At 38.5% G+C, this 108,123-nt stretch overlaps 6 protein-coding genes across 7 annotated transcripts; 1 reads left to right on the top strand and 5 right to left on the bottom strand.

Annotated features, from left to right (window-relative positions):
• Positions 1 to 220: 220 nt before the first annotated feature.
• On the bottom strand, positions 221 to 10,690 carry LOC106908483 (adhesion G protein-coupled receptor G2-like). 2 transcript variants are annotated; one of them, XM_014974602.2, is made up of 14 exons: positions 10,560 to 10,690; positions 7,954 to 8,069; positions 7,767 to 7,830; positions 7,518 to 7,659; positions 7,310 to 7,423; positions 6,568 to 6,690; positions 6,412 to 6,457; positions 6,243 to 6,334; positions 4,102 to 4,217; positions 3,623 to 3,891; positions 3,459 to 3,549; positions 3,071 to 3,200; positions 2,064 to 2,220; positions 221 to 1,621 (listed from the first exon to the last, which is right to left on the bottom strand). In XM_014974602.2, the coding sequence occupies exons 1-14, from the start codon at positions 10,565 to 10,567 to the stop codon at positions 1,521 to 1,523; spliced, it is 1,569 nt and encodes a 522-aa protein (XP_014830088.2). In that variant the 5' UTR covers positions 10,568 to 10,690; the 3' UTR covers positions 221 to 1,520. The 2 variants fall into 2 exon arrangements, with proteins under 2 accessions (XP_014830088.2, XP_087860237.1); XM_088004111.1 differs by lacking the exon at positions 221 to 1,621 and having other exon boundaries at positions 2,072 to 2,215.
• A 450-nt stretch (positions 10,691 to 11,140) lies between these two features.
• Positions 11,141 to 22,662, bottom strand: LOC106908484 (adhesion G protein-coupled receptor G2-like). Its single transcript, XM_088004110.1, has 15 exons — positions 22,568 to 22,662; positions 20,124 to 20,182; positions 19,517 to 19,570; positions 19,309 to 19,381; positions 19,076 to 19,220; positions 18,031 to 18,144; positions 17,011 to 17,136; positions 16,622 to 16,667; positions 16,423 to 16,514; positions 15,793 to 15,908; positions 15,248 to 15,516; positions 15,078 to 15,174; positions 14,741 to 14,870; positions 13,615 to 13,771; positions 11,141 to 13,384 (listed from the first exon to the last, which is right to left on the bottom strand). The coding sequence occupies exons 2-15, from the start codon at positions 20,179 to 20,181 to the stop codon at positions 13,290 to 13,292; spliced, it is 1,572 nt and encodes a 523-aa protein (XP_087860236.1). The 5' UTR covers position 20,182; positions 22,568 to 22,662; the 3' UTR covers positions 11,141 to 13,289.
• Positions 22,663 to 24,643: 1,981 nt separating this feature from the next.
• Positions 24,644 to 31,972, bottom strand: LOC106904429 (adhesion G protein-coupled receptor G1-like). The gene is made up of 13 exons (XM_088004112.1): positions 31,822 to 31,972; positions 31,650 to 31,734; positions 31,400 to 31,544; positions 30,769 to 30,882; positions 29,998 to 30,123; positions 29,836 to 29,881; positions 29,625 to 29,713; positions 28,021 to 28,136; positions 27,536 to 27,804; positions 27,365 to 27,461; positions 26,762 to 26,891; positions 25,992 to 26,148; positions 24,644 to 25,824 (listed from the first exon to the last, which is right to left on the bottom strand). The coding sequence occupies exons 1-13, from the start codon at positions 31,970 to 31,972 to the stop codon at positions 25,730 to 25,732; spliced, it is 1,620 nt and encodes a 539-aa protein (XP_087860238.1). The 3' UTR covers positions 24,644 to 25,729.
• Positions 31,973 to 35,734: 3,762 nt separating this feature from the next.
• Positions 35,735 to 43,854, bottom strand: LOC106904433 (adhesion G protein-coupled receptor G2-like). Its single transcript, XM_088004604.1, has 8 exons — positions 43,759 to 43,854; positions 41,942 to 42,067; positions 40,466 to 40,581; positions 37,402 to 37,670; positions 37,233 to 37,329; positions 36,931 to 37,060; positions 36,404 to 36,560; positions 35,735 to 36,247 (listed from the first exon to the last, which is right to left on the bottom strand). The coding sequence occupies exons 1-8, from the start codon at positions 43,852 to 43,854 to the stop codon at positions 36,156 to 36,158; spliced, it is 1,083 nt and encodes a 360-aa protein (XP_087860730.1). The 3' UTR covers positions 35,735 to 36,155.
• A 5,359-nt stretch (positions 43,855 to 49,213) lies between these two features.
• On the bottom strand, positions 49,214 to 63,894 carry LOC106904432 (adhesion G protein-coupled receptor G5-like). Its single transcript, XM_088004603.1, has 16 exons — positions 63,601 to 63,894; positions 62,258 to 62,433; positions 61,042 to 61,129; positions 60,932 to 60,969; positions 60,570 to 60,672; positions 60,324 to 60,465; positions 59,820 to 59,933; positions 57,944 to 58,105; positions 57,749 to 57,791; positions 57,486 to 57,589; positions 56,015 to 56,130; positions 55,483 to 55,751; positions 55,312 to 55,408; positions 53,950 to 54,079; positions 50,624 to 50,780; positions 49,214 to 50,509 (listed from the first exon to the last, which is right to left on the bottom strand). The coding sequence occupies exons 1-16, from the start codon at positions 63,693 to 63,695 to the stop codon at positions 50,406 to 50,408; spliced, it is 1,938 nt and encodes a 645-aa protein (XP_087860729.1). The 5' UTR covers positions 63,696 to 63,894; the 3' UTR covers positions 49,214 to 50,405.
• A 1,142-nt stretch (positions 63,895 to 65,036) lies between these two features.
• Positions 65,037 to 97,342, top strand: mmp15b (matrix metallopeptidase 15b). The gene is made up of 10 exons (XM_014968773.2): positions 65,037 to 65,990; positions 75,560 to 75,708; positions 75,937 to 76,059; positions 76,175 to 76,482; positions 81,650 to 81,811; positions 83,845 to 84,029; positions 85,977 to 86,115; positions 89,818 to 89,968; positions 90,249 to 90,367; positions 90,566 to 97,342. The coding sequence occupies exons 1-10, from the start codon at positions 65,871 to 65,873 to the stop codon at positions 91,078 to 91,080; spliced, it is 1,971 nt and encodes a 656-aa protein (XP_014824259.2). The 5' UTR covers positions 65,037 to 65,870; the 3' UTR covers positions 91,081 to 97,342.
• The last annotated feature ends 10,781 nt before the right edge of the window (positions 97,343 to 108,123 follow it).

The raw sequence follows: 108,123 nt of genomic DNA, 5'->3' as shown, positions 1-108,123 counted from the left end.
GATATGATAGAACAAACTAAATATTGGTTGATAGCAAAAATATTCTGTGGTTCGCAGACAAACCAGAGTGCTGCTCTGATTCTGAATTGAGCAAGCTTCACATAAAATCTTTTAGCTCATAATGTGAGTTAGTTCAGTAATTAACCCCCATCCTCTCCCACAGGTATAAAACTGTACATCAGATTTGTTGCACTGTACACACTAAAATCCAAAGACCTGCTCCAGAACTGATAATACTTTATTTAAAAGCGTAAACATTTTTACACACCTGTGGTCTGTATTGTCTTTATGCTTAAGACAGTTTTCTACGACTAAAGTCTAAAATGTAACAGCCTTTTAAGAGATAAGTCCGTAAATCTTGTAAAGACTATAACTACATCAGATATATACAAAAACCTAATGTACTAATAATTATATGCCATCATTTACAAAAAAAAAAAAAAAAGAATAACTGGAGGGATATTTGCCTACAGTATGCAGGTATGAAATGAGCTACAGACTGTCTTTTATGTAAAACTTAATTTTCCAAAAGAAATGTTTATTTACTACAAAATCATATTTTTTAATGCAGTTTTGCAACTGCATCATATGTAACATTCATACATGTTACATATGAATATGTAACATTCACCTGGATTGCAATAATGTAGATGTTTGTTCCTCATATTGATCACAAAGCTTCCGGTTTTTCACTTGGTCTGTTACAGTGAAGAGTGTTTATGTGGGATTTGCATAAGATAAATTCTACAACCTGTGTAATGGTATATGAAGTTTTCCTTTGGTAATAATAGGTTTCTTTTTTCACAGAGAGAAATCCATGGCAGGACTTACCACAAACTTAAAAAGAAAATGTAATATCAGTTAGGAGTAGTCACTATGAAGAAGGCTTACTTTCTATTGTGCAATATGTTACATTAAAGGGGAAATATTTTGTGTTTTCTAGCCATATAACAATTTTATAGCAAGTAACCATGTTGCCTTCAGTTGTTATGAAAATACTGTACATGTCTATATGACTTAAAAGAAATTTGACTTTGTAATTTGACACTTTGAAATTGGCTCCTCTATTAACCTTTAAACAACATTTTTACCAGTTATTATATCATATAATGAGCTTAGCAGATGCACAGTTCCACCAGGCTTTTGCTAATTGCTGCTGGCTAGTCTGAAGGAGCTGAGTGGGGGAGTCCAAAGGAGGACTGCTCTGTGAGGCGGAAGCTGGGAAACTGCAGCTATGAGGAGAAGCTTCGTCCTCGAAGGCGGAGCTAGGTCCCTCCAAGTGTTTTGCACAGCTGAGTGGTTGCCATGGAGACTAAAGGATTTCTCAAACATGCATGAAAGAATCAAAGAAACACTCCATGTATGTTTTTGATGAAGGAATAACATTATAACATGATCTAAAGCTAAAAAACAAACAAAAAAACAACAAAGTAAATTTTACACAACACTGTCACTTTAAAAACAAGATCTGAAGTAGCATTAGAGTGAAAATCCCCCAAACATATGACCCTGCTATGGGTTCAGGTTTTGGAGCTGTGACTCTGTATGTCAGTGCTTGGCATGGTAGCTGAGTCTTTGGTGTTTTTCAGAGTCAACACAAAGTAAAAGAAGATGAAGAAACCTAGAAAAACACAAAGGAGAGAGAAAATAAGCTCAGATTGTCCACAGAGAGCAGGAGGTGAAGCTCAAAGGTCACTGAGAAACCACCGAATTGTGTCAGAATTAACAGGCAAAAATGAACTATGGTGCAGTCAAACTACAGTAAAGCTAATGAGTGTTTCCATAAACTCTAGAGGGTTAAAGTACATGTGCTTGTTCACTTTGGAACACTTATCATACAAAAGAACCAGAATGGGCGTTAACTTCCTGCTTCTGAAGGGCAATTTCAAGAATAAAAAAATTAATAATAACCAAGTATTTGGATGTGATTTTATATTATGCCCACTGTGACCCACAACCTCAAAAAAGATGATCTGTTATCTTGACTTATGGGCTAATTCATACTGTAGATGTATTTGCTGGAATGTCCCAGCAGTAAAGAGATCAGGTTTTACCATGCTGACCTTGAAGACAGTTCACAATGCAGAATATGTAGAGGACAGGAGTGTTCACTTGGCCCAGTGAGAAGAAGATCAGGCCCCAGGTCAGACCAAGCAGAACAATGAGAACCAGCAGCGTGCAAATTTTATTCTTGGCTGCATTTCGTTCACTCTGTCTGCGCTGATTAACCAAACATGAACAGAGAGAGAGAAAAAACACAGTTGTTTTAAGTTAATGCAAAAAAATAGAAGAGATCCTAACATATCAATCTGTAACTTTGTGCTAGATTGGTACTGAGGGAATCATCTTGGGTCTCTGAGTTGGATAACCTGGTTTAAAACAGGAACCAATGAGAGGCCACCATTCCAAATCCACCTAGATGATTGGTCACATTTATATTTCACACCTGCTCTGGATATTTTTTATTAAGATTGCCCTTTCTGATTACAAAACACCAACTACAAACAGAAGATTTAAGACTAAAACTGTTCAAGGAGTTTATTTAACAGACAGTCTGCTCCACCATGCCACACCTCTTTTGGTAGCAGTTTTCTGTTTATCACAAGTACAACGCTGAAATTCAACCCAACTTTCAAGATTTCCCTTTAAATACATTTACATGTCAACAAGCTGTGATTGTTCAGACTTGGGAGTGAAAATGGAAATTGCTTTGGATCCATGATGTGTGGTTGAACCTGTATCACATTTCACTGCCTCAATCATCTCCATCTATAAATTCAGTTTTTTATCAAAGCCAACACGCATAAAAATGTATTTGTGTATGGACTAGGCCGTAGGCTTATTGAATGTTGCCTCTGTCAGCAATACAGGGCAACACAATAACTTCAAAATAAGAGTTTCGGCAGAACCTTGAGCTTACCATACCTTTAAAGAACATAATTATTTACATCGTACTTCATCAGACAACGCCACAAGTTGATAACAGTTGGATAACAACTTTCACTGGCAACACCTGTAAGGCATAGGCAATCTGTTGGTTGTACATGCAATGTAGCTACGTGACAATTACCTGTTTGTGAAAGTACAGCCCCATGAACCATTTGATTACCACTCCAAGCATAATCACATTAAAGATGAACACCAAGCTGAACATTCCCACCGTGGTCACCATCTTCACACTGTCATCGGTTATATAGCAGCTACACAAAAAGGGAGCAAAGAAAGTTTTTTTTTCTTTCAGTTTTTCATATACAAAATAAAAATGCAGACTGTAATCACATCTATTGAGGAGACTGAAAGTGTACCAAAAAAAAAACAACCCAAGTTCTGAGTTTAAGGAAAACATCAAGTTGAGTTAGGGTTGAGTTAGTTGGTTTCACTCACTGATTGTGCTGAAATGTGCAAACACAACAGAGCCAAAAAGTAGCTGCAAAGCAGTTAGCATGTGTTTTTCTTACACTTCAGTAGTATTGGACAAGTCCACAGAGGTACGACCGTACGCGTCTTTGTTTATGATCACCACCACTGACACAATGACCGCTGGAAGACCTGAAACACAACAACTGGTACCTTAACTTAAGGCTGCAGACATTACGTTTCAAATTCAGACGATGCCACTCACCCCATCCCACCACGCTGAGTTTCAGCAGGTATTGTCTCACATAGATATTGAAGACTTTGACCAGAAGAAGGTAGAGGTGGAAGCCCTCCAAGGCCATCCAGGTGAAAGAGGCCAGCAGGGAGTAGTGAAGAAGAAGAGCCACGTAACGACAAAGCGCGGTGGAGGACGACGCTGCGGCCGCCTGGCTGGGGAGGAAGTGAACGTTGAGGAGGATCAGAGCGACTGCCAGGCTCATGTGGATCTTCTTGGAATCGTCTCCTCTGAGTTTTCTGTAAGACACAGAAAACGAGAACAGCTGAACAGATTTCATAGCTATACTGAGTTGTAAGGATACAAATGTTTGCTAAATTGAGGGTCTTTACCATCTACAGAGAACAAATGAATCGATGGACAACACTAATAATACCACACCTCACCGAGCAGGTATTCATGAAACAATAACTGACAAAAAGACTGGAGGCTGTTGATGAAGGCAGTACCTGTTTATGATGAAGAGACCAACAGTGATGACCAGAGCAAACAGAGAGATACCACAGCCGATGTAGGTGATGTAGAACAAGATCTCAGCATCTTTGGGTGATAGGTCTACAGACACCTGCGGAAAAAAAAAAAAAAAACTCTGTCGTTCAGCTGTTGACCATTTTATGTGGTATGTATGATACGTATACTTACTTATACTTATCTAGCAACCCAGAAGTCCAGAGGATACTTACTTGCTTACACTTATTTAGCAACACAGAACAGGGATTAGAACTTGGAACCCAGAAAAACTACCTTAGCAACTACTTTTTAGACTCCTACTCTCTCAACCCAGAAAAGGAATTAGACCAGAGAACACTTACTGATACTTATCTACCAACCCTGAATAGGAGTATCTAGTTTATTTCAACATTATTATCTTTTTTCTTCTTTTAGTCTTTCTTATGGTTTGTTATTTTATTTGTATTTCCTTTAAAATCCTGTAAAGCACTTTGTACTGCCTTGCTGCTGAAAGTGTGCTATATAAATAAAATTATATTTACCTTTTACCTTTTAAGTGCACTCTAACATTTTTAGCTGACATAAACTTCACAAAGTGGTCACAGAAATCATTGGCATTAAATACAGGATTTTATTTCAATATTTTTATAGTTTGAATTTCTAACATTCCAGTGAGAATTTGCATTGCTACCTTTGTCTGTCATAAGGAGGTATTCATTTAAATTACATAGTATTTATGAAAACATTACATCAAAGAACCCAAATAACAATTAAAAAACATAATATAAGCTTTACATGGATAAACTCTAAACACCTCTGGTTTTAGTTCTGAATAATTTCAACCCATCTTTTTTTGGTTTTATTTTTTTTTTATCATATAAGTACTGCATAAGAAATAATGATCAACCGCTCCTCTGGACTCACCCAGATAAAATCATCTAGGTTTGCATAATTAAATTGAAATGTATTTTTAAAAAACAACAGCATGAATCAGACGTCTGTGCAAGGAAACAAGGGTACCATTATGTTTATGTTTATCATTTACTGAGGCATCTCTTCCTCTTCCTGCTTTCAAGTCCCGTTAACAGTCACTCAATTGATGTGAAATAGCTCCCCTTACTGGTATATTGGAGTATGTGCAATTCTTTATATATAAAAAAATCTTAACTCCACTCAATAGTTCACATTTTTCAGATAGAATGGTTTGTTGAAGATGAATAAATAAATATATGTATTCACAATGGCATGCAATCAATCAAGTTCATTTGTGTAGCAAATTTCAGCAACACGGCAGCTCAAAGAGCTTTACATCATGAAAACACAAGAATAAGAAATCATCATACAGTCACCACGCTCAGAAACCAGTAACTCTACATTTTGTTAGATGAAGTCATAAAAATCATCAATACAAATTATATGTTTTGGTCAATGTTTCATTTATTATGGTTCAAAAGCATCTTTAAACATCTGGCCTTTATTTAAAGAAACACAGTGTTTCAGATGTTTTGCAGTTTTCTAGAAGTTTATTCCAGATTTGTGGTGCATAGAAGCTGAATGCTGCTTCTCCTCATTTGGTTCTGGTTCTGGGGATGCAGAGCAGAACCAGAACCAGAAGACCTGAGAGGTTCTGGAAGGTTGAAACAACAGCAGCAGATCTTTAATGTTCAGTGATTTATAAACTAACAACAGTATTTTAAAGTCAGTAAATAATCACACACATTCCACAATATTAAAATATTCTAAAGCGCTGAATTTAGGGTTTCATTGTCTGTTGGCCATAATCATTGAAATAGTAAAAACAAAATCATGAAAAATATCCCTCAATGTGCAATGAATATATAAAATATCTAAGAATATATGTCTGAAATGAGTCAAAAACTAAATTCTGATTTTGGAGCTGAAAAACTTATAGCGCCAAGTCATGTTAAGGATTTTATGGCAAAAGGTCATAAAGTCATTGTTACTATCTCAATGAGAGGAGCAATACTGCTCCTGTCTCCTCTCTGTTGAACTTCTGTCAAACGACGCCTTTGTTAAGACAAAGAGTTGAGATGATGGCACAACGGTTCAACTTGAACTTTTGTGGTCGACACAACCTTTGTTCATGAAATAAAACACAAAAACAAAAAGTGTTTCCTACCAGGAGCACACCAAAGTATGTGAGATGGTCACAGGAACAGGTGATGTACGTCTGGTTGTATTCCACCATTTCACAGCCCTGTGTGCTAACATCTGAGAGAGAGAAACCTGTCATACTGACCACATCAGGACATCAGAACTGAACCGAGCGATGACTGGTGGCTACTCACGATCAGATGTCGTATTCAGGAACACACACTCGGGTCTCAGGGATTCCTAAAACAACATTATTTCTGCTTTAGATGGTATTATTATCTTCCTTCCTGCAACATATTGCCACATAACTTGCAGCTTTGTGATAAGGGCAGGGGAATAAAATCAGTTACGTTTATGGCTGATGCAATGCTCATAGTGATGTTGATGCGTTGCTTGAGTCCGGCGACATTCCTGCCGACGCTGACGCCGACGAGCCTGTTATCAGACAGGTTCTGCAAGCCTGGCAGGGAAATCTGCAAAATAAAATCAACTTTTGTTTTAAATTGTTATTGTCAAAAAATAATGATGTACCATGTGTCATTTTGCATCATTTGCAGGTGAAATTTGTAATTGTTGGGGTTTAATCAGAATTCTGCTAACGGTTACCAGAGATAGATTCTGTCTGTATCAACAGATTATTATGATGTGGAAACTTAGTCTAGGATATAATTTGAAATAAAATGACACGTCTCCCTTCCCCCCAAGCAAATGCACACCGACTTCCTGAATGTCAAACCAGAGCCCTACACCCAAACCACTAAAAAAAGAAGAAAAAAATTTCAACCTGAGCTCAACTTTTTTTCTTGAGGATACATGAACAGAAACACACATGATTTCAACTGATGGCTGATTAACAGGGTTTTGCTGAATTACAATCATTTGAATGGAGTGTGTCGAGCAGGTGAACATCTAAAACATGTAGGTCAGTGAAACACCAGGTTAGTTTGACACAATGCAGTGTGAAAGCATAACACAGCAGCTGAAAATATAGCAAATGCTGCAATTTTAGCCGCCAGGTTTTTGGTGAAAACACCATAAATGTAAAAGTGCTATTATGCATGCTTTGTCAGTGACATAAAAGATGAGTCTCACATTGCCTGGCATCTGGATCATGCAGAATACAATGCTACTGTTCAGTCCAGCATGCAGCTCTGCCGGCAGCTGAACTCTCACCGCTCTGTTGGACACATCTACGTCTGATGTCGCCTGCAACCAGAAGCAGAAACAAGAGAAACACTGAAGGCGCCATGCCGCTGTCTGTGAATCTGTCCATTAAGAACATACACACAGATATGTTTACCTGAGTGCTGTTGGCATATATCTCAATACTCCTGGAGTCGTTAGGCGGCTTATGTAAAAGAGCCACTAAACACGGAACAGAAATGTTTGTGGTCTGGTTCACCTCCGTTTCCTCCAGAATGCTTTCAAGTATTTGAATTGCCCTGGTTGAAAAGAAAGAAAGGATATGAAGATCGACAGCTCAGAGATACACTATCTAATCCACACACACCCACTGACTCTGTTCATGATAAAGAATGAAAATACTTACTTGAAAATGTTCCACTTTGTTATCCCTTGGCTGTACCTTTTCATGCAGCATTCAGTTTTTGCAACTGTAAAGTTGATCATTGGAAGATGCATGAAATAAAGTGTGGACATAGATAGCCACAGATCACAAATGACCCAGTCAAAGTAATCATTTGGAACAATTTGATGTTGCAAATGAAGCAACCTACCTGATCGATCTTTAAACTCGTTGCAGTCATTCCAACAATCAGTGGGTTTCCAGTTTACTTGGGTCACACTATCCATGGTATAAAATCCCACCAACAGGACGAGCCAGAACATCTTTCTGTCAAAAACACAGATGTTCTGGTTTAAATCAAGAGCTTGTGTGCTGGACAGAGAGGCAATGAGCAGGTTCTGTCCGAAATACACAGAGAAACAGAAAACCTTGAAAAAAATCCACGTGTTGAGTTTCATTCCCAAGTTGTAAAATTCATCCTTAGATTTCTCCTTAAAGGTTGAACTAAAAACTGAATGCAAAAGATCCAAATTTGATGATGCACATTTTTGGACTTAAGTATTAGTCTCATTTCTGCTGAAAAAAACAAAAACAAAAAAGAAACAAAAAAAAAACATAAACCATCTTTTCTGTTGGAAATTAGCAATCAGGATTCCTATATGTTTCCAATTTTAGGATTCTGTGCTTTCAGAAGTTCAAATTTTTAGACGTGTCTGTTTCTTTTCTTATTTTTTTAAATAACATTCTGGGTATTTTAGTACAAACCACAAGTTGGGTTTTATAAGTGTGCTCCACTACTCATCAATGCTAAAGTCAGCCGTCACACTTGAACGCTTGATTCCCTCTTTCTGCTGGAAAACATGGAACATGCTAGAGGAAAATGTTGCAGGAGTGCAAATAACGGGCAGTAACAGATCGATGTAGGAGTAGAGTTTTATAAATCAGGACCATCAAGTGATTGTTTCTCAGTGCGCTTAGAGGACGCAGCACAATGATACACAGTATCCGAGGACCGAAGACATTTGCTCAATGCAGTCATATATAAGGCATCTCCATAATCCAGGAGTGGTAAGAATGTTGCTGAGACCAATTTTCTTCTAGCTTTGAGAGAGAAACAGGATCCATTATGATAATAAAACAAAATCTTTATCTTCAGTGTTAATAACAAATCTGCTATGTGCTTTTTAAAAGAAAGCTGTTTATCTACAATAAAGCCAAGATAGTCATAATTAGTGACAAACTCAATTTGTGCCCCTAAAGCAGTGGTAAGCAACAAATGGATCTCTGATAGTTTTTGAGAGTGCAACAAAAAAAGAGAAAAAAAAAAGCCTGTTGCTTTCGTCTTGTCCACATTCAACACCAGCTTTAACACCCTGCAGACAAAATGGTGACAGAGTAGTTGTCCCATTACTCAAACTGATTGTTGTGAAGCTTGTAAAGCCTGATGAAATTTGTCCTGGAACCATTTCAACCACATAAAGCACTTTCTTTTTTTTTTCTTTTTTTTTTTTTTGAAACCAAGTTTGAGGTTCAACAAGAATCTCTGCTGGTAGGAAATGTTTTAGTTCCGTCCAGAGTCCAATTTCTTGCTGAAGGTCTTCAGACATTTATAGCAGAAATGTCTGACTCATTAAAGGGGCAGCTTTATGTAAAATCAACGTTTTTTGAGCTTCACGTCATGTTATAACCAACATATCAGACGGAGGTTACAGACCTGTCATGATGCCGATCCAACAAATTTTCTCTTTTATAACATTAAGAACCATCAGCTTGTGAGTTGTCCCCAACACCATGAGTTGTTAACATTAACAGCAGTTTCTGGCACAGAGAAAAGCAAAAGCCACAGTCTGTGACCAGCTCTTGAATGCTGGGAATTTACCATATTGGAAAGGCATTCACTGGAAATCTGTTTTTTTCTGGTGTGAGATCTGTTCATCTGCTGCTGCTACCAAAAACAAAGAGCCCTCAACCAATCAGGAAATACACCTGCTGTGACAGGGAAGCCAAGAGTCCATTCAAATGACTAAACATGTTATAGATTTACAGAGAGATAAAATGTAATATTACCCACACTGCTGTGGTGGTTCATTGTACTCTACAGCACCAATGGATTTAGAAATATTAGTCTTTCTCAGAATGAAGGAGAGGCTTTCTGTTCTCCACACGGAGCAAGATGTTTACAGTTAGCAACGCAAACTATGCTAATCAATATTAGAAATTTTTTAAAATCTCATTTATTGAAAAAACCTCTTCAGTGTTTTGATGTCACTGTTTGGATTAAAATATGTAGCAGAATCAATGACCAAGGTGGTAAAAATAGAATTTTGGAAATGGTTTCTGAATAAATATCAGCAAGTCGAGGTTTATTTTAACAAAGAAAACACACACACACACACACACACACACACACACACACACACACACACACACACACACACACACACACACACACACACACACACACACACACACACACACACACACACAGATCTTGGTCAAGTGTAAACCTGTTTGATTATTCTGTCTTCAATAAGCTCCATCACTTTACTTAACACCTCCAGCTAGATCTCCTAAACTTACAATTCAAAATGTTTTTGAGCTTCTCTGCTAAAAGTAAGAGAAACATCTCAAAATAGTTTCATGGCCTTCCAACAGAAATAACTACAAGTTTTCTCACTTCAAATTAAAGCCTCTGCATCGCTGCAGACCTTTCCTATACAGATTAATGAACAACAAGCACAGCTCAGGTCAAATTTTTGCATCGCCACAACAAGAAGCGCCCTTGAAGCTGAACATTAAAAAACACGATAGACTTACCTCTGCATGTCGCTGAGATATTGTTATAGTTTTATGTGAAACGATACCAGAGCGCAACCAATGTAACAGGAGGAAGCAGAGCAGAGCAGAAGGTAGGCGGAATTAACACTTCTGTAGGAAGTTGTTTGGGGAAAAAAACAGAAACCCCCAGAAACATTTAAATGAGTGACAAAGATGAAACCAAAATATGACATTATGTTCCAGATAATTTGTGTACAGATCCAGGAAGAGTTCTCTCTGTATAAATGATCTGCCTTTCATTTGATTAGCACTCTTTGCTAATCAAATGTGCAAATTTCATGTACAAATGATTTTATTCTTGTTTGTACAACACAGTGGAGACACATTTCTATGGAGAGCCATTTCAGCCAAAATTAGGTGAATAAATAAGTAAATAAATAATTGGCTTTTTTATTCCTATTTATTTATTTATTCCCAAGGAAAACAGAAAGTATAAATGAATAAGGAAAATAAGGAAATGGATAAAAAGATAGACCGCAATAAATGCGGGAATAAATAAATAAAATAATTGAATGTATAAATGAATAAATGTAAATAGGAATAACGAAGCCAATTACTGATTTATTTTTCTTTTCTTTTATTTATTTTGGCTGAAATGGGTCTCCATATTTTACTGAGTCTCTGAAGCCAAAACACTTTGAGTCAAGTGACAAGAGGCAGTTATTCAATGATGATTTTTATAATTGTCGAGAAATACAGATGCATGCACATTACATCAATATACAGCATAAAGAAAATAATCATTGTAAACAATTCACCATGGATTTCAATCATAAGAGATGCTGAAGATTCAAATATTCTAAAAATGACACACTGTCAGTTAAATGAATGGCACAGTTAATAGGCAAAGGCAATAAGCATATTAATAACCTTCATTACATCCATATGCTTAAAAGCCTAAAAGGAGTAAAAAGCATAAAAAATGGAATTACAGTGAAAAATCAACTGAGGATAGATAAACACTCAAGCATCATTGTATTTGAAAAGTTTAAGGACAATGTTTCAAAACTGCAGGAAAACATCAAGACTTGAATTAATCTTCATGTGTAAATCTTCAAAACTCGCAGTGATGGAAAAAAAAATCTCACTCCTTCATGATTTGTTATTTTTTTGATGGTCAAACAAATGTAAACATTAGCCAAAGATAACACAAGTAAACACAAAATGAACTGTTGAAATGAAAGTGCTTATTATGAAGGGGAAATATTCACAGCAGCCTGACCCGGTGTGTGAACAGGAGCTGCTGCCTGTAACTAGCTGAGTCATCCTTAACAGGAACATTAAATATCTGCGGTCATCACAGTGTTGTGGAGGATCCAGACAATATCATCACTGTTATAATTATTCTAAGTATGATTTTTAAACTTTGAAAAACTGATATTTTATGCAGACATTTGTTGAGTTTATAAAATTCTTGATTGTTACTCCACCTTTAAGAAAGTTTTCTCTTTTGAGATCAGATAACATGATCAGAGTCACAAGGGCGACCTCTAGAGGTGAGTACAGCATCCAAAAATGTGACTGCTTTTCATAAAACTGCCTTCTCTTGTGACACGAGAAGGCAGAAACCAGTCAATAAACAATAAATCAACTAATTGCACTATCAATTAAAAGGGGCTCAATAATTTTCATTCTGGTGATTAGTATTTTTTGAAGGGTGATTTTGTTTACAGACACATAACAATCCATTTCATTTATGGTTTCGTTTGTGTGTGGTTTTTATTTCCATTTTGTTTTTTGTTTGTGGTTGTTGTGTTTTATTATTATATAATTAAAATATCTTCCAGTTCTTGTCTTACTTACAAAAGTTACTGGTCTCTGAGAGCCAACTTACTTTATTATACCATTATCAACATATCCGTTGAAAATGGTCTCAAAACAATGATATTATCATTTATCGCGATAATTATTGGGACAAGTTATTGTTGACAGGCCTGGTCATTGGAATAGTTTGCCAAACATGTTCTAGTTATAAAATGGCAAAAAAAATATGCCTATTAAATAAGATCAGAACTCATTATTGATCAAGGCAAATCATTTGTTTCATGAATTGTCTGTTAGTTTGTGGTTTGGTTTGCTTGGTTTTAGCTGAGATCTGAATAATTACATATCAGACATGTTCAGACAGTTTAGTAAAATCTGGATGAACATAAACTGGCTTTTTATAATCTGTCAAATCAGACAAAACTGAGCCTGACTTGGTACTGCAGGTGGAAATTAGCATTCTTTGCTTTAACCTGGTACCATGCATCTATTCTTTCAAAGAGTTAATGAAATGTCTTACACTGTCCCTGTGTCAACAACAACAACAAAAAACAGTATAAAGACAAGTTTAGATGGGTTTTGTCAACTTGGAGAAAGTATTTAATCGTGCCCCTTGGGGTTTCCTGAGAGCGTTACTTCATGACTATCGAGTACCGGCCCCCTTCATATGTTCTTTAGATCCCTGTGTCAGAGAAAGGTCTATAATTTGGACTTGGTGTTGAGAGGATCTGTTTCATTGGTCCTAACAATCACTCCATCTTGGAATAAGCAGAAGAGAATGGATGGATGGAAGAAACTTTTTGATTGAAATGTTGCATTTTGTGTTTATGTGTTGTATTTGTCTGATGTATAGATCTGTTTGACGTTCTGAAACATTTCCTTAAGGCAAACAAAAGACCAATGAATCAGTGCTGAATGTCTCTCTGAGTAAGATCCCGTTGGAGATCAGGAGCTTTCAACCTGCGTTGCAGGGCTCGGAGTGGCAGATTGGTTTCCTGAATTCTTCAAATGCAACATAAAGTAAATGAAGATGAAGAAACCTGCAAAACAAAATGAGTAAAAATATGTTCAGATACAAAATAGTTACTGCATTAAATACTTTTTTACTCTGAAAATGCCTCACCTACAAATCCATGTTATTCACTCGCATATAAAAGTTATACACACAGAGTGTCATGCAGTCATTGAAGATTATTTTATTGGAAGTTCAATGCTATGTGCTGCTATGTGTTGGCCGTAACAGAGCAAAGCCATTGTAATAAGTTCAAACCTTGCAGAGAGTTCAGGATGCAGAAGGCGTAGAGGCCCGGAGCAGGAAGCTGCCCCAAAGAGAAGAAGATCAGACCCCAGGACAGGCCCAGCAGAACCATGAGGACCAGCAGGGTCACGATTTCTTTCCGGGCCACACGGCGCTCTCTCTGTCCATGCTGGTTGACCGAACGTTGAGCAAACAAATGTAGCTGGTTATTATACTTATATTAAAAGATGAGTATCAATCAATCGATCAATTGATCGATTTGTCGGTCCGTTGGTCCGTCCGCAGAGTCACCAGACCATCCCAAGTTGCTGGGTTTATAGTTGGCATGTTGAACTGGGCAAAAGACGGCCCATAAAAAAAAAAACATCCCCACTGTACTGAACCTCATTGAAAGCCTCATAGTTATTCCACCAAATATTGATTTCTGAACCCTTTCTGAGTTAAAACTTTAGTATTGTTGTTTCTACATGAATATGAATTCTTTGCATTATTTGAGGTCTGAAAGCACTGCATCTTTTTCATTATTTTGAGCATTTCTCATTGTCTGCAAATAAATACTAAAATTTTTGCTTGGAATTTTGGAGACATGTTATTAGTTCATAGAATAAAAGAACAATGTTCACTTTACTCAAGCATATGCCTATAAAAAGTACAATCAGAGAAACCGATCATTTTGCAGTGGTCCCTTATTTTTTTCCAGAGCTGTATATACTGTACATAAAGTTAGCAACCAGTGTACAGTATAGGGTATATACTGTATATTTTATGGCAAAATGAGCTAATATCAGCTAATGTGATTAATATGATATTGTGTCATGTAGTGTAGTGCTCTGGTCTTGGTCCTGGCTTGGTCTTAGGTTAGCTGGTATTGACTACACTGTCCTCTGCTGTAACTGCATCAGAACACAGCAGGATGGCACATCTCACTGCAGACAAATTGTTGAGTATCACATTGACACTCATTCTGCTGGTAAAAAAAAAAAAAAAAAAATATATATATATATATATATATATATATATATATATATATATATATATATATATATATATATATATATATATATATATATATATATATATATATATATATATATATATATATATATATAATATAGTTCTGCTGTTATTTAACAATTACCTGTTTGGTAAAGTGGGTGCCCACAAACCATTTGATTGTCACTCCAAACATGATCACATTAAAGAGGAACATGATGCTGAACAGCCCCAGGGTGGTCCCCAGCTTCACTCTTTCATCGGTTATATAGCATCTACACAGACAAGAAGCACAGTCACAGAAGAAATTAAATTCTATAAATATGAAAAACAAGTGAATGGAAAAAATGTAGTAATATGTTTACAGACAAAATGCATTTCTTAAATTAAAGAACACACAAAGGTACATGGAAATCATTTTTCAAACAACAAATTTAGTGCTGGACTAGATTTTACTGCACAGGTTCAGTCGTTTACTTTACATTTCAGTTTCATTGGGTCTAGATGACATCACTGGGGTACGGCCATACAAGTTCTTGTCGATGATCACCACCACTGACACAATGACCGCTGGAAGACCTGAAACACAACAACTGGTACCTTAACTTAAGGCTGCAGACATTAAGTTTCAAATTCAGACGATGCCACTCACCCCATCCCACCACGCTGAGTTTCAGCAGGTATCGTCTCACATAGACGTTGAAGACTTTGACCAGAAGAAGGTAGAGGTGGAAGCCCTCCAAGGCCATCCAGGTGAAAGAGGCCAGCAGGGAGTAGTGAAGAAGAAGAGCCACATAGAGACAAAGCTCAGTGGAGGACAACGCTGCTGCCGCCTGACTGGAGAGGAAGTGAACGTTGAGGAGGATCAAAGAAGCTGCCAGGCTGATGTGGATCTTCTTGGAATCGTCTCCTCTGAGTTTTCTGTCAGACACAGAGCACATTCTCAGAAAGAGAGAAATTCTGAATCGGTTTCCTTGTTATAGTCACAAAAAATGTGGTCACATAAAGTGGATGATAAAAAAAAAGACAATGACTAAAATAGAATTTGCATGTGATTGAAGTAAAAGTAAATCAAATAAAGGACATCTGTAACATGTCAAACAGGGGAAAGGAAATGTTTGATCAATCACACTTTATAAAGAATAAAATGATGTGGATGCTGCTAGGAATGTAACCAATCATTTAGGAACACTGTACCTTTTTGTGATGAAGAACAAAACAGTGATGACCAGAGCAAGCAGAGAGATACCACAGCCGATGTAGGTGATGTAGAACAAGATCTCAGCATCTTTGGTTGATAGGTCTGCAGACACCTGAGGAGACAATATACCCTGATATTTTGACATTGATCTGCAGCATTGTTATTTTTATCAGGCATCTCAACAATTATAACATTTCAGAAATTAAATAGTTTTTATCATAGGAACAAAAAAACATTGACAACAACTTTCCTTTTATTATTGTTCGTTTGATTAAAAAATGCCAACATAATTTTGTAAATTATGATAATTTAGTGCAAAGTTGGCATTTTTAATGGACTTCTAATGCAACTTCTAGAGCAACTTTGCATTAAAGTGTCATTATTTACCGAATGACACTTCCTGACAACATTCATAGACATTCATAAAGACTTCTTTAGGTTCATGACAGGTGTTATGTCATGTTTTTGACAGTGTCATGTTAGTCTTATGCACATCACTTCAAATAAAGCGTTACCGGAATTTGAGAAGATATTTGATGTTGACTGACCTGATAAAATGAGAAACCTCTAAATATCATTTTTATCAGGTTGAAGAAATTCATTTACAACATAAAGTCCATTCTTACCAGAAGCACACCAAAGTACGTGAGATGACTGGAGAAACAGGTGATGTGAGTCTCATTATAGTCCGTATGGTCACATTGTGTTGGATTGGTATCTGGTAGATGAGAGACAAAGAAAGAGATTATATCTGTGAGTATGGCTCATCAAGACCTCAGTCAGTTACTGACTAAATTATTAGTAATCTTTTACACTGCTGCTCACCATTTTCTGTGGTATTTAGGTACACACACTTGGGTTCCAGTGTTTCCTACAACACAAATTCCCTGTTTTAGATAACTTTTAAAAGTTTTGTTGGCTCTAGTGGACTTTATTTAAAAGTTGTTAAATGAAGGCCAGGGAAGTGGATAATGAGAGAGGGGGAAGACATGCAGCAAAGGTAATGGGATTGGGAATCGAACCCGTGACAGCCACGTTGAGGACTAAAGCCTCCATACATGGGTCATGCTTTACCCCTTTTCCATCGCCACACCCAGTAAACACTATCGTTTAATAGGAAAATCAAAATGAAGTCTCTATGACTTACAGGCTTCACACAGTAACAATGCAGATTTACAGTTGTGACAATTCAATCAAAGAGAAAACACAGTTACATTTATGTTTGCAGTGATACTGATTGTGATCTTGACTAGTTCCGTAAGTCCAGAAACGTCCATTCCATCGACACTCAGGCCAATGAGTGTGTGCTCATACAGGTTCTCTAAGCCTTTGAAATCATCCTGTAATACAAAATACACTCAATTAATGGCTGTGAATGTTTGTCTTGGACAGATATTAATATTCAAATCTCTATTTCTCTTATTAAAATTCTAACAGCACAATCAATAATCCTTCTACAGTGTTCAGTGACAGCACATCGGCTATAAATGTCACGTTCCCCATGTCAAGCCACTGTGGAACCAGACACAATGTCAGAGACGTCCCACCTGGGCCTAGGAGAAAAAGAACTGGACTGTTGATCAGTGGTTCAGAGTTCTGTTTTCAGATTAAAGCAAATTCTGCATTTCATTTGGAAACCAGGATTTGATCAACTCTGAGATTGTGTTTTAGTGTTTTGTGTAATTTTACTTGTTCTTAGCCTTTGTATTATTAATTTGTGTTGTCATTTACTTTGGTTATTTCTGTTTGATGATCTTGTAGAACACTTTAGTGCAGCTACATACTGTTTGTAAAGATGAATACATTTGACTTGAAGTCCAGTGTTAGTTGAGGTTGCCATGTCATCCGCTGGTTCTGGTTGAACCAGCAACAACTAGCTGGTTATCAACTGGAGACTAAGTTCTAATTTATTTATGAAATCTCTGATTATATATAAAATGCTGAATGGCCTTACATTATTAAAATGTTTGGACCACAAATGAAACATTTCTTATCCAAATTTCAAAATCTACTTTTATTCTTTAAAGTGTGGCAGGTGTAAAAATCTTTTATATAAAACTCAGATTTTGAGGTCTACAACTATGCCAACTACAGCGAACATATTCATAAGATCAAGAGCAAATGTGACCTTCACTGCAAAACCTTTGATACAAAAAAACAGTTCTGCAAACGAACACTTAGTTTGTGTTTTGTTAGTCTTGGGGAACTGGTATGAGAGGTGTAATGTTTCTGACCTCATCTGGAAGCTGAACAGACCAGAATGCGACTGTATCATTTGGTCCAAGGTTCAGCTCTTCAGGCAGGTGAGCTCGCAATTTTCGGTCAGGCAGATCCTCATCTACAGAACCCTGCAACAATGCAGAATATGGAAATAGTTATGACATCATAATAAACTTTAATGAATAAAATTAGGTGCACTTATTCGCAATTCTGTACATTAAAAAATAACACTTGATCCCATACTGAACAATATGTATCCTGACTGATTAAATCACCCTGAAGGGTTCCATCTCCACCACCAGCTTTCTGTAGCAATCAACAGGCTTCTAATACTCATCCAGTTGGATATGAATACTGCTCTTGGCAGAAGCAGTAAAACTGATTTAAAATGATTAACTTCCTGAAATGAAATCTGCTTCTGCTCCAATGCAAAAGTGTAGCTGTAGAATAGGGTGAAGTTTAGAAAGTCCCTTTCAGAAGCTTAAACCTTTCCTGTATTATCCATTCCCCAAAAATTCTTCCTCTTCTTATTTATTTACTCTTTGGTCATTGCATAAAGAATTATGCAAAACCCTAAACCCTAAATATTAGTTAATATTATAAAATAATGTTAATAATAAAATTATGAAGGAAGTCTGTCAGTGAAGCACATCACATGACAATCTCATAACTATACACATCCAAAAAGACTTCTCTACAGAAGTCAATGCTCCACAAAACACCATTTGTACTACTTTCTTTCTTTCCATTAGTTTTCCTTGTGTTGCTATGAATTTGAGTGATAACTTTACAATCAATTCATAGACGGCAGCATCACTTCCTTAAACAGAGCTCTGCTGTGTGACATCTTTGTTCTTCTTCTGCACATACAGAAGAAGAACATGAAAATTGAGCATCAAGACCTGCTGTGTGAATGTAACACATGACTTTCAGGAAACCAGCCCTGAAGGCCCTTGAAGCCCCCTGCACTAATTAATTCATTATTGGAAAGATAAATATGTTTTCATATCAGTTTACTCAACCCCTCCCAAAATCACAGATTCAGAGAATTTCCCTTACCTCAGTGTCACTGAGATACATGTCAAAACCGTTGCGACTAGAGCCAGAAGGCCTATGTAGGACAGCCATAGAACGATTGGCTCTGAAATGTGATGTTTGGTTCACTTTTGTTTTCAGCAAAACATCCTCCAAGGTCTTAATTGCTCTAGTGGATAAAAAAATGAACAAAATCTTACAGCATTGCTGATACAGTTGAAAGATTTACATTAAGCAATTTAGAATGCAACACTTACTTGAGTTTGTTACATGCTTTATTTGTCGCTACCAGACATTGGCTCACAGATTCCATGCAGCATTTGGTCAGACCTGTAGAGTTATTTGTCATATATTACCTTTTTGGGTAATATAAAATATCATACACACACACACACACACACATATATATATATATATATATATATATATATATATGAACACACACACACACATTGTGCATCTTACCTTTAGAGTTCTCATTAGATTTCTTACAAGCCTCTTTGTTTGGGGGACAGGTACCTTGAACAGTTTCCAGCATTTACAGTTTAATGGAACATGTGAAAATTAATTGTCATATATTACTCAACTCATCATACACATATGGTGTGGTAACACTTTATATGAAGGGGGTTGAATAAGACTGACATGACTTAAACTTTACCTTTAATAACATAAAGTTACCTAATTTTTAAAGTGCAATCATTAATTCTTTTATAACAAATTTATATCAGTAATGATTTCTTGGTTAATGTCAAGTTGTCATAACAAAGACATTTTGAATAATTTGAACTTTATATTAAAAGTGTCATAATTTACCGAATGACGCTTTATGACAAGTCATAAATATTCATGAAGGCTTATTCATGTTCATGACAGGTGTTATGTCATGTTTATGACAGTGTCATGACAGTCTTATTCACTCCCCTTCAAATAAAGTGTACACACACACACACACACACACACACACACATAGTGCATCTTACCATTAGATTCCCCATGATATTTCTCACCAGTTATATATATAAGTTATTTTTAAAACACAATATTGCATCTATTACAGAGTACGTCTTACCGGCAGTATAAAGGCACGTAAAACAGAATACGACCCACCAAGTCACCCAGAACTTCATCCTGTGAGGCAAAGATAATCTGTATAAAAGCTTTTTAGGTTTCAAGAACATCCACATCCCAGAACCTTCCACTTCTGTTAGACCATCACTGAGAACACAGTTTCACAAAAAAATCCCATTAGAATTCTCCAAACATTTTATTACACATAAATTAAATTTAAATGTCTTACCTCAAACTACACTGTGAGATTTCTGGATTGAGCAATAAAATGGAGTATATAAATAAGACAGAGTGAAATTTAAAACAAATGTTCCTTTAAGACAAGGAGACAAATGAGCTCACATTGAGTGAAGACAGATTACACAAAATATTATTTAAGAAGCCCTAGAGCATTTACCTTACCCAGTATAAGGTTGTGTGAAATTGTGCTTATGAATTTACCGTGTATACATGGAGCCCATTCAGAAACAAGTATCCTTAAACAGTAAATATCTGGTGATTGTATCAACACATAAACAGCAGGGGAAGCAGCTAGTTCCAGAGGAAGCTTCAGGTTAAAGTGAAAACAAGGAGGAGTTCCTGGTAATGCAGATAGATGCAAATATGTAGATGTTTGATGAACAGGACGGTACTTCAAGTTAGCTTTTGTAATCTAAAAAACTGCCACAGTTGTAGAACAATCATCAACAAAGCCCATAGAGTCTGTTTTATGCTGTACTGGCTATCGTACATGTTGACTGTAATCAGGTATAAAGATTCGACAGTCAGCTGAAACATTGATCCCACATTCAGAAACTCAAAGGGAGTCCTGAAATAAAAGCGAAATGTCGAGTACTTTTTAAAACATCAGAATGGAGACAAATACATCATTGCATTACGTAAACCAAATTGAGGTTCATAAGTCTGTTTTACTGTCTGTGGTACAATAGTTTTTACAGAGTATGACAGTCTGTTGAAGCAAAGTAGGGACCAGCTCGGTGACACATGCTGGGTATGTAGAAGGCAAGACAATGTTTGGAGGTGGTGGCTGTTATGTGCTGGACTCCGTTGATGAGGAGTAGGTGGAGATGAGACTGGGTTGGAGCTGGGTGAAGTGTTACCAGGGCAAGAAACACATTCACTCTACAAAACTAGCTGGAGGAGATTGCTGACAGACCAACTTCTTTTGGGCAGCATGTACAGTTTTGGTCTGAAAGAAGTGTGACTGGCTGAGCTTGTTTTGGTGTGGCAGTGTGGTCTCAAAGTTTCAGTCCATACTGGATAATCTTTTAGTGAAAACAAGCTGGAATTCCTAGACTCATGTCTGGTGTATTTGTATTTTCTAATTAATAAGCAGTTTTAGGGAATTTTAAAGTGGCATAACTAGCCTAATAACTGTTATTTGACAGCACAACACATTGTTTGATTGATGGCAGACACCAGATTAATTATTACAAAATAAGAGGAAAGTCCAGTGCAGGAAACTCAGTGTGCTAGAGAGCTGGAGATTTACACAATTTGTGTAAATTTTGGAGCAATTTCTAAACAACTACAGGTTCCAAGATCATCATTTCAAACTATTTAATGTCAGACATTTATGCTGATGTGCAATCATTTTTTCATGATTGCTACTGGTCAATTAGGCATGTAAAAAGTCTTTGCAGGGCAAAGAATCAACAACTAGTTGTTGCAACCCCTAGTGGAGATATCTGGTAAAGGTGCCAAGGTCAGGAGTTGATCCCAGGGCCACCTCGATGAGGACTAAAGCCTCCGCATACCTGGCATCTACTCTACCCACTATGCCACCCAACCCCCCAGCATACATTTCCAGTAAACCTCATAGTGCAGCATACATTAACATCAAGATAGTGAATTAAATACATCACGTCCAAATGTTAGTAATTGCATAAAATCAAATCTAATCAGGCTCCATGGCTCCAGCAAGTAATTGTTTCTCCATAGTCAAAGGTCCAGACTCTCTGTACGAAGCAAAGTGTAGAACAAGTGGCTGGCTTTTAACCAGGATACTTTGGATCACTCGATTCTAAGTTGTTCTTTATTCCACTTAGATTTCGGTTCTTCCCTTCATCTCTCTCTCTTTCTCCCCCTGTTCTCTGGACTCGCCTCACAGCTGCACCCTGTTTTCTAACTAGTACCAGTCCACTGTGAGGTAATCAAGCTACCAGTAGTTAACCACCTCTCCTTTTCTCATTACTTCATGGATTTTGTCATTAATCATCGTTCCTGGTTTTCCTCAAATGTTTGTAAGCTAGCTCTTATCTTTTTTGTTACTAAGCTTTTTATCACCAGCTTCCTGCCTCGACTGGTCTGCATTTCTGGTCCAACAATCTCTGAAACATAATGTTGAGTATATTAATTGTAACAGTAAAAGCGGATTTAATATTTGTTTAGTTCTGTTACTAGTGTATACAAAGAGGTTTGGAGAAAAGTATAATAGTAGCCTACCTCTGTATGTTGTGGAGACCTTGCTGTTTTCATGAAAAGAATCCAGAGCAAATCTGATGTAACAACACCAAAGCAGAGGGCAGGTGAAATGTTTTAGCTCTGAAGGAAGTTGGATAACATGTATATTATTCTTTTAGGAGAAAGAGGAAGCAGACAAACAAATACTCATTTGTGTTCTCTGCTCGTCTGTCACGAAATCTACTGACACACATTCATAACAAATTACAGTACAAATAAAAGATGTTTTATTGAAGGCAGGTCACCTTCCTGGGAAGAGATCTTTCAAATTATTGGACCAAATAAATCTCCATGAGGCATGACTGTAGCTCTGATTTAAATATTAGGTGGAGTCATGAGGCTGCTGACTTTATGGGACGAAATACGACATGAAACTCTGCTGCTGCTAAGAGCTGAGATTCTTCTGTGGAACTGAAGAGTGCTGGCTGATTCACACCAGGACCGTCTTTTGGTCCATTTGTTTGGTCTGAACCAATAGCTGACTGTCTTATTTTTGCTTGGTGCGATTTGCATTCAAATTTTGCTTCTTTGCAAGCAGACTATAATTTATAAACAAAGCCATACCGGTGATGACCATTGCTCCCATTGGACAGAGATGACAAGGGCCGGGACAAATGGAAATAAAAGAAACAAGCTCTGGATGTTCTGGTTACTGCAGTGTTTTTGTGCACCTTTGTGTTGTTATTACAAACCATCTGTTTGCAAGAGACAACTTGTTCACCTTAGTATTAAATACATTCAGAAATAAATAACGTAGAAGAAATTGTTCTCAACAAGTTACACACACTGTATCCCACTGATGACAACTCTATTGTTATCATCGCTCTGAGAGAACCACAGGAAGTGGCATGTTTACTTTTTGCAGTGCAAATATACAAAAAATATATTTTTTATTTGTTTGTAAGGACAAGCAACCATGAGGCCAAACGCAGAGAACAGAAAATCACAATGTTTACCATAGTTTATGATTTACAACACATTGCTGTTCAGTCTGTGTTTTGTGGCAGACATGTTCCTGATTCACATCATGTTACTGTTACAAGTCTCTGAATGACAAGTCCATTTGTTCTAGAGTTTCTTTTCTCCTTTGGAGATGAAGTTAAAGGGTCTATGTCTCCATGTTGTGGATGAAGTTTATTGTATTCATACAAAAAATACATATTTAACCCAATTTGCTGGAAGAGTGTATTGATGTTCGGCTTACTCTGCAAACTTCACTGGATTTGTTTTATCTGTAAAACTTTTTATTTTCTCAATTCTGAACATCTTCAGTAAAACCTCTATTTCAATAACATGTTCCTCTGGTTTTGTGCGTAGTCAATAGAAACATTTGTATTAAAGCTGTAATCCTTCCTACAGCTTTGGTTTCCTCTCCTTTGTTATGTTAATCTTGATATTTGACATATTTTATGTTCCTCTTCCCAGTAAAACTTTAAAAAAAGGCTTGAAATGAGTCAGTGGTGGAGCAGGAGCAGGATATGCAGCTTTCCCGTCTGTGATTCCTCCTCATTTCCTGCTCCTCTTTCCACCCAGCTGCTAAAGACTGACAACCACTAGGGCAAGAAAATCTTTACAAAATGGACTGGAAGTGGAGGCAAGTGCTAGTTTAGTAACTCCTGATGTATTTAACTAACATATTTCCACATAGTTCCACTTGATCAAGTCCAGAGGTGACAAAGTGCCCAAAGATTTTATTCAAGTAAGAGTAGCAACTACTTATTTAGTAACATTTTAACCCTAGTAAAAGGAAAAAGTAGCCGTTCAAAAGTTACTTGAGTACGAGTGAAAAAGTGTTTGGTAAAAAGTCTAAAGTACTTAGTAACTGATAAAGAAAAATTAACCATTCAATATTTAAAAAGTACATCATCAGACAGACCAAAATATAAAGTTATGTGGAAATGCTGGTATTATAAAGACCAAAATAATTCATACCAATAACAATTATTAAATAAAATCTGGCAAAATATTTTTGTCATCAGTGGTGAGTTTGTAGTGGCGACAATGAACGCTGAGACCCAGATGATGGTGATGATGATGAAGATGATTTAATAAAGAGAGCTCAAACACAGTCCAACACAGGCGGCACGGCAGAGAGTTTAGCACACAGCTAATTATCAGTAGCAACTGAAAACTGAGGACTGAATGAAAGAGCTAACCAACACAGGACGACTGTGACGGCAGGCAGACAAATGACATTCAACGAGGATCCAACAAGAGACAAAGACAACAGGTGGGTTTAAATACACAGGGAGGGTAATCAGGAAAACTAGACACAGCTGGGATCAATCAACAGGGAGGACAGGACATCACAGAGACTCACAGGGAACAGGATCACAATAAACACATAAAAACCCAAAAATAAACAGAAAACTGAAACCCTAACAATTTTTTTCCAAATCAATTTAAAAAACCAAACAAACAACAAAAACACTAACAGAAATTGTAGGTGTGTGTCTGGCAAATTTTTGGTTAAAACATGTTTGTTCTTCAATCAGAGAAGTTGCTCACTGTGGGCAGAGAATCCAGACATTTTACTCTAGTAAGAGTAGAGATACTTCATAATAAAATAACTTGAGTAAAAGTCAAAAGTACAGTGTAGTAAAAATACCCCTAAAAGTACACTTTTTTCCAAAAATTCACTCATTAAATGTAACTAGTTACTATCTGATTCTGTTGTTAATGTTTGGTGCGCCATGTTTTCTGCTTTTGCCCCTTCACTCAGCACACAGACCCAGCAGCTGACACACAGAATTCCTCATGTGCGTGTGTGGTTCATTCAGAGCATTTAAAAACATGGTGGTCCAGATTCTACCTCATCTCTCCTCATGAAGATCCTGTCACTGGAGAGCTGGCTGGGCCCTCAACAACCAAGCTTGTTGCTAGTGTTTTAAAAATGTTTATATATTTTCAAGAAATTAATAAAGCCTGAATATGATTTATTTATATGAAGACTTAAAAAAATTAAGGTATTCCTGTGCAAAACACTGTGATGTATTATTAAAATGAAGGTTTTGATTATTTTTCTTTTATCTTTTTGAAAATATCATCATCTGCAAAGAATGCTTCAATGCACATTATTTTCTTTAAAAACACAATCCAAGGTATTTTTATCGTACAAACAGTGCAAACATTTCCTTTGTGACTTCAGGATTTAGTGCTGAACGTTTCAGAGCTCGGCTTGAAGGCTGACGCTTTGATCTTCTTCATCGACAAGACAAAATAAATGAGGATGAAGACACCTGCAAAAACAAAAATAAAACATAAAAAGTTAACAAACAGAACAAATCTCTGCTCTGAAAATGTTTCCACTGATTTGTGTGAAAAGGGTTACAAATGAAGAAGAGAAAAGCTTTATTTTGCTAGATTTTGTTTTTTCTCTCATCATGTTGCAATAAGTTCTTCAGACCTTGCAAGGAGTTGATAATGCAGAATACGTAGAGGCCAGGAGTGGTCAGCTGGCCGAATGAGAAGAAGATCAGACCCCAGGTGAGTCCCAGCAGGACCATCAGAACCAGCAGGGTGAAAACTTCTCGCTTGGCTTTGCTTTTCTTATTCGGCGCAGTCTGATTCAACAAAAATGAAACGAAACACAGGCTGGAGGGCACCGCTTATCCACAAAAAGCAGCCAAAGTAAACTCACCAGCATGTTGAATTCACATCCAATTCAGACCTAACATTTGGAAGCAGCTTTAAGTTTTTTTTTTTTTTTTTTTTTTTTTTTTTTTAATTTTTAATTGTACAAATTCTATTTTCAGATTTTGCTTTCAATCCCAAATTTGATTTTTCAAATTTAGTATTGGATACACATTACTGTGCCAAATCCTTGTGGAATAAAAATCAGCAAATGAAAAGACGACAGGAGTTTTAGGGTTGAAGGATTTGCAAATTAAGTGCAAAATAAAAAGAAAATGAATCACGTGTTGCATATGTGACGTTATGCTGAAATGATGGTCAAACCAGCGAAGTTTACTTTGTAAAAAGCAAGAGAAGACAAGACTGCTACCTGGTAACTGCAGCAAAAATCTATTCTAAAAAGGGACTCTAAAATAATCCTGATTATTTTGTATACCAATAAAAATATGATCTACTTTGGACAAATCTGACATTGCCTTAAAATATTTTGACCAAAATTTTCTGCTAATATTTTTAGAAAATCTGAAAAAAGTGTGATTATACCTGTTTGCTAAGTTTGTCACACATTAGCCATTTTGCGATCCCTCCAAACATGATGCCATTAAAGATGAACACCATGCTGAACAGGCCCAGTGTGGTACCCATCTTCACTTTGTCATCGGTGATGTAGCATCTAAAGCACAGACAGCAATTCATCGTGTTATGGAAAGGAAATAAAATCTGCAACAGAAACGGGACTGAAAACATCTGTAATAAACTTTGAATACGCTTTAGCCAAGTCAACTGTATGTCTGGTTCTTTTATTAAATAATGCGAAACATATAAGGTGAGAGTTGTACGGAAGAGGATTAGGGCCACTGAAAAAAAAAAATTCAAATTTTTTCTCAAATCTTGATTTTTTTTCATTAAAATTTTGATGTCAGCCTTAGAATTTTGACTGTAATCTCTTAAGATCAAGAGTCAGACTTCTGAGAAAAAAATTCAGAATTTTTTTCTATAATTTCTGGCATCAAGTCAGAATACTAAGATTAATGTCAGAATTGTGAAAAAAAAAAAGTCTGATTTATTTATTTACTGCAGTGGCACTTATCCTCGTGCAGAACAGGAAGTGGTCTAAATGTGCTTGTGTGTCTGTGTTTTTCTTACACTGCGGTCTCATTAGGCCTAGACGGGTCCAGTGTGGCACGACCGTACATGTTGTGATCAATGATCACCACTACTGTCACAATGACCGCTGGAAGACCTGAAACACACCAGTTGACACCTTCATTTAAACCTGCAGACATTTAATGTCCAGTCTCAGACGATGCCACTCACCCCATCCCACCACGCTGAGTTTCAGCAGGTATCTCTTCACATAGACGTTGAAGACTTTGACCAATAGGATATAGAGGTGGAAGCCCTCCAAGGCCATCCAGGTCACAGAGGCCAGCAGGGAGTAGTGAAGAAGAAGAGCCACGTAACGGCAAAGCGTGGTGGAGGACGACGCTGCCGCCGCCTGGCTGGGCAGGAAGTGAACGTTGAGGAGGATCAGAGCGACTGCCAGGCTGATGTGGATCTTCTTGGAATCGTCTCCTCTGAGTTTTCTGTCAGACACAGAAGACGAGGTCAGATGTAGATGACAACTTTTGCTCAGACTCCATGCTGCTCACACCGTGTCACAGAAAATCCAGGTGTCACGAAAAGGAGCAGGACCGGCAGAGTGGACGACTAATCGAGAGACCAGAGAAAAAATAACAGAACTAGAAGAAAAGGTAAATAAGACCTGGAGTCGATGTGGGCAAAGAGAAGAACTCCACTACCTGTCTGCGATGAAGAGCAAAACGGCGATGACCAGAGCGGTCAGAGAAATGCTGCAGCCGATGTAGGAAATGTAGGACAGGATCACCTCGTCTTCAGGGGAGAGATCTGCAGACACCTGTGTGAAATTGACAGCATTGCTTTACAAACTGGTGTTGTGGCATATCATGACACAATTTTAAAAAATGAAATTGACTTTACAAACTGTGAAGCACTATAAAACTAGAATTGTTAATACTTTTTGTTGTAAGCATGTCTTTTATGTTATATACTAGTGTGAAGATAAAAAAGTCCTCTTGGAGAGTTATTTACTTTCATAGTTCAATAGAATGTGATGCAGAAGTTATAGTGATGCATAAATGTCTTTTTGTTTTTTTGTTGTTTTTTTTACAATATTTTTGGTCACAATGACATGACATTCTATAAGTTTAGGCTTAGTTTGGTTCCAGCTGTTTGGTTACCCTAAGCAGAAATATGAGTCAGTTCGAAGCTGTGCCTTTTACTGAGTACCTGACAGAATAAAGCACTGATCTTTGCTGTTTCTGGTTCACTGAACTGTCCCAAATACACACAGAGAGAAATTTGTGTGTTAAAAAGTACAAGTTCTCAATTACAAAAGTAAACATGCAGTTTTGTCATCAATGAATAGATACTTTAGCATAAAAAAGCCCAATAGCATTATAAATAATTTAGCCTCTCTACTTACTCCAACCTGCTTTCCCATGGATGAAACAGCAGGTAAAGCAAGTTACCTACTGTCAGCAGACGTTTACTTATTGCCACCATTTGTTCAATCGGCGCTCAGTGGCGTCACTTTGCTCTGACACCAGGTAGCGTTTGTCAGACACCTGCAGCCGACTGTTAGTGCCTCATGGACACATGAATCACATGGACTGGAGACAGGAGTGTGACTCCTCTTTTTCTCAAGCAAATGTATTACTTTGGTATCACTAATGTCTGTTAATATGCTTTACACTTTTGTTATTTTAAATATGTTCTTATTTTCATATTTATGATCATTTTTCATGAGCCAGATTTTTTTGCTTCTCCACACACACTGCATGATCCAAGTGGGCGGAGCATAACAACGGGTTACATATTTCACAGTTCATTAAATGGCTTCATTAGTTTATTTCTTCTTCTTCAATAGATACTCATCTTTTAGAAGTGACCTTTAAAAAGTAATTTTGGTAACACTTTGTGTGCATACTACCATGATAATGTCACTAACATGATATAACACCAGTTTTGAACATGAAGGAGTCTTCATGAATGTCTATGACAAACAGGTGTGTTTTTAATGTTCCATAGTATGCCTGGAAATGCCAAACAATGGGAAAAATGCCCTCAGAAATGACTGAAGCTGTCAATTCACAAGTAATTAAAATGTGTTTAAGTCTGTGGGTTAAACACATTTGGGGTTGGAGAAAATCTGCAATAAATTCAAACTTGTGCACCCAAGGCTATTGAAACGATCTAACTGAAGTTGTGTGGTACTCCTGAAAGCAAACTTGTGCATGTATGTAAAATTCTGACCTCAATGTTTTAACATTCTCCTGATGTTATAGAAAGACAAGATGAAGTTTAAACTAAAAGCTGGTCTTACCATCAGCACACCAAAGTATGTGAGATGATCACAGGAGCAGGTGATGTGATTCTGATCCCACTTTGTCTCACAGCCTGAAGTGCCGAAGTCTGAGAGAGAGAGAGAGAGAAAGAGAGAGATAGAGAGGAAGAGAGAAAGAGAAAAGCTGTATTGTTCTTTAGATTTCCGTTATGTTTCTGCATATCAAAGCGGTGTTACTTTGGATACTCACTTTTCTCTCTGGTGTTCAGGAACACACACTGGGGCTTCATTGTTTTCTAGAGAGAAAACAACATTCCTTGTTTAACATCTAATTGGTGAATTCTATCCATCAGTGACAACATAAAACAGACTTCACAGTCTTACAGAAAACTGAAACTATAATCATTCTTACATCTATGCTTGTTTCTGTGTTTATGGTGAAGCTGACTCGGTCCTGAAGTCCTGAAACGCTCCTGCCCCTGACACTCAGGCCAATAAGCCGACGGTCATACAGTTCATCTGAGCGCTCCAGAGCCGTCTGCCAAACAAAACACACTCTGCTGAATTCAACGTTTTTCAAGTGAGAGAATTAGAAAACTTGTGTCTCCTAATGATGTTCGTTTACAGTAGCATTTCAATTTTAGCAGTTATTCACACAAACAGTAGCACAATATCCTTAATTACACTGATATGGCAATGTAATAATATCACGTATGACTAAATCTACTTTTTAATTATGCAATGTAACATCAAGATGCAATGTTGTTAGGTTCTGGTTTACCCTTCCTGTTACAAATGTCCTGTTTAACAGAAAACACTTGATTTCAGCTGATTTGCCATTTTCATTCATTTATGAAACAAAGGTGAAAATTTAGAGAATCACTCTGTATTACAAAATCTAACATTCTTCCTGTCTGAGCATCATTTACAATAACCCACCTGTGGCCAACATAAATTGAAAGAGCATGTCTCAGAAATATTATTTTAACTATGGCATTCTGACATCTAGGTTGAGTCTTTTTTTATTTATTTATTTTTTAAACACACATTGTCATTTGAAACTCCGTAGCAAGACTGTGGTCTTCTACAACCGTCACAAAACTGAACTGGACAGTTAAACCAGGATACGGCTCATCGAAGTGAACAGAGTGATGGAAACAGGATGGACGGCGGCGTCACTGACCTCATTAGGTAACTGGATCATGCAGAACACAATAGTATTGTTCTGGCCAGCATTGAGCTCACTTGGAAGGCGAACTCTCAATTTGCTGTTTGAAACATCTGAATCTGTCATTACCTACAAAGGAGCCAGAAAGAGAAAGAACAGAACAGAGGAAGATAAATACAGTTTGAACTGCAGTAGGTAAAAAATAAATAAATAAATAAATAAATAGAACTGCAGGCAGTTGTCAACGGGTTCCAAGCCCCAGGAACGCCGCAAGGAATTTTGGGTCTCATGACAAACAATAAAATTTGCCCCCCTTCCTTCTCCCCCATGCAGCTACGTTCACCAAGTCTTGAGTCTGTCTGACCCAACAGAAGCTTTACATGACCAACTTTAAGGTCTTGCAACTTTCTTGCTTTCTTTGGTCTAATACTGATAACAGCACAGTATTTACTGCTGGTGAAATATCCATGCAAAGGTCTGCATACAGTATCCAATTCACTATTCGAAGTAAAACTAAAATCAGACTAAAAAATCTAAGGGTCAAATCTTAGTCTCTATTTTCTTATTACGAAAACATTATATATTAAAATAAAAAATAAAAAAATGTAATTTTACCACCATTCCAAAACATGTAACAGGCTGTCACCTTTTTGTCACTGGCTGAAATGTGAAGACCTTTAAAGTCACCAGTGGGTCTGTGCAGTAAAGCCACCATGTTGTCCTGGTATAAGGCTGCTGAATTATTAGTGAACTCAGTTTTCTCCAGAGCTTCCTGTAGGACTCCAAGGGCTCTTGTGAAAAATCATATGCGGATAAATTGACCAACCAAATCAACACCTTGTTATTAATACACAAATTCAGATGATCTGTATGATAAAAAAGATTAAAATATTCACTTGACAATGCCGTTATGGGGAACATTATGCAGTAGTAACATGAAGGTTTCCATGCAGCAGCTTGAATGATCAGGGTCGTTCTGTTCTGAAGATTTAATTAATACATAGTTTATATGAGAAAATGGAAAACAGAAAATAATCTTCCTTCTGGTACCTGTTGATGTTCACGTACCTGGATCAGAAGGCTGTTCGCAGTTTAAATAGTCTAATGCTTTACAACAACCTGGAGATAGGGAATGTTTTTTGGCTGCACTGCCATTTGTTTCCACATTGTGATGAAACATGAAAGACGAGATCAGCCAGCAGAGAGTCCAACGCCTCATTCTGTGAGACAGAGACAACATTCAGCTCACAGCAGCTGCTTGTGGTTAGAGTCGCTGTGTTAATGAACACCAGTGCAGAGAACAATTAGTAATGAAACCAAATATAACATTTGTACTTGTTTTTTTTTTTTTTGTCTCAAAGTCTGCACAAGTTCTTACACCAAACTAAACTTTACTGTGTCTTTTTTAAATTAGTTACAAACATTGATGTAATTATGCAGCCAGAAATTTGCATACGTCAGATAAAAAGACAGAAACAGTCTTTTTCTCACAGTTGAAAGCTAAATCAGACAAAACTTGTCAAGTTTTAGGTCAGTCAGAAATACCCAAATTATTTCTGTTTGCTAAATGAGGATATGTCAGAAATAAGGTTGAGTGATGTGCTACACTGATTCAGACATATTCCTCAGTGATATATTCACGCAGGTGGTGACATTTGACTTTTTTTTAGTGCAACAATGTAAACAAGCAAAAAAAAAAAAAAACTGAAAATAAGGCTTAAAAACATCATGCGGTGTGTAATTATTCTATATAATGAGCTTTACTCAGTGAACTGAGTTATTGAAAGAAGGAAACTTTTGAATACCCCAACTCATTTAGTCTTTATAAGGCCTGCTTAACAGTAAAACACAGTGAGGTAAACTTGAGTTCACTTTCAGTCCCACCCATTAAAACAACATCATTTATGTTGTTTTGTTGTTATGATGTTGTGTTGACCCACAACATCATTTATGTTGTTTTAATTAGAATTTATTTAAAACTTCTGCTGCTGTTGGAAGCTTCACCTGTTTCTGGGATGAGCAAAGACAGCAGTGTTTCAGGATCCAAACAACTGGTCAGCACGATCATTTTCTAAATATAAAATGTTTAAAAATCTTAAATCTTATGGTTAAACCTTAACCTGCATCGCTAAACACAAAATTAAAATTGAATAAAATAAATTGTTTTTTTTTTTATGAAATCTTTCTTTTCAGTGAGTTAGTTTGAGCTTCTACACAGTTTTTATTTCTGTGCACCTTGTTAAATAAAACACAGGTTCTGTTTTGGTCTGACTTCGATGCAACCAGCTTAAATAAGAAATGTGAAGAAAATCATATCCTACCTGCAGTAATGCGTCTGCTCCATGACCAGGTGGTACATGAAGATACAACTGGTGTGACAGCAGGAGACCAACCTTCGCTTGAAACCAGTTAAAAATAACATGTAAATGAGACTCCAGAGAAAAACAGGAAGCATCCAGACAGATCTGTGTCTGTTCTGAATCATTGCAATAAAGAAAAATGTGTGTGTAAAGATAATTGTTTGCATCAAAGACAATCAGATACCAGAATTTTGACAGCTTTGCACATTTATTTAACCTCATTATTTTGAGCAGCTATTTGTTGGTCTATTTAACAAAACTAAATCATGTGCTTGTGAAGATGCTAAAAGGTTTGAGGTTTTAACTTTTAACTTTATGTTCACTTCCTGTCTGGTTCACAATAACTGACTCGGTGTTTGAAGCGTTTGCCAGCACATGTGCAGCTCTGAAGACAGAATCATCAGTTCACTACAACCTTTGAGAAATCCAAAACTCAGAAAGAAAAACTTCAATGCAAAGTTTAAATGTATGATTTCCAGTCCAGGGTTTTTATGGGTTTAAAATGCAAACTGCTGTAATACTTCTTAAAAGCACAGATCTACGTCAATTTCCTGAGGCTTTCTTTGGAACAAATGGGATGGAAACCCATTTGAAGAGGGATGAGTGATCACGCAAATGAGATTTGCAGTGAGAACAAAGCCGTGTCTGTGCTTCTACCAAAAAGGTGATGTCTTTTATCCAAATAGCATGAAACCAAAACTAACCTGTTTTTTTTGTTTGTTTGTTTGTATTTTCTTTTACACGTCGTGCATCTGGTCCAGCAGAGTTCTGAGAACGCTTTAGTTAATGGATTCAAAACAGTGTCTCTGAACTCAGCTGGATGAACGGCCGGTGTTGGTTCCGATCCAACAAATAACCAAGAAACAATTAATAACGACAACAGAAAGGTTTTAGTCAAGACCTGCACACGAAGACTGCCAGGATCTTCGGCTGTTTTAGTTTTTTTTCTAGGTTTGTAGTTTAATTCATTTGTTATCTGTGGGTTGCCTTCGTTCTCCTCTGTTTTCAGCCTTGTTTCTGTTTTACTTTAGGTCAGTCTGGTTCTTGTGTTGCTTCCCCAGCTTCCCTGTCACTGTTACTGTTACTTCTTCTTACTCCTTTGTGTTATTTCTCTCCCTCAGCCTGCCTTCTCCTTTGGCCTCACAGCTGCACCTTGTTTTCTAATTAACACCAGTCCATCATTCCAGTGTTTAAACTCATTTAGGAGACAGAGGAACGTGGGAACACAGATGATGAAGTGTTGGGAAGTGAAGCCACACTGCATCCTGATTCCTATCTAATTTGACTCCATAATCAAACTTTAGTCATGGATCCACTTTCTCATAAGCATTCAAAACAGCAGTTATTTATATTTCTGCTGCTGAGCTGTAGCTATATAGAATGACTATTCAAATAAAAAAAATCCCTATGAGCCAACTTAAATATTAAATCACAGTCCACACAATATTTCAAAGTTTTATCACCATCACATCCCTCTGCCCAGGTGATCAGCAGGGTGATGTATACCACTTATTATATAATATATAATTGGTTGTGGAGCAATCAGGCTGACTGCTGTAAATATTTAAATACTGTGGTGATACTGCTGACAATGCATCGGCCTTGATGGAAGTCTGATTTTTTTTTTTTTTAGTATTATAGTTTAGAAATGTCTGGTTTCCCCACAATGTAAAGATTGTCAGATTTATTCTTATCCATAGCTTCTTTGTTCTGTGTCATACTGACAAAATAAAAGTTGTAAATGTAATTTAAAAAATGTATATTACATCCAATCAGCTGCAGAAAGTTCTTTTGTCTCACAATGCTATAAAACTGTGGTATGTCTCCAATTCACCACTAAAACACACAAACATAAAAAATGACAGAAGTGAAACTTCTACATGAACAGAGTGTTCGGGCTGCCCAAACCTGCTGGATAAAGTGGGGTATTTTTGCCCCCTAGTGATAAAAGGAAAGAAGTACCTGCTACAGGGATAGTTAATGGTTGGCCAACTTATTAAAGAAGCATGCATAAAAGACTGGCATAAAGGTCTTAATATAAAATGTATTTGGAGATAATTGACAGAGCTTTAACTTTCACTTTAACAGTGTTCCACAGAGCCAGCCTACGGCATAATCAGACTAAGTAGCAGTTTAGAGCAAAAGCACAAATTAATAACAAAAGTTTAAATAGATGTACTATTGACAGATCAGTAAGACTTAAAAGTAAAAAAAGAAAAAGTAAAAGTAAAAGAAAACAATCATTGATAATTTCCATTCTCTCCTTTGACAATACTGACTTTAAAAACAAAGATATCTTCTACCATTTTCAAACATGTAAGAAAAAAAAACACCATATAAATGATGTGAATCATGTAACTATAGCTTTCAGTGACAGTGTTGGTTGGACATTCAACCAGTGTCTTAATTCTTTTTTCTAATTTTGTATTTTAGTAACTTTAGTCTTTGGTATAATGCACAAATGTTCAGACAAGAATTAACTAAATCTTTTGGCATTAAATTCACATCTGGTGTAAAAAATGAGGAAAAATAGCGTGTCTGATATCAGGGGGGAAACATGCAGCACTAAATAAAAAATAATAATATGGAACTGGTGCAAAATCAACTAACAAAGAGGAGAGTGATCATTCACATATTTATTCAAAACTATTAATTAAGGAAAACGACATCACAACTGTGTTCAAACAAAAAAACTAGAAACATAAAATGTGAAGGAGTAAACAAGCAGGAGGAGTCACAGAAATGATTATAAAGATGTTTTTTTTTAATCTTAACACAAAAATGTATGTTTACAAAACTGAATGATGAGCTGAAAAAACACACCGGATTATATATAATGACTGATCAAATCATTAAAACACAAGAGGGGTAGCTAAGCATGTAAATTACTAAATAAAAGAAATAAAAGTGTACAGAAATTCACTAATAAACTAAACACACAAAAAAATGCAAATCAACATTAAACTATAAATACAAATATTCAACAAAATACCAAATGCTAGTTTAACTGTAGTAAATATCACTTTATATACCATTTATGAATCATCCAGATATTTGGTGGATTTCAGGTTTTTCAGAGCTTGTGTCTTTGGTCTTTTTCAAAGACAACACAAAATAAATGAAGATGAAGAAACCTGGGGGGAAAAAAGAAAGTGGAGAAAATGTCAGCGTCATGTAAATAATGCTGGAGCACTGACAAATAGATAATCAGGTCACAGCCTGTTTGATTTGCACCAGGTGCCACGACACAACAGAACACATTCAGTCACGTTGTAACGAGCTCTCCTGACCTTGCAGAGGGTTTAGGATGCAGAAGGCGTAGAGTGCAGGAGTGGTCAGGTTACCAAACGAGAAGAAGATGACTCCCCAGGGGAGGCCCAGCAGAACCAGAAGCAACAGCACGGTGACTATTTCTCGCTTGGCGTTTTTAAGGCCGCTCCATCCGTGCTGATTCACCAAACATGGACAAAATTATCAAGACATTATTACATGCTCGGTCAGGCTACATTTGCACAATACTGCTGCCTAGGAACTGCGTGTATTTTCAGACGTTGACTGGGGGATAGTTCCACTTTTAGATTTAACCGCAGACACAGTAAGCTGTAGTTGTCATGCCAGGTCACTAGATGGTGCTGTTATTTTAGCATGTCAATCACTGGTATCGTGTCATTGACTTTCAATCAATCCCTCATACCGAGCACGCAGGGAGCAACGGTGGAGAAATGGCTATAATGGTAGAAGCTTGTTAAAGAATAAATCACAATACGAGAAAAAAAAGGTGACAAACCTTATGATAACATATAATAATAATAATTACCTCTTTTCTCATGTGGGAGTCCGCAAAATATTTCACTGTGATTCCAAACATTATCAGATTGAACAGGAACATCAAACTGAATAATCCAAGTGTGGTCCCCATCTTCACTTTGTCTTCGGTTACGTAGCATCTGTATGTAGAAGAAAGGGAAAAGCAACCATTTTTGTCATATAATAGGAAAAACATAAATAAAATGTTATACACAGTGCTTCTGCTTTAACATTAAGACAGAATTCAAAGTACAGTATATTTAAGATAGTTTATTATTTAAATGTAAGTTTTTTTGACTGTCTTTTCTTTACACTGTTGTTCCGTTGGGGTTGGACAAGTTTAGAGAAGTATGACCATATGTGTTTTTGTCGACGATCACCACCACTGACACAATGACCGCTGGAAGACCTGAAACACAACGATTGATACATTCTTAAAGCTGTAAATACTTATCCTCCAGTATCACACGATGCCACTCACCCCATCCCACCACGCTGAGTTTCAGCAGGTATCGTCTCACATAGACGTTGAAGACTTTGACCAGAAGAAGGTAGAGGTGGAAGCCCTCCAAGGCCATCCAGGTGAAAGAGGCCAGCAGGGAGTAGTGAAGAAGAAGAGCCACATAGAGACAAAGCTCAGTGGAGGACAACGCTGCTGCCGCCTGACTGGAGAGGAAGTGAACGTTGAGGAGGATCAAAGAAGCTGCCAGGCTGATGTGGATCTTCTTGGAATCGTCTCCTCTGAGTTTTCTGTCAGACACAGAAGACATTCTTTATGTCAACAAAGTGGCTTTAGACCAGTGGTCCCCAAACTACGGCCCGCGGGCCAGATCCGGCCCGCCTCCACATTTGGTCCGGCCCCCTGAACAATACCAGAGCATTCAGATTTTTTTTTTTTTCCATTTACCGTATTTTCCTGATATGTGGGGTTTTTCTTCAACCACCAGGGGGCTCTTTAGCAGGAAGTGAATCATTGGAAGTCTCGGTTACTTGCGTGTCAACATTGAGCCCACAAGCAGCAAAATGAGTAAGAAACAGATCAGGTATCTTTGGAAAGTTTCTTTGCAAAGGGGAAAAGGCCCAGAGAAGAGACAGGAGGATGGATTTATCCTGGACCGGTAGGTGAGTCAAACATTACAAGCCGCTCTGCTGCTAATTAGGCTATGAAGCTTAAAGCTGCTTCGCCATGTTGAGACCAAGCAGGCTGTGGATATAAGCAACACTTCGGGTGTCATTGTCTCCCATCACTCCCAGATGGGACCGTCTCGTTGCAAAGAAACAAGCTCAGGGCTCCAGTTAGTCATTATCGTGAGTTAAAATTTTCACAAAAGTAAAATGTTCGTTTTTGTGACGCTTCTGTATCTTATTTTGAAGGGATATAGAAATGTTACCATAACGACCAGAGTCAGAGCGTTTGGGCAGTGGTCGAGAGGAAATGAGTAGAGCTTGTGAGTCTTAAATCTTGTTTAGACGGCAAGATTTAAGGACTTTCGGCCGATTCTCCAAACCTTTGTGACCACAGAGCTGATAAAAGAACAACAGGTTCGATCGGTTCGTGTCTCCAAGGCAGGAGCAACACGAACCGATTCCAGAGGATAATCCAGTAAAACCCCCAAACATAGCGGGCATTTAGAATAACCAAACACGGATGACTATGTAGAAACAATAGTGATAGTTTGTGGAGTCATTTTAAGTGACAAAAGACGTAACAAAAAGAAAAGGCGATGGATAAAAGACGACGGGAGCAGCCGCTCTATTTGCTGCACTATGATTTGGAGGTGACTGTGTTTTTTCATAGTTAACATTTTTAACTAAATAAACATAATAATGACCTTTAGATTTAATAATAAACATTTCGACATATCATCTCCGATATCCACCGGACTGTCAGTTGCGCGATATGTCACCTGTTTGGGATTCCCCTCTGTTCTGACGTCACCGCGCTTTCTGATTGGCTACCTGTCACATTCAGTTACCGTAATAAGTTCAGTTAAATTTAATGTTGGCACTTTTTCTTTGTGAACCCTAATAAATGTGATATTCAGTTGACCTGTTATGACTCAAATTTTGGGTGTCCGCCCCCCTCTGCTGCTGCTGCATCGTTGTGGCTTATATGTGTATGTTTACTGGTTAAAAAAATAAATAAATTAACTTTGGGGTTGTGGCTTAGAGTTCAGTGCGGCTGATAGTTAGGAAAATACGATCTATAATCCTTCCTGGATTATTTCTGTGAAGAACCCAGAGAGGGTTATTTGATTGTGCTGGAAAACAATATATTTTTACATTTAGGCACTCCTGCAATCATCACACCTTTTCTGTTACAAACTGACTCCGGCCCCCACCAGAGAAGGGAAAAGTTATGTGGCCCTTGGAGGAAAATGTTTGAGGACCACTACATGAAACTTTTCTTTTTTTACCCTATGCGTACGAGGATTTTTTATATTTTATTTTTTATTTTTTCCGTGATTTCACTTCCCCGAAACAGACAGATGTTATGTCTGCCGCGCTTCTGAGCGCCGCTCTCCTTCTGGGTGCGGGAGGGTCACGTCTTCACCTTCATTAGTTAAGTTTAATTCTTTGCAGCGGCAGAGCCGCGTCCGCGTTGGTTGTGCTGCCGCAGTGAACTGCGCATGTTACGATCTAATTAACTTGTTCACCTTTATTTATTTCCTCAAGATAAACTGCCAGCTCCTCTGTTTAGACTATAAATGGGTTCAACATTGCATTCTCTTTAGTTTTCTCTGTTCTGTATGTAATGGAGACTGAAATTAAACGCACCATTTCTACCAAGGTTTTTGAATGGGCTTCCTAACCAGACGCTCCAAAGCGTCCGGTGTTATGCCCAGGTGTTATTCTTTAAATATATTTAAAGAATAACTTCAGCGAATAATTGTGTGAGATCCCAGCGTGGAGCAAGTAACTCCAATCACACCAATCAGATTGCTGCGGCACATCAATATAAAATAAATACAGAGTTGAATGGCTTCAATAATTACTCATTTAATATATCCAATTCATATTATGTTCTGATTTGCTTGATGACTTTCAATTGCCCCTTTTCCACGGGGAAATTGAAAGCAAATCAGAACAGCGGAGAGGACTTAGACATTCATCCGGGGTGCTTCGACTAGGGTTACCAAGGGACCAGCCCCTATACATTTAAAGCCGGGAGGTAGCGGAGAAAGAGACAGAGACTGCGGCAACGTGTCGGTTGGTCTGTGTTATCCAGAAAGACGTTGGGCACAATATCGCAACACCAACACTGTGAGTGAAGCAATGACTGGGGCAGCCTACTATATAATATACTCGGGGACCATTTCATTATTATTATACGTCCACATTTGTAGAGTACGGAACTAATCGCGTCCCATTTAGGTTCAATACGGGACGTGTGGCAACCTTAACTATAGAGTCTATTCTTTGTTCCTTATAATGCTAACTAATACGTTAGTTCAAAAGGAATAAGTGAAAATAGTTGATTTAGGAAAAATGAAATAATCATTTGAGTAATGGGCAAATCCCAAATCTATGAAATAACACTTTACCTGTTGACTGTGAACAGCAAAACAGTGATGGTGAGAGCAAACAGAGAGATACCACAGCCGATGTAAGTGATGTAGGACAGGATCTCAGCATCTTTGGCTGAGAGGTCTGCAGACACCTGAGGAGAAAAAATACTCACATTCTATTGCTCATCTACACCTATCAATTTTCTAGCAAGATAAAATTTAGAAAAAGCTTAACATTTTAAAGCTACAGTTATCTTTATAATGTGGATACTCAATTCAGTGAACTGCCATCACTTATAAAAATGAAGCTATGCCAAAATGGAAGTCCAACCCCTTTGCTTCTACAATGAAAGAGTCAGGTGCTGACTGTCTGCATCCCAGGAGCAAAGATAAGTATGACTGTGGATATTAGATTGGATGGTAGAGCTAAGATGGTCTCCACTGTGCGTGTTGATCCAAATTAAGGCTTTGGCTAAATAAAGGCTTCAGAAGGGAGGCCCAGACTTCCCTCTCCCCAGCCACTTCTTCCAGCTCCTCCAGGGGAACCCCAAGGTGTTCCCAGGCCAGCCGAGAGACATAGTCCCTCCAGAGTGTCCTGGGTCTTTCCCGAGGCCTCCTCCCGGTGGGACGTGCCCGGAACTCCTCACCAGGGAGGCGTCCAGGAGGCATCCTTACCAGATGCCCGAGCCTCAACTGGCTCCTTTCGACGTGGAGGAGCAGCAGCTCTACTCTGAGTCCCTCCTGGATGACCGAGCTTCTCACCGTATCTCTAAGGGAGAGCCCAGCCACCCTGCGGAGGAAACCCAGTTCGGCCCCTTGTATCCGTGATCTCGTTCTTTCGGTCATGAACCAAAGCTCATGACCATAGATGAGGGTGGGAACGTAGATCGACCGGTAAATCGAGAGCTTCGCTTTTTGACTCAGCTCTCTCTTCACCACGACGGACCGGTACAGTGACGTTTCACTGCAGACGCTGCCCCAATCCGCCAGTCGATCTCCCGCTCCCTTCTTCCCTCATTCGTGAACAAGATCCCCAGATACTTAAACTCCTCCACTTGAGTCAGGACGACCCCCCTGACCCGGAGAAGGCACTCTACCCTTTTCCGGCTCAAGACCATGGCCTCGGATTTGGAGGCACTGAGCCTCATCCCGGCTGCTTCACACTTGGCCACGAACCGCTCCAGCGAGAGCTGCAGATCACGATCTGATGAAGCCAACAGGACCACATCATCCACAAAAAGCAGAGACGCGATCCTAAGGCCACCAAAACGGATCCCCTCAACACCTAGGCTGCGCCTAGAAATTCTCTCCATAAAAGTGATGAACAGAATCGGTGATAAAGGGCAGCCTTGGCGGAGTCCAACTCTCACTGGAAACGAGCTCGACTCACTGCCGGCTCTGCGGACCAGACTCTGACACCGGTCATACAGGGACCTGACTACTTTTTAGAAATGTTTTAGAGTGCAAAGGACAGCCCTCGTGGATATTTAATAACAGAAAGGTTTGTCCTACCAAAAGCACACCAAAGTATGTGAGATGGTCACAGGAACAGGTGACATGACTCTGATTACGATCCCAGAGGGTAAAACATCCATCCACACTAAACTCTGGTAAATCAGAGACAGAGCAGTTTGTTAACTTAAAGACAACGTCACATGTTCATCAGCACATAACTCTACGAGAAAGTCTATTTATGTCCGATCCAACAAATTGAGTAATGATTTTTCATGTTACTACGCGGGGTTCATGTAATGGTTTATGCTTACTTTGTGTTGTAGTATTTAAGAACACACACTCTGGCCTCAGGGTTTCCTAAAACACAAAAATACATTGTTTAGTGAATCTTAGCATCAGATTTTAATTTTCACTTATCTTTACTAAACCTGATCAAACCTACATTCTGAAACAACATAAGGTTTAAACCCAAGTTTAACAATACAGTGGGGAAATGACATGATTGTTACATTTATGCTTGTTGTTAATTTTATGGTGATGTTGACTCGTTCCTGAAGTCCTGAAATGGTCTTGCATCGCACGCTCAGGCCAATCAGTTGATGATCATACAGTTTATCTGAGAGCTCCAAAGCAGCCTACAAAAGGAAATGAAGTCAGTTTATTTAAAACGGTACCTGCAATTGATTCTTTCATGTTTGAGAAACCCTTTAATCTCCATGGCAACCATTCAGCTGAGCAAAATGTCTGGGTGGACCGAGCCCCACCTTTGAGGCACAGAAGGCTGCTCAGAGCTGCAGCTTCCCCACTCAGCTCCTTCAGACTAGCCAGCAAACACCTTGTGGAACTGCGCATCAGCTGAGCTCAATATAGGAGCTACTTCTCCTATAAAACGTTGTTAAAAGGTTAATATAGGATGTTCTGATGAATTCCTGAAGGCGGCTGATAGAGATTTTTGGTATTATCATTTTGTTATCACTTTAGTTCATATTCAGTCTAATGTTAATCAGTATTATTGTGATTTTTAGTTTAAAGTGTTCTCTTCCTTATGTGTGTATAAACTGACCTGGAGGTTACGACTGTCTGTTTATCTTCATGTGAGACAGTCAAACTCTGTGGCTCTCAGACCTTAAATTCTTCTTGTGTTATTTACCCTTCTCTTAGTTGATAGTTTGACCTAGAGCTGAACTGGGCTCAGACCGTAGATCAGTTATCACACCTGGAACTGAGTTGCTGGTTTGTTTAGGTTAAATGTTTTACGACCTCTGTTGTTTTCCTGACTGCCCCCTGTGACTGTTTTTCTTTGACAATAAAAGAAGGAGCTCACGTGAAAGCAGATCAGAACTCTCTGTGAACGGCTGAAGAAGTTGTTGATGGAGATTTCTCCTTTTGCAAAAGTTTTTGTCATAAAATTCATATACGTTGTCTGTGGTTCTTTATGTAGGTTCAAGAAAAATACCCAACAGCGGCATTTCAGAAAGAGCAGGAGTTTATAAAGGGACAGAGGCCCAATGTCAATTTAATTTAATTTACAAAGACACATTTCTTTTAAGTCATATTTTATGTATATGAAGCATTTTTATGTATATAAAGCAACAACTGAAGATAACATGGTTACTTGATTAAATTTGATTGCACAATGTGCCTAGAAAACACAAAATACTGCCCCTTGAAAAACTATATCATCTATTGTGATCAATTTTAGTCTAAACTGGTGTAAATCTCTGGGAAATCACAAATGTAGCACAAGTATGAGAGTTTTATCAGGGTAACTTTGTTCAAGGTAGAACTGAACAATAATGTGTAATTGTTTATTTACTGCTAAAAACAAAAGGAGACAAAATGTTTAGATCCTAAATATCATATTATTCTCTGACCTCTTTAGGAAGCTGAATCTTGGAGAACACAATTTTATGTTCCGCGCCAAGATTCAACTCTTTAGGCAGACGAACGCTCACCAAACTGTCTGGCATGATCGTACCTGGCGTCACCTGGAGTAGATCACAGCCAGACATAGAAAGATTGAAGAAGATCCAGAAAAAAAAACATAGTTCAAAATTCTCTGCTCATGTATCTTTGATCAGAATAAGCATAATATTAAGAATAATAAAATAAAATTAAGTGTTACCTCAGAGTCATGGGCAGAAATGGTAAGACCGTTGAAAGGAATAGTGGGCTTTTGTATGAAAGCCAAAATGTTTGTCATTTTGAGTGTCCCTGCAGTCACCTCTCTTTCCTCCAGAGCTTTCTCTATGGTTTTAAGTGTTCTTGTGGAAAGACAAGAGAACACATAGCGTAAAACACTCGGTTCTCAAAGACAATATTAAAATATCGGTGTAAGCTGAAATATATAAAAATATTTACTCGACAGTTTCATTGTGGCGAGTTTGATTCTTCAAAATGTTGAATAAATTTTCAATGCAACATTGGACATTTTGTTCAGAAAGGCTGCCTACAGAGTAAAATGATACATGTTATTACATATAGTGCTACAGAACGTGATCAGTGCAACTTTCTGTTGAGAAAAACAAAAGGTTACAACAAAACAAGTCAGAGAGGACATCCATTCATCATCAAACTCACTAAGGCTTTTTGGGAACATTAAACTTTCTCATAGCTTTACATTGCAGGACTTTTCAACAGAGTTAGCACACATACAGTAGCAAAATCTACACTGAAATGACTCACTTGGAGAAGCTTCACATCTCCCAACATTCCTGCACAATGACGGTAGGGTAATACAAGTTCTGACTGCATAAAAAATACAACAAAAACAGACATAAAAATAACATAAATGCATAGAAAACAAATAGCTCACTAGAATACTATTAATAGAATATAAGATCCTGTTCAGGCTTGACACAATATGAAAAATAAAGATGTGCTATGTTAAAACAGTTCAATATTACATAAAAGTAGAACACTAAAGTTGCTCCTCTAGCTCACTATCAGTCCCAGCAATAGCACATATTGGTTTTCAGCAACATAAATGAAGGTGGTGCTATGTTCAGTCAATGTTTAGTATCTGCATTTTTTTAACAGTGGGCTTAAAAATATGGGACATTAATCAATATCAAATTTATTTGTACAGCACATTTCAGCAACAGGGCAGTTCAAAGTGCCTTACGTCATGAAAGACAAAAATAAAGTCATAAAAACACCATACAGTCAAAAATTGAGAAACCAGCGACAAACATTCTGATGAATGTCTGTCATCAAACATCCATGTTTTGATTTTCATCATCAGAATCATCAAGTTGCATCAAATAAATTGGTCAATGTTTCATTTATTATGGTTCAAAAGTAACTAAATAGCTGGTTTTCTAGTTTAGACTTAAAGGCACTTAGTGTTTTGGAGTTTTCTGGAAGTTTGTTCCAGATTTGTGGTACATAGAAGCTGAATGCTGCTTCTCCATGTTTGGCTTTGGATCTGGGGATGCAGAGCAGAACCACAACCAGAAGACCTTAGTGGTTTCTTTGGACATACCTCCTGTAATTTCTATGTTTGGATTGCATAGTCCATTTTCTAATCCAGGTATTTTACAAATGTTCGATTCTTCACCGAGTAAAAGCTTGGGAAGGAAGATCATCCACCACAGGCCCCAGCACTTTATCCTGTAAAATAGACAGTTATATAGAAATAGCCTCTGTATGTTTTTTTTGATTAGTCATCAGGGGAAGCATGTTAAACCGCCTTACTTGCCAACAGAATAACATGATACATGAAAAAAAAAAACCTGAAGAATGTATGCAGAGCTTTACAGATATTTTATAACAGGATTACACTAAGATAAAATCTGCCATATGTTTATAAGAACAAAATTGTCCAACAAAGGTTTACCCTTGTATATCATTTATAGTCCTTGGTTAGATAATACTATTTAAAATAGACACTACAGTGTTTTCATTGATATTAGTTTCTGACTAATAACATACACAAATATCGCACCATTTAATATTAATATTGTATATGTAATTTCCGTTAACACTGTGTGAATGAATCCTCAGCAACCCTACTATTTATGTATGCTGCAAATAAGATGAACTAGTTTTACAAACCAACCAAGAACAAGCAGGAAAACTAACACGTATCGTGCTTGAAAGAGAAACCCATGTATATGCATACACTGGCGATGGTGAAAGTTTGGACACAGTGCTGTCACATGAAGTGTTGCGCCAAGGAGATGAAAAGAACAAGGGTTGGAGCAGAGGTTGCGCTAGACTTTTTAGGCCATAATTTTAACTGTCGGTGTCAAAAAAATGTTTTTCATCTATTTTTACCTGTCAATTCTTTAAATAATAATGTTGGACATCCAATGATGAAGTACTGAAACTGAATATAAGGGCTATTATCACTAGTCATTCAACCATACACTGTGTTGACTCTGGTCTGCTTCCATTTATTTATTTATTTTTTTAAGATCAACGTATTATTTACAGTGCCCTCAATTAGTCAGCTAACTTAATCAGGCAGTTACTAATGTCACAATTTTCACTTTCAAGCAGCCAGCATGCTGAAATGAGTGAAGCACATGCATTGCGTAGTGTGAGATTAGATTCTATTAAGTCATTGTTGCAATACTTGATTCACTTTTGTATTATTTTGCAGTTGTGCATACATGTCCTGCTAAGTGGATTTTAGAAGGACCCAATTCTATGACAGAAAGAGGAAACAGAATAATAGGAAAACTAGAACAGCTTGAAGAACAGGATGTGAAGGACAAGCAGAGTAAAAGGCAGAAAAAGTACAAACCTACTAAGCAAATTAACTACAAAACATAAGGAAAAGAACAATTCCGATCTAAAAAACTAAATTTAGAAAGAACAGAACACAAGAATAGATAAAGAAACTAACACAAATGAATAGAAATGAATATGAGACATTGATTAGAATATGTCAAAAAATGTAAATAAATACAACTAAGCAAGAGGTTGGTGAAACTAAACTCAAACAGTATATGTGAGTTGTGGTGCTCATGTGGAAGATTTTTTTTATTAGGTGCAAAAAGTCTGGTAGTAAGTTTCACATAGGTCACCATAGAATTAATGCTGCATCTGCTACAGAGTTAAATGCATAGCAAGCTGATGTGGAAGCAATATTTTTGCTTCCTTTGTAATGAAGTGCCAATATACAGTAGTGTGGTGCAGGATTAATGCTTTACAGATCTAACCAAGAAATAAAAATGGACTGAACAACGCAGAAGTGAAAAAGAGAAGAGAGAAATAAATAGCAAAATATACATTTTGACTAGTTGAATCATGCTTTTAAATCTGGTTTTAACAATGTTGCCAAGGAAATGAAGGCATTTTGACAAAAGTCAAGAGTAAGACGGGGTATGAGGGCCACACTAAGAAAAAAAAAATAAATATAAGAATTTTGTCACATTAATACAATAATAAAGCTATTAAATTCTACGAATAAAGCAGTTTGACTGAAAGTCCAAATAACACAAGAAAAAACTCATGATGAGAAAAAAGTTGTGATAATGTGAGAATAAACATAACTTTATGAGAATAAATTTGTAATAATAGGACTAAAAAGTCCTAATATTAGAAAAAACTCATAACATGACGAGAATAAAGTCGTATATCAGTAGAATGAAGCAGTAATTTTATGATAACTCCTACACAAGAAATAATACATTAAAATGAGAATTTTTGAGCATCTTGATAAGTTATACTTCGGTATCAGTTTTACAAATATTTGATCTTTTAACATATCAGCATCAAATTATTATCAGTAGCAGGACTTTGTGAAAATAACTATTTTAAAGGAAAAATCACAAACCTGATGATTTTATAACTCCATCAAAGCTTTGCTCTCATTGAAACAACTTTTTTCTAGTAATTTTCCAACTTTCTTCTGGTAACATTGTGTCTTTGTTCTGCTTGTATTGTTAATGTATTGTCATAATTTCAAAACAGATATCTTAGTCAGGCCCTAAGATAGTCTGTAGTATGTCGTACAGGATCATGTGTGAAGAGTGTTGCTTGTTTTTGTCACTTTGTTTTGCAAACCTTCATCTGATCGAACTGACACAAAGGCTGGTATATTTATATGATGCCCTGCACTTGGCTGGAAATACATAACCAATAATCTTGTCTCTGCTTTGTTAAGTAAGCAATAGTTTTACTCAAATCTTTTATTGACATCAAACAGATGAAATATTGTTGTATATATAAAGTATCATAACCTACCTTTGCATGTTGCCAAGTTCTTGTAGCGAGTTTGTCTGGGAAAAGAACAGATGATGTGACAGAAACCTCCAGGTGCCTACTGAGCTTCGAAAGCTGAAGCTGAGAGAACGGTTGTGTGACAGCAGGAGGAAAAAAATAATGAGGAAAGTCTGAGTTTGAAAGGTTTATTTACATAGTGTATGAGGAAAAAAAGAGGAAGTGCTCAGATAACCATTTGCCTTTGATTTTCATGGAGTCGTGAAACCTTAGCTGCCCATCTTCAAATAAATGAAACTGTAGAGACAACTCAAACTTTGTTCACAATGTCAAAAAGCAATACACGAACAGGCATGCTTAGTCTGGTTTGAAAGAGTGATAGTGTTAGAATGACATTTAGGGCAGCTGAACCAGACAATTATCACTTGGAAGTTGTCATATTATGTCATATTATATTACCGAATTAACAGGATTTTATGTACTGATATAAAAAATCTTCAGACTGTGATTGATTTTCCCGTTAGCTAAATTTAAAATTATGAAAAGCCACTTGATCTGTTTTATAAATTAAACTGGTCTGATTGGAGCAGATTTCTTTAGCCAGTTTTTTGAATGATGTGTTTGTGCACCCAGCTGTATATTACAGCCTAGAGAGAGCCTTGCAGTGTCAGTGTGTTTCATGCTTTATTAATCAGCTGATTGACTAGCAGAACATACAGGTGGACTTTCTGCCTAAGGGTCAACACACCTTCAGCACTAAAGGTCAGAGCAGAAACTTTATCAAGAAGAAAAGTGAACAAAGGACATTTTGAGCTTTACATCACGTTATAATGTTACTCCCTCATCAAGAACAGATGTGCAGTGTTGCTTTGATTCTTTCATGCATGTTTTAGAAATCTGTTAATCTCCCATTGCAACCATTCAGCTGTGCAAAACATCTGGGTGGATCTAGCCCCCTATTCAGCTCCTTCAGACTAGCCAGCAGAAATTAGCAAACACCTGGTGGGACTGCACATCAGCTGAGCTCATCATAGGAGCTACTTGCCAGTGAAACGCTGGTAAAAACTTTAAGTGGTTAATAGAGGAGCCATGTTGTGATGACTTCATGAAGGCAGAGTTTCAGAAAGACAGACGTTTCTTAAAGAGACAGAGGCCCAATTTTAAGGTGCTAAATTACAAAGTCAAATTTTTATTGAAGTCATATTTGATATAAACAGCATTTTATAACAACTGAGTTTAACATAGTTACTTGGTTGTTCCAGAAAACGATTCTATGTGACAGGAAAATACATAATACTGACAGGGTGATAGATTTTGCATTTTCAAATTTCAAAAACTCAACAGATGTGCTGCCACTTCTTATTAGCAGAGATCTTTCTACAGGCCTGTTAACAGCATGATTTGTAATCGTATGCCCCAAAAAATAAGCTTATGTTTAAGTTGGGCATTTACACTTTATTAGTTGGCTCGTGTCATGATGAGTCAAATAACTTTCCCTGACAACAACAGCAGATTCATTTTGACCTCTGGGATGAGATTGTACTGCTTATAAAATGTTTATGATTTCTCACCCAAAGATGGAATGTGGTGGCGATGAATGATTCATGCAGAGCATATAATTTAGATGATCACTGGAAGTAAAAGTTTGTGTGTGGCATTCTAACTTAAAATAAGCCTAAAGTACAGGAAGAGTCTGAAGAAAAGTCGTGTTGTGAGAAGAGGTTATAAAAAATGACGATGTACACATGGACGTGTTGAGATCCCAGAATTAAAGACATAACAAATTTCTAATATGTTCTTTACCATCAAGTCTCATTTAACCCGGTTAACGTCTGTTTCAGTTCTAGTCAGGTTTTGAGTGTTTTAGGTGATTATTTTTGCTATCATACAAATCTATCTATATTGTGGCACTTTATATTTAATTTTTTTTGGAATCTTTGAACCTCTGGAAAAGGTAATGACGTGAAAAGATACACTAATATCCATGCATGAAGGTTATTGGAAAAAAAAAACAATAAATATAATGCACATCATAATGTTATGTGAAGTGTAACTCTGAGAGAAAGTTGACCAGAGCTGCACCGTTTCTCGCTAAAATGACGGGATATAAAAGACTCCCAAAGGATGGAAAAACCACGAGTATTTAAACCAAAAGCTTGGAGAATTCTTTCAAAGTAAGCTTAAAAAACTACAGCATTACTGAATTTTACATTGAATAAAATAAGATAGGGCTATCAATAGCGCCTGTTTTCTTAAATATATATATAGATATTTATAACAACAACAACAACAAAAAAAACTAAAAGACGTAACATGGCAGGGATGTGTAAATCCTCCCAGCACTTTAAATTTAGATATTAGAGCTTTTTGTTTCAGAACTCGACTTCCCAGTTTCCAGTTCAGCTTCTTTGGACTTTTTCCAAGATAACACAAAGTAAATGGAGACGGAGAAACCTGTGAAATAAAACAAGGACATTGTATAGAAAGCAATAACAGGAATTTATAAATGACACAAAGAGACTAATAATACAGTATGCAGTTTTAAATAATGCTTTAATCTCTTCAAACCTTGCAAGGAGTTCAGTATGCAGAAGCTGTAGAGGCCGGGAGTGTTGAGGTGACCGAACGAAAAGAAGATCAGGCCCCAAGTCAGTCCCAGCAGGACCATCAGTGTCAGCAGGGTGCAAATTTCCTGCTTGGCTTTATGATGCCGCCTCTGTCCGTGCTCATTCCCAAGACAAGAACAAACACACACTGCAGGTTATATTCAATAAATATGCTGACATACAACTGTGGTGAGAGTTCAACTCAATCAAAAAGTCACAAGAAATTTACTAAAACAAACAGGTCAGACTGAAACCCATTTATGATTACCGTATTTTCTGATCTATAAGTTCCATCAGTCAAAAAATGAAGAAAAGAAAACACACATAGCTCGAACTGGACTGTAAATTGAACTTATTTAGAAATTGTCCAAAGGGATGGATAACTTTGTCCATGTCATCTCCCTTCAGTGCTCCGTCTGGGGTTTCTCCCATTGATTTTTCTGGTTGAATTTCATCCTGGCCAATTAGCAAACAGAACAAGTTGTGAACAATGACGTAAATTTTCTAGGCTGTTTTAGAATTGCTGTCTGCCTGTAGTTTCAGCAATGGCAGCAGAGGAAGTGAAGGAAGCCAGTCAGTCCATGTTGGTCACACTCCAAATATTGAGCGATTTCAGTCGGAACAAGAGGAATGTTCAAGACATTTTATTAGGCAGAGAAATCATTCAGCTCTGCACTTCATTCTTTTCAGTGGGGGATGGTTGTTAACAGTGTACGTATTTTCCAGTAAGCTTCATAGTGTGGCTTCCTTCATGGTTGAGCTGGTGCATTGCATACTTCACGTCCAACCGTTAGTGACTGGGTAAAATCAGATTCAATCAATTCAAACTTAAACAGAGTCCACGCTTCCAGAAAGCAATAGTTTTCAACAGCTGAGGGTCCAGATACTCTGTACGAATCAAAGTATAGAACGAGGGGCTGGTGTTTACCAAGCTAGTTATGTTCAGTTACCTGCTTGGAATCCTGCTGGCAGTTTCTGACACTCTGATGTCTGAGCTCTGATAGAGAGGCGGTTGAGTTGTAGTAAGCGGTAACACCAAAAAGGCCCAAACTGCAAAGTTATTCATATTCATCTCCATGACAACTATGGAAATGTAACTGGACCATTGCTGAGCCTCTCCAGGTGAGCAGCAGAACCCATCTGTGAACTCGTTTTTCCAACTTTAGCCCAAAGTTATCTTCTTTGACGCTACAGTCGGTATGCTAACTCCTTAGTACATGTAAGTCGGTAAGATTTAACACATCAGACAAAAGAATGTGGCCTGAACAGGAAAAAAAATGTTGCAGAATCAGCAATGCTATGAAAAAAAACATGACTTATAGTTCAGGAAATACAGTAATTACTTTAAGTCACATCACTAATATTCATGTTCGATACAACAGATTTCAGTGCGATCTAAATGGAAACAACATCAACCAACTATATTAGGGTAATTAATAACATTAAAAGGAAAGATAAACTGGTTTGTGTTTTAGAAAAAAACAACACACAAAAAAAAACTGATGACACAAAAAGTTGGACATACAGTATTAAGGACTTTGTGTGAGAACACAGAAGTTACAAATGCAAATCAAGACCTGTGGTACCAGGAACTCATTCTAAAACTGGCACAGGAGGCTTTGAATAAAAAAGTAGAACAGGAAAAAAGGAAGAGAGAGGGAAAAACCTTCCGGTTATAGGAAAGCTCTCGATAACATCACTGGGTTAGGGGTATCTCAGACATCATCATGGATCCCCCATGATGGCTACAATTTTACTGGACAGCAAAGATGAGCCACCCTGAACACAAACTGTAACCAGAACTCAGTGGAACTTGAATTGCTTGGTAGGATCATGGTTAGGTTGTAACTTTTAAGATGTGGAGGACATGGCTCAGTGAATTATCAGTGAATTTGGTTTAACAATGACATCAAATCTCCCTAAACGAACTTCTGTTAGATCAGACAATATGACATTATTTATAGTACATTTATAAATTAAACAAAGGAATGCAAACAACAATCAACAATCCCACAGTAAAATGTTATAGTAATGCTAAGCTAAGTAATAAAATGATAAAAATTAGATAAATAGGATAAAATGGTCATAAAATGTAAAACTAGGGAAACCTCATCATAATCATATATGTATTTTAAAAAATGAATGTGATAAACGTATAACGCTAATGCATAAATTTTGTGAAAGAAAGAGCTAAAGGTCAAGCTAAAGCTAGCTAAACAAGGAATGTTAAATTTAGCTGGTGGATGATGACATTGTGCTATGAGGTCTTCAACTTTCTGTGACAGACTGACGACCTGTCCAGGGTGACCCCGCCTCTCGCCCAGAACGTTAGCTGGAGATAGACACCAGCACCCCTTCCGACCCCACTGAGGGACAAGGGTGTACAGAAAATGGATGGGTGAATGGTCTTCAACTTTCTAGAGTCAACAAAGTTTATGTGGCCTTGAGAATAGAGCACATAGAGCTCTGTGGACTGAAGTTTTATGAGTGAGAAGATGCATACAAGCTTTATGTCACCAAGTGGAATATGTAAAGCATTTATTTTATTGTTGCAAAACACAGCTACTGGAGCGCAGCTTAGTGGAGACATGCTCTACGGAATGATGAATCCTACAACCCTGTCTGGAAATACAGTGTTTGAGTTTGGGTGTGACAGTTGCCCGGAGAACGGCACATGACTGTCTTCACTGTGTAAAGTTCAGCAGAGCAGGGATTGGTTCCAGGCTGTTCCTCAGGAGCTTAAAGGGAGTGAAAGAATGCTTCAGCATCCATCCATCCATCCATCCATCCATCCATCCATCCATCCATCCATCCATCCATCCATCCATCCATCCATCCATCCATCCATCCATCCATCCATCCATCCATCCATCCATCCATCCATCCATCCATCCATCCATCCATCCATCCATCGCAGACTTCAGCAAAATATTTTCATAATCCCAATTTTGTATAACCATTTTGGTTGGTGACCTCTTCCTTTTCCAACAACCTCCTTTACACTCTCTTCAAACATGTGAAAAGCCTCTGTAAGTGTTAAAGCTGTTATAAAAAAACATCTTATTTAAACCGTATGGAGTAGGGATCGAAAGTCACTTAAGTTTATATGCCTCTAAAGGCAGACAAAATAATACTTGAGACATTAGTTTTGATAAATGAATAGCAAAGTAGTGATTAAACATAGGATGTTGTTCTTTCTAAATGTTTATGTTTTACAAAATATTTGTACAATTCAGTGATGATTAATTTAAAAGTGCAATAAGTACAAAGAAATTCTGAAACTATTACCTCTTTGTTTAAGTCGCCACCCATGTACCATTTGATTGTCAGTCCAAACATGATCACATTAAAGAGGAACACTACACTGAACAGTCCCAGTGTGGTCACCATCTTTGCTGTGTCATCTGTTATGTAGCATCTAGACAGAAAGGAAAAAATTCATCATCATATAATGGAAAAACAGGGGAAAGGAATCTATAATGCTCAACAGGGTGATTAACAAAATGCAAGAAATTCAATATAGTTACCATTTTGTGGGTGTCTTATTATTTGAGATCATATGGAAGGATTCAAATGCATACACATCCAAAGGTAATTTCAACACCAGTCATTTCTTGCTGTATCTACTTCTGACACATTTTTTTTACCAAACTAGATGTAAGATGGCTGTACATTTCATTAACAGTTCCTGCTAATTCCCCTTTGAGATGTATCATCAAATTGGCAGCTATAGAACACATAACTCGCCAATGAATTTGAGTGAATACATTGAGGCTGCATTTCAATTGGACTATTTTTTTTTATAAATTCCAAAATCTGTCCCTGTTTTCCACATTGCATAAATCATCCCCATTCTAATTCACCAGTCCCTTTCCCCACAAGGATTAAAGAAATGTGCTCCAGTCCTTCAGGACTGGTATCCTGCTTGCTTTAGATGCTTCTCTAAACACAGCACACACAGCTGACCCAAATGATCCAACTGCATCTGCAGAACCATGTCAGGGTTCTGCAAATAAACTGTCATTTGATTCAGTTGCGTTAAACCAGAGAAAGAACCAAAGCCCCTTCTTCACAGATTCGTCTCCACTTGCGCCTACTGCACAGTCCTTCCCCATTTTTTGGAACCACGTCAGGGGAGGTACAAGCCAGACTTTGCAGGTATTGTGCGGTGATTTGATGGCAGCGGATTGGCCCATGGAATCTGTGACAAGACCATGGTATTTGTCGAGATGGCAAGATGTAAACCAACAATTCCATGGTCAGACCTTGAGGTCTAAACTTCTTTAAGAATTGTGGTGGAAGAGTGCATACAGAATCAACTGGATAAGGCAACCCACAACAAAAAAAACATACAGAGAGATTTAAGAGAAGCTGTTCTCATAAGGGTACATGCAAAAAAGGACATCACTGGAGACAATAGCTCCTATGGTTTCAAGGACTGCCCATGTTCCTGCCATGTTCACGCCCAAATAGTGAGAGACAAATTTCCAATAGAGACACAAGCAACTTGGCAAGAACCAAATCAGACATTTATCAGGTAGAGTGAGATTTGATAGTGGAGAAGGAACTTAAAACATGGAGTTTATCAGCCTTGAGGACTGACTCTGGACACCACTGGATTGAGGGATTAAAAATGGATCTTTTCCTCACATTGCAGTTTCATTCGCGTTAGAGAAGCCCAGGGATGCACGACCGTAGGTGTCTTTACGTATGATCACTATTATTGTCACGATGACTGCCGGAAGACCTAAAACACAAAAACTGATTCTTTAAGTTAAGGCTTCCACCACTTGACCTACAGACTTAGCTGATGCCACTCACCCCATCCCACCACACTGAGTTTCAGCAGGTATCGCCTCACATAGATGTTGAAGACTTTGACCAAGACAAGGTAGAGGTGGAAGCCCTCCAAGCCCATCCAGGTGAAAGAGGCCAGCAGGGAGTAGTGAAGAAGAAGAGCCACATAGAGACAAAGCTCAGTGGAGGACGACGCTGCTGCCGCCTGACTGGGGAGGAAGTGAACGTTGAGGAGGATCAAAGAAGCTGCCAGGCTGATGTGGATCTTCTTGGAATCGTCTCCTCTGAGTTTTCTGTCATATACAGAAGACGAGGTCAGATGTAGATGACAACTTGTCAGGATTTGCATATGTCAAAAAAGGAAGTCACATAAAGTGGAGGGAAAAGAAGAATAGATGACAAAATTAAAAAATGGCAATGTAAAACCTATGTATTTTGAGAAGGTATCTAAAGACACAAGTCAGGAGAAAAAATGTTGGAGAAATAGATTGATTAAGGACAAAATGCATATGGAAATTATAGTTCTGTATGAATGTGTTTTATCATGGACGAACACCTGGTTGTGATGAAGAGACCAACAGTGATGACCAGAGCAAACGGAGAGATACCACAGCCGATGTAGGTGATGTAGAACAAGATCTCAGCATCTTTGGGGGAGAGGTCTGCAGACACCTGTGAAAAAAAAAAAACTCCCATTCTGTTGTTGATCTACACCTATCAATTTTTCAGCAAGATAATTAAAAATGTTAAATCTATGATTATCTTCGTAATGTGGATACCCAATTCAATTTAAATCAAGTAACCATGTAATGTTTGTAAAAAAAAAGAAGAAAAAATAAAGAAACTCATCCTCATAAGTGTTTAACTTAATAGTTCAGTCTTTACCAGTATGATTTATGTAGGAAATGACATTTACGAAAACAAGCAAGAGATTTCAAACCATCATTTGTAAAACTGAAGCTATGCCAAAATGGAAGGTGCTGATTGTCTGCATCCCCAAGAGATAAGTATAACGGTGGATATTAGATTTGTGGGTAGTGCTAAGATGGTTTCCACTGCACGTGTTAATCCATGTTAAGGTATAATTTGGTGTTTGGATTCTTTTTATCTATAATCATGGGTTTGAATACAAGTAGCTACATATCTGGATTATTGAGATATTTCATTAGCTTTGTATGCCTCTTAAATGCTGTCAGTGTAAAAAAAATCTGCATGAGTGCATGAATAACACGATTTACTTTTTGACAAAAAAAACAAACACTTGTTTTGTGAATTCTGAAGATGTTAAAATAAATGTTAACTTCATGTAATTTTAAATAATGTTTTTGCATAGGATATATAAAAAAATTGTCTTTACATTTTCAAAACTGTTAGCCAAGTTTGTCCTTCAGATTAGACCATGGGTTCCCAAATTCAGCCCTCAAAACCTAGGGTCTTAAACCTTTATGTATGGCCATAACAAGTTTGAATTTGACATCCTTAATATAGGGAATAAAGGCCACTGTTGAGGTAAAACCTGACTATATCAATTACGTTTTTAGGTCCTAATCTTCTTTGCTGTAGATAGTCACAATGGACGGATGAACAGTCTGGACAAGAGGAGCACACCATGGACAGGTCAACTTGTAATCTTGTGCTCAGTGGTTTTCTTTGTGTTGTACTTTATTTCATTTATGATATGATTTCTTTCTATTTCTTTTATTCTGTATATTTCTTCTAGCACCAATTTTGTCAGATGGTCTTTTAGAAATCCTATTTACTGCAAAAATATTATGTATTTTATTACTAGGTTCCCATCGTATAGACGGTGGATAAGGTTCTAAGACGTTACTGAAATTGTCAACTGGTAATAACTGACTTTTTTATGATTGAATGACTGGGTGTGAATATCTCTGTCATTTCATCATATTTGTATGTTTGTAGACTTCATTTTAAGTTGTCAATGTCATTTATTGCGACAGTAGGGGTTTGACATCTGAACATATTTTTGCTAAGACAACATAACAACATAAAAAGCCGATTCTTACCATGAGTACTGCAAAGTATGTGAGATGGTCACAGGAACAAGTGATGTATGGCTGATTATAGCCCCAGAATGTCTCACAGCCATCAGTGCTAAACTTTGTTAAATCTGACAGACAGAGATACTTGTTATTCTATTAAGTCTGTAGCATGTAGACAACATCAGTATATCATAATACAACATTCAATGACGTAGATAATGTCTGCAACAAAAAAGGAATTCTGATTTATGTTATTTCTCATGATGTTTCTTATGTTTAATACTCACTGTTTGTAGTATTTAAGAACACACATGTTGGTTTTTGGGGTTTCTGTGACACAAAAGTACTTATTTACAGTAAAAGTGGCAACGATTTATTTTTATGAAACAAACTATCAAATCTGTCCGATCTCTGAAGTAATTGCCAACATCAGCATCTACTGAACTTTGTTGATTTGTGGGATTAAGGAAAAAAAGTGTTACCATCAGGCTTGTTGTGAGATATATGCTGATGTTGACTCGATGTTGAAGGCCTGAAAAGTTCTTGCCAGCCACACTCAGGCCAACCAGCAGATCATCATACAGTGAATAATTTGCTTCTGAAGTTTGTCCAAAAGAGCCATTAGATGTAAGTAGATCAGCAGTCTGCAGGGTCAAGTCAAAGAGAACTGTGTTGTTATTTTAACAATGTAGCCAGAAATGACATTGGAAGACGTTAAATCCAGGAAAAATAATTGATAAAGACATCAATATTGTTATAAATTAATATTTTTTTTGTGGGACTAGTGACATAAAAGTCACACCTGCTGTCAATAATACAACTTAAGTGACCCACATAGAACATTAGTTTTATGTTAAAAAGTGTTTCCCCTTCATATTTTTTAAACAAGCATTATGTGCAAAAGTAAGAACCATGTTTAATATTTTTAAAAGAAAATCCTCCGTTTAAAAAATTTCAACACCTAAATAAATGTCATACAAAAAACCCAGCAAATGGTAAAAGCTTGAGCACACTTCCTAATGATCTGGAACTTTGTTCATTTTTATGTCTTCCATCTGTCACAGACATCTCCAATGAAGTAAATACTGTCAAGTGTTTTAAGTTTTAGCTTTCATGTCCGTCCCCTAATCCCACTCCCCGCAGCGCCTTTTTCATTGCTTTACCAACAACGAGCAAAGTTTTTTCCGAGTTTTAGCAGATGTGGCCAGCTGCAGCTAGCTAGCTTCTTCTCTGTTTCTGAGTAACCATCTTGTCTTTGCGCCTCCAGTCAACCGGGTGCTGACAAAACCGTCAGAAAGTATTTCTTCTGTTTCATACATCTCGGTGGCCTCAAACTTTGCGCTGAGCTTCAAGTTATGTGTTTATTTTGTGGGAAGATGTCTGTATTTCAGGAAGTTTGTTCGCCGTGGCTGATCGCTTTATTCTTTCTGTGTTGAGGAGGTAAGCTGGTAAGTAACCAGGTATCACAGGACTTGCAGCGGCCAAAGCACCACTGAAGCTACTATTCTGTTGAATTGTGGCAGTGACAGACTGCCACTGCATATAGAAATGCAGCCAGGATACATTGGAAATACCAAAGCTGGTTCTTAAAACCAACATTGGTCTTAAAAATTAATGCTGGTTGACACTACCACAATCAGTATTGTCAAAGCAGCCTGATTGTGGTTTAAACACAATCAGGCTGCTTGTGTTTAAAGTTTTGCAGGAAAGTTTTGCTTTCCTGCAAAACCTTTGGTTTTGAAAGCTCCAGTAAAGGAGCTTTCTTAACATCATTGTGACAGCTGACCCTACTGTCACACAGATCTGAATGTTTCCTTTGGAGCTGCTGCTGGAGGGTCACAGAAGAGCTCCAGCTAATTGACATCCATATATGGCTGGCAAAACCTCCTCAGAGGGCCGTTCCATTTGTTTGGGGACGTGGAAATTTGGTTTTCTTTAATTTAATTTGACCATTTCTTTAATGTTTCTTCTATTTGGTAGTTTCAGTCTAATGTTTGTTTAATTTAAAGATTTGGTATTGTATTTGTTTAAGTTTTTGCATGTTTAAATTACCCCTTGTGTGTCAGCAGTGGTCTGATCAGCCACTATTTAAGTTCCCTTCATGTCTTGTTTGTTAGGTCAGTTTTGAGCTTGAGTTCTTTGTGTTACCACCTGAATTGTAGTTTGTTATGTTGACCTCGGTTTTGGGCCCAATTCTTCATTGTTTGATTATTTTTGAACTTTTTTGTAATAAATTAAAATAATTTTTTGAATTCCATTTAGCGTGTGAGAACCCTCACAATCATGTTAAGAAAATCTGCTTAACATGATGTCATAAATATGTCAATATTGAACAGAATGGAAAGTGTAGTCACTTACTTTTTTTGGCATTTTAATCATGGAGAAAACAACTCTATCATTCTTCTGAAGGTTGAACTCTCTCGGTATGCAAATCTTCATTTTAATGTTCGACACAGAGGCATTTACCTTGGCCTATATTGACGACAAAAAATAAAAGGAGAAACATTGCATTGGAATTGCATATGATAGCATAATGCAGTCACATTTGTCGACAAGGACAGTTGTTTTGAAAAAAAAAAACATGTTTTGGAACATTGTTTAGTTTTTGTTTTAGTTTCTTTACTTTTTATTATGTTACAAGAACCTAAGTTGTCCCAGATTCTCCAAGGAGACAACTACAAAAGACCGAAACAATGCCTGACCAAACATTGAAGGAGTCTCCTGTTGTAATCTATGTTTTAAATATTAATAAAAAATCTCACTATTGTTGAATGTTTTTAATTCTTCTTTGTTACCATACAAACATACATTTATGTTTTCCTTTTTTTTACACTACATTGTTATTTATTTATTTTTTTTTACCTCTGTGTTATTTGCTTGAATTTCAAGACTTTTGAAGTCATCTGTGGATTTATAAAGAAGGACGTTGACACGGTCACTTGATAGGTATGTAGTTTCATTTACGTCAGTTTCTTCTAGGATTTGTTCTAGACTCCCAATATGTCTTGTGGGAAAATGCAAGAAAATAAACGAGTTCAGTTTAGTTTGCAAATAATCCACACAATAATACAAAATTTCTTATTTTCTGATAAGAATTCAAATATATACCCAACAATGTCTCGGGCATCATGGCCTCCGTCATTCAAGTATGAGGAAAAGTCTTCTACAACATTTTTGACAGACGCTGTTGCTGCAAGATAAATTATACAGTCTTAAAATGTATTTTGTTATTAGACACTCAGTTACGTTATGTCTCTTCAGACATATCTGACGTGGTTTGAAGTGCTAATTTCATTGGTGTCAGTGGTGACAAACTTGTTCCCAAAGATGTCGGAGGTGTAGTAATATCTGTAGATATAAAACAATTGAATGTCTAATAATAAAGTATTAGAAACTCAGTTACATTATGTCTCTTTAGACATACCTGACGTGATTTGAAGTGCTACTTCTGTGTTATTCAGAGATGTCGCGGATGTTGTTCCCAAAGATGTCGGAGGTGTAGTAATATCTGTAGATATAAAACAACTGAGTGTCTAATAATAAAGTATTAGAAACTCGGTTACATTATCTCTCTTTAGACATACCTGAAGTGGTTTGAAGTGATACTTCTGTGTTATTCAGACATGTCGCGGATGTTGTTCCCAAAGATGTCGGAGGTGTAGTAATATCTGTAGATATAAAACAATTGAATGTCTAATAATAAAGTATTAGAAACTCAGTTACATTATGTCTCTTTAGACATACCTGACGTGGTTTGAAGTGCTACTTCTTTACTTCTTTACCATTCGGTAAATTATGACACTTTTAATACAAAGTTGACATTATTCAAAATGTCTTTGATATGACAACTTGACATTAACCAAGAAATCATTACTGTTATAAATTTGTTATAAAAGTATTATTGGTTGCACTTTTAAAATTAGGTAACTTTATGTTATTAAAGGTAAAGTTTAAACAGTAATAATTTCCTGTTTAATCTCAAGTTGTCATAACAAAGACATTTTGAATAATGTCAACTTTGTATTTAAAGTGTCATAATTTACCGAATGATGCTTTATGACAACAGTCATAAATATTCAAGAAGGCTTATTCATGTTCCTGACAGGTGTTATGTCATGTTTATGACAGTGTCATGTCAGTCTTATTCAACCCCATTCAAATAAAGTGTTACCAAGATGTTTTATCATACAAAACTACCATAATATATAACCCTATGTTGATTCAGAGTAAAATACTTTCCTCATACAAAAACATTATGTAAACATAAGAACTTTGACGCAAACAAGTAAAGATAATTTTGGTGATCTGAACTGACCTTAAACCGGAAATGGTAAATGGCCTTGATAAAGTATAGCATTTTATCAAGTCTAGAGGACCACAAAGCGTTTCACATTACATTCTGTCACCCACTCACACACATATTCACAAACTGATAGTGGCAAGTTATTTGACAGTGGCCACAGCTGCTGTCGGGTAGTCTGACAGAGGGATGGCTGCCATGCACTGGCCCCACTGGGTCTTTCAACTGCCACCAGCAGGGTCTTGCCCAAGGACACAATGACAGAGGTGGATGGGATCAAACTAGATATCCAGCTATTCCAGGACAAACTCCTATCACAGTCGTCCCCAAGTGTTGTGTTGTATGATTTAGTCAGTGTATGTAAATTCATCCAACTTTAAAAACATTTGAATGAATGTGCATACCAAAAAAAAAAAAAAAAAAAAAAAAAATATATATATATATATATATATATATATATATATATATAAAGATAGATAAATAGATTGAAACTTACTTTTTGTGCCATTTTGATGTAGACCATTATCACATGATCGAATCTCATTTTGGTTTATGGTGATGTTGGTTAATCTACAACATGGGGACGATGTTACATTTGCAACAGATCCCATACCTTGGAATGGAATAAACAATGTTGGCCACCAAAGGACAAAAATGCCAAAACACTTCATCCTGTAAAATGGACAATTATTTAGATACAAATCTCTGTGTATTTTAAAAATAGCCAATAAAATAGCTTAAAAGTTTAGAATTAAGACTGTACAGCTCTTTAGTTTTCCAGTCTGCCATACAATTGTTGGTCACAGCAATTCACATGCCAATTCACAGCTTCGTAACCCTTGATGCAGTCTTAGCACGACGCTGAGACTGCAGCGAAGCAATGGGGATGTCCTGTCAGCAGGGGTGTACTAACTTAGTTTCTGTTCCTCCACATTTTCTGTTTTTTTTATGCAGATAGCTGCCCCAATCTGACCAAGGGCGACCGCTATAAACTGGCCCTAGTGCTGCAGTAGGCGGGCCAGCAATATCTTCTAGACTTCTTACAAATTACGTTTTATTGTTCAAACTGACCAAAGCAGCCTTCGTTGGCTGACTTGATTAAGAAAGCTAGAAGGTCAGTCAACATGGTGTGAATTTTTGAATAAAAATTGCTCCCATTTGTTTTTCAGAAAACTCTGTGATATTTGATATGAAGTGTCAAGACTTCGTTCCTTTCAAGCCAGTCAAGACAACACCAGTTTACTTTAACTGTGTGCAGAATTGTTTATCTGTCTTCCTCTATTTATGCAATCAAAAAATATTAATACCCCTGACAGGTTCAGAATTGAAAATTTCTTATTGTAACACAAAGACTGATATTTTTTTTACATTAAAAGACTGGAATCTCAAAGAGTAATAAAACAATGTAAAAAGGAAAATTAACTGTGAATAAAAATTATGCACAATAATAACACTGCCGAGCAGCAGTCTGTTTTCAGGACTTCAGAATCGTAACTCAGAGAAAATAGTTAATGTGTGAACTGTCTTTTGATTTGTTTATCAAACTGAAATAAAACTATGCATTTTCTTAAAGAGTACCATCTTAGAAGATAAAACGTTTAGGCATAAAACCTGAAGTGCTGTTTGATATCCTTTAAAAAATATTTATCATAATTACACCAGACATGGTGTTAAGGTAACTGCAGTTGGCAAAGCCCTGATTCAGACACAAAAACACTGTACTACATACAATTTCTGTACACTTAATAAAAAAAAAGTAGTTTGAGTCTGATATTTGTATACTAGTATATATCTTTTTTTTTTAAATACAGGGTAAACATAAAGAGAAACATAACCTACCTCTGAACAGACAGGAGAGCAAGGTGTGTCTGAAATAGTTTGGAATCAACAACTGTGGAGGAAGTGGATCTAAAATCATGTAAATCACATTTCATGTGAAGAAGTCAAAGCATTTAGAGAAGCAAATGTCTGCCAGTAACTAGTCTGTCCTGTTTTATTGGTAACAACTCAGATAGTGTATTCGCCATGAATGTTTGCTACTAATTTCAATAAAGAGATGGGGAAGAATAATGTTTTCACAGGATGTATAGATAAAATGGATTTCATGGCACTGCGGTGAGAAAAATACTTCACTATTCCCGACAGTAGAGGGCAGTAGTACATAAGACACATCAGTTTGTCACCGTCCAGCAGAAACCTTGCATCTCCATCTTTAGTCATTGTGTTTAATTTGTAACTCTTCACAACTGTTTGAGGTTTTAATGATACAGCTTTAGTGAGCACTATCACACAGTACTTGTTGCTTTGACCAAACAGGATGAATTTGCATTTAGATGAAAATGTTTCTTTATATTTCCTGAAAAGTTTCCATTTGTCTGACAGCAGCAGGTTAAAAGCTGTTCTGCTGGAACAATTAAAAATGTCATCAATCCAAAAATCAATGTGTGCAGTACTGCTGTCACATAGGACTGGTTGGAATCAATATTTGTTCAGCTATTATATTTCTAGAGCCCTGCATTATGCTGTGAATGAAAACATTTTTTATTTCTCCAAATTTTCCACAGGGTTTTATTTTTGTGATTGCAAAAATAAAACAGTTTTGAGGATACAGTAGGTACGGAATAAAGAGAAACATAACTGGATCCCCCTTTAAATTGTTTGCCCTTTGTTTCATTGCAGCTATTTGCTAAAATAAAAAAGTTAATATTATTTCTCAGGAATGTACTCTCAGCATTCCATCTTGACAGAAAAATACAAAAAAGTAGCAATTTTTGCAAAATTTTAAAAAAAGAAAAACTGAAATACCATATGGTCATAAGTATTCAAACTCTTTGTGGCTGTAACCAGGAAAATGTTCAAGAAGTTCAGGCTGGTTGCTGAATTATGGGAGCGGTCACCATGTCCAACACTGTTTAACTTTAGCCTATCTTACCAGCAGCCTTTATTTGCATTGTGTGTGACAGTATGAGCTCTGTGGTAGAACCACAATGAGGGGTGGTTTATGTCGAACTCCAGGTAATAGATTCACCTTCAAAATAATACTAAAATATTTCCAAACTAGGGAAAATATGCTATCTATGTTAAAAAAAAAAGTTGCATTTGTTTTTTCTATTTAGCAACTAATTTAAATGACTTTCAAAAAATTAAATCGAAGTCAACGATTTCATGTGTTCTACGTGTAGTTCATCTGTAATAATTGAATGGAACGCATCATTGGGTGCTTCATGTATTATTATTAGTTTTTGGAAACATAAAAGACGCCATTTGGGGCAGCCTCGTTGTAAACTTACAACTCAGTCCGGTCCGACTTATTTTGAAAATCAAGAATACGTCATCAATGTATTTGACTTGACGCTCACGCGGTGCCGCTTGTACTCTCCCACCGGCTCCAGCAGGGTGACAGCGCAGACCCTGACTGAGGACAGGACCGAGAGCCACTGACCAGGAGGATTCCAGCCGGGAAAAGGGAAACTGGACATAAAAGCCAGGGGGAAGCGTAAATAAGCTCAAACGCATTTTGTTTTGCGTACTGTAACTAATTTATTTTTGCTCAGATGTCGCTAAAGCTATAGGAATTGGTGGTGAGCGCGGCGAACTATGTTTGTTTGTTTGTTTCAACTTTATCCAGGCAACTTCAGTATCTCTGCTCCCGAGGATTATCACGAGACCATGTTACTATATCAGTTGATTTTCAGCGTGGTTGCAAGACGCTATTCACTTAAGTAACTAGGTAAAAAATAATAATAATAATAATACTTTAAAAAAAAAACGTACAAGAGGCACAAATTTCTCCCTTATTTACAAGACAAGCGCACGTTCCAAGCGGTGACTTTGTTGTGGAATACATGGGGTGCGCGCTCACGTGCTCAACCCCTATTACAGATAAGAGCACAATAGCAACATTCTGGTGAAGGTGTAGCTGTCCGGACTCACGAGTCAACATCTCAGAGGAACACTGAAACGTAACCATGGAGCGTCTTCTCGGGATACAAGAGCTCTCCTGAAGACTGCGCGAGCGTATAGGAGAAAGTTGAAGTAAGATTTATCCGCATAAGCTAAGACACCTTTGTGGCTGAACCCCTGAGAAGCATCGCTCATTTTCCCGGATCATGGCCGTCTCCTCACGGGACAGCTGCTTCTGGTTGCTCTGGAGACGGACCCTGCTCGCGCTGTGGCTGTGCACGATGGGAGCGCGTGGAGCGGAAGATGAAAGTGGCTTCAATGCCGAGGTAAAACTCAGCTATTACTGATTACTGACTCTGTGAATGAGAGAGCATTCGAGTCACAGAAAGAGTTGGCAATTTAACCTGTTTAGCCAAAGAATCACATGTGGTCTGATACAAAACATTGTTTTAAGGCTTCGGATACGGTCAGAAGCTTATTGTCCCTAATAATAGTGGTATAGCCAGAGTCTGTTTAGCAGTGTAGCTAATGACAGTTTGAGCACACAGTCATAAACAATATCTTGTGAAAGTATTCATGCCTCTTTATCTTATTCACATTTTATCACGAACACAAACTTAGTTGTGTTTTGTTTGTGTTTTATATGTGGCAACACATGGTTTGAATTTGTTTTTACAAATCTAAATCTGAAAAGTGTGTGGTGTATTTGAATTCACATTAGTTTGTAGATCCACCTTTCACTGCAATTCCAGTTGTAGGTGCTTTGGGTGTGTCTCTACCAGGTTCACACATTTTGGGACATAAATGTTTATTTTTTAGTAAAGGAGAGTCTTTGCAAAAATAAATAAATTACATCTGTGAGTCTTGAAAAGTAGATTTAGGTCTGGACCATTCTAAATCAAACATATGAATTGATCTAAATCAGTACATTATGAGCCTTCATATAAGTCCAAAAAATAGCATCCATCTGTCTTTCCATCCACTCAATCCCCCCACACCATGGTTCTTCCACCACCACGTAGATGTTTCTTTTCTGGGTGATGTTACCAAACATAATGATTGTCATATTGAACAATAAAAAAGTTAAATTCTGGTCTTATCTTATCTAAAGTCCTTCTTCCAAGCGTTTGGTGTGTCAATGTGGTTTGTGGCAAACTTTAAATTGGACTGCTTCCAGCTTTGTCTCACAGTTGTTACCTTAATTGACACATTTGTGGATTCCTTAGCCAACAGATTGTCCCACCTGAGCTGTTGATCGCTACATCTCCTACATAAGTTGCTTATTCGTTCATTTCCCCACTTTTAGTGATTAGACATGTTCGGGCTCGGTTTTCTGCTTTAGAATGTCTTTCTGTCTTTCTTCAGGCAAGCAGGAGTTTTTCAACAACAGAAATTATCTTTCACTTTGCACCCATTGATAAAAAGTTCATTCAGGAGTGTTTAGTAGATACAAAGGCATCAAGTCTGGGCTTGAAGCAGCACCTCATGCACTGTTGTTGGAGTCAGTTTCACAGTTTTCCATCTTGCTTGTTTGTTCTGAGTGTTAAACCACAGAGATGATGGCTGACAGCGCAGCTAATAGGAAGACGATCGGTGCTGGAGCTTTTCTGTGTTATTTGACAGAGGGATAAAGACAGACTGGCAGACTTCCCGGTCATTGTAGGTGAGCATGCCTGACACACTAAGTGACCTGGGGATCAGGTTGTCAGTCTTGTTACAGCTTTATCTGTTTGGCTATCAACAAACCAGAGTGTGCAAATGTGCTCAGCTAAGACACAAGACAAAAGCTATGAGATAAATGAGATATTTCCAAACTTTTGTGGCTAAATGCAAAGGTTTGTGAGGCAGCTGGTGTGACCCCTCGTGACCTTTTGGACAACTGGAATGCTTTGGAATATAAACAGTACTGAGGTCTGTCAACATCTTGAGTCAACTTTTTCTACACAGTTTTGATCATTTTTTGTGTGTGTAAAAATTGAGCTAGTTCTTTAATAGGATAAGATTTTAAAATTGAGTTTAATCAGAAATTTCCCTAAGCATATCTTTTCACAGCCACATACCACTTGGACCATGTCCACACTAATGAGCTCATATTTTTAGCTCCGTTGAACCACAGAGTTCTCCTGAGAGACATACACTTTTCACCACAACCTGGACTGATCATGCCGTGGTTTATACTGTCTAAAATGATCCAAATTGAATAAAAAACCACGTCTCCACATATTTTCTAAAAAACAAATAAGTAGTGTCGTTTCTCTTCTCCTGATCTGTTCTTTTCTCAGTCTGCTTTGTGCTTGATGCCACCTGTTGAACGTGAATAACATCCGTGTTGGTGCATGCAGTCCATCTAGTCATAAAAATCGTACTGCCATGGCTTCGACTTTTCAAGTTGAGCTAATCTGTCTGGAAGAAGCACACTTAGTCGGGGCTCAGATGGCGGTATTTTCAAAAGTTAGACACAGCTATCTTAGAACCAACCCATTCCTCCTCCCTCCTGAGGTGTTTGTTGATTTGATCAAATCGTCAACTTTGCCTGAATTCACTCCACATGATTTATTCCACTGTGTCATAAATGGTGTTTCCCATTACACCACAGACTTGATAGCATACTAAAGTGTAGGTGTTAACCAGTCTTTTTTTTCCATATGGTAAGCTACATGATGGTGAGGCATTTTATCCATGGTTACTCCATACTGCAATATTTGATTGCATCTTGGTAAGCGTATTGACTAAGGAAATATATGACATTTAATCTTCTTACCATGTAGAAATTGTTCACTTTAAATCTGTGAATACACTGATGGCTGCCAGTCCTTATGATTGACGGCTGGTATCCATCACTGTCTTCTTTCCTCATTAAAAGGTTTACAATAAAAGAACAAGTGTAGGAGTCCTTGCCTGTTTGTGCAGCCAGCATATCACCATTTTTACAGTAAAATCAGCTAAATAAAAGCAACATGAGGCTACCAGTTCTGTTTTTGACAAGCTTTTCAGGAGTTAACGCTTGTATAGGCTGTTTCAAGGTCAGTTATTGAAGAGCATGATATCACGTGCAAAGGGTCAACACTGAGAGTTGACCCTTTCTGAAGTTGGTATGTGCTTCAGAACTTTGACACGTAATATTTTTAATATATTAGTGGTTCTGATAAGTTATGTAACATTTTTTTCTGTTTTGGCTCAGGAGAACTAAAGGAGTAAACTCTCAGGCCCAAATTCAAGAAAAAAACCACTATTGTTTACCAGTCCTTAACACAGCCGAGTTTAGGTAGATTCCAGCCAATGTTGGGACACTACAGCATCAATGAATTCAGCGAGAGAACCTGGATCAACATCATCATCATCATTAGCTGCCTCAGAATTTAAATAAGTTGAAAACTCCTTTCTTTCAAAGCAGACAAAACAAGTATTAGATAGTTTTACATCTTCACTGAAAATCCTACATACAATTTATTCATGATCTTCAGACTGTGCCTTGGCCTGAAATCCCAACTCCTACTCTGTCTGGACAAAAAGGATGAAGTGGGAGGTTAAAAGCACCGAGTGAACAGAGAGGGATTATTAGAAAATCAGCGAGACCTCAACATAAGAAGGATAGACATCACTTTAAGAGTATAATAAATAAGTCTTAGAAAGAAGGATGGAGTGTCATAAATGATGGGGATGGTGGCGGATCATCTCAGCTGCGGAGCATGTGACAGTTGAATGTGACAGCTGTTCTTAAGTTGGACGCACGTGCCGTGCTCAGGCAGGCCAGGCCTGCAACTCTGAGGCACTGAGGAAACACAATGGAGCCCGTTGTCTGCTGCAGCAGAGCTGGGGCAGAACGGCGATGAGCGAGCACACACGGAAACATGGACGTGATAAGAGCAGCTTGAATAAAGTGGATGTGAACATGCAGGTTTCAGCAGTGGGAGCAGAGTGAGGACGATTAACTGGTGACTTATTGCTGCAATAGACGACTTCCTCAGTCTGTAACCTCTTTGTTTCTGGTATCTGCAACATGCCCACTCCTTGCATTCCAGCAAAAGCCCTACTACTCCCAAGTGACTGCCGATCCCCACGTCCCCAAATACTCACATCACTGTAGCAACGGGATGGGGCAGAGGAATGCTAACTTTAGTAGGGCATTTTTTAAAATGAGACATACTATATCAGCAATATTGATACACACTGTCTCCATATTGTGTGACAGTATATTAACAAACAATAGACTCTGTCTTCATCCACAACTCAAACATCTACAGCTTCTTGAATCTTTGTGCGGGTTCAAGTTTGTGTGGGTTCTCTCTGGGTACTCCGGCTTCCTCCCACAGTCCAAAAACATGACTGTTAGGTTAATTGGTCTCTCTAAATTCCCCCTAGGTGTGAGTGTGTGCATGGTTGTTTGTCCTGTCTGCCTCTGTGTTGCCCTGTGACAGACTGGCGACCTATCCAGGGCGTACCCCGCCTCTCGCCCAAAACGTTCACTGGAGATAGGCACCAGTACCTCTTCCAACACCACTGATGACAAGGGTGTACAGAAAGCAACATGGATGTAGTGATGACATGCTCCATCCATTCACTAAGCGGACTGATGTTTTGGGAGCTGTATGTCAAATAGGCAGCTGTACTAATTTCACTCACAACAGAAGGTTAAACAAACTTAGCAGGAGGGAAATTACCTTTATTAAGCAAAGAATAAAATCACTAACGGTGGATTTTACGAGTTGTTTAACTTTTAGGGCACGACTCACTTATGTTGGTTCTATTCCAGCTGTGCAATTTCAAACTTTCAATAATTTAAATAAAAGAAGAAAAAGCATTAAAACACTACTAAAACAGTTACCAACATGGCAGATAGTTTGGATAAAAAGGAAGACAAACTTTCTTATTTATGACTAATATGTTATAATAAGCAGAAGAAAAGATTTTTGCAAAACTGTTTATGGTCCTCACTTCCAGAAAACAGAAATTGTAGCAGTTACATTTACATTTGTGTGATCAGTTGGAAAGTTCTTAATCACCAAGCGAGCTAACTGCTACACCGATTGATGACAATAAACTATTTTGATTGATTAATACATTTATTACCACAGACAGTTAAATGTTCTCTTGAGCACTAAAACCAGACTTGTTCTTACCCTTGATGTGTATTTCAGGGAAAATCAGAAAATGGAACTAATGAAATTGTCCTCTTGTTCCCGGCCTGCCTGTGTTTCTCCCTCACCACTCCAATCCATCCTCTCAGTAAGACTTGCATGTCTGAGACATGGCAGCAGACCAAGTCTCAGAATAAAAGCTCTGTTAGGATCTTGGCTGACATTGTGGTGGACACACACACAATCACACACACACACACACACACACACACACACACACACACACACACACACACACACACACACACGCATACACACACACAGACACGCACACATATTTATGCACACAGTCTCCACACTGGCAGGTTTTACAACTCCTTGTATATTGCTGGGCCTGTTTTTGGCAGGTAGACTCAAGGACTCTTTGAAAGACCATTTAATAGACAAGACCGGGTGGGCACACACACACACGCACACGCAGCTGCAAGGCCATTCCCTTTTCTCAGATAGTTTTGTATTCAGCCCAGCTGATGATGAAGGGTAAGCGTTCAGACTGAGGTGCTTTAACGATTCTGATGAGGGAGGCGGGGTTCAGGGGCTCCAGACATATTTCTTCCTCTGCAACCCTGTCCTTGTATCTGATAGCAGATAAACGCCGTGATGAGACCAATCAGCATCAGATGCTGCAGGGATCCACTGGTACATACACCACACATGCTGTAAATACCAACAGATATGTGGAAAGTTAGCTTTTTCATTAGGTGTTACCCCCAGCAGTCAGACAAACATGTAGGCGATCTAAGATGTAATTTGTGTCTTAGGATGTTTTCACACCTGACGCATTCTCTCTGCTTCAAATGGACCAGAGTTTGTTTCCCCCGTTGGTGCAGAGCTTTTGTGCAGGTATCTTAAAGCTGCTTTAAGTATTTTTCATAAGTATGTAACTTATGAAAAATACTTTTTATATATTTGTTGAAACAGCATTACAATATGGTATTAGACAATCTGTGAAAAAAAAAAGTCTCCTCTGTCTTCTCCCAGTGCTAACTAGAAACACCAGTCAGAGTCCAGAGGCAGGTCTTAGCGCTGTCATTCACAATCTCATGTGGCGCTGCTCTTTCGCCCCCTTGCTATCTGCTACCGCTACAGTTTCTCTGTATTAGCAGATCCTTTTGAAAATGCTCCGGGTAGTTAGCATGGCTACAGTTGACAGCGGATAAACAGTTTCCTGTAACAGTAATTTGTTTCTCCGTCATCAGCACATTTAGCAGTGAGGACATTAGTTTGATTCACAGCGTTAAGGCAGCACTAAGTCACAAATTTTGAAACTCAGAAATAGTTTTTCTAAAAAATTTCTGAAATTAATCTCAATTTCTGAGTTTTTTTCTAGCAAATCTTCTACTTTTGAAACATAGAAATGTCTTTGTTTTTTATAGAAATGTCTGAGATTAATCTAAACATTTCTGAGTTCTTAGGCGGAAATGTATTTCTCTTTTTTTTCTATGGATAGTGACCCTTTATGGCATTGCAGATTTCTGCTGACTGGACATGGTCTAAACTTCTTTATCTTAAGTCCTAGGTGGGTTAGGGTCACTTCCAGTTCAACCCTCAGCACACTTCTTCATGCTCCAACACACACACACACGCACACACACACACACACACACGCACACACACACACCCCCCACACACACACGCAGGCATGCGCACACAGGAGAACAGTTGACATAAGATAAAGAGAAGGTCTAACGGTTACAAAATATTCTCTGGTGTTTATGACTTTGTTAAAGAGAATAAAATCACTTATGGATGAACTGCAATAATTAATGATCAACCTGTAAATAAAACTTGTGAGAAAATGAATCGGAGGTGAAGCAGCAGCTCCAAAAAAGTATGGCTGCCTTTCTACACAAATATGTATGAATGGCTGACCTTTGGAAGTGCCTCAAGTTAAATACTTTGATGGCTGAGGCCCAACGCTGTTAACCTTCATCCTAACCAAGAATTATAACACACAGCATCCTGAAGGTAACGGCCTTTTAAAACCCACTTTTAAAAAGTTTGGTTTTTCATCAGAATCTTCTGCAGCAGTAATGGATGAAGTCATCCATTCAGTCGTTTCTTTTGAACTGCTTATCCCTTAACTACCTCAGAGGCTCTCTGAGACTTTTGCTTAAAAGCCTAACAGAATAAAGGAGGTCAAAGGTCAGGGTCAGGGAGCACTCCTATGGTTTGAGCAATACATAAAGAAAGCTGTGAGGAAATTTCTATGTAGCTAGTAAATTTACCTATATGTAAAAATTAGAGATCATAAAATGTTTTTTGTTAGGGTTTTTATTCTGAAAGTTTTCTTCTATTTTCAGGTTTACAAGGGGAAAAAACAAACTTTTTTTTTAGTTTGAAAAATTAAGGTAAATAGCCCACTTAAAAATATAAAGCTCCTACTTTGAGGTTAAAAAATCCCATTTAAGTTACTTTTAAATAATTTTACCATTCAATTTTAGATATTCTATGCAGAAAAAAACATGTAGAGGAACCACCCATTCTTATTGCTTTTATAGTTTAAAAACTAATAATGGGAATTTTTATGGAGTTCACTGTAGGATGTGTAAATAATTAATCAAAATTAAACACATTTTAATCAAAAACCATGTAAAACAATATTTAATTAAATAAATCCTTTTGAACGATAAATTATTGAATAAATAGACATATGCTCTCAACACCAAAGATATTTAGTGTTTTTAATCTGCTATGTTAATGATTGAAACATCAGGTGCAAAGTGTTATTTGACCTTTGTTTTTTAATGTTTATCACAGGTCATCCAGTTTCAGCTGCTTTACTCACATACCAGAGTGTTACTTCAGTAGGAGAAAAGTTATGTTTCCACAACTGTTTGATCTTTTTTTGTGAATGGAAAGATTTTTTTTTCTGCAAGGGTAGAAAAGTGTAGTAGTCCTGATATATCCAATTGATTGGCAATGTGCAACAACAGGTGAAGGCAGGGATGTGCTGCAGGTGCAGAAAACTCCAAACACTCCTTTTCTTGAAGCCATCTTGTTAAATTCACTAAAAACTTAAAGAATTGAATAAATAGACATATGAACTCAACACAAACTCAACATTTTAGCCCTCTTGAGCTACATTGGTAACACTTATGTAGTATGATTAGAGACCGTTCTTGTTGAGCACATGATGTATTTATAAAAACATGACCTTCATGTTGAGTTTGTTGTCCCGAACTGCTGGGAAAAGACGAAAGTTTGGTGTTGGACATTGGTCATCTGTCAGACTCTACAGTGATTGGTCAGTTAGGCATGATATTACACCAGTTACAGTGTAGAGGTTGGTGTAATGGAAGGAGAACACATGCAGGCGAAGCGTTGCGTTGCTGTGAGGGTTTGTGAAGCTCAGGTCGGATGTTACTGACTTGACAGATATTTTTAATTTGATCCCCCAGGAAGGAGTTGGTAATACCACTTCCTCTCTGCTGCACACCTTCCCCTTTGACCTTTCCATAACACTGAGCATATTGAATTTCAATAGACTGTAGGAACTGAAGAGGGAAAAAAGGGAGAATTAAATCAAAGGGGGTTTTCCTTGGAGGCTTTATTGAGTGAGGTTTTTTTTTTTTGTCTGGAATGGTTTCACCCTCACCAGCCGGTTTGTGAAGCAGCACAGATATGTGATCAGAGCACTTAGACTGAAAGAGCAGAGTTTGTTCCATGGCCTGAAAGGAGTGGGTAAGTAAATAGAGACCTTCATCACTGTCTTCTGTGAAAGATGGGTGTGATTCTGAGGCCTGCACAGCTTTCTGTTTTATTCTTTTTCGCACCACCACTGGGTGTGTGTCCATGTGTAAGACTATGTTACTGTCCCAGCCGTCCAGTATGTTTGGGCTTTCTGCAGGAGAGTAAGTGCATGCCCCTGCCGTATTGGGTTTCTGTAGAACAGGTGGGGCAGACTTTGCGTCATCTGTGATTGGGTCAAGTATCACAGCTTCTCCCTCATATCTGTCAGTCCCACCAAACCCCCACCAGCCCTCCTACAGATTCCCACAGTGCAGTGGGCCTCACTCTGTTACAGTCAGTACGTCCAATGCAACCCAATGTCAATCTGTTTTCTACAAGTGAGAACCAGAAAGTGTGTTTTGCATTTGCATTGAACTCTCTACTAATAATAGTCAACATGCTTTAGAATCCTTTGTTGCAATAACAACAGAATTTTGTACCATATTTGCTGAAGAGAGGGTCCATGAACAACAACTTTGAAGTTCAGCCAGGTTCTTAATGGGATTTTGATCTGAACTGCGCAATTCCAACACACATTTATGTTTTTATCTAAAATTTTACATAGTTGCTCTGGTTGTGTGTTTGGGCTTGTTTGTGCAAGAGGCTAAAAAAAACCCTAGCCATATATTTCTGATTTTATTTGTTACAACATTTTGAATGCTATGTGTTGTTAAAGTTCAAAAACTTTATGTCTTCCAAATGCATATTTTAAAAAGTGTGACACTTTATAGTAACATTTGGAATGGCCCCTCCCTTCTGGATGATCATTTTTCTACCTCAGCAGGAATATTTCCTTTGCAGTTCACAGTCAGGCGTTTCTTTGTGTTGGTCTAAGTTCCAATAAAAAAAAGGGGTGTGTTATGATTACATAAGTGTTTATCGAGCAGAAAATTCCGACAACGACATATTGTGATCCGCTCAGTTTGTAAAACTCTTTGGCTTAACAGGCTCAGAGGAAAATGTGTCTGGATGAACTCTAAGGATCAGACAATAATTACAAATGTATTTCTCTTCTTTGCGTCTAGTCATGGCTGAGGATGTATGGGTACCTACCCCAGGCCAACCGACAGATGTCCACCATGCGATCAGCTCAGATCCTGTCCAACGCCGTCAGTGACATGCAACGCTTCTACGGTCTGGAGGTCACTGGTCAGATGGACGCTCAAACCATCAGGTCAGCACTGACAGCTCTATACACACAGACCTTCTCATTCACAAAAACACACAAACCATTGGTTGACTTGGCTGTACGGTGGAAGCATGAAAGTACAACTACAATGTCGGGGACTTGAAGAAAACATAGCAGGGCTTGTAACGTCATGCTCCCTTTCATCTTCTCACTTGGGTCCTCCATATTTGAAAAGCTCTCCTTCCTGTTTCTGATTTCTTTGAACCTGCTCAGCGCCATGAAGAGACCCCGCTGCGGTGTGCCTGACAAGTTCGGAGGGCAGATCAAAACCAACGTGCGTCGGAAGCGTTACGCGCTCACTGGACATAAATGGAGCAAGAGCCATCTCACTTACAGGTAACAGAAAGAAACTGACTGCTTTAGTGCAGCGAATTCCACAGTCACTTCAGAGTTTTCTTTTACTTCTCTAATCTGACTAAATCACTCTTTCTACCTCTTCGTGCCCCTTCAGCATTCAGAACTACACTCCTAAAATCGGAGAGTACAACTCATACGAGGCCATCCGGCGAGCCTTCAGGGTCTGGGAGGGAGTCACTCCGCTGACCTTTGATGAAATCCCCTACCAGGAAATCAAATATGGACGCCGAAAGGAGCCGGACATCATGATTTTCTTCGCTTCGGGTTTTCACGGAGACAGCTCTCCTTTTGACGGGGAGGGTGGCTTCCTGGCTCACGCCTACTTCCCTGGACCCGGGATGGGAGGGGACACACACTTTGATGCTGATGAACCTTGGACCATTGGGAACCACAATGTGCAAGGTAATAAATCACGGACTTAAGGATTTTAGTCATAATGTCTCGTAAACATGATGACCACTTGTAGGTTTGTGCTTTACCAGAGGCATGAAACTGAAAACAAATTCTAAGTTCAAACCTCCAGCATGGATGGGAGGATTCTCTCCATTTTTCTGACATATGTGGTCCATGCTGGTTCACAAGCTTACGTATTGTTTATTACAACAAAATGTAACGTCAATATCTAACAAAATTATGCTTCGCCTAGCATGGTTGATTCACTCCAAACCAGTAGATGGAAACACACCTAGCTCACATTTTTCCTTTTTTTTTATTTTTGCAACCTTTCAAAAGTTTACTTCAAACTCATGACTGGATGGTAACACAGATTGTGACTAATCCGCACCACTGTTCCTGGAGTTCCTTATTGCGTTGCCAATTCATATTTTTTGTCTAAAAATCATGGCTACCAAACCATTTATTCAGAGGGTTGCGGTCTAAAACGCAGAAAAGTTTCAGATTCTTTTCCACTTTAAAGGACTTAAATCAAAGTCTAACCCTTACCTCGTCTCCTTTAAGCTGTCATATTGTCATCGACACAACCCCTAAAACTAATTACATTTCCTGACGCAGATACCAAATCTAGCCTCATGCAGAGCTTGGGGCTTAGAGATTCTTATTTGGGTTTGTGTGCGCCTGTGTGTGTGTGGGATGTTTCAGAGCTGATCACAGGGACGGTGGAACGCCACAGTAAGTGGGAGAGTGTTCCACCCGGGGGGATCTGCAGACCGCTCCCCTTGTTGGGCCACGCTACTTAAACAGCTTTAAAGCAAAGTACAACCAAATTACTATCTGCCTTGACACACACACACACACACACACACACACACACACACACACACACACACACACACACACACACACACGCACACACACACACACACACACGCATGCATACACACACATTTAATTATGAAATGTTTGCTGCCTTCCAGGAGGGTTATGGATGAAAAGCAGTGCATTTTCAGAAAGCGTGAGCCTTCTGAGCTGAAGTTGATCCAGAACCTGATTGTGACAATTTTAATGTGAACACACGCAGAGCCATTTAATAAGCTACAATGTTATTGAAGTCCATTTATTTTATGAACTTTATCACCGAGTGAAACACATTATATAGATTAATTAGACACAAATGGATATTTGAAAACCTTTACTTCTGTGAATTAAGATGATTTTCCACTTATAGTTGATAAAAAAACATGACATTTAAAAGTAGAATATAACATCAGACCAATAACAACAGAAATGTGGGGTTAATAAAAAATATACCTAATACCTGTTGTAATTTTCAAAAGGTACTTTCAATCTGACAAACGAGACTCATCGTGTCATATATTCTTATTTATTGAATATGACTGTAGCTTATGTTTTTTTTCTTTTTGGGTCCTGCAGTAATTTAGATAATATTGAATGTTATACCAAATTAACAGTTTCCTCAAACCCTATATTTTACAGGGATAAGAAAAATGAAACTTAAGGTTTAAACAGCAGAGGGTGAACCTCAGTTTGTTCCCTGTTGAAGAGTCCTGGCCACAGAGTGAGCTCTCAAAGTATTTTGAAAAGTGAATAACGGTGTTATTAAATCAAAGATTAGAGGTGTGAACCTTGTGATGCACAGTGTGACTGATCAGCCCTGCTGGTTTGAACCAAACAACTCTTCCTTTTCATCCAAAAATCCCACGCAGACATCACACAGCTCACTGCTTTTGTACAGCAGGACCAGTATTGGCAAAACGAGCAGCAGGCTTGGTAGGTCGGATTTGGTTGTCAAGGTGTCGCTTCAGCCTTTTGAACTCTGGGAACCCGTTTTTTTTTTTTTTTTTTTGACAAATACACTTCTCAAAGGCAAACTGATCTACAGGGAGTTAAAATAAAACACCGCTGATAAACACCTCACCAGGGTCAGCAAAAGCTTCATTTGCTTCACTTCCAGCACTTTTTAAATCTTTCTTTTTCTCCAGCTGAATGGCGTCTTTTAGTTACCTCACAAATGCAGTTTTATCTGCTCTCTCTATTCATAAATATTTATAAAGACATCTCAAATAAAGATAAAAAGAACATTTAACCTCATTGGAAGGTTAAATGAGGTTTACTTCCGCCTTAGCTTTGCTGTTAAGCTGTGGTGAAATTCATCTTTCATTTGCTTGATGGTAGTTCTGACACACAGAACACACACATTGCTTTCAGAAATGGGAATAAGCAGGAACATTAGCTGAAACTTTTACAACAAATTTTAGCTACGGTAAGATGATGTGTTCTGGCTGCACATATTTTGCACATGTTTGCCACTTATTTGAGCAGTTTGGATCTGCTTTTGAACAAATTCATGACTTGCACAGCTTCAAAATTCCTACAGGACTAGTACATGTCACGCTGTGTGACAGTAAGTCCTATCAGAGTGCACAATAGAAGATGCCAGGCTGCTTGCCTTGCTGCTACGTTACTATCATTCAGACAGATTCCACTGACACGCGGGTCCACCCATAGACAGCAGGCTGCGGATGCTAATGTACTTATTATTAGAGTCAGACAGTGAGAAAGGGCGAGGAGGAGGCAGAGGGAAAAGAGATGGCAGGAGAAGTGAGCGAAAGAGGACAAGAATTAGCTTGGTTGGAGCAGCAGTGACACTGCAGGATTTTCCTAGAAAATATCAAACACTGGTATTTGTCATTTGCGGTCTTTAACTTTCTGTGGTTGTCACAGTAAATGACAACAGGCCTTCGGCTCAAAACGAGAGATTTTCTTTCCCAATGTAATACTTTGCATGCAATGAGCAGACAGGTTCTGACAGACGCCTTTAGCTGCCAGTTACGGGCAATAAATGGAAATAAGTTCAGGACCAATTTCTGGTTGTAACGACATGTAAAACGAAACAGTTTCTCATTATGAGGAGAAACTTTCTCCATAGCAACCGACCAGCTTTGCAAAACACCTGGTGAGACCTAGCACCACCTTCAAGATGCAGCTCCTCCTCAGAGCTGCAGTTTCCAAGCTTCCACCTCACAGATCAGCCCTCCCTCATTCAGCTCCTTCAGACTAGCCAGCAGCAATTAGCGAACACCTGGTGGAACTGCACATCTGCTGAGCTCATTATAGCAGCTTCAGTGCAGCCTTGATAAAAATGTTGATAAAGGGTTAATAGAGGAGCCATGTTATGATGACTTCATGAAGGCGGAGCTTCAGAAAGAGCAGGCGTTTATAAAGAGTCAGAGGCAAAAATGTCAAGGCGTTAAATTAGGAGGTAGAGAGTCTTTAATGTCATATAAATCATTTTTGTAACTACTGAATGTAACATAGTTACTTGATTATGTTATAAAATGGCATAATACATAATACTGCCCCTTTAATGAATTTATTTATTGGGTTTAAATTTGTAACTGAGTAGTTATTGTCATATTTTTATCTGATTGATCAATGAATTGTCAGAACAATTGATAGAATAATCAATTACTAAAATAATTCTTAGCTGCAGCCCTGTTCTGTTTAGGAATGTTAATGGTTCTACAGTAATCATGCCTTAATAAATGAATCTTAGCATTTCCTGACATTATGATCTAAAACCGTTCAGTTTGATAGAAAATAAAAAAAACAGAAGAGAAGAAAACGTAAGGGAGTGAATACTTTTTCACATGTACAACAGAAGCAAACAGACTGAAATGGTGAACTTGCATAACTCTGATTTAGCTTCACTGGCCTAACATCTAGCTGCACTGAGACATTTGAGGTTTCCTGTTCCTTTCTGTGTCCAGCTGAAGGGTCGCCACGGTTACCTCACAAAGGCCTCTTTATCTCGACCCAGAGCTCACTCTCTCCTCGTTCATCGCCAGCTATCTCCTGCACTCTATCTTGTCCGTTGCTGTTCTCCTCCCTGAAGTGTTTGCTGTATCTCAGCATTCCATGAGGACTTGCATGTGACTCGGAAAGTACACAAGGTGGTGGGGGCGCGGGGGGCAGGGGGCGGGGGGGCAACTCCGTGTCCCTGTGTGTGTTTCTGAGAGGAAATGAACAGATAGACCAGATCGCTGTGTTTTATCCTCTGGTCCATGCACAGCAGTGAAGTCACTGTCATTTTCTTTAAAACATGATGTCATTCATGCCAGTCTGACCAATCAGTGCAGCTCATTATGGGTCAGACATAACACTTCGCAAGTTCAAAGTTCATTGGGGTTCACGGCACCGGGTGAAGAACAAAGAGGTATAGAGTTAGAGGAAATACCCTCCGTTGTTTTGGCTTCCCTTCAGATACAAACCTACAGGAACATGCTGGAGATAAATCTGTTGTTTACCTTTACAAAACTCTCTCTTTCTCTTTCCCTCCTTCTCTCTCTCTTCTCTCAGTCTCTCCCTCCTTCTCTCTCTCTGACTTCTTCTGATCTGAGATGTGTAACGTGTACACTGCAGCACTGCAAAAACTCAAAATATTACCAAGCATTTTTGATCTAGCTCCTACTGCAAATTTCTTCGTACTCTGGAAATAAGACAAAACTTAAGAGTAACTTTTCAGCACAATAGGAAGCTTGTTTTAAGTCAGTAATTCCTTATTATTGATAAAAGGTACTAGTTCCACTGGCAGATTATTTCACTTATAAAAATAAAATGTTCCCATGTTGTAACTGAAATATTCTACCTATGGAACCAGTACATTTTTAAATACATATTAAGAAATTCTTGACTTAAAACAAGCTCCTATAACTTGCTGAAAAGTTATCTGTAAGTTTTGTTGTATTTCAAGAGATATTTGTACCAGTAACTAGACCAACGATACTTAGATTTTGTGTTTTCACAGTGTGCATGGGGTCATTACTTCCTTGATCTGTTTAATGGGACAGGAATGTGTGCTGATTCATATCAGCTGTCATTAGCATAGCTGTGTCTGTTTGATCACTGAGAGGAGGAGAAAATAAGGGACACTCTGTCTTAAACGTGACAGATACCGATTTCCCTCTTTCTGTCCCAAAAGCTGCACAATAAAAGTAAGTCTTGATTTAATTTCCCCTTGGGATCAATAAAGTAATAAAGTTTTTTTTTTATGAAGCCAAATAATCTCTTTGAGGTTTCTTTTAGACATCCTCAGCTCAGTGGTTAGCTCCTGGTTACAGTCTGTCCGCTGACGTGTTCTGTGTTGATCCAGGTAATGACCTGTTCCTGGTGGCGGTCCATGAGTTGGGCCACGCCCTGGGCTTGGAGCACTCCAGTAACCCCCTGGCCATCATGGCTCCCTTCTACCAGTGGATGGAGACGGATAACTTCCAGCTTCCGGACGACGACCGACAAGGCATACAGCAGATCTACGGTAACCTTTAACCCTTCCACTCCACTACTCAGTTCATTCTCATTTAAACTCATACAAGTTCCCTTACAAAAGTATTGGAAATAAGGATTTATTTACTTTTGGCCAGGTTATGTCAGGATGTGCTTTTAGAAAAGTAGAACAATATAGATCCCTCTTAAACTTTTCTACATTTTGTAGAACCACAAACTAGGAGATTTTATATAACAAAGCAATCTGAAGTGTGAAGGGGAAACATAATGATCCATTATTATTAAAATGCTAATGCTTTCAGAAATAAAAAATCTAAAGAGTGTGGTGAGTGCCCCTCTGAGTCGTCTTTTATTACAAATACAGCTGCAGGTGTTTTATGGTGCTATGAAGCAAAAATGAGTCAGATTGGAAGGAGTGTCTGAGAAAATCAGTTTGCAAAGTCTTGCTGCAAATTCTCAATTTGATATGTCTACATTTTGACTAAGCAACTCCAACACATGACTATCTTTGACCGAAACCGCTGCAACTAATTGCTCAACCTTAAGGTTCCCCCGTACTTCATCCAAAGTGCTGAAATCCAGGCAACCGCCTCCCATTCTCCACACCAGACCCGCATGGAAACAATTCCACAGAGCTCTGTGCAAAGAGTCCCAAAACGAATCCAGAGTCAGCAATGTTGATATTTGTCTTCCACTATCTGGTTCATGGATCCGCAGGAGACACGAATATTTATGAGGAGTGTTTATGTGACGCGGTGAGGAATTATGCACGTTTGTAGGATTCTTCACTATATAACTAGTATAATAATAAGACTATCAAAAGGCTAAAAACTCCTGGATAGAAATTGGGACATTGTTGGGTCAGGGCGTGATATATACTGAAGCTGCAGTGTGTGAAACATGTCTGTGAACACAAACATTCAGAAACCTTGTGACCATGCGTCAATTCGAATGAACTATGGGGGAGTCTCTCTAGTCTCCATTGTTTTGTAACCTCCAGTCATTTGTGTGCATTCCATCTCCAGCCATATTCTGATGAGGTTTGACCAGCTTTCCCACAGCATCATGTTACTGTTGTGTCACACTGTGAACAAGTTGAAGGTGTGTGGACGCTCTAGTGAGGCGCTGGTTCAGCTTTTAGTATGTATGAATCATCTTAACTTCTCTTTTTACATCTTCACAAGCAACAGGAATAAATTAGTCTTGTTCAAAGGAGAAGCTTTAGTCTTCAACTTTCTGCCATTTTATTCCTTAAAGTATAAATAACATTTCAAAAATTTATTATTAATAATGATTACTACGATGGATTTCCAAAAAATAAATACATTTAGTAAGCAAAAGGTTAATTTATATGCTATGTCATTTATATGGAATTAAATTAGCCATTTCCTCAGAGTGGACAGTACATCAATAGCAATATATTGTAATAGATATGATCAATCAATCAATCAATCAATCAATCAATCAATCAATCAATCAATCAATCAAGTTTATTGGTATAGCACCTTTCAGCAACGAGGCAGTTCAGAGTGCATACCATCATAAAAACACAAAAATAAGGAGTCATATAAACATCATACAGTCACTAATTGGGAAACTAGTAACAATAATTACATTTTGAGGAGTGCCATCATCAAGATCATCAGTACACATCAGATATGTCCCAATTATTATTGTTCAAAAGCAGTTCTAAATAGTTGGGTTTTTAGTCTAGATTTAAAGGAACTCAGTGTTTTGGCTGTTTTCCAGTTTTCTGGAAGTTTGTTCCAGATTTGTGGTGGATAAAACAGGAAAGGTCCCGTCACCAGTTTGACAGTATTTCAGATATTTAAAACGAAAAATGAATCAATATTTATCTATCAAATGATATGAAATGCTTATTTGTTTTTCAGCCATATTGTCCAGCCATACCATTTCTTTACATATGAAGAAATGGTATGGCATATACATAAATGTTGCTAAGTGTTCTGCTTTGGATCAGTTTCAGCAAGTTAAGCAGACCAAACAGAGAACATACTGATCATCGTGCTGACTCAGCTGACCCCGCTCTGTGACTCTCTAAAGGTCAACCCAACGGCGTTCCCACTCAGGCGCTTCCCACCGTGCCGGCTCGCCGCCCAGAACCCAGACCACCTCAGAATCCCCCCCGCCCCAGGACCACAGACAGACCCGACCACTATGGGCCTAATATATGTGAGGGGAACTTTGACACCGTTGCCATGCTGCGTGGAGAGATGTTCGTTTTTAAGGTAAATTCTTTGACGAAGCTTTAGGTTCAGGTTCAACACCCGACCGGACATGAGGTTTCATTCCTCGTAGAAAAAATCAGAGCTCAGAGTTGGAGTCCTTTAAGAGAAAGGACGTGTGGCGCGCCCAAGAACAGGTCTGCTTTCAATCAGGGCTTTGTGGATTGTAAACTAACAGGCCGGCGCTCTTTTATGAGATACAGGCCCTGCTGGAAGAGTTGGGGGTGTTCAGGTGTTTGCTTTAGGAGCCTCTGGACCCACACAAAACATTTAAAAGGCATTAGACATGAGTAAGCTATTACCTAAGCTCCTAGCTTTGTCTGACTGCTCACATACAATCCCATCCTTCGGCTGTTGACTGGTTTTGCTCCCAGCTAGATTTTCATGTTTCTCAGAAGACATTTGTTTGATACTATGCACCTCCAGTCTTGTGGTGGTTTGTCATTATGAATCAGCTGGTGCTTCAGCAACACTTACCGGTCACTGATGCAAGAAGTCCGCGGGATTCATTTTAGGGCTGGAGTTTACGGAAATTTCAGCAACACTTAGCTGTGTTTTGGTGTATCCAGGACTTATTTGGTGATAGTCTGAGAGCAGCAGCACAACATGAGTAATGGTGTGTTTCAGAGGAGGTGCTGCAGTAGCTGCATCAGTGTCTCAACATATCCAAGAGCGATTCCACTGGATCCCAGGAAACCGCTGAAATGCCAATGTAACAAAACATGAAGCGAGGAAAGAGTCGTCTCTTGACAAGAGTTGCATAAGAAAAGTAGATTTATAGAGGTCTGTTCCGGAGTGGGTCCCTGCTCCTCCTCCCAACACACAGATCAGTCTGTGAGCATCTCTTATTTGAGAGAGTAGGTGTGTTTGATGCAGAGCAGCAGACACAGTAGCCTGACATCTGGCTGCCTGGACGTGTGCTGCTCACGGTCAGAGAGTTAGCTCTGCGCTTCAGGGTTTCATCTCAGCCAGCTGACTGATCTGAACGTGATCTGAGGCACATTAAAATAACTAATAAAGAAAAGTCCTGCCCCTTTTCATACACAGAGCAAAAACAAAACTAAGAAATATTACTGAGTTTCACTTCTTTTGAATAATCATAATTACTTCACTTATAGGGAAAATCAGGTTTTTAATAATTTTGTAGCCAATCATTAATTTGTTCATCTGTTTTTTTGTGTATTAATTACATTTGTTGGTTATTCGTTGAAAGTCTGGCAGACATTCAAGACGGATTTTTATCAATCTCTGGTAAACAAATGAATCCATCCTCCTGTGTCCTGCATGAAGGACGAAACCAGGTGTGTTTGCCAGAAAGAACCGAGCGCCGTGCATTTTACTGTTTTACAGATCAAGAAGGTTCTCCTGCTGACTCAACACTTAGAAACGATCAGACAGTCTTCTGGTGAAAGTAGGTCTACTGGAGTCAGTAGCATTTGTCTGAGATCTTAATGCCCATAAGGCAAAGTATTACCAAATGATTGTGTAAAATGGGACAGTGGTGATTTTCATTGTTTTGAGCTGTTAACCTGACAGTGAAAATTACAAAGCACTTTATGAAAAATGCGATATAGCAGCAGAGTAACGAGCAGAGAGAGGAGTAATGGGCTGTGATGGAACCATCAAACTGTTATTAGCCTGTCAGTTTTCTGCTGTTGCTGTTTTATTGTCCGTTCTGCTCTCGTTATCCTTTAGCGCTCAGTTTAATTGGCATAACAACCGCAGAGTTTGAACACACTGCTGTGTGTGTGACCTCAGTGCTACAAGAGCTTGGTGACCAGTGAAAAATATTGGTCTGGATCTATTTGTACCCTTTTAATACAGCGTGTATTAATTTGTAGTTTCATTGGGTTTGATGTGTTTTAAAGGTGTGAAGACGAACAGAAGCTGCTTTTTCTAGCATGTTCTAAGTAATGCCACGACTCACACCCACGATGTTGAACCCTGCAGGGTCGGTGGTTCTGGAGGGTGCGCAGGAACAGGGTCCTGGATAACTACCCCATGCCCATTGGCCACTTCTGGAGGGGTCTGCCCGGCGACATCGATGCCGCTTACGAGAGACACGACGGCCGGTTCGTCTTCTTTAAAGGTAAGCAGAAAGTTTCCAAAGACAGACTGAAGCATGCTGCCCAGGGCTCTCATGCTAAAAGACAGTGTTATAATTCTAACAGGTATTTTACTGCAGCCATTGCTATTATGTATTATTTTTCTCCATGCTTGAAATAACAGGAAAGAACCAGTTATTGCCTGGAGTAATGTGTTTTTATGCGATAAAAAGTGGAGATACAGCAATGAATTGGTCAGAGATCAAGATCAGCACATTTTCACTGATTGGCTCTGGGTGGTGATCAGAAAATCCATCAAAACTAAGAACTTCCACCATTTTTCTGTCTACAACCAACAGCATGCTCTTATGCTTTGGTGCATAAATGGGAACAATCTTGTAATCCCTTCATTTTCTGGAATCAAAAGTATCACACCAAACCAAAGACCTTTCAGCACATTCTTCTTGTTAGGTCCTTACAGTTGTTTGTAGGAGGAAAGTAATTGGACAAAACTGGGATCAACCAATTAGACTCCAAATTGGGATCATATGGGAAAAGCCTGATGAGTGGATCTCTGATCTCTGATGCATAAATCAGTTTTCACAAACAAGACGACTTTAAATAGTGGTGGGGCCTGATGTAGATGTTTGAGTGAATTAATTAATCAGATTTTAGTCGAAAACCATATGTCAACAAAATAAGCAAAATCTTCAATTCAAAAACCCTTTTTGCTGAAAAATTAGTGAATAAATAGACATATGAGCTCAACATATGTCTATGTTTTGAATCTGTTATGCAGGTTCTCTAACCATCACATTGGTGCAAAGTGTTATTCTACCTACTCAGATTTTTAGTGTTTCAGGAATCCCTGATTATTCATGGAACTTCTTTGAAAAAACCCTTCTTTAGAAATGTGGACTGTGGTCACTGACATTAGCGTTGGGGACGTCGGTGCTGCTGCTACATATTTAGTATTGAGATGCAATTTTAGGCTTGAATATCTTCACCGATAGCCTAACTGTGTTTAGCACAACTTAAACACAACAATAGTCTTTTCCAGCATCCCATCTGGTCATTTTATTGAAGCAAAAAGGAACCCCTAGTGGGCCAAGAGAAGCCTGCTTTGTCTCTTTGCTGTTATTTGCAGATGTAGCTTGTGCTTCAGATTTACAGGTTTACTAGAAACATTTGAGTACAAAGGTTCCACTTGGAACTTTTGTACTCAAATATTCTGAGTACATCTTCCAGATGGTTGCGTTAAAATTTTAACGCATTAAGATCTGTGTAATTAATTAATCAATCGAAATTAACACATTAAAGTCCTGGGCCTAATTTATACCCCCAACTTTTAGATGCATCCCTCTTCCAATACACCTGAATTAAAGTCAAAGTCAAATTAGACCCCAAAGCTAAGCTAACTAACAGTAATAATTGTACACTAACACAAACTTCTACAATGTAATATTCAGATTTGTTGAAAATGTACAATCCATTTAATTTTAATGGCAGTCATTATCAAAACTGTGTCCTGCTCTCCGTATTCTGAACTACACATTTGTCACTGAACTTCTTTGAAAAGCTTATGAACCTTCTGGTTTCCCTCTAAGAGAACTACAGTATGTAATGTATTCTGCATAAATCTTTCTCTGTACTGCCTGTTATTTTATACTGTCAGTCTCAGAGAGCAGATAGCATTTTATATCTCTCAATGGAAGTTGCTGAATGAAAAAGGAAGCGTTTAGCCTTTAGCTCTGCCTCACTCTGATGGACTGCATGCTTTGTGGGCAGCTGTTGATAATGAGGAGAATGATGTCATTGGCGAGCCTCTCAGTGTGACACTTGGCTACGAGCCATTAGTGAAGGAAGGGCCAGACAAGGAGAAAAGGCACTGGCCAGAACGTCAGACTTCACGGCTCAATACGAAGAAGGGACGTATATTCCTAGAAAAAAAAACAAAAAAACAAAAAAAAACGCCCATCCGATCAGTCAGTTTTCCTCTTATGCTTGTGTTTATGTGAAATGAGCCAAGAATGATGTAAATGCCAATTACTGTTCTACATCTTGCAGTGACTCGGTTAGCAGACATTTTGCTGTATTTGACAACATTTGTACATCAGTCACCAATAAAATGAATCGTCAGTAATGTCAACTGTCAGTCTGAACTTCACTGATTGTTTTTCATCTTTATGGATTACAGACTCATTCATTTTCCTCTTGCTGGCCCAACTGAACTGTGTAATTTCTCATTGTAATTGCAGCAAAGGTACCCAATTTATTCCCCCCATTTTATACCCACACTCTTATTTCATTCTTTCATACTTTCATGTCAGAAATCAATTCTCTCATAGACTATGACAGATTATTTCCCCTGATCAAAATAGCTCTAAGCAACTTCCTGCTAGTGGATCTTGCCTTACTGACAGGAAGTGACCACATTTCTGTACAGTAGACAACGACAGTGACTTTGAAGCGTCAGTTGAAATGTCCTCTAACTTGTGGAAATTGACACAGTGAGGGTACAAAATATCCCATCGCAGATAGCTCTATCTTGTTCTCAAAAAAGTGTTATGAAATGGCAGAGGGCCAAAATGACAAGCTCTTGATATATTTATGCATTAGTCAGCTTGCCAAGACAAAACCTGCTGGGCTTGTAGAGGGATGTTCGAAAATAAAGACATGAGTCAAACTTAACGATACTCAAATTTCACACTAAATGAGGCACATTGTGCCTCACATTGTGAGGCACAATGAGGCAATCCTTTAACCTCTCTAATTAACGCAAAACCAAAAAATTCAGCCCTCTTTAAGAAAAATACACAATTACAAAGTGTCACTTTGCTATTTGTCTAAACAGTAGGTAAGATACTTTGTGTAAGTGTTAACACTGACCTTTTTAAGTTGCTTTCAGGCGTCAGGGTCACTTGTAGTGTTAGCTTGTAGCATTACGGATTTCATCTTTGTTCCTGTTAGTCTAATTTTGCTGACTAAAAAACGTTGCATTTGTATTTTCTGGATGCATTCGCGAGGGGCTGTTGGAGAAAGAAGTTGCTTAATTTGGGTAAATGAGAATGGGTCATTTTATATGGATTGTAATGTAAATTAGTATCTTTGAATAATTATTTTTTTCTAGAATCGATTACATTTAGATCTGAATTGTACAAAAACAACCCCTGGAATCGTCTGATGCTTCCAGGGGTTGCATACTAAATATTAGAGTGGTTAGCTCTGAAAGATGGGTAAAGCAGACCGAGGCAAAATAAAAAGAAGAACTTAATACTGGAACTGAGCACCTCCTCCTTAAAACCTAATGTTAAAACAGTAAAATCGTTCTTTCAGTGAGAATAAAGCTGTAGTCTGACAGAAGACCAGCCGCTCCTAATGTATAATTATACATTAGGAGCGGCTAATAAGTTTGTGTTATTAGCCAAACACAAACTTATTACTCAGTGATGCCATACTCGCTGTTGATGTGTATTCTGATTACTTAACAACACATAATTTGTTCATTTTTATAATGTACAAACTTGCATAAATAAAGTCTGGGTTTCTGTGACTGTTCTTGACTTGAATTACCAGAAACGCATGGATGAGCGCATGTATTTCTGAGCCTTTCCCAGTGCAAAAAAGCTCACATCTGCACTTAAGTTTTCCTTATATGTCAAAGTACTTGAGGTTATGTAGGTCATATTTGCCTGTGAAGGAAAACTAACCTGATTTCTTCTCCTTTCTCCCCTTGTCTTCATCAGGAAACAGATTTTGGCTCTTCAGGGAGGCAAACTTGGAGCCGGGCTACCCTCTCGATCTGGTTGATTATGGTCGAGATATTCCCTACGACCGGATAGACACCGCAATCTGGTGGGAACCGTCCGGCTACACTTACTTCTTTCAAGGAGACAGGTAAAGTAGCCTTCAGTCTGTCAATGATGCATTTAGATTAAATACGTCACCATCAATAATGCATAGACAACATATCCACCTCATTGTGCTAATGTCCTGAATCTTCTTTTAGTGCCAAAATGTGCAGTTTGAGCTAAATGTACCTCAGCTGATTTAGAGAAGTTTTCAGTTCTCTATGAGCTGTTTAAATACAAACATGGCAGGAGTATCAAGTCTAGTTTGACCTTCTGTAGACAGTTTACAACCAGAAGCAAAACCTTCTTTCCGCCATTTTGTTCAGGTACTGGCGCTTTGATGAGACGTCACAGTCTGCTGACAGGGGCTACCCAAAGTCAATCGATGTCTGGGACTCTTCAGTGCCTTCTTCTCCCAAGGGGGCCTTCCTTAGTGATGATGGGGGTGAGCTGTGTGTGTGTGTTTGTGTGTATGAGTGGAAGTGCCTGTAGCAGACTGAGACTTGCCTGAAACAAAGAATCGGGGTGTGTCAAGTCTTGAGCAACCGTTAGTTAATATCGCCAGTGTTTCAGCTGAAAGTGAAAAAGATAAACATGTCTTGCTTTTTATGGTGACACATTCTGATGTTTTTGCATGTTCCAGCATACACCTTCTTCTATAAGGGCTCCAAGTACTGGAAGTTTGATAACCAGCGTATGAAAAGCGAACCAGGCTATCCCAAGTCCATCCTGAGAGACTTCATGGGCTGCAGTGTGGACCTGGATCCCGACAGAGACACCGACTCTGGACGCAAATACCCAGACCTAAACCGTCCACCGTTCAACCCAGACGCGGGCCGTGATGCGGACAAGGGCAAAGGACGGGATGGGACAGACCGCGAAGGCACAGACTCTGACAAGGGCAAAGGCTCAGACAAGGACAAGGACAAGGACGAAGACTACATTGAGGGTCGGGAAGAAGACACCAATGAGGTAGACGTGGTGCTGAAGGTGGATGACAGCGAGGAACGAACCATGAACATTTTGATGGTGACCATTCCTTTGGTCCTGGTGATGTGCATCCTAGGATTGATCTACGCCATCATCAACACGCTGCAGAGTAAAGGGACGCCGCGGCTGCTGGTGCACTGCAAGCGCTCCCTTCAGGACTGGGTCTGACCCTTGGCTTGAGGAGGCTCTGAACTTTACATACCTCCCCTCCTCTCACCCAGACCTCTTTCTGGTGATCCATCTGTGCTCAGTGGTTCCTGCAGCTCTTAGTAAATGTGGCAGTAGATCCATGCTGATCCAGTACTGATAAAAACTACAAGCGAACATAAATTATGTCTTACATTTAGAGACACTGATACACCACCTTAACCACCTCCCTTCGCCCATGGTGCTCTACAGTGCGTTGACTGTAGTCTATTTATGACAGAACTTTGCACATTTTTTTTCATGTTTTGTTTTGGTTCCTTCTGTGTGAGACTTCATGTTGTTATTATTAGTTCATAACCAGGAAAGCTGTTCTGCTCTCTGTCTCCTCTGCAAGGCCCTCCTCCTTCCCCTGAATCTCAACGGGGCTTTCTGTTTGAGGATATCGTAACATCTGCTTATGTCATCTCACAAAGGGTAAGCAAACGTGTAGACAGAGCACTTGGGTTTGAAGCTTGGTTGATAATCAATTCTGTCGTCACATTTAGATGCTTGTCTGCAGTGTAGTGTATCAAGACATGCTGCAGGGTTTAACTGGAAATGGTTAACACAGTTTCAGCTGAAATCTGGGAAATTTTTGTATCTCATGTGAGGCTTTGCTCAAACCCTCTGAGTCAGGCAGTTACAGGACAGGTGTTTTCCAGGGTGGTTTTGGATTTTTCTTACATGATTGATCACTTTAGTCCCCCGCCCCTCCCCCAAAAAAGTTTGGATCTGCTTGTCTGCTCTACAGGGTTGTTGAAAGAACCAGGTGGACACCTTGGCGACTCCTTTTTTTCCTTTAGAACTGAATCCACCATGTTCATGCTGACACATATTTTAGAAATCAGACTTCTTTGAGATTCTTCATCAGGAAACATGGCTCCAAATTAAGACTTGTTGAAACCTCTCGTTTTGGTGTTGAATTGACGAGTGGCCTAGTTCACACATAGCTACTGTCTGTGCTCTGGAAACCACAATGGAGGAGCTGTGGGCTGCATTACACTTTAAAAGTCACGACTGGCAGGAAATGGTGAACAGCAACAAAGAAAACAAGAGCTAAATTAATTTTGGGTGATTAATTTAGCCGTGGTTGTCATCCTTAGTTTCGACGTGATGTTGATGTCGGTATCATCTCCCTCTAAAGGCTTAATTCTTTTCACAATTTCTCAAATAACTTTGGTAAAAATAACTGGAGTAGTGAGACTTTGAGCTATACTAGATCAAATCTCAGAATATAATGACTCACTCGTAGACAGTAACTGCCAAACATGCTGTACATCCCATTTGTGCCAGTATGTTGAGCAGAAGATTTCCATCTTGTGGTTTGTTGAATAGGAACACACAGAAATAACAAAATCACAGCAGAAATCACAATTATATTGTGTAATTGATTTATTATATTCGATCAACTTTGGTTAATTTCAGCTGTTCGCTTGTCATCTTTCTTCAGCAAAAAAGAAAATATATATTTGTGCTGTTCATCTGTGAGATTTGAAAAAAAAGAAATCATCATAGAAACAAAGACTGCCAGCCATTGTAGTTTCTGCTATATCTCCTCATAAACCCAATTCACAATTCAGGCAAAGTTTAACATCTTTAGCTTCCGACTAGGAGGATTCTACTTAATATGGTCATAGCTGTAAAAAATAAAAACATAAACAGTGAGCAAAACATCCACTTGTTGTGTGCTAACGTCTGTTAGCTTGTTTTAGCTTTGCATCTCATTAGTTCCTCAAAGCAAATCAGAAAAGCTTCACTGTGCCAGTAGTTCTCCTAACCTCCACAGGCCATGTTAGGGTAGTGCCTAATTTTATTTGCGACAGATCTCAAAAGCACGAAACAAACATGCTAATCAGGCTAAAACTCTGATATTTATATGGTCTTTTTGAAAAGCACTGGCATTCATCTTCTTTTCACAATAGTGATGAATAAATTACAGATCTACAATCTCATAATCTAGAAATCATGACTTAAAATAAGATTCAGGTTGCAGTAAATGTTGAGCATTATCAAGCAAAGCTTAGCATTCCTGCTTTAGCTTCTTCTCAGCTGGCTGGACCATACTTCTTCCCATATATGGGAACAAATGTAAAGACTTCTCTGTCCTTCAGGGTAAACAGAGTCAAAGAAGAACCTGTTCCCTTTACATTCAGGACAGACTTATCCTGAGTCTGCCTCTTCTCTGTCAACAATCAGGAATTTCCTTTGTGCTGTACACGAGGGGGAGTATTCATTATCTGAGAGAACCTTAACCTTAAACCGTAGCAGGGCCCAGCTAATGTTCCACACACTCCCAAACAGCCTGTCTGTCGAGCACAAATCAACAATGATGACCTGCGATCTCGGTGTCAGAACAGTGGGGTATCTGGACACACCAGGGTGGGCTCATGTGAGCACAGGCTAATCCTCCTCATGAAAAACAGCAGGTGTGCACAAAATGCCGTTAACCCCCTGGACCTTTCCCTTAAATCCTTAAGTGCCCCCGTATCGGAAAGCTCCTTGCTCCTTTTTCATCTTGCAAGAACAAAGAATGAAGTCTTTGTAAAAGTCATTGGATCAGCCCTGCAGGGCAAATTAAACATGATCAGCAAGTGTGGAATTGCTTATTTTGCCTCAGCGCAGTTGTAGTCTAATTAGATTTTTAGATAAAGTGAAGCTTTATTCACACTTTGAAAGAAAGACTGCTAACCAAAAAAAACCTTCCATATGTTACGGTTTGTTTTGTCTCTTGACATGAAAACTGACTTACTAAAAAATGACTAATTTAGGTTGTGAAATGAGCTTACTGTTTGGTGTTAGTATCTCCACTGTCACATTGTGGTTTAGCGGTAAATCTGAGTTGAGGTCCTCTGAAAGAAATGGTTTCTTATCATTACTCTGATTTAGCATCTAAAGGTGAGTCAAACTGTTGGGTCAAGCTTGACCGCAAATGAAAAAAGGCTTATCTATAAGGAAGGAGCATGTGGAGTGATGGGTGGAGCTTTGTCAGGTTGCTCAGATGTAACTGGGGAGTGTCTGACCGTCCTACAGCTGAAACAAAGGAGGGGGGAAGGGACGGGAGGGGAAGGACGTTAACTTTGCCTCCCTGAGGCTACAAAGCGTAGATCTCAGGAATAATGAGGGCTGGACGGAAGAGGAGAACAAGAAGAAGGAGGGGCGATGGGAGGCAGATTTGTCTGAAATTCTACCAGAGTCCTGGAAACTCACAGTCAGTAAGAGACTTATTCTAGACGTCTCTCACTCGCTGCTTAAGTAAAACCACTTTCTGTATACTGTTTGCACTTTTTCACATTTTGTCACTCTCCAATCACAAACATCAGTGTCTTTTTGGTATTTGATGTGACAGACCTTCATAAAGTAAATCTGGAAAGCGTGTCATGCTCCTGATGTCGATGCACGGTGGAAACCACATTTTGCTGCAGTTACAGCTTCAAGTCTTCTGAGGTTTGTCTCCACCAAGTGGGAATTTCTAAGGACTAAAATGTTTGCATATCAACAACAACAAAAACAAATTTAACTTAAGTTTTAAATCATATAGCAGTAAATTATTGTAAAATATGTAGACGTTTGTGATTGCAGCAAAACAAAATGTGCAAAGGTTGAAGAGGAAGGAATAGCTTTGAGTCTGGCCGTTGACCCCGAGGCCCACTGCAGGGTTAAGGTGAAGGCTTGTGTTGGTGGGACACCTAAACAGTTAACGGGACACTCAGCCTGACAAGAACCTGGAGATTGATCTAAGGCAAGTCAATCCTGGTTGCTTAGAAACGGTGTCCTGTGTCCATCTCTCACCCCCCTCATCATTAGTAAGTTGTCAGAGGGGGAGTGGTTGGCGGACGCAGCTAATCAGCACTAAAAGCACCGTCCTCTCCTGTCCTCTGCTCCCATTGGTCCAGCTGGGACATCTGCGAGTACTCAGACATCCCAGTGTCTGGACAGGCTCAGAAAGTGCACACTCACCGCATTAGACACTAAGTAGCAGATAGAGTTCATCAATCTGCCTTTCCTGTGACCTCCAAACAACCACTTTAAAGAGCGGGGAGCCAGCGGGAAGCTGAACGAGCCGCTGCGCCTCAGAGATCGCCGCGCTCTGCCGGTTTCAGCAGCTTCTCGTTGTTCCGTCCCGCTTGTTGTCTCTGGACACCAAGCGCGAGAGAAGTATTGAAAGAACTCTTGTCAGAGGTGATTGATGCGCGTGTTGAAGTGTTCAGTTAATCAGCCCTACTCTCCATCAGTGAGCTCTATTTTCTGATAGTAAATCTTCCACCCCCTCTGCATGCCCGGCCCTGGAAGCCCAGAGGAATCATCACAACAATGGCCTGCTCTCTTCCTCTCTCTTTCTCTCACTCTCCCCTCCCTCCATTTTTCTTTCCTTCTCCTTGGATGCATACTCGCACAAAAACATTATTGTCTCCCTCAACCCAATCTCAGCCCACCTTCCCTTTAGGAAAGCGGTCCGGCCTGTTTTTAGATCAGCTGTGACTGAATTTGCTTAAAGAAACACTCTACCTGTCAGCTCTGTTGCTTTCTTTAAGGCCTGGACCAGGAAGCAGGCGGTACACTCTGAGGGTCTCAGATGCCAGCGTGGGGAAGGTTCGGTCATGCTGAGCTTTCATGTGTCTCAGGATGTCTCTGTGTAAACACAGCATGCTGAGCGTTCCTGGCTCAGCCCCGACAGCCCAGCTTTCAGCACAGAAAGCCTGACGCCTCCGATTCCAGTCCACCGTTATTTAGAAGGCAGCAATTAGAGGCGGACCAATCGGAGATCTGTACCTGATATCCAGCTTCCACTAAGATGTGGTCTGCCGTTTTTGGCAAACCTCGATTTTAATAATATATTTGCATTTATCATTTATGTTATTGTTTTTTGTTTTTTTTGGGGGGGGAGGGGCAAAAACGGTGCATTTATATGTAGCCACTTCCAAGTATAAGGGGCTTGTTGAGTCAACACCTCACCATGACGTCTCCTCTGATGGCATAAAAATGGTCTGGATACTTAAGAGTTCCACGTCTAATTGTCAAAACACACCTTTAGTTTTGTCAGCTTCTGTGTGTTCCTTAGCAACTTTAGACCCTGAAATGTCCCAAAGCTTGCCAACATTTCCTTTGGTTCATGTGGCTCTCATTCACTAGAAGCTCAGCAGGAGGAAGGATGACGAGATAAGAGGACGACACGCAGTACATGGGTCAAGAGTCCAGTCCAGAACAGCTCTGTCACTGAGCCACATGATGCCTCAACATTAAGATTTCTGAATCCAGCATGTTCCACAATTTAGAGCAGTTCAAACATCAATCAGCTCAAACGCAGCCACGTCGCTTCAGTTCATCCAGCTTTCCTGTCAGTCTGACTTCACGCAGCGGCCTGAATGAAGTGCAGACACATCTCAACAAGTCAAAATGTTTCCTTTTGATCGTCTTCATTTGCCTTTTATGCTTCCTCCAGTTTTATTTCTAAACATTTCACTGACTCTTCCTCCATCAGTAGTAACTTCCACACCAGAGAGTGTCGTTTGTTGTTGGTGTGACCAGGTAGCGCTGGTGTCCAGTGCATTGTCTGGTCATCAGCCGGTTTCTCCGTGCAGTTCTGTCTTTGTCACCACACCTCCGCTGAAGACGGACGGACAGCAAAGAATCCGAAGAACATACTGCCTCACTTTTCACTTAAGTCAGCTTTTGTAGTCTAGATTAGTTGGACCCCAGAGGACTGCGGTTTGCCCAGATTCTCCTGTTTTCCCAGAATGCCCCTCAGCTTGCTCACTGAGCCCATCCACTTGGAAACCACTCATTTTAAATGGCCACTCCACTAACTCTCCATGGAATGGAACAGAAACGAAGGCTTAAAAATGACTTTCAGAGCCTTGAGAGTGCAACAGATGAGTGATCATCATGCCTCATAAGGACACTCAAGACTGGTGGGCAGGCGACCTAATAAAACTGCCTCTATCCTCTAGTTGCAGCTACAGTAGAGACTGGCTTCATGCCGTTTGACTCTTTGTTTCTGTTATTTTCTGTAAAATAAAGAATTTCAGTTTCATCTCTGCCTGAGATGAGATAATGTGGAAAATGTGTTTTTATTTCATTGTTTATAACATTCCAATGAATATTTTGGATGTTTTTTTTTGTTAGAAAGCCTTTTTTTTTTTTTTTTTTTTTTTTTACATTTGTGTTGTGTTCAATTCTAGTTTAGTGTGTTAACAAGCCATGCTGGACATGTACACATTAAAAAGTGCTCTAAGAAAAGGAAGAATGGTGTCCTAAGCTTTTTTTTTCTTGTTTGTGGAGCAGCTGAAGCAGCAAAAATGCTTCAGGGCTTATCAGAAGAAACTACGATTTCACACACACACACACACACACACACACACGCACACACACACACACACACACACACACACACCGACACAGCACACACCCTCCTCTCTTCCTGTGGTGAGGTCACTGTCCAGGAGGGCCCAGCTTCCTGTCTCACACGGGACAGGCAGCAGAATGGTCTTGTGGGCAGTGGAAGCCTTATGGTGGGGGTGAAACAGCCTGGCAGAATGCCAGGAAGCCACATGAGCTGAGAGGAAGCCAGCGAGCCGCTGAAGCAGCCTGTAAGAAGCCGAAACGACACAGGAATCACACTGAGAGGAAATTCATTGTTTGCTGCACCACTGAGGGTTTTGTCCCAACACTGGAATTGCAACACAGAAGCAGCAGAGTTTGATTAAATGTGTTTGTGGCTGCAGCAAAAAAAAACAATACCACCTGCTCATTTGTACTAATTGTCTAATCGTCATGTCAAATCCTTCCTTTGTCTTCATCTGAACCCCTCAGAGAATTATCTGACTAATAGAGGCGTGTGTCAGGGGGTTCCTGTGTCTATGTCCAGGGCTAACAATCAAAATAATCAAAGCCAAATTGACCCATTTTTAAAAATGATCATTCTTCCCAGAAAATAAAAATAAATCACTACAAAACAAACAAACAAAAAAACAAACACCACAAAATAAAAACATGTACTGTGCCTTGCAAAAATACTAAAAAACCTTTAAATCTTTTCATGTTTTGTCAAATGGACTTTAAAAATGTTGCTATCTAGCAAGAGATAAGACAGCCAGCAAGAATTTGCTAGCTTGCTAGCTAGCCATCTAGCTATCTAGCTAGGTATCTGCCAATGCATGCATAGATGGATTGATGGATCAAAGTTTCTGGATATTATGTACTTCATGTTATTCATATGTTACAAATAAGTGGTTAATGAAGCAAATATGAAATAAAATACATAGAAGAAAGGGATGTAAAAAAAAAAAACTTCTTTGAGAATATTAACATAAAGTCTAACCCACTGACAAAAGGAATTATGACCATATAGACAAAGAAGTTAAGTTTCCAATCCTCAGAGATAACATGTAAACGCTCTTGTGGAATAAAAGGTTTTGTGGAAATAAGTAAAATTATTGTGTTGATCAAATTTAGGAACTTATTATTTGACCTAAGAAAACCATTTAAGAATTGTATAGTTTTCACCAATCTGCATCCTTTTTTAAAATTGAACAGGAACCCAGAGGCTGAGAAGCACCAGACATTGATAAGCAGAGACTCCTAATGTTTCAGGATCCTAACAACACCAATGACACATTCAGACACCTCCAGGCTGTACCCACACCTTCAGTCCCTGCTGACCAGGAGCAGCAGAAGTGGGAGTAAAAGAGTGTGGAAGGCCTCCACTGCTAGCTAGTCTCCTCCACATCAACACCAATCCTCTATGTCTCCTTAGTAATGTATTGAAATGGAGGTGCAGGGGCAGGACACTGCAGGGCGGTGCACCCAGCCTTCAAGGAAAGGCAAGACAATTTTATCTATATAGCACATTTTCAGCAACGAGGCAATTCAAAGTGTTTTACTTGATTAAAAGAAAAATAAAGCAACAAAAAGATTTTCTTACAGTGGCAAAGCAAGGAAAAATTGATGACAGGTTTAAAAACAGACTATGATGTGCCAGACAGTTGTTAATTGAAGGAAACTACAGAAATGGCTTTTTGGCCTTGATTTAAAAGACATCAGTGTTTCGGCTGTTTTGCAGTTTTCTGGAAGTTTGTTCCAGATTTGTAGTGCTTGTAGAAGCTGAATGTTGCTTCTCCATGTTTGGTTCTGGTACTGGGGATGAAGAGCAGAACCAGAATCAGAAGACCTGAGAGGTTCTGGAAGGCTGATACAACAACAGCAGACCTTTAATGTGTTGTGGTGCCAAACCGTTAAATGATTTCTAAACTAACAACAGGATTTTACAGTCTATTCTCTGAGCTACAGGGATCCAGTGTAGGGACTTTAGAACTGGGTGAGGTGTTCTGTCTTTAAAATGTTACATTATTAAATGACTTGAAGAAGTTGTTGTAATCAATGCGATTAAAGATAAGTTCATGGATGAGTTTCTCTAGATCTTGCTGGGCCCTTACTCCTTCAGTACTGGGAATGTTCTTCAGGTGATAGAAGCCCGATTTTGTAACTGCCTTCACGTGTCTCTGAAAGTTCAGGTCAGAGTTCATCACTACAGCCAGATTAAAGCCTGATTTATAGTTTGCAGCTGCGGTAACTGAAGCTGTGTGTCGACCTCTTTAGGTTCAAAGATAACTTCAGTTTTGTTTCTGTTCAGCTGGAGGTTTTGGCACATCCACACATTTATCTGTTCTGAACATCTGTTCAGTGATTGGATGGGTTCAGAGTCACCTGACGACATTGTAATGCAGAGCTGTGTATCATCTGCATAACTAGATGACTTTGTGATCTTTAAACCACTGACTGGATGCTGAGGGTAATTGTACATTAGGAAGACCTGTTAGCGTCTGAGCTTTAACTTCTTGTCTGATATCTTTTGATGTTGCTTCAGTATTTCCACATTTCCTCATGACACCATCTATTTTAGGATGTGTGCCATTTCCTCTTGCTGCAAAGCAGCCCCACAACATGCTGCTGCCTCCCCCATACTTAATAGTTGGGATTACGTTCTCAGGTTTACAATTGTTCCTGTTTTTTGTTGTTGTTTTTTTCCCCAAATATAACAACGGCCATTATGTCTGAGCAGTTCCACTGCAGTTTCATCAAACCACAGGACATTTCTCCAAAAATGAAGGTTTTTGTCCCTTTGCAAGCTGCGATCTGGCTTTTTAATGTTTCCTTTGGAATGATGACTTCTTCCTCTCTGAGCGGCCTTTCAGTCCACGTCAGAACAGGATGTGTTTCACTCTGTCTCACCAGCTTCATCTTGCATCTTCACAAGGTCACAAGGTCATCTAGGCTTTCCTTCACTGGTTAAAAATTTTGAAGACGTTAAATTAATAAATAAATCCATGACATTCTTTCTTTCCTTATTGTGGCATTGAGCGAATAATTTTGGTAATTCTAAAAACACCTAAAGCAAAAGAGAGAAATTTGATCTGATTTACTTTCAGATAGAACAAAGGTCTCCATGTCTTTCTGTTTGAAGCGTTCCTGCTCTGGCTGTTACGAGGCACACTGTGCTCAGCGCTGTTATCGCTTGCAGCCGTCTCCTTATTCTAGGTTGAAAATTAACTCACTTTTAGTCCCATGACTCATGTTTACAGCACACGATCACACATAAAACAGAGGCAGTTAATTACTAGCTGGTGCAGCTTATGGCCAGCTGTAAATGTTTGAATGAGGTCCAGCTGAGACACCTGTCTGCTGATAGACACTTGTTCTAACTAAAAACAAGTCATGAGTTCTCTCTAATGCCTCCACTTCATCATCTTTTAACTTTCAAATCAAAAATAGATGCAGAAGACAAGCAACTGTCATGACTGCAGACATACCGAGAGCCAATCCAGACTTTATGAAACTGGATTGTGTGGAAAACTTTGGTGCAATCGATGCTTTAGAAACTAAATGCTCGTCTAGTGTATTGTTCCTGAACTAAAATCTCGTTTATATATTTTTCTTCTTTCTTTGTCTTTCTTTTCTTTATCAATAAGCTTATTATGAAAGTTGCTTCATAACAGACATATTAAGTGCTCAGCATAAATAAAAAAAATCTGTTTAAACATTTGAAAATCAAAATAATAATGAATATTAACATAATATTAACACTAAATATGACAGATTAATATGACAGATTAATTCACATGTAAAATATGGCCGCCACACGTCTCCGTTCTGAGGTTGTTGTTCATACTTGTTTCCACTTTTGCTGTTTTTGTATCCGTCACTCTGACGCACAGCAGCGCTCCGTTTACGGCAGTAAGAATGGATCGATTTTCACGTTTATTCAGCCATGGCAGCCGACAGAACAAAACCATAACACAAAGAAGAAACGGCTTTTTGTGGCGCATTAACTACAACCCCTGTAGAGAATCATGATGTGTGTCTCATGGCAATGACGAAAATGTCAGATCTAAACGCGATGCGACTGTTCAGACGGAAGCTTTGACATCAATGGATAGGCACGAATATGACTTTTTCTTAGGGGTGAAAAAGATCTGAGAGGGACCGTAAAGACTATTGTGAAAAAGTATTTTGCTTGGTGTGAGAACAGCCTAAGGTGCTTAGAAAAACCTCTGATTAAATTAATCAGATTTGTGCTGCTCAGACTGCCATAAAAATGTGCCAAGAGTCATATTTGGCAAAACAGTCAGTTTATGATATTTTTGCCAGAATCGTGATCATAGCCTGAGACTTTCATTTGCTTGTTTTTGCAACATGATCTTGAAAGAATTTCTTAAGAATCATTCTCTCTTATTATTATTTTTTATTTCCTTTATTTAACCAGATAAACCCCACTGAGATCTAGATCTCATTTTCAAGAGGGACCTGGGCAGAAGTCTGCAATACACAGCAACCTGGTTACAAAATAAACTGGCAAAAATAAATTGCAATTTGTTGAATAGTATTCCAAAGTAATGGTTAATTCTGAAAGGAAGCTAAAGGTTTCCTGACAAATCAGTTGGCGTGTACTCACTTGTACCGCACATTAAAACCAGATACTCAACAGTTAAATACTTCCTCTCTTCTCTTCTCTTCTCTTCTCTTCTCTTCTCTTCTCTTCTCTTCTCTTCTCTTCTCTTCTCTTCTCTTCTCTTCTCTTCTCTTCTCTTCTCTTCTCTTCTCTTCTCTTCTCTTACTGTGCCATCCTTCTGCTCTTGTTATGTTTCAAAATGAGGTAATACTGTAGAAACATCTGTGCCACAAATCGTTTCAGTGTGTCTTCATGCAAACTTTGGCAGACATCACCAGAGAGAGATGTTTCAGACACTCATGGTGCTTATAAAACGCTGTCAGGACAGAGGTGCAGCCTGGGGCCAAACCTCACCCAGACACAGCTGGATGGGCCCCAGGCCTTCGCTGCATTGCGGCTCGCTCCTACTCAGCACTGCTGCAAACACTGGGACTTTTTAATAAAGGTATAAAAGTGGTGAGGTCACCTGACACCTTTGATTAGAGTGACTTTACTGAACCAACTGTGAGTTGAGGTGGTGCACGCACCAATTATCATTGTTTCTGGGTTTACTTTCAGTCGTGGCCTAAAATGAAAATGACGTTGATGCTGAAACATACGAAAGTGGTTTCAGCACTTTGTGTACTTTGTCAAGAAGGACAAAGGGTGAGACACCATGTTGCTGTCAGAAGATATAAGACGGTGTGAAAGCACCTCAAATCATAGTAGTAGCCGTGTTTCTATTCTAAATGTGCAAAAACCTTTTAAACTAATGTTGAAAAACTAAAATTTCGCAATTGCTGTTTCCAGTAAAAAATAAATGAAAATGAAATAGCTTATAAGTCATTAAAATCATGGCAGCGACAGATGTAAACAGTTACATAACATATTCATAACTCAGCCATGGTGATCATCATCTTTCAGTCAGTCAGAGGAGGCGCCGGCATCTTATTCAGGGGTTGAAGCGACAAGCCCCTTTTTCTGGGGAGTGGCTACGTATGATGCATTTTGAGGAAAAAGTGGTCTGTGATTTTACAGAAGAGCTATGGATTCAACACATTCAAAACACAACTTTCTTATGAACTGTGTGATGCTGTGAAGATGACAACTTCCTGTTGTCATCTTCATCATTTTCCCAGTAGTAACATCCAGCTGGTGATCACGTGTGAAAAAAATGTTTCCATTGCAGTTTTGCAATACATCTATTTCTGCTGATTCTGCTGAAAAACTATTATCCAAAAAGGTGAGTTTTTTCGAAATTGTTTAGTTTCCATTAGTCAAATTTATTTGATTAATTTCAATCCACACAATTCTATGGATAATGAAAATACAGGCTGAAAATACTGGCAGAAATTATCCGTTTATTAACATCATGTGGTACGTTATGTCTGCTATATTTAGTCATTCAATTTTCTTGCTATATACACACACACACACACACACACACATATATATGTATATATATATATATATATATATATATATATATATATATATATATATATATATATATATATATATATATATATATATATATATATATATATATTTCAGAATTTATTGATTAAAACTTATGCACTGAAGTCATAAGAGTAAAACTTTTCTTGTAGCAAACAACAATGAAGAGAACTGGTTCCATTTTACTAGATGTCTATTAAAATGTTTTTGAATTATTATGTTTTGCATATGTACAAAATATGTCAGAATGGATTGATTTGCTTGGAAACTGCTATAGTTTTCAATTTATTTTTCCTGGGAAAATATTTTGACCTACTTTCTAAAACAGCTGATTTCAGAAAAGCCAAGCGCCAGACTTCCCACAACCCAACCTTTGACCTCTGCAGACCCAGGAGAGATGAGACAGAATCGCAGCTGGGGGCATATTCACAACTTCACTCCGTTCCACACTGCTTCACAGATTTCTCACTTAAAACTCATTTGTTTTATTAACTTTTAAGATGAAAATCTGCTGAACTTCCTTCAGGCATATTGGGCGAGTATGCACGTTAACATCGATGCGACTTGAATGAACCAGGATTGTGTGCAGAAAACTTTACTGCCTTAAGGGATCTGCAGTGAAATCATGGGCAGATCTACCTGACCATCATGCCTATCATAATCTCCTTGTTGACGTCTTGTGTTTACACTGTCTTTGGTGGACGCCTTTCAAAGTGCATTCTTATAAAAACATTCCTGTGTTACGATAAAGCTATTATCCCAATCACTGGGGGGAAAACTCATAAAAGTGATGACATGTAATAAACTTAATAAGGAAAACATCACAGGGGACAGATGAACAACACAAGCCTTTGAGTTTGAGTGAAGGTTATTGTAGTGTTTGTGTCTGAGTCAAGTCTTCACAGCAGTGCTGGGGTTGGGAAGGAAAACATTTCTTGTACACAGATTTCAAAGCATCACAAAATAAACCGCATGCAGAGGACTTTTTAATATACCTTTAACCAGTGAGAGTCCCAAAAGGAAGTAATGGATTGTTTTGGTCTGGCTGAGCTATTATGTGTCACGTTCAAAGTTCCTTAAAGGCCTTTTTGCACTGCCTGGCCGTCCCGGCCCCCTTCGGTCTGGTCCTACCTGTACCTCGGCCCTGTTGTGTTTGCATTGAGCAGAGAAGGTGGGTGGGGATCGGTGTCGCCAAACTGTTCTTTACATCATTTACTTTGCGATTCAACAATGGGGTCAAAACCCTTTACCAGTAGGTAGCAGTGATGCTTCTTTCGATTGTTTTCCAACCACCAACGTAATAAAGAAGATGATAAAACAACAGGACAAATAGAAGATATGAGATACAAAGGAGATTACGGTTGGAGGAAGTTAAAAAAAATATATATAATATATATTTATATATATAATATAATCAAATTTCACCCATTGTTGTGCTGTGCTGTCCATCATACAGTTAATTAAATTTCGTCAGTAAGAGATCATTAGAAGGCAGAACGCTGCTATATATTGCCAAGCAAAATACGGCAAAAAAATATGACAGACTACACCGGAGTATCCAGCAGTGCAAGACGACATAGGATGGTAAGTAAATGGATGCTAATGCTATTAGTTTGTTGTTGCTTGGTTTCGTTGCTAAAGTTGCTTTTATTAGTCGGAAATCGTGTGCAAAAAGTAAAACTGGACTGAATGTTTCCAGAACATTTTATGGGGTTTAACTACGATGTTTTAATTTTTTTTTTTTTTTTTTTTTTTTTTTTTTACATCAGTTGCCACCCTCGGAGGTTGTCGGTCTGTTGTTGTTGTCTGACATTGTTCCAGGATTCACCGATGCACAGTGGCTCCAGAACTTGTGAAGACACAGTAAATTACCTGCGCACAAGATTATGTCCTGTTTTGGGGCAGACAGATACGACCTTCAGAAAGTACCACTGCAGGCGCTGAGTAGGAAAGGTTCTCCTCTGGAATATCTGTTAAGGGATGCCAGGGAGTCTACGTGACACAGGAGTACTGAGATTCTCATCACTGTGGCAACTGGCCACACGTGGAAATCTTTTTCCACCACACACTACAGACATTGGAGCAGTCAAAGTTGGCTATTATGTCTTTAGAGACCTGGCATATCCTTAGCAAGACTGCCTAATGAAGCCCTTCTCGGACACGACTGACAGCAGAGCAGGAGAAGCTCAGGTGGTGGTGTAGCACACGTTCAGCAGATTTACTGCAAAAGAATGAGTGTGACATGGAGCTTGCCAAAATTATGGTAACAGCTAGGGCTGGGCCATATCATATTAACAATAATACTGGTATAAAAAACTTATCAGGGAAAATAAATTTTATGGTGCAAATATGTCACTCTGCCTTCACGCATGCAGAGCAGAGACATACAAGTTGTAAAGGTGAAGGCAAACATGGCTGAATCGCGATAAAAACACAGAAGAAGCTGGTCAGTGGGTTAACATTCTGTACTAGACTGAATTTCACAGAATTAGCTGCTATCTGCGATAAGGTAAGGAAATTCAGTAGTTCCCGTGCTCGCTGAGCTACGTGTCAGTTCGCCAATCCTCCCCACACAGAAAAAAACTGAGCCGAACAGCCACTAACGTCTTCCCAAAATAAAATAAGTAACTTGGAGCTTAGCGCAAGGCTCATGGCCACCGATATGTACGAAACAGGAGAAATAGTTCCTGACCGTTTTGTCGGCACCCGGTTGACCGGAGGCGGAAAGATACGACTACTTTACAGAAACAGAGAGAAAACTAGCTAGCAAGCTACAGCTAGTGACGTCTGCTAACTCATAAACATTTAAATAAGAGGAAGCGAGAGTTTAAGGTGCTTATTGCTCCGCATCCCGAATCAGATATACTTTAGGAAAAATATGAAACAAACTCCGCTCACTGTGGATAAAGCAATGAAAACGGAGTTGGGGAAGGGACAAGGGAGAGGGGACAAGCTAAATTCAAAACACTGACAATAATTACGAGGTCCGTGACAGATGGAGTAAATGAACAAAGTTCCAGATCATCAGGAAATGGGGTCAAGCTTTTACTGTTCTAAATTATTTTATGTTACATATTTTGGTGTTTTTATTTTTAAAAGGAAGATTTCCTTTTAAAAACACATAACACATAATGCTTGTGTTTAAAAAAAAAAAACATGAGGGGCAAATATTTTTTAAAATCTTCTAAAACTAATGTTCTGTTGAACCATAACAATTAGTTTGTATTCAAGTAATTTTATTTCCATTTGGTAGCTGATTTCAGGCTGTTTTTGCTAGCCAAATTAGTTAACATTTTTATTGATCAGTTTTGTAATTTTCTAAATGTATTGTGTGATTTACATTATACGACTTTACAAATTACTTTATAACATAAAGTAATTTATGTTATAAACCCCATTTTAGGGGTTCAATAAAGTGCATATTGAAGCTCCAGGGGATAAATCAGCATAGGAAGTGTCATTTTGATGTACCACATACAAAACTTATGTAACTTACAAATGCAACTTATAAGTTTCGCAACTTACATAACAAATATTGTTTTCACTATGCTTTTTTAACTTAAATGCTTTGTGGCATAAAATCTAAATAATATTATTCTGCTCATACTCATAGTGGTACTTTGAATTTGTAATCATAAGTTCTGTTGACCAGCCAAGATTTGTTGAACTCGCTGCAAGTGGACAGCTAGTCTTTCGTTCTAATCGATGATGCAGAAGACAACCTAGGGCTTTAGGATAATTCACTGCAGCAAACAAATGTAAGGAAGAAGATGCCATCAGTTTAGATTTATTACATACATTTACATATCGGGCTTCTTCATATTAACAGCCATAAGTTCAATTATTTTGCCAACGATGAAGCAACAACTGCAGTTTGGGTCACTTCTTGGTTCCTTATATTCAGTTCCTCTCGGCGGAAGGCGTTGTCCAACCTGCAACTCTCACACATGTCCTCTAGAAGCATGTTTATATGGCGGCCACGCTGTATCCAGTTTTCCTCCTCTTCTTTTACGGCCAGGATCAAGTCCATGTTAGCTGAACATTTCCGATGGCCAATACAAGGACCTGAAATAAATTAAAAAGTTGAATAAGACAAAAACATCATTATGAAAAAAAAGAAAAGGTTACCAACAAAAGAACAAGCATCTGGACGATCTGGACGCTGAGGGAAGGACGGCGGCGATATTGATGATGTAACGTTGGAGAGTCCGAGGAAACCATGGTAGGTGCACAAATGTCTAGAGTCGCAGAGTATTCTAAACAAAAGAAAACCTCAGCGACATAGTTAACATAGCCTATTCTGCTAGTTATGAAGCAACGGACAGGGCTATCCACACTAGCTGCCACTTAGCCATACTGTACAGTCTTACAACTTATGTTTTGCGAGCACAAATAAAACATTGCTAATTAGCATTTATAGCTGATCGTCTCAAAGTTAAACGTACAGAATTAAAACTGCTGTAAATGTTACATATTACGTGTGAAGAGTGTACTTCCTGCTTTGTTTTCATTGGCCATTACTCCCGGTATATACGCAGTAAACAGAAGTTGTTTGTTAGGTTTTTGATCAAAGAAAGCAATGTTGGCGATGTTCGAACAGTATTAAAATGAACCCTAATCAATAGTGGTGACTAGAAACTGAC

The sequence above is a fragment of the Poecilia mexicana genome, unplaced genomic scaffold, assembly GCF_051168715.1.
Source record: "Poecilia mexicana isolate PSO_F unplaced genomic scaffold, ASM5116871v1 scaffold_3, whole genome shotgun sequence".
Taxonomy (NCBI): Eukaryota; Metazoa; Chordata; class Actinopteri; order Cyprinodontiformes; family Poeciliidae; genus Poecilia; species Poecilia mexicana.
This window is presented reverse-complemented; position numbering and strand designations above follow the sequence as displayed.

What these genes read in the sequence shown, in the direction of transcription:
- LOC106904429 (XM_088004112.1), bottom strand. Translation starts at nt 31,972, where the DNA reads ATGAGGCGTTGGACTCTCTGCTGGCTGATCTCGTCTTTCATGTTTCAT. An exon ending in CATACTTTGGTGTGCTGATG is followed by an intron (nt 28,137 to 29,624) that starts GTAAGACCAGCT and finishes AATTTCACACAG; the next exon opens with GTGTCTGCAGATCTCTCCCC. An exon ending in GTGACAAACTTAGCAAACAG is followed by an intron (nt 26,149 to 26,761) that starts GTATAATCACAC and finishes TTGTTGAATCAG; the next exon opens with ACTGCGCCGAATAAGAAAAG.
- LOC106904433 (XM_088004604.1), bottom strand. Translation starts at nt 43,854, where the DNA reads ATGCCAGACAGTTTGGTGAGCGTTCGTCTGCCTAAAGAGTTGAATCTT. An exon ending in ACTCAGCGTGGTGGGATGGG is followed by an intron (nt 37,330 to 37,401) that starts GTGAGTGGCATC and finishes GTTGTGTTTCAG; the next exon opens with GTCTTCCAGCGGTCATTGTG. An exon ending in ACTCCCACATGAGAAAAGAG is followed by an intron (nt 36,561 to 36,930) that starts GTAATTATTATT and finishes TTGGTGAATCAG; the next exon opens with CACGGATGGAGCGGCCTTAA.
- LOC106908483 (XM_014974602.2), bottom strand. An exon ending in TATATGCCAACAGCACTCAG is followed by an intron (nt 7,424 to 7,517) that starts GTAAACATATCT and finishes TTCTGGTTGCAG; the next exon opens with GCGACATCAGACGTAGATGT. An exon ending in TGATCCAGATGCCAGGCAAT is followed by an intron (nt 6,691 to 7,309) that starts GTGAGACTCATC and finishes TTTATTTTGCAG; the next exon opens with ATTTCCCTGCCAGGCTTGCA.
- LOC106908484 (XM_088004110.1), bottom strand. Translation starts at nt 20,181, where the DNA reads ATGAAGTTCTGGGTGACTTGGTGGGTCGTATTCTGTTTTACGTGCCTT. An exon ending in AAAGCATGTAACAAACTCAA is followed by an intron (nt 19,221 to 19,308) that starts GTAAGTGTTGCA and finishes TTTATCCACTAG; the next exon opens with AGCAATTAAGACCTTGGAGG. An exon ending in CGTACTTTGGTGTGCTTCTG is followed by an intron (nt 15,909 to 16,422) that starts GTAAGAATGGAC and finishes TTGTCTCCTCAG; the next exon opens with GTGTCTGCAGACCTATCAAC.
- LOC106904432 (XM_088004603.1), bottom strand. Translation starts at nt 63,695, where the DNA reads ATGAAATGTGATTTACATGATTTTAGATCCACTTCCTCCACAGTTGTT. An exon ending in TGATTAAAATGCCAAAAAAA is followed by an intron (nt 58,106 to 59,819) that starts GTAAGTGACTAC and finishes TTGACCCTGCAG; the next exon opens with ACTGCTGATCTACTTACATC. An exon ending in ATCTCACAACAAGCCTGATG is followed by an intron (nt 57,792 to 57,943) that starts GTAACACTTTTT and finishes TTTGTGTCACAG; the next exon opens with AAACCCCAAAAACCAACATG.
- mmp15b (XM_014968773.2), top strand. Translation starts at nt 65,871, where the DNA reads ATGGCCGTCTCCTCACGGGACAGCTGCTTCTGGTTGCTCTGGAGACGG. An exon ending in TGGGAACCACAATGTGCAAG is followed by an intron (nt 76,483 to 81,649) that starts GTAATAAATCAC and finishes GTGTTGATCCAG; the next exon opens with GTAATGACCTGTTCCTGGTG. An exon ending in CTTCCTTAGTGATGATGGGG is followed by an intron (nt 90,368 to 90,565) that starts GTGAGCTGTGTG and finishes TGCATGTTCCAG; the next exon opens with CATACACCTTCTTCTATAAG.